Below are 144,179 nucleotides of genomic sequence, written 5' to 3'. Positions count from 1 at the left end.
AAGCCAGGCATGAGCTGGCTTTAGGCCGGCTTTGCAAGGCAATAGCTAGAAATGAGCCGGCTTTAATAGGCTTTGCAGGGCAAAAGCCAGGCTTGGGCTGGCTTTAAGCAGGCTTTGCAATGTAAAAGCCAGGCTTGAGCTAGCTTTATGCAGGCTTTGCAATGCAAAAGCTAGGCATGAGCTGGCTTTAAGCCGGCTTTGCAAGGCAATAGCCAGAAATGAGCTGGCTTTAAGCAAGCTTTGTAAGGCAAAGGCCAGGCTTTGAAACTGTGCCTTTTTGTGATCTTGTAAGCTCAGATCCTTCCTTACTAGAACCTTTAATGTAGACATCATTTTAAACATTGCTAAACCATCCTCATATTGAGCATGAAATCATGCTAATACCACTGAGAAATGATTCAACAATCTCCAGATATACCATATGATGGATTCATCATTTTCTTTAGCATTTAGACATATCAGAAGTAGGATAAATTATACCATCCCACACCTGCTTATCGTACTTTTTTTGTACACTATCAAAGCACCCCCAGAATGAGCAAGAGACCATATTAATACCATTGGTAAGTACCTTAATAGCATACTGAATGAGACAAAGAAACATGCAGGTTTGTGCAGAGTCCAATCCTGTGAAGCCATCAGTCTGGGGTTCTTCTCTTTGCTATCCTAATCCTAAGGTTAGGTGATTGAGATTTGTCTAGATTGATCAACCTCCTCCCTGCACTAGGCAGTTCAGAGAATGAATGAAACTCAGATGTACCTGCAAAAGAAAACACCATGTTAGCTATAAAATCTGCCACTGAGTTGCCTTCTTTGAACATATGTTGAAAGATCACATTGAAGTTGTCCTTCATCTCTATAATTCTCTTCACATTTTGTGCAATTACCCAAGGAGGATCCCATTCCCCTTCTATCACCGTCTTCATCACCAATGAATCAGTCTCCAATATGAGAGGGTGAAGATCATGCTCCACACAGTATTCCAACCCTTGAAGAATAGCCTTAGCTTCAGCTACTACATTAGTTGTCACTACTGCCCTAGCATACACACACTTATTTAAGACTCTAGGTATTATTCTAAACCCGTTCGAAGATGAACTTTTGTTTAAGAGGGGGAGAATGTAATGACCCGGCCGGTCATTTTGAGTATAATAACCATGCTCTCCCATTTACTGCTCAATTTATGCTTTATAGTTGTTTGATGACTTACCATGTTAGTTGGTTCGGGTCCGGAAGGAATTCGGAGTGAAATGGAGAAAGTAAATAAACTCATACTTGAGAAACAATGCTTGAACGATAGGTAAATTGGTAAGCCAAGAAAAAGGCTTACCATGAGTACGAGCCTCCCACCGACCCTTTGACAAATCGCGCCATGCGCGCTCGGCGTATGACGACATCGAAACCAGGCTCCTGACCCAATTCTCGAGGTGGGAAACTGCACCCGGCATCCAAGCAACGGCTGCATCAAGAAAAACACTGATAAGAAAAAATAAAGAAGTTAAAACAACAAAAACTAAAATGGGGTCATACTTACGTTTCATATTTCATTTCTCAAGAAATGGCATACTCTCAGTCGGGATTAGGTACGAGGTCTTCACCCGAACAAACCGGCCCATCCAACCCTGATCTTTGTCTTCATCTATACTCGAGGCAAACGCCTTGGTGGCCCGATAAAAGCCTAGGGAGCCAGGTCCAGTATTGCCCTTTGAGGCTCCATTAGTATTACATTTGTACCAACCATGACAAGGAAGCTGCCGTGTTACTCTTGTAGTAATCAATATAGGTTTATATCCTTCAAAGTATTGAATCATGTCTGGCCATAACAATGGAATATTAGGCATCCAAGCATACCTCACCCTTGCCAGTTGATGCAATGTCCTATTTTTATCTCATGAATCACCCTATTTGTGGACACTGAACCCCCATGTTTACCTGCATTTCTTCTCTTCCAAAGCTCCCAAGTGATGATAGCTGGTACTGCTTGAAATAGTGGCTTTAATTTTGGACAACACCGAGCATACCACCAATGCCTTATAATCTGCTTCAATTGAATCAATTGCACAGTAATTCCAGCAGCCCCCATGAACAAGTTCCATACCTTAGAGGCAGTAGGACTTGTGACAAATATATGCTCAATGGATTCCTCTTGGGGCTGCTGACAACACCAACACCTAGACATCACCATTTGCCCTTGCCTCCTCCACATGTCATCAGTGGCTATTTTCTGCCTCCACAATCTCCACAAGAAGAAGGATATCTTGAATGGAAAAACTTTAATCCACATTAACTTGAATTCCTGATTAGGATTAGCCCTATGCCTTAATATTTTCCAAGAACTACTAACATTGAACTTGCCTGAAGGAGTTGGCATCCAGTATGGCCTATCCCAATATCCCTCACTGTCTTCATAATGCACATTTAGCCTTATATGTTCTGCAATTTCCTTATTGAAAGTTTGATCTAGCAGCTGATCATCCCATGCTTCCCCTTGCTGCAGTTCTGCCACCTCCTGAAGATCTTCATTAATTGGTAAGTCTTCAGCTAATACGTGATAAAGTGCGCACAATCCGGTCCAATTTTCATGCCAAATATTAGTGGTTCCACTCTTCAATTCCCATACGATCTCATGTTCTACTTCTTCCCTAGCATTCAACATTTGTCTCCAAACATGAGACCCTCCCTTAAAATGCACTACTGTTGGTAGCTCCTTCTTGCAATACTTAATCCATATGAAATTAAACCACAAAGATTTTGTGGTCCTAAACCTCCACCATAGTTTAGCAAACAGTGCCTTTGAGATATCATGTAAGGACCTAAAACCTAGGCCCCCTTCCTCTTTAGGAAGGCAAAGATTTTGCCATGAAGCCCAGTGTATGCTTCTCCCTTCTTCTTTTGAGCTCCAAAGAAACCTAGCAAAAGTCTTATGTAGATGCTCCAGGATGTTGTTTGGTTGATCAAGGACTGATAGCATATGAACTGGCATACTTTTCAACACACTAGAGATGACTGTTGCCTTTCCTCCAAATAGCAGCAGCTTTCCTTTCCATGAATGTAATTTAGCCTTCACGTTCTTGATAAGATCCCCATAATAGTCCTTCCTCCTTCTAGTGTAAAAAATAGGACACCCTAGATATGTGAAGGGGAATTTACCTCTTGCAAATCCTGTAATAGCTCCAACTGCTTGAAACAATCCATTAGCAACCTTTGAATGCATGTAGTATGAACTCTTATCTTTGTTCATCATATGACCTGATATCTTCTCATAGTTCCCCAACACTGCCATAATCTTGCTCAAGGAGGGAGGATGAGTAGATGCAAATATTATCGTATCATCAGCATATGCCAAGTGGTTTAAAGGATCAGACCACTTAGGCATTCCAAATCCCACAAATGAGTTGTCTTCAAAGAGCTTATTCAAAGACCTGGAAAGTACCTCAGCTGACAGAATGAACAATGCTGGAGATAGGGGATCCCCTTATTTCACACCCCTTGTAGACTTAAAGAACCTTGAGGACTGCCCATTCACCAATACTGAAAACCAGTAATTTGACATCAAGTTCCACACCATGTTAATGAAGTGCTCAGAAAATCCCATCTTTCTTAGCACATGCAATAAGTACTTCCATGAAACCCTATCATTGGCCTTAGCCATATCAAGCTTGATCACTACATTACCTGGCTTTCCCCTTAACCTTATGTCAGTGATAATTTCTTGAGTCGATAAGATATTCTCAAATATACTCCTACCCTTTACAAATCAGGATTGATTAGGAGATATTAAAGATGGCATAAAACTCTCCAATCTGTCATATAACACCCTAGACAAGACCTTGTTAATGAAGTTGCTCAAACTAATAAGTCTTAAGTTAGAGAAGATCTCAACTCTAGGTTTCTTGGGCTGCAACACTAGATTGGTGTGAGTGATGGATTTAGGCAATGTAGCTCCTCCATAGAAATGTAGCACCATGTTGTGTATATCAGCATCAATAACATCCCAGCATGTTTGATAAAACAGGCCAGTGAATCCATCAGGACCACTAGCACTCTCCCCACTAAGCTCAAAAATTGCTGCCCTTACTTCTTCAATTGTTGGCAATCTGCTAAGTTCCAAATTTTGATCCATAGTGACCATCGAAGGTACATTATTGAGCAAGGAAAATTCAGAAGCATCACCTTCATTTGTGAACTGTTTTTGATAGAAGTCCACTGCAACTGTAGCTAATTGCTCCTGGTCTTTAATCCATACCCCACTACTACTTTTGATCCTCTTCAGTTGCAATTTCTTTCTTTTGCCATTGACATGATTGTGAAAGAAACTTATATTCCTAGCTCCTTCAGCAAACCAAGTCATCGCAGCTTTTTGCTTCCAATACTGCTTCTCAATACACAAGTATTTCTTCAATTCAGATTGAGCCTTTTGAAGCACAATCCTATTCTCAGTTGTAGGCTCTTCTTTAAACAACATCTCCTTCACCCTGACAATGTCCTCCAAAATAGCCAATTGCTTGAAGATATCACCAAATGTTTCCATTTTGAAAGTGTTGCCTTCACCTCTTGATATTCTACTTGAACATCAAAAACGGATCCCCTATGAAAACAGCTTCCCAATTCTGCCTCACCACATCCATAAATGTAGCATGATTTGTCCAAAAGTTCAAGAATCTGAAAGGCTTGACAAAATTGGTTGTCTGCACCCCACGTGTTATTAGCAATGGTGCATGGTCGTATCCAGTTCTAATTAGATGCTCAACTTCAATAGTTGGCAACATATTCTGAAATGGCAAATTCAAAAAAATCCTATCCAATCTCTTGAATATACACTCAGCATTGGATCTCCCATTCCACCATGTAAATGGACTTCCTTTGTACCCTTGCTCAAACAAACCACAAAAGTTTACACAAAATGCAAAATTCTCATATTCATAAGGGTGTACTGGAAATACCCCTATTTTCTCATCTTCATGCATTACCACATTGAAATGCCCTCCTACCATCCATGATAATTCCATATCACTTGCTAAGTAATACAAGTGATCCCACAATTCCAACCGCTCCATTGCTGAACATTTTGCGTAAATAAATATCATCATCATGTGCTGCCCAGGTCATGGTGAAACACTCTCACAGTCACCTATTGCTCAGTATCCTCCACTAATTCCCATTCCACCACTGCATCGAAGAACAACCATATTTGCCCATTAATATTTGCATAAGCAGTCTCCATATTCAACCTCCTTCTATATCTATCAATGAGTCCCTTCTTTTGAAAAGGCTCCATCAATGCAACTACATAAACATTATGCTCCCTATTCATGTTGATCAGCCTAAGAAAGGCCTATTGTGTATTCACAGACCTTATGTTCCATATTAATGTTTTGATCATCATCATTTAGATAGAGATGTTGCCCTCCTAGGCATTATTCTTGAAGGTTGTGGAAGATCTTGACTCTGATTCTTCTTAGTTTCCTTACCTCCTTTAGCACTAGTTATGGGTGAGAAATCCCCTTCCCTAGCCACTTGTTTGAAGTTTTGTGCAGTTGATTCATCATCTCCTTCATCCTCCATTGGATTTTGTCTCAATAAATCTTCATAAATTGGTGTCACATTGTGTGTAACTAAATCATGTAAATGTTGTAGAGGAGTCTTAATGATCGTATAAGAGTATGTTCTGAAGTTTAGTGAGTTGTCCAGATATGCACCTGCCTTGGTTTACACAATTAGAGATCGAGTCCGTCGATTTATCAAGAGGCTCAACTATGGTATTAGATTCAGCATGGCTCGATAGTTGGAGACTGATACTCCATACCAGCAAGTGGTAGAAATCACATGGAGATTGGAGGGTTTGCAAGGCCAGGAGACATGACAGGGAGGCCAAGAGTCCTCGAGATTCTGGTGGATATAGTGGTGTCCACCAGAAAGTTATTGTTACACCCTATATTTTCGTACATAAAAATGCATCGTAAGCAAACTAATGTAGGACCAAAAATGAGATAATATTTAAAAGTATATAAATTAATTTAATCATGTTACCTCTGAGGTTACAAATATTGAACATCATGAACAACAAGTACAAAGAGGGTTGGACGGTTCAGAAGATAAAGCAATTGAAGAAAATAATGTTTCGTCGAAAGTCGACAAGTTGGGAATGTTATAACATATACCTTTGGGGTGAGACTAGGGTGCTTAACATGATAAGGAGATTATGTTATGATTTATATTAGTCGTATGACATCCGTGTGTTATGTTTTGAAGTCAAGCGAGTTGTGGAACAAAAGTCGATGAAAGTCATCACAAGTTACATTCATAAGTTTTACTGAAACTTTGGGTCAAATGTAACTGCGATTTTCTCCCAATATACTTAGAGTTATGGGGTGTTCCACCCATCAAATTAAAGATCTATGAGTCTATTTTCCAACGCATTAAACCGTTTGTCAATACAACATTGGAGTAGAAAGCTATGGGCATTTGTGCGATACTGCGCAAGCTGCTAGGTGACAAGTAGGTGTGTCACCTACTTGCTTAAATGAGAGCCCAAAAAATGGGCCATTTCGGGTCATCCAAAGAGGCCTTTTAAAGGCCTATTTTCTTCATATATTAGACTTAACATAGAGCATAATAACCAGACATAAACTCTGCAAAAAAAAATCCTCCCAAAAATTTCCCACAAACCCTAATTGATTTTCTCTCCCTTTCAAGTTCTAATTGGAGGTAAAACCTAGAGTTTGAAGAACCGAGATAGGAGCTGAGTTATCCAACAAATAAGGTGAGTTTACTGCTCTCTTTCATCCAATTTTTCTTCTGTAAATTCATGGTAAGTCGTTCTATACTTGTAAGAACTCACGGGACGGTGATCGGAAGCCGTGAGTTCGAGTTATTCACTTGTAGCGGACTGTTTTGTGGACTGTTTTGTGTTGCTGTTGGGCTGCGTGTTTTACTACTATTTTGTGGAGTTTTGGAGGAGGAAGGGGGTTTATAAACACCATATAAATGTAGGGTGGTTGGCTGGTCGTTCGTCATAACATTTTCGGGTCGTTTGACACTACTACGGTGGTCGTTTTGTGTACGAAGAGATTGGGGTGTGTTGGGCTGTTTTGTAGTATTTGATGGTGTATATAGGGCTGGAAAATGATGTATATATGTTGTTATTGTTTTGTTCTTGTATTGTTGGAGTTATCTTGAATTTGGAGGAAGTAAGGATTATAGGGGAGATGCTGCCCATTTTAATATAAAATAAGTTTGTCGTTCATTGTGCGATAGTTGTACCTTTCGTAACTTAACGATAGTATTATTATCATTCTTGTAGATTAAGGTGCGAAGAGGTGAGTTCAACTTGGTGATTGGAAAGATTGTGATAAGGTATGTTAAGGCTAAGCCTTCCTTCATTTTGGCATGATCTCGTAGCTACATGTATTAGTAATGAGACAAAAAGAGAAGTTCATATTCATGAATTTATTCACACTATTCTAGTCTCATAAGTTACAATATTATTCCTTATCGAGACTCTATATTCAATTTAGTATTGTCTTCTTCCAGTCAAGAGAGCAGCAAGCCTATATATACAGTATTACAGTATTTTCATTACCATCGAGCTATAATCGATGGGCAGGCCCCTATTGGGCAACCTCTGATCAGATGGTAAGTTATATATACCGAGCCTACTGTGGCCGAGCGCCTATGAGCGAGCCCAGGATGGCCGAGATACAGAGCCCAGTATGGCCGAGCGCCTATGAGCGAGCCTACTACGGCCGAGCATTTACACGTACCGAGCCTTATAGGGCCGGACATTTATTTTACTTACTATATTATAGGAGTTTAGTCACTATCAATAGGTAAGTATATCTCCAGATCATCTTTGACTCCCAGTTACTTCCAGTTATTATATTATCAGTTCAGTTTCGATTTTCTGTTATGTTATTTCCTTACATACTCGGTACATTATTTCGTACTGACGTCCCTTTTCCGGGGACACTGCATTTCATGCATGCAGGTTCAGATAGACAGACGAGTATACCTCCTCAATAGGTGTTTCCAGAGTTCAGCCTGATCGGTAAGCTCCACATCCTTCGAAGTTATCGGGTCTAGGTTTTCGTGTACATCTTCTGTGTGTATGTATATATATTATGGGTAGGTCGGGGCCTTGTTCCGATCACAATATATCTATCAGTAGAGGCTTGTAGACATATTCTGTTTGTTAGTGCAGTATGTTGGGTTTGTAGGCCTGGTATGTATAATCTGGTGGTTTGTTAGCTGTAGTAGCTATGACGGCCTTTTCGGCCTAGCTTTATATTGATGTTTAGTTAGCGCTAGTTTCCATTCAGTTTTATATTTTTCTTCGCAAATTGTCTTGCAAGGTGGCCCCATGGCCAAAGTATGACATTATATGTTCAGAGTCCCTTAGTCACAATTTGGTACGCCAGGTTAGGTGAGGCACCGGGTGCTTGTCTCGCTCCTAGGTTCGGGGCGTGACAAACTTGGTATCAGAGCAGTTCTGTCCTAGGGAGTCTACAAGCCGTGTCTAGTAGGGTCTTGTTTATAGATGTGTTGTGCACCACATTATATAAGCAGGGAATTACAGGGCATTTAGGAGTTGGTTACCCTTCTTTAAAATCTAAATCGTGCCATAGAACTGAGTTATAGGAAATTTGAATTAAACTTATGTGTTGGTATTTGCATGCACAGATGACGGTGACTAGGAAGACTACGGCTAGCCAGAGGAGAGATACAGCAGCAGGTGAGGGGACCAGCAGGGTACCCCCAGTAGATGGGGCCCAGTCTGAGGCTCAAGGCGAGACCCCTACTCAGCCATTACCGGCTCCTCCACCAACTACGGAGATTCCTAGGGAAACCGCACATCCAGTTCCCCCTCCACTTCCATCAGATCAGGACTTGAGAAGTGCGGTGCATTTGTTGACACAGTTGGTAGCTACCCAGCAACGGGCTAGGGCATCAGCTAGTGCAGGAACTTCTGAGGGGTCTGGGAGTTCAAGGGTCCGAGAGTTTATTGCTTTGAGTCCCCCAGAGTTCACGGGGACAGATCAGAGGGAGGACCCGCAGGATTTCATAGATCAACTTCACAGGATCTTTTGTGTTATGCATGCCATGGAGAAAGAGGCAGTTGAGCTAGCAGCTTTTCGACTCCGAGATATAGCCATCCTTTGGTATGAGGGATGGGAGAGGTCCAGGGACGTGATGCACCTCCAGCTATTTGGGAGAATTTTTCAGATGCCTTCCTTGACCAGTACTTACCACGGGATATCCGACAGGCTCGAGTCGATCAGTTTCTAGCCCTCAAGCAAGGTAATATGAGTGTTCGAGAGTATAGTCTCCGTTTTGACTCATTGGCCAGATATGCACCATCCATAGTTGCTACTATGCGGGATAGGATTCACAGGTTTATAGCAGGGTTAGCCCCAGAGTTAACCGAGGCATGTGCCACCGCTGCATTGCAGGAAAGTATGGATATCTCCCGTATTCAGGCATTCGCCCAGAATATAAAAAGGGGTAGGCGTCGGCAGCAGGGTACAGAGAGGGCTGAGCAAGGGCAACGTAAGAGGATGAGATTTCCCAGGTCTCAGGAGCAATCTCAGGGTAGTTATAGGAACCAGTACTTCGGACGGCCACCTAGGCCTCTGCCACCTCAGTTACAGGGTTACAGGTATGACCGCTATACTCAGTCAGGATGAGGTGAGAGCTCATGGGCGTCGGGTTTGCAGCGACAGCGAGGTACTGCGCATACATGGTCATTTCCTCCGTGGTGTGACATATGTGGTAGAGGACACTTGGGCCAATGCCGAGCAGGTTATGATGCTTGTTATACATGTGGGCGTCTGGGGCATATGATGCGAGATTGACCAAATAGAGATTCTGGGGGAATGGCACAACCAGCGAATTCAGCAACAGGATCATCTATGTCCGTGCATCCTTCAGGGCGCGAGTCTCAGTCTTCGGCTGGTAGAGGTCGAGAAAGAGGTAGAGGTTCCAGTTCAGGTGGTAATCAGAACCGTATCTATGCTTTAGTGGGTCGACAGGACCAGGAGTCTTCACCAGACGTTGTGACAGGTATATTAACCATTTGCTCTCACGATGCTTTTGCTTTGATAGACCCAGGATCTACTTTATCGTATATTACCCCATTTGTCGCGAGGAAGTTTGGTATAGTGCCTGAAATACTAAGTGATCCTTTTGCGGTATCTACACCGGTCGGAGAATCGATTATTGCTAGACGGGTTTACCGAGGTTGTACGGTGACAATTTGTAGTCGTCAGACCTCAGCTGACCTAGTTGAGCTAGAGATGATGGATTTTGATGCTATCATGGGCATGGACTGGTTGGCAGCTTGCTATGCCACAGTTGATTGCCGAGCAAAGGCAGCCAGATTTCATTTTCCGGGTGAGCCAGTCCTTGAATGGGTAGGTAATACACCAACACCCAGAGGTAGGTTTATTTCCTATCTGAAGGCGAGGAAAATGATCGCAAAAGGGTGCATTTATCATATTGTGCGAGTTAGAGATGCAGATGCTGAGATACCTACACTTCAGTCTATTCCCGTAGTCAAAGAGTATGCAGATGTGTTTCCAGATGAGCTTCCAGGTATTCCTCCAGAGCGAGAGATTGATTTTAGCATCGATTTGCTTCCAGGAACTCAACCAATATCCGTCCCTCCGTATAGAATGGCACCTGGCGAATTGAAGGAGTTGAAGGAGCAGTTAAAAGATTTGCTGGAGAAAGGTTACATCAGGCCCAGTACCTCACCTTGGGGTGCACCAGTACTATTTGTGCGGAAGAAAGACGGCTCGCTGAGGATGTGTATCGATTATAGGCAGCTGAACAAGGTAACTATTAAGAATAAGTATCCACTTCCAAGGATCGATGACTTGTTTGATCAGTTGCAGGGGGCTAGATGCTTTTCAAAGATAGATTTGAGGTCGGGGTACCACCAGGTCAGAGTTCGGGAAAAAGATATTCCGAAGACAGCCTTCAGGACCCGATATGGCCACTTCGAGTTCCTTGTCATGTCCTTCGGGTTGACTAATGCACCCGCTGTATTTATGGACTTGATGAATAGCCTATTCCGGCCATTTTTAGATCTGTTCGTGATAGTATTTATTGATGATATTCTAGTTTATTCCCGTTCAGAGGATGAGCATGCGGACCTCCTGCGAGCGGTACTCTAAACCCTCCGTGATCGTAAGTTGTATGCTAAGTTTTCTAAATGTGAGTTCTAGTTGAAGTCTGTAGCATTCTTGGGGCATATTGTATCAGATGAAGGGATAAAGGTGGACACTCAGAAGATTGAGGCCGTGAAATCTTGGCCTAGACCTACCACTCCGACAGAGGTTCGTAGCTTTCTAGGCTTAGCAGGATACTATCGGAGGTTTGTAGAGGGTTTTTCTTCCCTTTCGGCACCATTGACGAAGTTGACACAGAAAGAAACTAAGTTTCAATGGACAGAGGCTTGCGAGCGGAGTTTCCAAGAGCTTAAGAACAGGTTGACCTCAGCTCAAGTTCTAACACTTCCAGAGGGTCTAGAGGGTTATGTCGTGTATTGTGATGCATCAGGTGTCGGGTTAGGATGTGTCCTGATGCAACATGGGAAGGTAATTGCGTATGCTTCAAGGCAGTTGAGGAAGCACGAGAGGAATTATCCGACCCACGACCTCGAGTTAGCTGCGGTTGTCCATGCACTTAAGATATGGCGGCATTATTTATATGGTGTTCATGTTGATGTATTTACTGATCATAAAAGCCTACAATATATCTTCAAGCAGAAAGAGTTGAATTTGTGACAGAGGCGATGGCTTGAGTTATTGAAAGATTATGATGTTAACATTCTCTACCATCCAGGGAAAGCTAATGTTGTAGCAGATGCCTTAAGTCGCCGATCTATGGGTAGCTTAGCACATGTAGAGCCCGAGAAAAGACAATTAGCTAGAGAGATTCATCAATTGGCTTCGTTGGGGGTTCGGTTAGTAGATTCTGAGGATGGTGGAGTTGTACTCCAAAACACTACAAAATCATCCCTCATAGTTGAAGTCAAGGAAAGGCAGTACGAGGACCCATAGTTGGTCGAGCTGAGAGAGCGAGTTCCGCAGCAGAAGAAGCCATTGTTAGAGCTAAAGTGTGATGGAGTTCTCAGATAAAGGGGTCATTTGTGTGTTCCAGATGTAGCAGGGCTACGAGACAGGATTATGTCAGAGGCACATTATTCATAGTATTCCATCTATCCTGGGTCGACGAAGATGTATCATGACATTAAGGATGTGTACTGGTGGAACGATATGAAGAAGAACATTGCTGAGTTTGTCGCCAAGTGTCCTAGTTGCCAGCATGTGAAAATAGAGCATCAGAAGCCCGGAGGGCTAATGCAGACTATAGAGATCCCGACATGGAAATGGGAGGCGATAAACATGGACTTTGTTATGGGTTTACCTCGTTCTCATCGTAAGTTCGATTCTATATGGGTGATAGTCGATAGGCTCACTAAATCAGCTCACTTCCTACCAGTCAGATCTACATATACAGCAGAAGATTATGCAAAGTTATATATTAAGGAGATAGTGTGGCTACATGAAGTACCAGTTTCTATTATATCTGACCGTGGGGCTCAGTTTACAGCACATTTTTGGAGGTCATTTCAGAGAGGTCTAGGGACTCAGGTGAATCTCAGCACAGCTTTTCATCCACAGACTAATGGACAAGCCGAGCGCACAATTCAGACGCTCGAGGATATGTTACGAGTATGTGTGTTGGATTTTAAAAGAAGTTGGGATGAACATCTACCTCTTATCGAGTTTGCATATAATAACAGTTACCACTCCAGTATCCAGATGGCTCCGTATGAGGCTTTGTATGGGCGTAAGTGCAGATCTCCTATAGGGTGGTTTGATGTTGGGGAATCTGGGTTATATGGGCCAGACCTAGTTCAACAGACCATAGAGAAAGTAAAGCTTATCCGGGAGCGACTGTTGACAGCTCAGAGTCGTCAGAAGTCATATTCTGACGTGCGGCGACGAGACTTAGAGTTCAGGATTAATGACTGGGTATTCTTAAAGGTATCACCTATGAAGGGCGTGATGAGGTTTGGCAAGAAAGGCAAGCTTAGCCCACGGTATATTGGGCCTTATAGGATCATTCGGAGAGTGGGCCAAGTAGCTTATGAGTTAGAGTTGCCCTCAGAATTGGAGTCTGTCCATCCGGTTTTTCACGTATCTATGCTACGGAAGTGCATTGGCGATCCTACCCGAGTGGTGCCCACGGATGATGTACAGATTACAGAGGACTTGTCATACGAGGAAATTCCAGTTGCCATCCTAGACCGACAAATCCGCAATCTACGAAATAAGGAGGTAGCTTCCGTAAAGGTTTTATGGAGGAGCAAGAATGTAGAAGAGATGACGTGGGAATCGGAGGAAGAAATGAAGTCTAAATACCCCCACCTATTTCAAACTGAAGATATGGTTCGAGATGGGATGCTACAACATAGCTCTATTCAGGCTAGCAGGTCATCAGGTAAGCTTTTATTTTTCACTTTTAGTATTTATGATTTACGGTCGGTGAGGCAAAGTGTTACTATTTATAAACATTGGCCATGTGTGGCATGCATAGTATGTTTTATGGCTACGTGCAGGTTGATTTTAACCTAGTGTGCGAAGGATACTCTGGCAATATTTTCTAAAGTCTCTAAGAGTAAACATTCGAGGACGAATGTTCCCAAGGAGGGAATGATGTTACACCCTATATTTTCGTACGTAAAAATGCATCGTAAGCAAACTAATGTAGGACCAAAAATGAGATAATATTTAAAAGTATATAAAGTAATTTAATCATGTTACCTCTGAGGTTATAAATATTGAAGATCATGAACAACAAGTACAAAGAGGGTTGGACGGTTCAGAAGCTAAAGCAATTGAAGAAAATAATGTTTCGTCGAAAGTCGACAAGTTGGGAATATTATAACATGTACCTTTGGGGTGAGACTAGGGTGCTTAACATGATAAGGAGATTATGTTATGATTTATATTAGTCGTATGACATCCGTGTGTTATGTTTTGAAGTCAAGCGAGTTGTGGAACAAAAGTCGATGAAAGTCATCACAAGTTACATTCATAAGTTTTACTGAAACTTTGGGTCAAATGTAACTGCAATTTTCTCCCAATATACTTAGAGTTATGGGGTGTTCCACCCATCAAATTAAATATATATGAGTCTATTTTCCATCACATTAAACCGTTTGTCAATACGACATTGGAGTAGAAAGATATGGGCATTTGTACGATACTGCGTAAGCTGCTAGGTGACAAGTAGGTGTGTCACCTACTTGCTTAAATGAGAGCCCAAAAAATGGGCCATTACGGGTCGTCCAAAGAGGCCTTTTAAAGTCCTATTTTCATTTTATATTAGACTTAAAATAGAGCATAATAACCAGACATAATCTCTGCAAAAAAAAAAAATCCTCCCAAAAATTCCCCATAAACCCTAATTGATTTTCTCTCCCTTTCAAGTTCTAATTGGAGGTAAAACCTAGAGTTTGAAGAACCAAGATAGGAGCTGAGTTATCCAATAAATAAGGTGAGTTTACTGCTCTATTTCATCCAATTTTTCTTCTGTAAATTCATGGTAAGTCATTCTATACTTGTAAGAACTCACGGGACGGTGATCGGAAGCCGTGAGTTCGAGTTATTCACTTGTAGCGGACTGTTTTGTGGACTGTTTTGTGTTGCTGTTGGGCTTCATGTTTTACTACTGTTTTGTGGAGTTTTGGAGGAGGAAGGGGGTTTATAAACACCATATAAATGTAGGGTGTTTGGCTGGTCGTTCGTCATAACATTTTCGGGTCGTTTGACACTACTACGGTGGTCGTTTTGTGTATGAAGAGATTGGGGTGTGTTGGGCTGTTTTGTAGTATTTGATGGTGTATATAGGGCTGGAAAATGATGTATATATGTTGTTATTGTTCTGTTCTTGTATTGTTGGTGTTATCTTGAATTTGGAGGAAGTAAGGATTATAGGGGAGATGCTGCCCATTTTAATACAAAATAAGTTTGTCGTTCGTTGTGCGATAGTTGTACCTTTCGTAAATTAATGATAGTATTATTATCATTCTTGTAGATTAAGGTGCGAAGAGGTGAGTTCAACTTGGTGATTGGAAAGATTGTGATAAGGTATGTTAAGGCTAAGCCTTCCTTCATTTTGGCATGATCTCGTAGCTACATGTGTTAGTAATGAGACAAAAAGAGAAGTTCATATTCATGAATTTATTCACACTATTCTAGTCTCATAAGTTACAATATTATTCCTTATCGAGACTCTATATTCAATTTAGTATTGTCTTCTTCCAGTCAAGAGAGCAGCAAGCCTATATATACAGTATTACAGTATTTTCATTACCATCGAGCTATAATCGATGGGCAGGCCCCTATTGGGCAACCTCTGATCAGATGGTAAGTTATATATACCGAGCCTACTGTGGCCGAGCGCCTATGAGCGAGCCCAGGATGGCCGAGGTACAGATGCCCAGTATGGCCGAGCGCTTATGAGCGAGCCTACTACGACCGAGCATTTACACGTACCGAGCCTTATAGGGCCAGACATTTATTTTACTTACCATATTATAGGAGTTTAGTCACTATCAGCAGGTAAGTATATCTCCAGATCATCTTTGACTCCCAGTTACTTCCAGTTATTATATTATCAGTTCAGTTTCAATTTTTAGTTATGTTATTGCCTTACATACTCGGTACATTATTTCGTACTGACGTCCCTTTTCCGGGGACGCTACATTTCATGCATGCAGGTTCAGATAGACAGACAAGTATACCTCCTCAGTAGGTGTTTCCAGAGTTCAGCCTGATCGGTAAGCTCCACATCCTTCAGAGTTATCGGGTCTAGGTTTTCGTGTACATCTTCTGTGTGTATGTATATATATTATGGGTAGGTCGGGGCCCTGTTCCGATCACAATATATCTATCAGTAGAGGCTTGTAGACATATCCTGTTGGTTAGTGCAGTATGTTGGGTTTGTAGGCCTGGTATGTATAATTTAGTTGTTTGTCGGCTGTAGTAGCTATGACGGCCTTTTCGGCCTAGCTTTATATTGATGTTTAGTTAGTGCTAGTTTCCATTCAGTTTTATATTTTGCTTCGCAAATTGTCTTGCAAGGTGGCCCCATGGCCAAAGTATGACATTATATGTTCAGAGTCCCTTAGTCGCAATTTGGTATGCCAGGTTAGGTGAGGCACCGGGTGCTTGTCTCGCTCCTTGGTTTGGGGCGTGATATTACTATAGCTGCCTCATCAGGTGAAACTGGCTTTAGGCCTGGCGTTGCCAGCCTAACGCCTGGGGAGCCTGGCTTTAGGCCTGGCACCGCTAGCCTAATGCCTGGGGAGCTAGGATTTAGGCCTACCCCCAATCCCCTAACCCTAATCACTCCCTCCATTTACTTCGCTATACCATTTCCCCTTTCTCACTCGTTTTCTCTCAAACCCCGGACCAAAATCAATCTCAAACCTTGCACCAAATCGTGCAAGGCCATTAGTCTTGACCTAGAATTGTGTTGGGAAAATTAACCCCCACAGAAATAATATACACGGTATACGACTATAATAAATACCGATTACTAAAATACTATAACCAATTGAAATAATAAGAGAAACAAGGACACCAAGATTTTTACGTGGAAAACCTTTCTGAATAAGGGAAAACCCACAGCCCAAGAGGAGCAACTGATTTCACTATAGTGAGTATTTTACACTTTGTGGTACCGAGGAAAATACTCCAAGACCACCAAAAAATCAAAAGAAATTTGCTCCCCTATCCGTGAATCCCGCCAGAACCTTCCCATTTCATCACACACGTTCAGAATCTTGAGTTCTCTAAACTCGAACACAAACATAAAACTTCAAGTCTTCAAAGCCTAAGATGTTGCAACCAAATCTCTTATGCATGGCAAATCACATGATGATTATTCTAAACTATAGGTCAAATTTAATGACCTTTAGACCTCTGGTCTTTACCCGATGGATCTTCACTTGTCATGGGTATCGTGCACTCAGGTAAGAGTCTCACTCATTTTTCTCTCAAATTCGCTCTGATTCACTCTGATTTTACCCTCTGCACTATCATCATCTATCTTTCGTCATCTTCCACTATTGATTTTAAATGTGAAACAATATGGCTCACAACCGCTGTAAATTGGGGCTTTTAATGCCTTTACCTAACACACAACAAGATATATCAACGAGCTATACCTAATATCTAAAAATGTTAATACGCAACACATTGTTTCGGAAGATTTTGACTAAGCTGAGTTCTTATTCAATTTTTTGCTCTCCTCTGATTTTGAGTGTATCACTGATTAAGAGCTTGAGCTCTTGCTTTCCTAAAGGCCAATCTGAATACTCGTTCGATTTGTTGCCACAAAGGAGGTCAGTAAACTTTAACCTCACTCTTCTTTTACTAGTTTAAGTCCCTGAATATGAAATGCTTTACCATATCTGTTGATTGATCTTATTGATAATGTATTCATGCCTTTTGGTTGTTTTATGTGTTTGTTAATGATTGATGAGTAGATTCTGCAACCTTGAACTTCTTTAAAAAACATTTGAATGCTATTATGCATATGTTGATTTATGTCTATTGTTAACTCCAAAATGATTTCTTGACTATCTTAATATTTAGTTCTGTCACGACCCAAACTCAACACATCATGCTTGTGCCTATCACAGAATTAGGCAAACCGACAATCACAAATAACTACGCAATATTTAAATTGAAAACATGAAGAAATACGTTTAACAATGAAAGATCTCATAAATAACTGATAAGTATAACCACGACTCAATACAAAATCCCCAAAATCCGGGTGTCACTAAGTACATGAGCTACTAAAATGTCAACACACTCAAACTACAAATACAACTGTCTATAAGGATAGAACAGTGCTATATAACTGAAAAGAAGGAGAGCCGAGGTATGCGGACGCCAAAGCAGCTACCTTAAAAGTCTCCAAGCAGATGAATCTCTAAATCTAGCAACCGCCGTGACCGGATACACTTGGATCTGCACGCAAAGTGCATAGTGTAGTATGAGTACAACTAACCCAATGTACTCAATAAGTAATCGGACTAACCTTGGGCTGAAAGCAGTGACGAGCTCAGAAAGGTACAGTCCAAATCCAGATAATAGCAACGCAGATATGACAGGAAAATGATAGTAATAACTCAGAGAAAATCTCATAATCAGTTTGTAGACAGTACATAAATGTACACATGCTTTCAAGGATTTAACAGTTTGCATAAAATATGCCAAATCTGACTAATATGAGGTATGTTGCATCTCGATAACTATATGTCAAATACGTATGTAGATTGTAATGCAGCACAATAATAAAGCCATATACCCATACTCTCGGAGTAATAATCCTTAATCAACACACTCAATCACTCAGCACTCTCAATCACACAGCACTCTCAATCACTCGGCACTCGCACTCTGCACTCGCACTCAACACTCGTCGGTACCTGCGCTCACTGCTGGTATGTCAGACTCCGGAGGGGTGGATCCTGCCCAAGCGCTAATATAAGCCAATAATGACATGTTGCGGCATGCAGCCCGATACCATCATGAATCAATAAATCATGCTGCGACATGCAGCCCTATCCCATGAACATCACTCACAATCAGACCCTCATCCTCACTCAGTCATAAATCTCTCCAGTTTCTTGGCCTCACAACACTCAGGCCAATTAGCCCAAAATAATGATACACGATGTAACAATAAATGATAACAGAGATAGAGATATGATATGCAAATGATGAATGTGACTGAGTACATAACTGAAATATAGAAAATAACTCAACAACAAAAATGACCTACGTGGGTCCCAATAGTACCAGCATATAGCCTAGACATTATTTCTAACATGAATCACAACTCAGTTTCTCTAACACATGGAGAATACATGAATAATAACAAGATTAGATAGCTACACAGTTCCACGGAATCAATCGAGTCACAATTTCTATGGTGCACGCCCATACACCCGTCACCTAACATGTGCGTCACCTCAGTACCAATCACAAAACACGTAATTCAGTGATTTCTACCCTCACAACCAAGTTTAGAAGTGTTACTTACCTCACACCATGTAAATCACTACTCCAACAAGCCCATGCCTCGCTTATCGAACTCTGGATGACTCAAATCTAGCCACAAATAACTTAATACAATCAACACAAGCTATATGAATCAATTCCATATGATAAAGCTAGGTTCTTTAATAAAAGTCAAAAAGTCAACCCCAAGCTCATGTCTCGGAATCCAATAAAATTAATAAAATCCGAACACCCATTCAACAACGAGTCCAAGCATGCCAAAATTACTCAATTCCGATCTCAACTTGACCTTCAAACTTTCAAATTATAGTCTATGAAGTTTCACAAATTATTCCAACCCAAAACACTAGTTAGATGGTAACAATAACGATAGATTCATGTATAACAACCAAATCTGAGTTAGAATCACTTACCCCAATTAACTCCTTGAAAATCCCTTCAAGAATCACCCAAATCTGAGGTATGTAGCTCAAAATATGAGAAATGGGTTCAAATTCTCTATTTTGATATTTAACATTGTTGCCTAGTGATTCCTCTTCTCGATCGTAGAAAGTCCCCAGTGATCACGAAGAACAAAATATGCTTCCCTCAAAAATACTATTCGCGAACGCGAACAAACCATAGCGAATGCAGTTTACTAATTCCCCTAAAGGTACGTGATCGAGGACACACTAATGCGATCGCGTAGGGAAATGCGTCTGACTTCCCAAGCCTCCCCTTCCTTCATCGCGAACGCGGCACCTATCACGCATTCAGTAGCACTAACTCCTCAAGCTTCGTGATCACAAATCTATTCACTCAAACGTATAGAATAATTTCACCAGTCACCCAAACAACCCTTCGCGATCGTGAACCTCCATTCACGATAGCATATAAGGAAACCAGCAACAGACATAACAGCAGTCCAACAAGTCCAAAAATGAGCCGAACAGGATCCTAGATTTAGAATCTATTACGCATGCACTGAAGATTTGGAGGAATTATTTATATGGCTTGTTTTGTGAGGTTTACACTAATCATCGGAGCCTTCAGTGTTTGTTCAAGCAAAAGGATTTGAGTTTAAGGCGGCAGAGGCGGTTGGAGTTGTTAAAGGATTATGATATCACTATCTTGTATTATTCGGGGAAGGCCGATGTGGTAGAAGACGCCTTGAGTAGAAAGTCGGTGAGTATGGGGAGTTTAGCACTTATTCCAACTGTCAATTAAATTTATCTATGGATGTTTAGGTGTTGCCCAACAGATGGGTGAGATTGGATATTTCTATGTCTAGTAGAGACTTTGCTTCTGTGGTTTCGCAGTCATCTTTGCTTGAGCGCATTAAGGCTCGCCAAAATGATGATACCCATTTGCTTGTCTTGTGAGCTGATGCTAGGTAGGTGACTATTGGTGATGATGTTGTATTGCAACTTCAGGGTCGGATTGCATTCCTAATGTCGATGGCTTGATAAAGTTAATTCTTGAGGAGGCTCATAGTTTGCAGTATTCCATTCATCCAGGTGCTACGAAGATGTATCATTATTTAAAGTAGCATTATTGGTGGAGAAGAATGAAGAAGGACATTGTTGGGCATGTTTCACTGTGTTTGAACTGTCAATGGGTCAAGTATGAACATTAGAGTTCGGGTGGTTTGCTTTATTGGAGAGCATTTGTATGGACTTTATGGTAGGGTTGCCATAGACTTTGAGGAACTTTGATTACATTTGGGTCATTGTTGATCGGTTGACCAAGACGACGCAATTCATTTCGGTTATGACTTCTTATATTTTAGAAAACCTCGCTCAAATCTACATCATAGAGATTGTTCGCTTGCATGGTGTAGCTGTTTCTATCATCTCACATTGTGGCACTCAGTTTACATCATACTTTTAGGGAGTTTTTCAGCATGAGTTGTGCACGCAGGTTTAGTTGAGTACAACATTTCACCCTCAGTCGGACGGGCAGCCCGAGCGGACTATTTAGATCATAGAGGATATGTTGAGAGCTTGTGTTATTGATTTTAGAGGCCAATGGAATCGTTTTTCACCTTTAGCAGAGTATTTCTACAATAACAGCTACCAATATAGTATCCAGATGGCTCTATACGAGGTATTATATAGAAGGCAATGTCATTCTCAGGTTGGTCGATTTGAGCCCGGTGAGGCTAGGTTATTAGGCTTAGATTTAGTTCGTGATGCTTTAGAAAAGGTGAATTTGATGCAAAAGAGGATTCGACAAGCTCAGACAAGGTAGAAGAGTTATGCTGAAAGGAAGGTTCACGATGTTGCATCTATAAAAGGTGAGAAGGTTCTTCTTAGAATTTTGACCTATGAAGGGCGTGATGAGATTTGGGAAGAAAGAAAAGTTGAGTCCTCGGTACATTGATCCATTAAAATCTTGAAGAGAATTGGTGAAATGGCTTATAGACTTGCTTTACCACCCAGCTTGTTGGGATTTCATCCATTGTTTCAGATTTCCATGCTTTGGAAGTAATATCAAAATTAGTGACATATGTTATATTTTAGCTCAGTGCAGTTGGATGAAAATTTGGCTTATGAGGAAGAGCCAGTGGCCATTTTGGTTAGGCAGGTTCAGAAGCTGAGATCTACAGATATTGCATCGGTGAAAGTATAGTGGAGAGAGCAGCCGGACAAGGAAGCTACTTCGGAGATCGAGTCAGATATGCAAAGAAGATATCCTCATTTTTTTATCATTTCAGACATGATTCTAGACCCGTTCAAGAACAAACGTTTGTTGGGGGGGGAATATAATGACCCGACCGATCATTTTTTATATTTCATCCCCTTTCCCCTACTTAATGCCCCATCCCCCAGTATATATATTTGATAGTTGATGATTTGTGGGGATGTTAGGGTTGGTTTCGGAAAGGTCTGAGAATGATTGGAACACTTAGTTTTATTTTTAGAAGCTTAAGTCGTAGAGTTGACCAACATTTGACTTTTGAGAAGACAACCTCAGATCGGCAATTCTATGGTTCAGATATGTTCATTTGGTGATTTCAAATTTCGTCGTATATCTGGATTTGGATTTGGAGGTTCCTAGGATGTTTTAGCTCTATTTGATGAAAGTTGGTAACATGAAGGCTTTGAGAGTTCATAGGTTTGACTGGGAGTTGACGCTGATGATATCAGACTTGAATAGTGGTTTTAAATTCATTAAGTGGTTTGGAACTTGGTTGTGATCCGAGTTGATTATGCATGGATCGGACACTCGGCAAGGAGTTTATATGTTCTTGAACTTAAGAGTTATGCAACTTGGTATTTGCTGGCAGGTCTGGTGCTGGTGCATCTCACCTGCGGAAGTTGGATGTGCAGGTTCAAACTTGCACCTATGAGCAGTTAATTCGCGAATGTAGAGGGAGACTGTTGCATTGGTCGAATTTGCGACGTTTTGGCACTTCTACGAGGGGCGCTTTTGTGAGGGATGTCCGCAGATGCGGGCTTCGCATTTGTAGAGTAGGGGTCGCACCTGCGAGGACTAGTCAGCTGAGTAGAGGTCGGAGGTGCGTAATTTTGGAACACAAAAGCGGACTCGCAGTTGGGAAGTTTTTGGCCGCAAATGCAGTATACTGGAAGACCTATTTTATTTCGAGAGTTAGCTCTTTTTTAGTTATTTGGAGTTTGTGAGCTCGGCTAGAAGCGATTTTTGGGGAGATTTTCATCACTATTTTTTGGTTAAGTCATTTTATCCCATGGATTTATACACATTAATCATGAGATTTTTCACGAAAAAATGGGGTTTTTTCTTACAATTCAAGAGGATAAATTTTGGGGATTTGAGGGTCGATTTGGACTTGAATTTGGAATATAATCATATATTTGGACTCGTGCAGTTATGGGTAGTCGGGACCTACCCCTTGACTTGGGTTTTTACCAAATGGGACCGGATTTACTATTGTTGACTTTTTGGGAATTGAATAAAGAATGAATTTATTGTTTGGAATTGATTCATATCACTTTGTTTGACGTTATAGAGTTGTTTTGGCTAGATTCGAGCAGGATGGAGGCGATTTCTAAGGAAAATGCATTCTTGGAGTATTAATTTTTTTGTTTGAGGTAAGTATTATGCCTAATATTGTGTGGGAGAATACCCCTTAGGATGTGACCTTGTCTTGCAAATTGGAATGTGTAAAAAGCGGCATATATTTGGGGTGATGAGGATATATGTGGGTGTTGTGTATGACTTTGACTGGATTGCACCCCTAGGCTTCTGGTATGCCCTCTTTGGACTATGTAATTCTTAAGATTTATATTTTTATCACTTGTGTAACTGTGAATTCCTCAAATCATGTTAGAGAGGTTTTTTAGGCTTTGACATCCTGTTTGAGCAAGTTACTTGTTTTTTAGGAGCACGTGAGTTGTCCGTGCGAATCATATGATTATGCATGTGAGTTGTCCGTGCAGCCTGTGAATTAGGATCCATCACCCTAGGGCCGTCCTCTTATGTTTCTCCTTGATGACGTTCACGCGAATTATGGAAACTGATCAGTGTTTGAACTTTGTATATCTTCTCTATATGCATGCTCCTTAGATGTATACATGCTTTATTGTGCATCTTATCTATATGCTCTCCTCAGAATATACACATGCCTTTTTATATCTTCTCTATATGGTGATTTAGTTGATATAATGATTCACATTACATACATTTTATTTACGTTAACTTTGTGAAGCTTGATTTGCTACTCTTGCATATCTCTCTATATGCTAAATTGTTAGCTGGATTACTAGGCTTAGATTTTGGTATTGTTGTTGTATACATATATATTCATGAATTGTATAGGATTGATTAGTGAGCATCATTGACCCCTCTCGCTACTACCTCACTGAGGATAGTCATGATACTTACTGAGTAGATGGAGTCGGTTGTACTTATACTACACTCTACACTTAATTGTGCAGATCCTTGTGTGGACACAGTTGAGTGTTGATTTCGATTGTTGTTGTTGTTGAGACACAAGGTAGACCTGCATCCCGACCGTAATTCCTGGCGTCTTTTTCCTATCTTTTATTAGTGTTGTTGCTTCGGGAAGTATATTGTATTAGCAGACTTGTACTCATGTATTAGAGCTTATGATTCAGTGTTACTAGTTTATGGGGGAATTATTGCATTGGTTTAATATTTATCTATGTTATTAGACATTTAGACTCTTTTACATCGATATTATTATTATTATTATTATTCCGTTATTATTTTGTGATTGGCTTTCCTAGTAAGTGGTCTAGGCTCCATCATGATCGGTGGTGGTTTTGGGTCATGATATTTACGGCTTTAAATTATTAAATGCAAATGAGCATGAAATGAAAAAAGTATGATAAAAGGTAGAGAAGATTCCCATGGAGTATGTTAAGCATGCTTCTAACATGCCCAATTGATTGGAGTAATGCCGAGGGGACAACCACTAAAGAACAACAACAAAGGTCAGATTATTGAACGCAAGCTGGCAGCTACAAAGGCCAGATTTTTTAACACAAGCTGACTGACAAACTTACAAGGACTTAGGAAGTTCCACTGGTAAAAAAGCCAATAGTGAATCTTATTATGGAGAAAGGGAAAATACTTATGGGAACTAATCGATTATGGGAACTGATTTATCGACTATCACTCTGGTAGATAGATATCAAGGGAATAAATCTAGCTTCGTTGAGGCAGTACAAAAAGCGACTATGGTAAATGTGGTAGATCCAGTTATGAGTGCTCTTAAATCAAAGGAGATGCATAGGAAATTGGACGTGCAACCACCAAAGAGAGGATAAAACTTGGGCATGGGTTTTTAATTGCAGTCGATTAGCAGCCAAGGAATAGGATTAACCTGTGTAGCTTCGATAACATAGAACGACAAGCCAATCATGAAGTTTTTGCAATAGGATGTGGAGGATGAAATGGAGAAATGGAGGCAAGAGATAATATTGTATGTAGTAGGAGATATGCCATCAATTAGGGTTGTAGAGAGATTCATTAAAACAGTGGAATTTTTTTACAAATCCAATGGTATACTTATATGGTGATGGGTACTTTGTGGTAAGATTTAACAGTTTAGATGATTGAATTGAATATCTGTATTATGGACCATACACAATTAACAGTAGACCTATGATTACCAAAGAATAGACGGCTTCCTTTGATTTCTTGGTCAAATTGCCTAAGTTACCATTGAATTATTAGAGGAAGGACTCTTAAGTAGAATATGGAGTAGGAGTGGGGCTCCAAAGTATGTGGATGCGTACACTACTAGCATTGATAGGATTTCCTACGCATGAATTTTAGTTGAAATAGATATTATCATGTAATTACCAATGAAAGTGCAGGTGGAAGATCCTAAAGGGAAAGTATTTGACCAAGTTGTACTGTACGACTAGAAGCCATTACATTGCCCTACTTGTTGTCAATTGGGCATATATTTCAGGTGAATAACAAGCAAAAAGAGGTGGAACATAAGCATAAAGGAAAGCATCTGGGTTCATAAAATTTAATGGAAATCACAAAGATATTGCAGCATAATGGGGAAATTCCACAACAGGCTAAACAAGTGCAGGTAAATACGCACAAGCAAGTTGGCTATAATAATGCAAATCTTTAGAAGCGGACGCAAGCTAAATAGAATGCTAAGGAACAAACTGATTAGGGAAAAGAGAATGCACAGAAGCATACTTAGAACAAGAAGATTCAGAAGTAAAATTCAGTAGTAATGATTGTACTTGACACATAGGCTAATAGCAGGGTAAGCAATAACGAATAATGGAATGAAGAAAGTGGCTAATCTACTTCTAAAGCGAGGCAAGAGAGAGGGAATACTCAGCATGTTATGACTAGTACAAATGCTTTTAGCCCTCTAGGGATAACAGACCAAGTGACTTTACCTGACTTTGAAAGAGTGGAGACAATGTAGCTATTGTGAGGAGGAAGAAAAACCCCTAGAACTATCTATTTCGAGATAATTAAACTACTCGCACGAGATGTGAGGGGTGAATAAGTCGTATAAACAAAGAGAGTTAAAAGAGCATATAAAGAAGAACAATGTAAGGGTTCTAGTAGTTATAGACACATGAGTAAAAGAATTGTACTATGCTAAAATAATAAAAACGATATTAGGTAATTAGAAATGGTGCACAAATTACTCTACTAATAGAATGGGGAGAAATTGGGTTTCATGGGATCCTAGCAAGGTTGAATTTATTGTGGAAGTGATACATAATCAGTATATCCAGGGGTTTGCAAAGATAAGAAAGCTGAATATGGAGTTCACATTATGGGCTACATACAGTACAAGGCAAGAAAGATTATGGGTTGAAATAAGGGGAATTGCTGCTAATATGAGTGGTCCAAACATACTAATGAGTGATTACAATATTGTACTAGATATAGAAAATATAATTAAGGGAACTCCTATTCCAGAAAGAGAGGTGAAGGATTTCAAAGAGTTCATTTAGACTACTTGGGATTGCATAAATTAAAACAATGGAGAGAAAATTTGCATGGACTAATAATGTGATGACCCGATAGGTCATTTTGAGTTTTAGCCTTTATATTTGTGTTCTGAGACGTAAACTATATGAATTTAGTATTTCTCGATTTACGTGTGTAGTCTATGTCTGGTTTCGGAAGTTTTCTATGTGAAGAATTAAAGAAAAGATGAAATTTTGTCTTAAAACTAATTTGAGTTGACTACGGTCAATAATTTATGTAAACGGACCCGGATTAGTATTTTGAGGTCCCTGTAGGTCCGTATCACGATTTGGTACGTGGGCGTATGCCCGAAATCGAATTCGAAAGTCCCTAACTTGAGTTAACGTGATTTGTTAAAAATTAATAATTTGAAGGCTTAAAGAATTCCTAAGTTTGACCGTAGGTTGACTTTGTTACTAGCGGGTTCGGATTGCGGCTCTGAAACTCAGAATAGGTTCATCTCACTATTTATGACTTGTCTGTAAAATTTGGTGTAAAACGGAGTTGCTTTGACGTGATTCAGACGTCCGGTTGTAAATTTGAAAAGTTCTTAAGTTTCATTGAAAATTTCATATATTTTGATATCTGATTCATAGTTATAGGTGTTATTTTGGTGTTTGGATCATATGATCGAGTTTGTATGATATTTTTAGACTTGTGTTGATGTTTGGTTTGGAGCCCCGAGGGCTCGGGTAAGTTTCGGACGCATTTCGGGGTGTTTGGGAGAGTTTTGGTGTTGATGGTGTGTACTGGTGTTGCAAGCTTCGCAAATGCGAGGTTTGAAGTCGCATTTGCGATGTATGGTCTAGTCTGTTAGGGTTGCATTTGCGACCCATTTTTTGCAATTGCGAAAGTGACCTGGGATCAGCAGTGATCGCAAGTGCGATCATTTGATCGCTTTTGCGAAGCTCCAATATTCACATTTGCAAATGTGTTGTCGCATGACTTCGCATTTGCGATACTTTATTCGCATTTGCGGGGTTCGCATTTGCAACACCTGCGATTGTACAAAAGCTGAGGGAACAGAGTTTTAGCCTCATTTTCATATTGTTGAACCCTAGACTCTGTATGAGGCGATTGTGAAGAGGGGATTTCATCTAAAAACTTTATGTAAGTGATTCTAATCCATTTCTAATCATACTCCATCAATTTATCTTAGATTTTAACATCAACATCATATGAATCAAAGTGAAAATTTGTGAAACCTTGTTATATTTTTGAAAAATAAGAAATTGAGTTTTGATAGTTGATTTTGACTCGGATTTTGAAACTAATCACATATATGAATTCGTGGGGTCATGGGTAGTCGGAATCTACCATTGGACCCAGGTTTTGATTGGGCGGGCTCCGGATTGACTTTTGTTGACCTTTGAAAAAAGTAAAAAGATCCAGCTTTATCTATTGTAATTGATTTTTCTATCATTGTTCGATGATATTAAGTCGATTTTGGTTAGATTCGATTGGTTTGGAGGAGAATTTTTGAGGAAAGGCCCCGGTTGAGCTTGGATTTGATTGCGGAGCAAGGTAAGTGTTGGGTCTAACCTTGATTTGAGGGAATTAGGAATCCTTGAACTATATGTTATGTCCATTACATATGAAACGGCGTATATGTGAGGTGACGAGTATATATACGCCGTCGAAATAATTCTTTTTCCGTGTTTTCTCGTATTTCATGAATTATCTCATTCCATGCCTTAATTGTTACATGCTTTAATTGCTTTCTATGCCATAATTTATTAATTATCATGATTATTCTTGTATTGAATTATTCATCCCTTTCATGACTTCGTGATTAATTGCTACTTGCCTTAACTGTTTTACTTGCACACCTTAATTGTCACGCGTTTTACTTGTCTTATGATTTTCGTAATACTTGTTGCATTCCCTTGATTTTTACGTGGTTCATTTATTGCCTTGTACTAATACTCTTTGATTGTAGAGATTCTTGAAAATTGAATTATTGTATTTTCTATATTTATTAAAATTATTTGTGGATCGGGTTGCACGCCACAATAGGAATTGAAGGATAATAAATTGAAATGGTGGAATAAGGGAAGATTATAAAATTCGATAAATAACGATTTGGTGGGATCGGGTTGCGCGTCGCAGCATTTGTGTATCTAATACTTGATATTGATATATGATAATATGGTGTAATAAGGGAGGATTATGACATTGATTATAATGATTATGATGATATGATGGGATCGGGTTGCGCACTACAACAGATTATATACGTGATTTTTGTTATTGATAAATCATGTTATGGTAAAATAAGAGAGGATTGTGTGTGTACGGTGGGATCGATTTGTGCGCCGCAACGGATTATATGTGTTGTACCCGTTGTTGTTAATGTGTTGGTTTTCAGCATTCTTATATGAAATTATGAGATCTGTTATTCTGAGTTCTCTAGTTGCGAGGATTGAGTTCATTTTTAAATATTAACTGTCTTACTTTCATTTCATGTTTTCCTTCCCTGTTGTTATTATTATTATTATTATTATTAGTAGTAGTAGTAGTAGTGCATACATGTTATAATACCTTGTCACTACTTCATCGAGTTTAGGCTTGGCACTTACAGAGTACATGGTGTTAGTTGTACTCATACTACATTCTGCACTTCTTGTACGGATTTTGGAGTGGGTCCTAGTAGCATTTAGTAGATTTGATCGGATCTAGTTATTGACGGAGACTTGAGGTACGTTTGCACAGCTTTTGAGGCCCTAAAGTCTCCTTCCCTCTTATCTTTATTGTTTATTGAGTTTCAAAATAGTGTTTGTAGCTGCCGAAAATTCATTAAATCGGTTAATTTTCTATTCACGCCGGCTTGCCTAGATGTTAGGCGCCATCATGACCCCGAAATTGGGATTCTAGATCATGACAAATAACCATGTACTTAGCAGGATAGATAGAAGTTTAGTTAATGCAGAATGGACACAAATATGTCCAAACTAAGAATGCATTGTTATGGAACCTTTTTCTGATCATAATCCTCTTAGTATTAAGGTAAAGGGAGTAGCAGATACAGAGCCTAAACCATTTTGGTTCTATAACTATTTGGCTGAGAACTCAAATTTTCTACATGTTGTGGAGACATGTTGGAAGGAAGGCAACCAACTTCTATGAAGAGTATCTGGAAGAAGTTGAAACAAATGAAAAATGTCATGAGACAGATGGCAAAGAAATAATACTCTAGTATAGAAAAAAGAGTAAATCATGCAAGGGCAAAACTTAATGACATACATGTTCAAATAAGAGATTACAACCATCAACCTGAGATATTTGAAGAAGAAAGAAGCTTGAAGATACAATTGGAGAAATTGGTGTTAGTGGAGGAAAGTTTAACAAAGCGAAAATCTAGGATACAATGTCTTATGTTAAGGGATGCAAATACCTCATAGTTCTTTGCTTGTATGAATATTAGGCTAGCACGGAACCAGATAAAGAGTTTGGTATCAGGTATAAGAGAGTTCACACAGAAGGATTCGCAAACAGAAGAAGAGATCACTGGATTTTATAAATGGCAACTAGGAACACCTGATGCACAATTTCCTGCCATACAACCATAAGTTATGCAAAATAGATATATTTTAAACAGAGAACAGCAACTTCATCTTTTATTGTCTATCACCAAAGAGGATGTATATGAATTCTTGCGTGATATTAATGATCAGAAAGCATCAGTATGTGATGGATTCAATACCTTATTCCTCAAAATATCCTGGCATATAGTTGATGACAGTAGCAATATATTGCACTACTATAGCCCTTGTTCGAAAAGTTAAAAACCCATCCTTTGTAAAAAAATTTAGACCTATTTCTTGTTGCACTATAATGCCTAAAATTCTATCTAAGAAGATGCATATGGTGATGGATAAATTGGTATATAATAGTCAAGGTGGTTTTGTTCATGGGAGAGTAATAGTAGACAATATTATCATTAGTCACGAGCTAGTTAAAGGTTATACCGGAGAGGGCATATCACCTAGGTATATGTTTAAAGTAGACTTGCAAAAAGCCTATGACTCATTGGAATGGGATATCATAGAACAAGTCCTTCTGCAGTTGAACGTTCCTATTATGTTTGTACATTGGGTTATGGTCTGCATTAGGATAGTGTCCTTTTCCATAGTAGTTAATGGAAGATAGATGAAACCGTTTGAAGGAAAAAGAGGGATTAGACTAGAAGATCCTTTGTCTCTATTCCTTTTTGTGTTGGCTATGAAATAGTTAAGCTGGTTGCTAAAATATAATGACCTGATAGGTTATTCTGAGTTCTAGCTTCTCATTACATGATTTGAGACCTTATATAGCTCTAAATGATGATTTATGACTTGCGTGCATGGTCCAATTTGATTTTCGGAAAGTTTAAATGTGATTTGTCAAAGAAAACTTGATTCTTGAGCTTTAAAATGGTTGGAATTGACAACAATCAATATTGTTGGTAAATAAACTTGTATCGATATTTTGATAATTTTGGTGTGTTAGTATAATAATTTTGGACTTGTATGCTTGTTTGGTTGTGGTCCCGAGTGACCCGAGTCCGATCAGCACTTTGTGAAAAGTTGCAACTTTAAACATAAGAACATTAAAATCATCGTGTTTTGATGGTTGATTCTTGATACTTGATGTCATTTAGGTATGTTGAGCTTTTTAGTGAGTTCGTGTGAGGTTATTGTAATTGAATGGATGTTTAGATTGGGGGCCGAGGGTCTCGGGTGAGTTGGATTGATTTCGGGTTATTTTGGCAAGAAGTGTTATTATTGGTGCTGCAGATATCGCACATGTGATGGTCAGTTGCGCAACTGCGAGCCCGCTTATATTGTTGTTTGACTTGCATTTGCAAGACTTGGGGAGCTCAAGCATTTCCATTTCCGCGGAGAGATGAGCGCAGGTGCGACACTACATCTACGAAAAGCTCGACTAAGGGGAAGGTCGCATTTGCATTGCTTGCGTCGTAGAGGCGATGATCATTTCTGCAGAACTTTGTCACTTCTGTGACATTTGCACCGATGCCTATCTACTTCTACCGACTACTTTATCCCTTCTATGGTGTCGCTTTTGTACTACTTCTTCCACACGTACTATATCGGCAGTAGGGAAAAGGGGTAAGGATTCGAGTCTTATCTCATTTTCTCCCAATTTTGAGATCTATACTTCGTGTATTTATTTGGGTAGAAACTTAGGATTTTATATTTTAGAGATTTATACCTCGATTTTAGGTCAGATCTCAAAACATAACACATATTTGGAATCGAAGGAGAATAGGTAAACAGAAATTTATCTTAATTTCATATTTCGGCCATGTGGGCTCGGGTTGACTTTTTGTTGACTTTTCCAAACATGTTAAAGATCGAGCCTTTTTATATTTCAAAAGCTTGTTTTGACTTGCTTGAGCATTATTTGACTAGATTCGAGTAGTTTGGAGACTTATGCTAAAGTCAAAGCTATTGTGGATTGCTGATTTGATTATGGAAAGAGGTAAATATCGTGGTTAACCTTGATTTGAAAAAATTAGGATGTTAGTATATCTATTTGCTACATGAATTATGTATTGGAAATGATGTATGTCCTAGGTGACGAGTATATATAGGTTATCATGGGTCAAAGCATGCGGGTAGAACTAGTTTATTTATGTTTTATTTATTAGATGCTCTTACATGTTTCTTGCCTTTATTTATTACATATTTTACTTGTTCTCTGCCTTACTTGTCACATTCTTTACTTGCGACATATCTTTACTAGATACATTCTCTTACTTATTATATGCATTTATTTGTTATATGCATTTATTGGATACATGGTTTTACTATTTCATGTTTTTACCTAATAAATACATTTACTAGAACATGTCTATACTTGTTTCATGCCTTCTTTCCTCTATGCTATGTTGGATATTGTGCGACATTTTATCGTTTGCATGTTAATAACTTTGTTTGTATCCTTATTGTGTAACATGAGTAAGATTAGCTCTAGAATTTTGAAATTTCCATTACTTCTTGTCCGTGTTCATCCTATCCTTAGTAAACGATGCTTATTTATTCTCCTCGATAGTTATTACGAATTTTGCTATATCTGGATGTGTTCTTTGACAATTCTATGTGAATTTATATGTTGAATCGGGCTGCCGCCGCAACAATATTATGAGAAGTAAAGAGTTGATCGCTGCAACAATAGTATGGCCATAGAATCAGTTTGCCGTTGCAATAATGTTTGTGTATTGGATCGAGTTATGCGCCACAACGTATATGATACCTATTTAGGTGTTGCTTGTGATTTATCCCTCTTTGTAGGTTGTTATTGTGTTGTTTACGGATATTGTACTTTCCTATTATTATGAGTCGTTGAAACGGGTTTGGTTAAGTATTTTGAGAGATGTGGTTATTACTTTTGATATTAGGTTCTTTTTGCTATTTTCTTCCTTTTATTCCTGTTATTATAATTGTTATCTCTATTGGTATTTCTGTTTCTTATTAAATGTGAAGGTTTATATGGTAAGTATTGTGTCATAGCCTCGTCACTACCTCGTCGAAGTTAGGATCGATACTTACTAAGTACATGGGTTCGGTTGTATGCATACTACACTTCTGCACTTCATGTGCATATTTTGGTGCAAATCCTAACAGTGTTTAGAGGGGAGCATAGCTTAGTTATCAGGGAGACTTGAGGTATGCATACTACACTGCTTCAGTTCTCTCTCATTATTATTATTTTTCTTGTATAAGACAGTATTACATTTCATTTCAGACTTTGTATGTAGTATTTTTAGTAGCTCATATACCCAGTGACACCAAATCGTGGGAGATTGTCTAGAAGGCATTTGGTTTAGACTTACTTATATATGTTCTTAGTTTACTCTTATTCTATAATATTAGGTTATTATCCCTTAGTACAATATTCTTACTATTTTCAAGTATTGGCTTGCCTAGGAAAAGGCGTTAGGCCCTATCATGACCCCGTTGGTATCAGAGCACTAGGTTGCATAGGCCTCACAAGTCATGGGAAAGCTTGGTAGACTCTTGAGGATCGGTACGGAGAGGTCTGCACTTATCTTCTAGAGACTATAAGGCTTTAGGAACCTTCACATTTTTTCTTTCTCTGTTGTGCGACTTTGTTCTATCCTAAAGTTTGAATATTTTTGATTTTATTCTCTCACGGATGGTAAGGACACGTGCTTCAGCCACAACTGATTAGGAGCTGGAGCCCCAGGTCGTACCTGCTACTAGGTGTAGAGGTCGAGGTAAAGGCCAGGTCAGATGTTGAGCCCATCTCTGAGCATGTGCAACAACACCTGTAGCCACTCACGCCCGTGCTAGGGCAGTGTCAGTTGAGTCTCAGATGGATCTAAAGGATGAGAGTCTGGTTTAGGTTGAGCCAGCAAGACCGACACCAGTTCTAGAGGGGCTTATTGCCACTGCAGTACTTTAGGACCCGTTGGATCGTATTGTGAGCCTTATGGAGAGTATGGCTCCAGCTAGTGTTTTTCCTATGGCAGCCTCCACTTCTCAAGTTCGGGGAGGAGTTCAAACTCTTACCATTCGTATTCAAAGCAGATGGCTCAAGGTTATCAGACCCTAGGAGTGTTAGTAGTTGGGGTAGTTCAGCCAAGTATTATCGCATAGCCTGAGGTTAGGCTTGCGATGTCAGCTGATGAGTTGAAGAGTATAAGTAAGTTCTAGAAGTTGTCTCCTCCTCACTTCAATAGTGCTCCTTAAGAGGATGCCCAAGACTTTTTGGATCTATTGTCATGAGATTTTGTGCAATTTGGGACTAGTTGAGTCCAATTGAATGGATTTCATCATCTTTCAGATGAATAGTTCAGCCAAGAGGTAGTGGCAAACTTATGAGATGGAAAAACAAGTAGAATTACCTCCTCTTACTTGGGCTCAGTTCTCACAACATTTCTTGGAGAAGTTTATTCCCCTCACACGAATAGATGCGCTACGCAGCCAATTTGAATATCTTCAGCAGGGTAATATGACAGTCACCCAATATGAGATTAGATTTGTTGATTTGTCTTATCATAAAACTATCCTAATCCCTACTATGATAGAGAAGGTGCAAAGGTTTATAGAGGGCCTTGCTTATGGTATCAGACATTAGATGGCTAGAGAGGTTGAGACTAAGACCTCTTTCACTTAGGTGGTTGAGATTACCGAGAAGATTGAATGGATCTGTGGCCAGGGGAGAGGGGCGACACTTGAGAAAAGGCATCTTCATTTTGGTGGTTTTAATGTTGCCTTGTGTGGAGGTAGGGGTTCTTTTGGTAGAGGTCATTCTATTAGGCCAGTTCAGTTAGCACTCCAGGTTTCTCATAGTACTTTAAGCACCCATGGCACTTATGGTTATCACTCAAGGCAGCTCTCATTCAGTGCATCTCCAACTCCCGTCAGTGCACCTTTAATACGGATCTTCTACAGTGGTGATTCGGGTCATTGAGGATATCCTCCGACCTAGCATCTATGTCCGGTGAAGGGTTGCTTCGAGTGTAGGGATATGAGGAATTATAGGAGGAATTTCTTGAGATTGTAGGGTGGAGCACAATAGGGTAGTCAGACCCTTATTCCAGTACCATTTACTACACCACCCGCCTAGTCAGCTAGAGGTGAGGCCCAGTCAATCAAAGGTGGAGGCCAGACAATTAGAGGTGGAACTAGTCAATGAGAGGTAATTCTAAAGGTGGAGGACAGGTAAGAGGGGTTCATCCCCGATGTTATGAATTTCTAGGACGGCCTGAGGTCGAGTTGTTTGATGCAGTTACTGTAGGATTTATCTTTGTCTGTCATAGAGATGCTTCAGTTTTGTTGCATCCGAGTTCTATATATTCTTATATGTCTTCATAGTTTGCATCACACTTCAGTATGCCTCATGATTCTCTTGTATTCCTGTTTTTGTGTCTACACCGGTTGGGGATTCTATAGTAGTTGACAGCTGTATCGGTCTTGTGTTGTTACTATTAATGGTTTTGATACTATAGTTAATCTCTTGTTATTAGATAAGATTAATTTTGAGCTCATCCTTTGTATAGATTGGTTGTCCCCGTATCACGCTATCTTGGATTGTCATTCCCCGATTGTGGCTTTCGCAATACCGGGGTTGCCTAGAGTATAGTGGAGAAGGACCCTTGGTCATTATACTAGTAGGGTGGTTTCATTCTTGAAGTCTTGATGCATGGATGAGAAGGGGTATTTAGAATATTTGGCTTACATTCGAGATTTTAGTGCATAGGTTCCTTTTATGGACTCAGTACCGGTGGTGAGGGAGTTTCCAAAGGTATTTTTTGCAGATTTACTAAGCATGCCACCTGATAGGGATATTGATTTTTGCATTGATTTGGTTTTGGTAACTCAGCCCATTTCTATCCTTCCATACCGTATGGCTCCAGCCGAGTTAAAGGAATTGGAGGAATAGTTGTGGGATTTGCTTGATAAAGGATTCATTAGACTGAGTGTTTCTCCTTGGGGTACGCTAGTATTGTTTGTGAAGAAAAAAGATGGTTCTATGAGGATGTGCATTGATTATTTACAATTGAACAAGGTTACTATCAAGAATAAGTATCCATTGCCTCAGATTGATGATTTCTTTGATTAGCATAAGGGTGTCAATGTGTTTTCCAAGATTAATTTGAGATTTGTCTATCATCAGGTGAAGATTAGGGCTTTTGGGTGTCCCTAAGATAACATTAACTAATTGCTATGGTCATCGTCTTGTTTGACTAATGCTCCAGTGGTTTTCGTGGATTTGATGAACTAAGTGTTCAAGCCTTATTTGGACTCCTTCATGATTGTGTTCATTGATGAAATTCTAGTTTACCTTTGTAGCAGAGAGGAGCATGAGTAGCAGCTATGATTGTACTTCAGACTTTGAAGGATTGAGAATTTTCAAAGTGTGAGTTTTGGTTGGACTTAGTTTCCTTCTTGGATCATATTGTGTTTAGTGACGGTATCAAGGTTGATCCTAAGAAGAGTAAGGCAGTTCAAAATTATCCTAAACCCACTTCAACTGCAAAGATTCAGAGTTTATTGGGTTTGGCGGGCTACTATCACCGCTTTATAGAAGGTTTTACATCTATTGCAGCCCTATTGACCAAGTTGATTCAGAATCTATTCAGGTGATCTCATGAGTATGAGGAGAGCTATTATAAGCTCAAGGTTTCTCTGACTATAGTTCCTATTTTGGTGATGCCCGCGGGTTTGGGGTCTTACACTATGTATTGCGATACTTTGTGCGTTGGGCTTGGTGCAGTTTTGATGCAAAATGGTAGGGTGATTGCCTACTCGTCTATTCAATTGAAGTCATATAAGAAGAACTATCATGTGCATGTATTAGTATTGGTAGTTATAGTGCACGCTCTCAAGATTTAGAGGCACTACTTATACGGCAACATGTACGCTCTCAAGATTTAGAGGCACTACTTATATGGCAGCGTGTCGTGTGACGTTTACACTGATCATCGGAGTCTCCAGCACTTGCTCAAGAAAAAATACTTGCATTTGAGGTAGCAGGGCTTGTTGGAGTTGTTGAAAGACTATGATATCACTATACTGTATCATCCGGGCAAGGAAAATATGGTAGCTGACACCTTGAGTAGAAAGGCGGAGAGTATGGGTAGTTTGGAATACATACTACTAGTGGAGAGGTCATTGGTTATGCACATCCAGGCCTTGGCTAACAGATTTGTGAGATTAGATATCTCGGAGACTATAAGGGTTCTTGCATGTGTTGTGGCGTAGCCTTCATTGTTGGAGTGAATCAAGGCTCTCTGGTTTGATAATCCTCATTTGTTGGTGTTGAAAAACATAGTGCAGAGAGGTGGTGCAAAAAAGGTGCTGATTGGAGATGATGGTGTCATGCGGCTTCAAGGCTGGATTTGTGTTCCGATTGTTGATGGTTTGAGAGAGTTTATTCTTGAGGAGCCTCATATATCACGATATTCTATTAATATAGGTGTCACGAAGATGCAGTGGCTTGAAGGAGGATTGCCGGTGGCGGAAGATAAAGAAAGACATTGATGGACATGTTTCACGGTGCTTGAATTACCAGCAGGTCAAATATGAACATCAGGAACTATGTGTGTTGACTTAGAGGTTGTTGATACCATAGTGGAAGTGGGAGCTCATTACTATAGATTTTCTAGTAGGATTACCACGGATTTTGAAGAAGTTTGATGTTGTTTGGGTCGGTGTGGACAGATTGACCAAATATACGCATTTCATTACAATGATGACTTCTTATACTTCTGAGAGGTTGATTCATATCTACATCAGAGAGATTTTATTTGCGTGCGTAGTGTTCTCATATCCATCTTTTCAGATTGTGGCACACAATTCACATCGTATTTTTGGAGAGCTATTCAGCGAGAGTTGGGCATGCATATGGAGCTCAACACGACATTTCACTCACAGATGGATGGGCAGTCCGAGCAAAGTTTATTGTACTTGTATAGATGTATGGATTGGAGATCGAGGGGCTCTGGTGAGTTTCGGATTGATTTCAGGTTGTTTTGGTAAGAAGTGTTATTACTGGTGTTGAAAATATTGCACCTACAATGATTAGTTGCACAGGTGCGAGCCCACTTCTGCGACTGTTTGGCTCACTTCTGTAGGACTTTGGGAGCTCACGGATTTCTGCTTCTATGGAGAGATGAGCGCAGGTGTGGCACCATATGCGGATGTTTGCTCACATCTACGAAGGCATCGACTAAGGGGGAACGCTTTATCGGTGTTGCTTGGGCCGCAGATGCGATGAGTGCATATACGGAACTTTATCGCTTCTGCTATAATTGCACCGACGTCTGTCCCTTTCTGTCGACTATTTTCTTTCTTCTGCGGTATCGCTTCTGCACTACTTTTTCATCTGTAGAGAAAAGGGGTAAGGATTCGAGTCTTGGCTCATTTTCTCCCATTTTTGAGATCTGGACTTCGTGTAGAGGCATCTTTTGAAGAGAATTTCATTCCAACTTTATATGTTAGTGACTTAAACTTGTTTTTGATTAATTTCCATGATTCTTCATAGATTTTCAACCCTAAATCTAAGTTTTCTTAGAGTAGAGATAGGGTTTTGGGTCGAAACATTGGATTTTGTATTATAGAGATTTAGACCTCGATTTGAGGTCGGATCTTAAAATAAATTACATATTTGGACTTGAGGAAGAATGGGCAAATGAGAATTGGTCTTAATTTTAGATTTCCACCGTGTGGGCCCCGATTGACTTTTTCGAACCTCTTTTATGCTAGGGAAGTTTCTAAAGCTTGTTTTGACATGCTTGAGCATTATTTGACTAGATTTGAATTCTTCGGAAGCTTTTGCTAAAGGCAACGCTGTTGTGGATTGTTCATTTGGTTCCAGACCAGTGGTAAGTATCATGGTTAACCTTGATTTGAGAGAATGATGATGGTCTAATTGCTACATGAATTATGTGTTGGGAATAGCGTATATGTAAGGTGATGAGTGTATATATGTTATCAAGGGTCGAAGCATATGGGTAGAACCAATTTATTTTATGTCTTATTTATTACATGTTCTTTGACATTATTTATTACATATTTTACTTGTTCCATGCCTTTATTTGTTACATGCCTTACTTGTCACATGTTTTACTTACGACATGTCTTTACTTGATACAAGCTCTTAATTATTATATGCCTTTATTTGATATATTCTTTTATTGAATATATGCTTTTACTTGCCACATGCATTTACTTGTTCAATCTTTTACTTAATAAATGCCTTTACTAGAACATGCCAATACGTGTTTCTTACCATACCTGTTTCATGCTTTATTTCCCCTATGCTATGTTAAGGATTACGTGTTCATTTGATTGTTTGGGTGTAGATAACCTTGTTTGGATCATTATTGCATTACATGAGTAAGATTAGCTCTAAAATTTGGGATTCAGTATTACTTCTTGTTCCTATTCATCCTTTCCTTAGTAAATTATGTTTATTTATTCTCCTTGATAGATATTATGATTCTCGCAATGTTTGGATGTGTTGTTGGATAATTTTGGGTGAATTGATATGTTGGATGGGGTGTCTGCCGCAATAATATTATGATAAGGACTGGGTTGCTTGCCGCAACAATACTATAGCTATGGGATCGGTTTCCACCGCAACAATGTTTGTGTATTGGATCTGGTTGTGCGCCTGAACGTATATGATACATGTTTTGGTGTTGTTTATGATTTAGCCCTCTTTGTGGGTTGTGATTATGTTGTTCATAGATATTGTACTTTCTCGTTGTTTTGAGTTGCTGAAAAGGTTTGGTTGAGTATTTTGAGAGACGTGGTTATTACTTCTGATATTGGGTTATTTATGCTACTTTTTGCCTTTTATTCCTATTATTACAATTGTTATCTCTATTGCTATTTTTGTTTCTTATTAACTGAAAAGGTTAGGATAGATACTTACTAAGCACATAGGGTTGGTTGTACTCATTCTATACTTCTGCACTTCTTGTGGAGATTCTGATGCGGATCCTAGCAGTGTTCAGGGGGGAGTATAGCTTGGTCATCAGGGAGACTTGAGGTATTGCTACTTTCCCGTCCGCAGAATTCGAAGTCACCTTCGCTCTTATTATTACTATTGTTTTGTATAAGACAGTATTATATTTTATTTTAGACTTTGTATATAGTATTCTTAGTAGTTCATGTACTCCGTGTCACCAAAACTTGAGAGGTTTTATAGATAGCGTTTGGTTATATATATATATATATATATATATATATATATATATATATATATATATATATATATATATATATATTTGAGTTTACTCTTATTCTATATTACTATGGTCTTATCTATTTGTCTAGTTTCTTTAATTATTGTCAAGTGTTGGCCTGCCTAGCAAACGGCAATAGGTTCCATCACGACTCGATTGGCTGGGATATTGGGTGTGACATAAATGAATTGAAGAAAGAGGTTGGTTTTATGTTCAATCCTAGAAGCGAGAAGCTGTGAGTTATACAATTGAGTGTTTCTAATGACCTTTTATTCTTATGTAGAGGAGATATATGCCCTGCACAGTTGTTACATGATGCTTTTCAGAAATTTTGTGCTGCCTATGCGCTGATAGCCAACAACAACAACCTAGTGTCTTCCCACAAGTGGTTTCTAGGGAGGGTAGATGTATGCAGGCCTTACCTCTGCCTGGGAAGGCAACAGATTGTTTCAGGGTAGACCCTTGGCTAAAGAACATATGAAACAAAGCAATGGCAACGAGAAATAACATAACAAGATATTATGAAAACCGAAGCGAAAGACAACAATCAAACAGTGAGTAGTAAAAACAATCTAATAATCGAAGTATACCATAATAACACTAATACAACCGATAAGACGATGAAAAGGAGAACCGCTCGACTACCAACTAACCATCTATCCTAATCCTCGACCTCCACACCCTTTTATGAAGGGCCATATCCTCAGCAAGCTGAAGTTGCATCATGTACTTCCTAATCACCTCTCCCTAATACTTCTTAGGCCTACCTTACCTTTCCTCCTACCCACCAAGGTCAACCTTTCACACCTCCTAACTAGGGCATCTGCTCTTCTCCTCTTCAAATGTCCGAACAACTCAGTCTCGCCTCCCGCATATTCTCCTCCACTGGGGCCACTCCCATTTTTTCCCAAATATCTTTATTCCTAATATTATCTACCCTAGTATGCCCGCAAATCCATCTCAACATCCTTATTTCAGCTACTTTCATTTCCTAGACATTAGATATCTTGACTAACCAACACTCTGCCCATGCAATATAGTCGGTCTAACCACCACCTTATTTAATTTACCTTTAAGTTTTAGTGACACACTCTTATCGCACAAGACACAATATGCAAGTCTCCATCTCATCCACCCTTCTCTAATACGATGTATGATATCCTCATCAATCTCCCCATTTTCTCGTATGATTGATCCAAGGTACTTGAAGCTTTATCTCTTAGAGATGACTTTTGTATCAAGTTTCACATCCATGTCCGCTTCCTGGGTCACATCGCCGAACTTGCACTCCAAATATTCTATCTTAGTCCTGCTCAACTTGTAACCTTTAGACTTCAGGGTCTATCTCCACACCTCCAGCCTTTTTTAACACCATTTTGTGTCTCGTTAATCAGAACTATGTAATCTAGAAATAATATAGAACATGGAACCCTCATTAAATGTGATGCATCGGTGCATCCATCTCTATGGAAAATACAAAATAGACTAGGGCATGATCCTTGGTGCAACCCCATCACAACTAGAAAGTGTTTCGAGTACCCAACGACTGTTCTTACTCGGGTCTTAGATCCATCATACATGTCCTCAATCACCCTAATGTATGCTACTGGCACACCTTTAGCCTCCAAACACCTCCATAGAACCTCTCTCGGGAATTTGTCATATACTTTCTCCAGGTTAAGGAACATCAAATGCAAGTCCTTCTTCATCTCTCTATATTGCTCTACCAATCTCCTTACCAGGTGAATGGCTTTTGTAGTCAGATGTTCCGGCGTGAATCCGAACTGGTTCTCGGAAATAGAAATGCTCCTCTGCACCCTCACTTTTCCATCCTCTCCCAAGCTTTCATAGTATGGCTAAATAGCTTGATACCCCTATAGTTGTTGTAATTCTTGGTATCACCCTTATTCTTACACAACGGAATCATTTTACACCACTTTCTTTCTTAGAACATCCTCTTCGTCCTAAAAATGACATTGAACAACCTAGTGAGCTACTCCAAGCCTACCCTACCCATTTTCCTTCAGAACTCCACATTGATCTCATCTGGCCCAGTCGCTCTACCCCTGCTCATCTTGCGCGTAGCCCCTACGACCACCTCAACTCTTATACGCCTATAATACCTAAAGTATCGATGACTCTCGGAGTACTCCAAATCATCCAGCACAATGTCCCTATCCCCCTTATTCAAGAGTATATGAAACTATGTTTGCCATCTTCACCTAATTTGTGCCTCCTCCATCAAAACTTTTCATTTTTCATCCTTAATTCACTTCACCTTATCCAGATCGCGGGCCTTCCTTTCTCTCACTTTGGCTAGCTTGTATATCTTCTTGTCCCCGTCTTTCACCCCAAGTTCTTCATACAAATACCTAAACGTCGTGGTCTTACCCATAGAAATCGCTAACTTCTCCTCCTTCTTAGCCTCCCTATACCACTCCATGTTCTTCCTCTTCTCCTCCTCATATATTCTCTCTACTAGCTTTAAATACGCCATTTTCTTGATTTTCACTTTTTCTTAAGCTCCTCACTCCACCACCAGTCCCTTTTATGGCCGACAGTATAACTCTTCGAGACCCCTAACACCTCTCTCAAAGCTTCTCTAATATTGTTCGCAGTCATGGTCCACGTACTATTCGCGTCCCCACTGCTCCTCCAGACCCTCATAGCCAGTCATTTCTCCCCCGTCTCCTTATATTTGTATTTAGTCAAGGATCCTCACCTAACCCTCGATCGACTATACACAACCCTCTTTTTTCTCTTCCGAATGAACTCTAAGTCCATAACCAATAGCCTATGTTGGGTCATGAGATTCTCACTCGGGATAATCTTGCAATTCGTATATCCCTCTATTAAACTTCCTGAGGAGTGGGAAATTAATTTGAGTCTTGGCCACCGTACTCTGGAAGGTGACCAAGAGCTCATCCCTATTCAGAAAGTATGAGTTAGCAATCACCAAATCAAAGGCTTTAGCCCAATCCAATAGTGAAATTCCTCCTATGTTTTATCTCAAAATCCAAAGACGCCATGTACATCGTTATAACCCCAAACAATCGTCCTAATGTGGCCATTGATCTGGGTTGATAACCAACAAGGGTAAGAGTTCTGTCTTTTTTGGTGGAGTACAACCTGTTTTTAATAACAAATAATTGATCGTTGGGGTTTGAGAAGGAAGTACTACCAATAAGATACCTTGGGTCCCTCGAAGCACCAAAAGACTATCCATTTTGCAATATGATCCATTATGTAAAAAGATATTGGGAAGAGTTACTACCCAGACAACTAGGTTTATTTTATATGTAGGAACAACTCAGTTAATCAAAAGTATCTTATTCTCAATGCAAAACTTTTGGTCTCAATTTTTTACATTGCCTAAGAGAGTCATTTTGACTGTTGAGAAGATATGTAGAAGATTTGAATGGATTTAGAAAGTTGAGGTTTTAAAGAGGGCATTGTTTACGATAAGTTGTGCTATCTACAATCAATAGGTAGTATGAATTTTATTAATCTAATCCAGTGGAACAGGACAGCTATATGTACGCTTTTGTGGAACTTGTGGTAAAAAAATATAAGCTTTATGTAAAAGGATTCAAGTATATTATGGTAAAGGAAGATCTATTTGGAATAAAGAACCTAAACAGGCTGCATAGATGATACAATAGAATGTCAAAGCAAAGAAATATATCGAAGAAGCAGAGAGCATTGAAGTTGAATTCGTGCATATGGACAACATTTCAATCAAGCAGATGTATGGTATGCTGCAAGGTAATTTTCAGAAGGTGAGACTAGCAGCACATGAGAGACTCTATACAGACTGAGTAATTGTGGAATAACCACAACTTTGCAATGCCTCTTATGTACTGTGGTAATTGAAGACATATTGTTTCACTGTCATATCTCTTCTTATATCTGGGAAAAACTTATGTAATGGCAAGGTATAAAGAAAGTTGTATTGGCATGGCATGAGAAGTTTACCTGGGCAGGAACTTTTTGCAAAGGAAAAAGTTGTAAAGTTAAAATTTACAGAATGACACTAGCAGCAGTTGTATATTTTATATGATAATATAGGAATATCCGTGTTTCAGAATAATAGAAGATATGAGGCATCTTTGATAAGGTTGTGTTTACTCATAAAACGGTACAGTTAAATTTATACGTGATTTCTAACCAGGTGAATTAATTCGATCCTGAAATAATAAAATAATTGAAGAAATACGCAATACTTAACCTTGAAATGAAGACAAAGTAGCAAAAATAGCAATTCCGGGAGCAGGGCTTCCGGGCACAACAATAATGAAATCAAGAAAAAAGGAGATAAAATTGTATAAAGCTTTGAATCGATTATAGCACAAATTTGTCAGAAAATTTGTATCCTTTACAATAAAAACAGAGCTCACTATTTATAGTTGCACATAGGGAATAAGATCCTATGATTATGCTCTTCTTTAATGTCAACTATGAGGGCAATTGAAGAATGTATAACGGTGAGCATAAATGACAAATTCTTTGTAACGGGCAGAGTACTAAATGTTGTAGAATATTCTTCATTAAATGCTACCGGGCAGAAGGTATTTATTTCATATTTATGAGTGTCATTCTTTCAGGTGACAAATGGAACAGTTGCCTTTGGTTTTAACTATCCTTCGCCTTCGGCTCCACGTGTCACTTTCTTATGCAACTGCATAGCATATTTTACTCTATACAGATAGTCCCCCTGCTTTCTGGTGACATAACCTTGTGTCACCGGGAAGTTGGTAGAAATATTCTTTTTGCCGGAATTACTCTGACCCCCTCTGAAAAGCTTCTGACGGTTGATTAGACGCACGTCTCTCATCATTTAATTCCCCGAACACGCGTCATCCCACGATTCAGCATAACTTTTACCGGTTATCGAGGTAATCATGGCCACGAATTTAGCCGCCTAAACCTTACTTATACGCATCAATCTCCTTTATTCATACTCCATAATTCTATAAAATCTCTCAAACTCTCTTCATTCAACTTGTACTATGTTCTTGAACCTTTCAACTCTATTCAAACTAGAAAAGCTTTTCTTTCCTCCATAATGTACAATGGATTCTTCTTTAAAAAAAACCTAGTTCCTCAAAGAACAAAAACAAAGTCGAGGACGCCGCTCCTCCAATAATGAGCACCATCATCCCTAGAAGTTTTATTACAAGAATAGACTTCGAAGAGAAATTTCCTTCTGTTAGCCCTCATACATGGGCCGTTAGCAGATATCCTTCTTCCATTCGCCTTTCCAGCATTCCTGTTATGAAGGAAGATTGTCATTGCCAGGATTTAGACATTATCGCTCCTGACTTGGCGGAGCGGGTAACTTTACCCAAGAAGGGTTTTACGTACTTCTATACATATCCCTTCACTTTGGGGATATTTTTTCTGAGTGGAGAGCTTGACTCCGTCATTGAGGAGTTTTGCCTCCGCTGGCAAGTGTGCTAGGCACAGGTGAGTCCCTCCGTGTGGAGGACGATTGCTTGCCTTCGGCGCCTGTCACAGGAAACGGGGGAGGAAATAACTTTAGCTCATGTGATGATCCTTTATTTCCCCAAGATCTTCGTGGGGGGATGATCAACTTCAGCAAGCGAGGCCTCCATGTATTTCTCTTTAGCTTGAAACTCATAGCGTATCTATACGGGAACATGGAGCAGCTATCAAAGAGCTGGACACTAGTTTTCGAAACTTGGAAAGACAGGTTGGGCAGCTAGTGACTCTATTGTCTAAGAGGATTCTGGGAACTCTTCCTACTGATACTGAGATAAATCCTAAAGAAACAGTAAATGCTATAACTCTTAGAAGTGAAAAACTGTTGAAAGATCCCACCTCGATCCAAATGGATATGATACTTGAAAAAGAAAGTGGGGAGCAGCTGAAGAATGATGTTGATAAAAAGAAGTAAGGCCCGATCAAATCAGAGAAAAAGAAGAAGGAAGAAAAATCGAGAAGGGAGGAACATGATGAGAGCGAGCATATGCCTGTTTTACCTTTTCCTCAAAACTATATAGACAAAAGATGGACAAGCAGATTGGGAGATTTCTAGTTGTGTTGAAACACGTTCATGTAAATATTCCATTCATAGAAGTGCTCGAACAAATGCCTGCTTACGCCAAATTCTTAAAGGAGATCCTTACAAAGAAGAGAAAAATCAAGGAGACCTCGGTTGTGAGACTCACAGAGCATTGCAGTTCTATATTGCAAAATAAACTCCCACAAAAGTGTTGAGATTCAGGGAGCTTTACTATACCTTGCTCTTTAGGTACTATTAATTTTGATAAATATTTATGTGATTTTCGTTCCTCAATTAACTTAATGCCTCTATCTATTTACTGAAAACTAGAGAAGGAGATTGGAGAGATAAGGTCAGTACAAATATCTTTGCAACTGGCGGACCAAACGACTTTAATACCCGAGGGGATAATGGAAGATGTGTTAGTTTGGGTGGATAAGTTTTCATTTCCTGTAGACATTATAGTGGTGAATATGGAGGAGAACAAGGAGGTCCCCCTCATCCTAGGAAGATCATTCTTAGTAACGGGTAGAGCTATATTAGATATACACGAGAGAAAACTCATGCTTAAAGTGGGTGAGGAGACAGTGACTTTTGATATGAAAAAAGGGGCACAAAAAGAAAAATCAGCTGCGAGTGCTGAGCAGAAAGTGAAGGGCTCAAAGGAAAAGGCTGCACTGAGTGAGAAAGATAAGTATGGGGTGTACCCCAAGAAGGCTGAGAAGAAGTTGTCTGCATGGATGTGCGCATTAGTTCGAAGGTGATGAATAGAGCCCGACTTCGACTCAGACTCCGACTAGATGTTCAGGGAAGTTTCCCTTACCTTATGATTTTTAATTGTGTGTCATGGGGACATGCCACAACTTAAAGTGTAGGGTGGGGGATATGTTTTATGTATGTTTGTATAGTAGTTTTCTTTTTGTTAGTCGTAGTTAGTAGAAATAGAAAACAAATTGAAAAAACATAAAAATTTTAAATTTTTTTATTTTTCCCGACGATGGATATCATCGACAGGTTTCTTGAAGGATTAAAGTCAAAGTAAAAAAGACAAAAAGATTTTCTTTTATAAGGTAGTGTAATAATTCCCGTTTTTCTTTGTGTCGCGGTTCTTTTCCAAGGGTTTTGTTTAAACCGGGTGTAGTTAGTATTTATTTTTGTTAGTAGTAGGAAACCTTGTGCTATGATTTGAATAGAAAGTAATATCTTTTGACTTTATTATGCCTTGCGAATAGCGAGTGCTTTAGTTGTGATGCTTAGGCTCAGTGTTTGACTCTTGTATAAATACATTAAATTGTATTATCGTAACTTTGCTTAACTACTTTGACTAGAGTGTCTTGATAATCCAATCTTGAGTGAGTTATGTGCCATGTGGGTGTGAGGTTTTGTGTATTCTGTGCATTGTATTTTATATCTAGAACTTGCCCCGTGTGTTTGCAAAGCGAAATAGTAGTTTTATTCAGTCTTAGAAGAAATATAGGCATTTCTTTATTGAGCAGTTATAAGCTTTTGCCCACCTAATTGTTATGTATATTATTTAACCCCGTTGAGCCTGTAATCCTATTTTCTTTGGCAATCGCATTTCAATCCCTACCCATTTGTTTGAGTTGACCATCTATTTGAACGTTTTACCTCTCGTGAGCACTTGAATTTCTTATCAACTTTGTAAAAGTTGAAGTGCGGGGTGGTGCTTTTGAGTGGAACTATTGAACTAAGGAGAAAGGTGCACTATTTTGAAAAAGTAAGAGCCACTTCAATTGAAAAGGGAAAAATAATAAGTGTATGATTGTGAAACAAAGTTCCTTGATAGTGGTAACTTGATGTAATTGTGCTTAAAGAAGTAGGGAGTTAATTTATATATATGTGAATGTGGAGTTATTGTTTGACACAAGTGTGTGGTTTTGAACAATGAATTGTATGTATTAAAGTTCTCAGGGAGGTGTAGTCACTCTTATATCTAAATGTATCCTACCCATCCCGCAGCCTACATTACAACCAATTAAAGTCCTATTTGATCCTTGACTGAATGAGCTCAATTAGTAGAGTAGTACACTACGGGCAAGCCTATGGTACGTATTTTGTGGCATATGAATGTTGTTTCTGAGACCGTAAATTCTTTCTATCTTGAGTTCCTATTTATTCTTAAATTTTATTGTGTGTGGAACTACTCTCTATTGTTGTGTGAGGGCACTTGATTCATGAAGGAAAGGTAATGCTTGACCTATGCGTTAGAGTAAGTTAGCGGGGTGTGAAAATGTGTGGTGATTTTGAGTCAAATCTTGAGGCAAGGATGTTATGGTATTGTGCTTAATCTATTTTAAATATTTTTGGTATGATGAGTTAGGAGAGTTATTTAAAAAGGTCGTGTCTATATGAAGTGTAGTTTGATTTCTCGAGGATGAGGAATGGTTTAAGTATAGGGTGTTTATGGTAGGCAATAATCTCATGTTTTAGACGCTTATTGCACTCTAATTTACTGCACTTTATTCATGTTTCAGCTTTAAGTGATAGTGTTTTGCACATATTGTGTGTTTTATGCCTTGTAGGAGTGATACTGAGCTATGTAGATGTTGTAGAGCTGATTTGCGCTATTTGGAACTTTGAAGTCTGAGTAAAAGCCCAAGGGATTAAGCCGGGATCGTTTTCAGGGATTGAGGACCAAGTCTGGACGTGAAATATTGAGATTCAATCCGTACTCTGAGAAAAGTCCAGAACCGCGGCGTGTGGAACGCCACGGCTGCCAAATCTCTGTTGCCTGTCAGAATCAACTCTCTGGATTTCCCCACTAATGCCTTGCATGGCGCATTTCCCCATGCGGTGCGCCTGTGTAATTTTTACAGATTGAAAATCCTATTTCGGCTAGGAAAATGTGATTTCATCTCAGCCCGACCCTACTTGGTATATATACATGGGAAAATGTTATTTTCTGGAGATTTTGACACATATTCGACCTAAGGAGGATTTGGAAGAACACGAGCACAAGGCTTTCATTATTCCTTCCTCACTCAAGACCTGAGTTTGGATTGAATTTATGTGTTCCTATACTTTAATTTTATTTGTGATGAATTGCTCCATATCTATGGAGTAGTTCTCTTTAGGGTTTGATGGATTTGGTGTTTTGATAATTGTTTGTGGATTATAACTTTAGTTTTATGTATTGAAGCGTTTTTGATGATTTAGTTATTGCATCTATACTCACTTGTTCAGGTAATCGAGAGAGCCATAACTTGTGATATCTTTGCATTATATTGTAGGTTGAGTTCATATATTCGTCTAAGTAATCGAAAGAGGCTAGTTGAATCATTGATTAAACCTAGTTAGGAGGATAATCGAGAGAGGTTCTCTTAAAGACCAATCCACTACGCATTCTTGCATATCGTCACGTGCTTAAATTGGTTCATCTTTTGAGGTTAAGACTTAATCGAGAGAGGAGTTTGCTGAACGTTTGAACTAATAATTGAGTGAATTCGAGAGACTCACTTAAACATTATAAGTGAATTATCTAGAGTTAGATCCCAAACAATTATCTTGCACCTATCCTATCAACCCCTATTTTCTCCCATTTATAACTTCCTTGCTTACCTTTGTTGCGATTGTCATTAGTCAATAACTTTAGATCTTAGTTAATTATAAATAGAGATCATATAATCTCAATTGTTCATAATCTTGGATAGCGATCAAGTTAGAAACTACGAGAATGCTATTTAAATTCAATCCTTGTGGATGCGATATTATACTATACTATATTTTATTAGCGAGCATAATTTAAGTGTGTGTTTCGAGCTCGTCACATGCCCAATTAGAGGAGAAGTATAAGAAGACCCTTGAGCATAATAGGTTTTTTAGCTAATCTGTCTACGAACTCGATGTTTGCCTGAAGTCCGTTAGATCCGCCCGGGAAAACCTTTCTGCCGAGGCTACCCAGCTCAAAGAAGAACTTAGGCGCCGAGCGGATTCCCTCATTGTTGAGAAAACTTATGTTATGTAAAGCATGAGGAGAAAAACCTTGGAAGAGGCTAAAGCGAGTATCATTGACTTTGATGCCGAAATTGCTAAGGCCAGTGAGCTTGAGTCAACTGCTAAAAGGGGTCTCCCGGTAGGACCTGATGCTTCTGGTTTTTCTAGTTCCGATTCCAAAACGTTGGGAACTGAAGAGGAACCGGAAGGCGAATATGTTGAAGGCCAAGATGATGAGGTCCAAGATATTAAGCCATCAGCGGATCTACCCACTTCTCCTGGGGGCGCGGACACTTCTCTTCCTCCAGGTTCTGGAGATGCAGCAGTTTAGCTTTCCCTTTCTTTTTCCAATTATTGTATTCGTGCCACTTTAGCACGTTTATTGTGAATAAAGTCATCGTTTGCTCGAGAATTGCATGAGTATTTTCTTTTTTTGATCATTTATGCAAGTTTTAATATTTGCATTCTTTTTCGCTTAAGTGTTTTGCGCAAGTTTTGTTGTTTGCGTCTTATTATGTAAGTCCTTGGGTGTATTTTTCACCCTAAAGCATTTGGATTTCGGGCACAAGTTCTTCCGAAATTAACCCTTTATAGTGAAGGTTTTTATAAGAGAAAACCCTCTTATGTTTACGGTGCTCATGAAGAGAACGTCTCATATTCATTACGGCACTAGCATTTGAAATACTTGTTTAACTTTCAAATGATAAAATCAATTCATCGGTCAGACAAGAAACAAGATGGAAACTAAAAGGAATACTTTATTCCTTCATTTTTCAAAAAGTACATAAGCATTTGTTATGCTAAAATGAAATTGTCATTTCTTGTGGCTAACTTGTATAACTTGTTTCTTACTGGGCTGAACGCGCAGTCCCCGGTCCTGATGATACAACTATGTTCCCGGTTGTCGTGTTCCAGTTGACGTGGCAGTCATTGCTGCCATATCCTCATATCATCCCCCCCCCCCCCCCGGTGTTCAAATGCGAAGAATGCAAATTGGAACACTGGAAGTTTTTCATCTTCGAGGACCCCACTAATGAATTTCTAGACAATCTTCAGCTCAGTAACAAACTTCGCTTCCCCTTAGGAATTTATGCTATCGAGCCAAAGTATATCTAACAATCCTTTAGTGGTTTGCACTTGCTAACGGTCGGGTAACCTTTGCTTGATAGCAAACTCACTTCCCAGGTGGGAATTTTGCTATTGAGCCAAAGATTATCTAACCGCTCCAGAGTGGTTCTTCGCTTGTATGTCTTTCTATTAAAGGTCTTATTGCTGCTGTTGAAACTTTCTTCGTAGTATGCTTTTCGTTGCTTCCTCGTTAAAACCCTTGCCATAACCCAATTGGGACAAAACCTAGACGAAGGGAAAAAGAGTGCAGCATATACTTTCAGTACATGTGATGTTTGTCAGCAATAATATCTCTTGAGGTGTGCCACATTCCAGTTGCTTGGAAACCTTTCTCCATCCTGATTCTCCAATTCGCATGAGCCTTTCCCAGTGACAGCTGAAACTCGGTAGGGGCTTTCTCAAGTTGGACCTAGCTTCCCTGCGTTACGTTCCCTAGTGTTTTAAGTTACTTTCCTTAGAACCAAGTCTCCCACTTTAAAATAACGGAGGTTGGCTCTTCGATTATAATATCTTTCCATTCTCTGCTTCTGGGCTGCCATTCTTATATGTGAAAAGTCCCCTCGCTCATCGAGTGGCTCCAAGTTGACCAACATAGCTTCGTTATTCGTCTCTTCACTCGCCTGGATATATCTCAAGGTAGGCTCTCCTACTTCCAACGAGATTAAGGCTTCTGCTCCGTACACAAAGGAAAAAGGAGTTTCTCCTGTGCTCGATTTGGCCGTTGTTTGGTATGCCCATAGCACTCCAGGTAGTTACTCAGGCCATTTACTTTAGCTGCTTCCAACCTCTTCTTGAGATTTTGTATAATCACTTTATTCATTTACTCCGCTTGACTATTTGCGCTATAATGATAGGGCAATGATGTAATTCTCTTGTTTTTCAAATCTTCAAGGAACTTTGTGATCATTTCTCCTATAAATTAAGACCCATTATCACATGCTATCTATTTTGGTATTCCAAATCTACAAATTATGTTCTCCCACAAGAAATCCACCACTTCACGTTCGCTGATCTTCTGGTAAGGACCTACTTCAACCCACTTAGAATAATAGTCAGTTTAAATTAAAAGAAACCTTACCTTACCAGGGGTCAGCGACAGTGGTCCGACGATATCCATTCCACACTTCATGAACGTCCATGGAGACAAAACGGAATGTAATGGTTCTTTTGGTTGATGTACCAGTGGTGCGTAAAATTGGCACTTATCGCATTTTTGCACAAAAGATTTTGCATCTTGTTCCATTCAGGGCCAATAATATCCTGCCCTTACCAGTTTTAGCACTAAGGAATATGCGCCTGAATGATTTCCACATATCCCTTCATGGACTTCTCACATAACATAATTAGCTGCGGACGCTCCCAAGCATCGGGCCAATGGGCCTTGGAAAGATTTCCTGTATAGTTGGCCTCCTTTGAAGCAATATCATGTTGCTTTGGCGTGCAGTGCCTGGGATGCCTTGTATTCTTCGGGAAACTTCCCGTTCTTGAGATAATTGATGATCTCATTCCTCCAATCCTAGACCAAATTAGTCGTATTTACCTCATAGTAGCTATCTGCGTCCAGAACTGAGTGCATGAGCTGTACTACCTTTTCAAAATCCGATCCCTTCATTTCCGTTGATGAGCCGAGGTTAGCTAATGCGTCTTCTTCTGCATTTTATTCCCAAGGGATGTGAGTAATTGACCACTCCCAAAATCGAGCTAGCAGAGCCTGGACTTTCACTATGTATTATTGCATGCACTCCTCTTTGATTTCGAAGATCACGTATACCTGATTTACTACCATCTAAGAGTTGCATTTTATTTCTATGACCTCGGAATCTAATCCCCGGGCCAGTTCAAGTCTTGAAATCAATGTTTCATACTCTGTTTCATTGTTAGTGAAAGGAAACGTTCTGATAGCCTGCCTTAGGGTTTTTCCCGAAGGCGTGGTTAATACTATGCCAAGCCCGGACTCCTTTACGTTGGAAGTTTCGTCCGTAAATAAGGTCCGAACTCCCGATATCGATTATGACACCATCACTGCTTCTTTGGTTGCTAGAGGCAGCAATGTTGGACTTAAATCGGCTATGAAGTCGGCTAAAACTTGCGACTTAATCGCAGTCATCGATTTATATTCTATTTCAAATTCACTCATTTAGATGGCCCATTTGGCCAATCTACCCGAGAGTTTAGGTTTGTGAAGGATGTTCTGCAGGGGAAAGGTGGTCACCACAGCTATTGGGTGACATTGGAAGTAAGGCCTCAGCTTCCGAGCGGCAACTATGAGAGCTAAGGCCAGCTTTTCCAAATACAGGTAGCGAGTTTCTTCTCCCGTTAAAATTCTACTAACGTAATAAATGGGAGATTGCATACCTTCATCCTCACAGACTAATACGGCGCTGATCGTTACCTCCGAGACTGCGAGGTAAACTAACAGTGTTTTGCCTTCCTTTGGTTTTGATAGTAACGGAGGGCTTGACAAGTACCTTTTCAAATCATTCAAAACTTGATGGCATTCCGGGGTCCATTCGAAGTTGTTTTTCATTTTTAGCAGCGTGAAGAAATGGTGGCATTTCTCTAATGACCAGGAAATAAACCTGCTCAAAGCGGCCAACCTCCCTGTGAGCATTTAAACTTCTTTCACGCTTGACAGCTAGCCTGGGATATCTTTGATAGCTTTGATCTTATCGGGGTTTACCTCAATCCCCCTTTTTGATACCAGAAATCCTAAGAATTTATCAGAGTTGACCCCCCGAACGCGCACTTCTCAGTGTTAAGCTTCATGTTATGCTTCCTTAGGATGTCAAAAGTTTTTGCAAATGCTTAAGATGATCACATGCATTCAAAGACTTAACAAGCATATCGTCTTTATAAACTTCCATGGTTTTACCTATTTGTTTTTCAAACATCTTATTTACGAGTCATTGATAGGTGGCTCCGACGTTCTTTAGCCCGAAGGGGATCACATTATAGAAATATGTGCTGGCATTCGTTATGAACGAAGTCATTTCCTGATCCTCTCGGTTCATCTTTATTTGGTTGTACCTGGAATAAGCATTGAGGAAAATTATTAACTCATGCCCAGCCGTCGCATCAATCATTTGATCGATATTTAGCAGTGGGAACGAGTCTTCTGGGCATGCCTTATTCAGGTCCTTATAATCTACACACATGCAAAATTTATTGTTCTTCTTAGGAACTACTACTACATTAGCTAGCCAGTCTAGATACTTTACCTATCGGATCGAAATGATATCAAGTAAGCGAGTTAACTTTTCTTTGACAAATTTATTCCTGGCCTCCGCAATAGAGCGTTTCTTTTGTCTTACCGGAGGGATGTTGGGATCCATGCTTAGCTTGTGTACGGCCACTTTCGTTGGGATACCTGTCATGTCCGCATGCGACCATTCAAAACAATCGACATTATATTTAAGAAATTGAATAAAGCAAGACCTAAGCTCGGGATGCAGTCCTGTCCCCAAGTGGAATTTCCTCTCTAAAAACTTTTCAAACAATGCAACTTGCTCGAGCTCTGCTGCTATGAATGTTTTTGCATCCGTCTCTTCTGGTACCCGGAAATATCTCAACACCTGATAAGATTCCGACGCTTCTTCCCTTGGCTAACTTCACTCGACCTGGGAGTAGGAGCCGGTTCCTATAATTTCTATGCCATATGCTCCTTCCCTTTACTACTGGAGACTGAAATCATATTCATCTCCCCTGATACCGGTTGGTCGCCTCTTATCTATTTGATTCCTTAGAGTGTTGGGAATTTCAGCAACTGATGATACGTTGACGGTATAGATCTCATCTCGTGCAACCACGGTCTTCCCACAATAATATTATATCCTATATCACCGTCCACCACTTCAAAAAGAGTCGTCTTCATCACTCCTTTAGCGCTTGTGGGCAGTAGGATCTCTCCTTGGGTTGTCACGCTTGCGAGGTTGAATCTGGCGAGGATTATTTTGGCCGGAATGATGCTTCCGGTGAGTTTGGCTTGATCCAATACCCTCCATTGTATGATATTAGCTGAACTTTCTGGATCCACTAGAATACGTTTGATTTTAAAATCTAGTACATTTAAAGAAATTACCAATGTGTCGTGCGATAGCAACAGTCCATCCACGTCCTCCTCCGTGAAAGTGATATCATCTTCAGCGACTTCCTGGAGTCTCTTGCTATGGGTTATTGATACCTTCGTATTTTTTGCTGCCAAAAAGGTTACCCTATTGATCTCATTCACCCCGAAGATCATGTTGATAGTCTGGCGCTGAGGATCGTCTCCTAGTTTCAAGGGCTCCTCGTTATCACGGTTGGGACCATAGTTGTTCTTCGCCCAGTCACTTAAGAATTCTCTAAGATGCCTATTTTTCAATAGTGTTGCCACCTCTTCACGCAGATGTCGGCAGTCCCCAGTCCGGTAACCATTCATCATGTGGTATTCGCACCACAAATTAGGATCCCTCTAACTGAGATCGGACCTTATCGGCTTCGGGAACCGTACGTCTTTAATATTCCTCATAGCCAATACCAACTCTACTAAACTGACATTGAAGTTGTATTATGATATCCTGGGGGTAGAAAGGATCATGTGTACCTGATGTTTTCTTGTCCTACAATGATATGTTGTTCCGACTGCGATCAATTCTTTTGTTGGCAACGAACCTGTCTACTGACAGGAAACCTCTGTCCCGTCCTTTGGCCTATTCGTAGGGCAAAAATCGGTCCCTCGAAGACCGTCTGTCCGTGTCCAAATCATCTTTTGACTTTTCTTTATTCTTCTCCCGACTCTTTGCCGACGACAGGAAGCCAATCTGATCTTCTTCAATCCTTATCTTAGACTCGTATCAGTTGTGGACGTCTGCCCAAGTTGCCGCTTCGAACTCTAGCAAGCTTTCTTTCAATTTTTGAGAAGCGTCTGAACTTTTTGGATTCAGATCCTTGGTGAATGCTTCAGCTGCCCATTCATCCGAAATAGCTGGAAGAAACATCCTCTACTTTTGGAGTCGGGTGAGGAAGTCCTGAAGCAACTCAGATTCTCCTTGTGCAATTCTGAATATGTCGGCGTTTCAGGCCTGCAACTTTATGGCCCCGGCATGGGCCTTAAATAAAAGTGTCTCTGAGCATCTCAAATGAATCTATGGAATGCTCGGGTAACAGCGAATACCAAGTCAAGGCTCCCCTCGTGAGAGTCTCTCCAAAATTCCTCAGCAGAACAGATTCAATCTCATGGGAAGCTAAATCGTTCCTCTTCACCGCCGTTGTATAGGTGGTAATATGCTCCTAAGGGTCTGAAGTTCCATCATACTTTGGCACGTCGGGCATTTTAAACCGCTTCGGGATTAGTTATGGTGTCGCGCATGGTTTATACAGCAACTGAGTATACTTCTTTGAGTCCGGCCCTTTTAACACTGGTAGTGCGCCCCTGATTGGTCCATGTGGGCGTTCACTTCCCTCATAAACCATAATAATTTGCTCTTGATGGGATCATTCTTATTGTTGGGGCCAGATCTGCTCCCTCCTCCCCTTCCCCTCCCCCGGCCCCATCGGAGCCATCCTCGCCTCTCGGGGTGTTGTTGTCGACCCTCTACATTGTTTGATTCGCGGGAACACCGGGAGGAACTGGACCTCATTCATTTGCGTTATTGGAAGCCCCTGACAACGCCTGCTTCAACTTCGTCATTACCTTATCCTGCCGTATGAGATAGCCTATAATGGCCGTTTGTTGCTCTTGTAGGACTCTTACGGCTTCAACAACATGCTCCTCTTCAGCGTCATCGGGAGTCGTCTCCCTTACATATCGCGGGCACCGCCTGTCGTAGACCGGTGTAGCATCATTTTCCTCATTGCGGGCGTCACTAACTGAATCCTTGTGATAAGGCTGGTCTACTTAGGCCTCAAGATTATGTGTTGTTAACACCATTATCTACCATTTTTGCATTTTTTTCCTAAGACAAATAATCAAAACACGTTAGTAAAAGAGGCAAGGATCAACTTAATTACACAGCTGTCTAGGCCCCACGGTGGGCGCCAAACTGCTTACCGTAAAATGGTACAGTTGAATTTATACGTGGTTTCTAGATAAGTGAATTAATTCGATCCTGAAATAATAAAATAATTGAAGAAATATGTAATACTTAGCCTTGAAATTAAGACAAAGTAGCAAAAATAATAATTTTGGGAGTAGGACTTCCGGACACAATAGAAATGAAATCAAGGAAAAAGAAGATAAAATTATATAAAGATTTGAATCGATTATAGCACAAGTTTGCCAGAAAATTCGTGTCCTTTACAATGATAACAGAGCTCACTATTTATAGTTTCACCTGGGGAACAAGGTCCTCGGATTATTCCCTTCTTCAATGTCAATTATGAGGGCCATTCAAGAATGTGTAACAGTGAGCATAAATGACAAATTCTTTGTAACCGGAAGAGTACTAAATGCAGTGGAATATTCTCCATTAAATGCTACCAGACGGAAGGTATTTATTGCATCTTTATGAGCGTCATTCTTTACGGTGACAAATGGAACAGTTGTCTTAGGTTTTAACTATCCCCCGCCTTCCACTCCATGTGTCACTCTCTTATGCAACCACTTAATATAGCATATTTTACCCTATACAGGTTGATAATCCAAGAGATAGTCTGTCAAGCTAGTCTAAAGTATAAGTTAGTAGTGTATCTTCATAACTTTGATTTCTATCCTTCTTAGATCTTGGAACTGTGAGAGTGATCAGATGTTGTGGAGAGGAGAATATCAAAATTGTGGCTTTATGTCCAGTTTGGATCGAATTGTTTCATTTTCTTTTCTGTTGAGCTATAACTTTCATAGTTGGTAATAAAATAAGATTTAAACACCAAAAAAAGAGAGTGATATGTTGCTATTGAGCCTAAACCTAAAAACTATAATTCTGGGCCAAAATTGCCACATAAAAAAGTAATATTTGGGAGTATCCTAGGAGAACTAAGAGGTATTTGCAATGCTATAGGTGTCAGTGTAGGACTATGGTCGAAACCTTTGGTTTTGATGATTAGGTAGCAAAATTGTCAAGCCACATGGTATTATAGTGGAGACACCTAGACGATGCAGGATAGTGCTCGTCTTTCATGAATGTACACATAGTGACTATCTTTATGCCAGTGCTAGGGACTCTCTATTACACCCTATATTTTCGTACGTAAAAATGCGTCGTAAGCAAACTAATGTAGGACCAAAAATGAGATAATATTTAAAAGTATATAAAGTAAGTTAATCATGTTACCTCTGAGGTTACAAATATTGAAGATCATGAACAACAAGTACAAAGAGGGTTGGACAGTTCAGAAGCTAAAGCAATTAAATAAAACAATGTTTCGTCGAAAGTCGACAAGTTGGGAATGTTATAACATGTACCTTTGGGGTGAGACTAGGGTGATTAACATGATAAGGAGATTATGTTATGATTTATATTAGTCGTATGACATCTGTGTGTTATGTTTTAATGTCAAGCGAGTTGTGGAACAAAAGTCGATGAAAGTCATCACAAGTTACACTCATAAGTTTTACTGAAATTTTGGGTCAAATGTAACTGCGATTTTCTCCCAATATACTTAGAGTTATGGGGTGTTCCACCCATCAAATTAAAGATCTATGAGTCTATTTTCCAACGCATTAAACCGTTTGTCAATACGACATTGGAGTAGAAAGATATGGGCATTTGTGCGATACTGCACAAGCTGCTAGGTGACAAGTAGGTGTGTCACCTACTTGCTTAAATGAAAGCCCAAAAATGGGCCATTTCGGGTCGTCCAAAGAGGCCTTTTAAGGGCCTATTTTCTTCATATATTAGACTTAAAATAGAGCATAATAACCAGACATAAGCTCTGCAAAGAATCCTCCCAAAAATTTCTCACAAACCCTAATTGATTTTCTCTCCCTTTCAAGTTCTAATTGGAGGTAAAACCTAGAGTTTGAAGAACCAAGATAGGAGCTGAGTTATCCAACAAATAAGGTGAGTTTACTGCTCTCTTTCATCCAGTTTTTCTTCTGTAAATTCATGGTAAGTCGTTCTATACTTGTAAGAACTCACGGGACGGTGATCGGAAGCCGTGAGTTCGAGTTATTCACTTGTAGCGGACTGTTTTGTGGACTGTTTTGTGTTGCTGTTGGGCTGCGTGTTTTACTACTATTTTGTGGAGTTTTGGAGGAGGAAGGGGGTTTATAAACACCATATAAATGTAGGGTGGTTGGCTGGTCGTTCGTCATAACATTTTCGGGTCGTTTGACACTACTACGGTGGTCGTTTTGTGTACGAAGAGATTGGGGTGTGTTGGGCTGTTTTGTAGTATTTGATGGTGTATATAGGGCTGGAAAATGATGTATATATGTTGTTATTGTTCTGTTCTTGTATTGTTGGTGTTATCTTGAATTTGGAGGAAGTAAGGATTATAGGGGAGATGCTGCCCGTTTTAATACAAAATAGGTTTGTCGTTCGTTGTGCGATAGTTGTACCTTTCATAACTTAACGATAGTATTATTATCATTCTTGTAGATTAAGGTGCAAAGAGGTGAGTTCAACTTGGTGATTGGAAAGATTGTGATAAGGTATGTTAAGGCTAAGCCTTCCTTCATTTTGGCATGATCTCGTAGCTACATGTGTTAGTAATGAGACAAAAAGAGAAGTTCATATTCATGAATTTATTCACACTATTCTAGTCTCATAAGTTACAATATTATTCCTTATCGAGATTCTATATTCAATTTTAGTCAAGAGAGCAGCAAGCCTATATATACAGTATTACAGTATTTTCATTACCATCGAGCTATAATCGATGGGCAGGCCCCTATTGGGCAACCTCTGATCAGATGGAAAGTTATATACCGAGCCTACTGTGACTGAGCCCCTATGAGCGAGCCCAGCATGGACGAGATACATAGCCTAGTATGGCCGAGCGCCTATGAGCGAGCCTACTATGGCAGGGCAGTTATATATATACCGAGCCTTATAAGGCCGTACAATTATTTTACTTACTATATTGAAGGAGTTGAGTCAGTATCAGCAGGTAAGTATATCTCCAGATCATCTTTGACTCCCAGTTACTTTCAGTTATTATATTATCAGTTCAGTTTCGATTTTTAGTTATGTTATTGCCTTACATACTCGGTACATTATTTCGTACTGACGTCCCTTTTCCGGGGACGCTACATTTCATGCATGCAGGTTCAGATAGACGGACGAGTAGATCTCCTCAGTAGGTGTTTCCCGAGTTCAGCCTGATCGGTACGCTCCATGTCTTTCGGAGTTACCAGGTCTAGAGTGTTGTGTACATCTTATGTATATCTGTATATATGTTATGGGTAGGTCGGGGCCCTGTTTCGATCATAGTACATCTATCAGTAGAGGCTTGTAGACATATCCTGTTGGTTAGTGCAGTATGTTGGGTTTGTAGGCCTAGTATGTATATTTGATAGTTTGTCAGCTGTAGTAGCTATGACGGCCTTGTCGGCCTAGCTTTATATTGATGTTTAGTTAATGCTAGTTTCCATTCAGTTTTATATTTTGCTTCGCAAATTGTCTTGCAAGGTGGCCCCATGGCCAAAGTATGACATTATGTGTTCAGAGTCCCTTAGTCGCAATTTGGTACGCCAGGTTAGGTGAGGCACCAGGTGCTTGTATCGCTCCTAGGTTCGGGGCGTGACAAACTTGGTATCAGAGCAGTTCTGTCCTAGGGAGTCTACAAGCCGTGTCTAGTAGGGTCTTGTTTATAGATGTGTTGTGCACCACATTATATAAGCAGGGCACTACAGGGCATTTAGGAGTTGGTTACCCTTCTTTGAAATCTAAATCGTGCTACAGAACTGAGTTATAGGAAATTTGAATTAAACTTATGTGTTGGTGTTTGCATGCACAGATGACGGTGACTAGGAAGACTACGGCTAGCCAGAGGAGAGATACAGCAGTAGGTGAGGGGACCAGCAGGGTACCCCCAGTAGATGGGGCCCAGTCTGAGGCTCAAGGTGAGACCCCTACTCAGCCATTACCGGCTCCTCCACCAACTACGGAGATTCCTAGGGAAACCGCACATCCAGTTCCCCCTCCACTTCCATCAGATCAGGACTTGAGGAGTGCGGTGCATTTGTTGACATAGTTGGTAGCTACCCAGCAACAGGCTAGGGCATCAGCTAGTGCAGGAACTTCTGAGGGGTCTGGGAGTTCAAGGGTCCGAGAGTTTATAGCTTTGAGTCCCCCAGAGTTTACGGGGACAGATCAGAGGTAGGACCCGCAGGATTTCATAGATCAGCTTCACAGGATCTTTCGTGTTATGCATGCCACGGAGAAAGAGGCAGTTGAGCTAGCAGCTTTTCGACTCCGAGATATAGCCATCCTTTGGTACAAGGGATGGGAGAGGTCCAGGGGATGTGATGCACCTCCAGCTATTTGGGAGAATTTTTCAGATGCCTTCCTTGACCAATACTTACCACGGGAGATCCGACAGGCTCGAGTCGATCAGTTTCTAGCCCTCAAGCAGGGTAATATGAGTGTTCGAGAGTATAGTCTCTGTTTTGACTCATTGGCCAGATATGCACCATCCATAGTTGCTACTATGTGGGACAGGATTCACAGGTTTATAGCAGGGTTAGCCCCAGAGTGAATCGAGGCATGTGCCACCGCTGCATTGCAGGATAGTATGGATATCTCCCGGATTCAGGCATTCGCCCAGAATATAGAAAGGGGTAGGCGTCGGCAGCAGGGTACAGAGAGGTCTGAGCAAGGGCAACGTAAGAGGATGAGATTTCCTAGGTCTCAGGAGCAATCTCAGGGTAGTTATAGGACCCAGTACTTTGGACGGCCACCTAGGCCTCCGCCACCTCGGTTACAGGGTTACAGGTATGACCGCTATAATCAGTCAGGACCAGGTGAGAGCTCACGGGCGTCGGGTTTGCAGCGACAATGAGGTTCTGCGCAGACATGGTCATTTCCTCCGCGGTGTGACATCTGTGGTAGAGGACACTTGGGTCAATGCCGAGCAGGTTCTGATGCTTGTTATACATGTGGGCGTCCGGGGCATATGATGCGAGATTGCCCAAATAGAGATTCTGGGGGAATGGCACAACCAGCGAGTTCAGCAACAGGATCGTCTATGTCCGTGCATCCTTCAAGGCGTGAGTCTCAGTCTTCGGCTGGTAGAGGTCGAGGCAGAGGTAGAGGTTCCAGTTCAAGTGGTAATCAGAACCGTATCTATGCTTTAGCGGGTCGACAGGACCAGGAGTCTTCACCAGACGTTGTGACAGGTATATTAACCATTTGCTCTCACGATGCTTATGCTTTGATAGACCCAGGATCTACTTTATCATATATTACCCCATTTGTCGCGAGGAAGTTTGGTATAGTGCCTGAAATACTAAGTGATCCTTTTGCGGTATCTACACCGGTCGGAGAATCGATTATTGCTAGACGGGTTTACCGAGGTTGTACGATGACAATTTGTAGTCGTCAGACCTCAGCTGACCTAGTTGAGCTAGAGATGATGGATTTTGATGCTATCATGGGCATGGACTGGTTGGCAGCTTGCTATGCCACAGTTGATTGCCGAGCAAAGGCAGCCAGATTTTATTTTCCGGGTGAGCCAGTCCTTGAATGGGTAGGTAATACACCAACACCCAGAGGTAGGTTTATTTCCTATCTGAAGGCGAGGAAAATGATCGCAAAAGGGTGCATTTATCATATTGTGCGAGTTAGAGATGCAGATGCTGAGATACCTACACTTCAGTCTATTCCCGTAGTCAAAGAGTATGCAGATGTGTTTCCAGATGAGCTTCCAGGTATTCCTCCAGAGCGAGAGATTGATTTTAGCATCAATTTGCTTCCAGGAACTCAACCAATATCCGTCCCTCCGTATAGAATGGCACCTGGCGAATTGAAGGAGTTGAAGGAGCAGTTAAAAGATTTGCTGGAGAAAGGTTACATCAGGCCCAGTACCTCACCTTGGGGTGCACCAGTACTATTTGTGCGGAAGAAAGATGGCTCGCTGAGGATGTGTATCGATTATAGGCAGCTGAACAAGGTAACTATTAAGAATAAGTATCCACTTTCAAGGATCGATGACTTGTTTGATCAGTTGCAGGGGGCTAGATGCTTTTCAAAGATAGATTTGAGGTCGGGGTACCACCAGGTCAGAGTTCGGGAAAAAGATATTCCGAAGACAGCCTTCAGGACCCGATATGGCCACTTCGAGTTCCTTGTCATGTCCTTCGGGTTGACTAATGCACCCGCTGTATTTATGGACTTGATGAATAGCCTATTCCGGCCATTTTTAGATCTGTTCGTGATAGTATTTATTGATGATATTCTGGTTTATTCCCATTCAGAGGATGAGCATGCGGACCACCTGCGAGCGGTACTCCAAACCCTCCGTGATCGTAAGTTGTATGCTAAGTTTTCTAAATGTGAGTTCTGGTTGAAGTCTGTAGCATTCTTGGGGCATATTGTATCAGATGAAGGGATAAAGGTGGACACTCAGAAGATTGAGGCCGTGAAATATTGGCCTAGACCTACCACTCCGACAGAGGTTCGTAGCTTTCTAGGCTTAGCAGGATACTATCGGAGGTTCGTAGAGGGTTTTTCTTCCCTTTCGGCACCATTGACGAAGTTGACACAGAAAGAAACTAAGTTTCAATGGACAGAGGCTTGTGAGCGGAGTTTCCAAGAGCTTAAGAACAGGTTGACCTCAGCTCCAGTTCTAACACTTCCAGAGGGTCTAGAGGGTTATGCCGTGTATTGTGATGCATCAGGTGTCGGGTTAGGATGTGTCCTGATGCAACATGGGAAGGTAATTGCGTATGCTTCAAGGCAGTTGAGGAAGCACGAGAGGAATTATCCGACCCACGACCTCGAGTTAGCTGCGGTTGTCCATGCACTTAAGATATGGCGGCATTATTTATATGGTGTTCATGTTGATGTATTTACTGATCATAAAAGCCTACAATATATCTTCAAGCAGAAAGAGTTGAATTTGCGACAGAGGCGATGGCTTGAGTTATTGAAAGATTACGATGTTAACATTCTCTACCATCCAGGGAAAGTTAATGTTGTAGCAGATGCATTAAGTCGTCGATCTATGGGTAGCTTAGCACATGTAGATCCCAAGAAAAGACAATTAGCTAGAGAGATTCATCAATTGTCTTCGTTGGGGGTTCGGTTAGTAGATTCTGAGGATGGTGGAGTTGTACTCCAAAACACTACAAAATCATCCCTCATAGCGGTAGTCAAGGAAAGGCAGTACGAGGACCCAGAGTTGGTTGAGCTGAGAGAGCGAGTTCCGCAGTAGAAGAAACCACTGTTAGAGCTAAAGGGAGATGGGGTTCTCAGATATAGGGGTCGTTTGTGTGTTCCAGATGTAGCAGGGCTACAAGACAGGATTATGTCAGAGGCATATTATTCATGGTATTCCATCCATCCTGGGTCGACGAAGATGTATCATGACATTAAGGATGTGTACTGGTGGAATGATATGAAGAAGAACATTGCTGAGTTTGTTGCCCAATGTACTAGTTGCCAGCAAGTGAAGATAGAGCACCAGAAGCTTGGAGGGCTAATGCAGACTATAGAGATCCCGACATGGAAATGGGAGGCGATAAACATGGACTTTATCACGGGTTTACCTCGTTCTAATCGTAAGTTCGATTCCATATGGGTGATAGTCGATAGGCTCACAAAATCAGCTCGCTTCCTACCGGTCAGATCTACATATACAGTAGAAGATTATGCAAAGTTATATATTAAGGAGATAGTGCGGCTACACGGAGTACCAGTTTCTATTATATCTGATCGTGGGGCTCAGTTTACAGCACATTTTTGGAGGTCATTTCAGAGAGGTCTAGGGACTCAGGTGAATCTCAGCACAGCTTTTCATCCACAGACTGATGGACAAGCCGAGCGCACAATTCAGACGCTCGAGGATATGTTACGAGTATGTGTGTTGGATTTTAAAAGAAGTTGGGATGAACATCTACCTCTTGTCGAGTTTGCATATAATAACAGTTACCACTCCAGTATTCAGATGGCTCCGTACGAGGCTTTGTATGGGCGTAAGTGCAGATCTCCTATAGGGTGGTTTGATGTTGGGGAATCTGGGTTATATGGGCCAGACCTGGTTCAACAGGCCATAGAGAAAGTAAAGCTTATCCGGGAGCGACTGTTGACAGCTCAGAGTCATCAGAAGTCATATTCTGACGTGCGGCGACGAGACTTAGAGTTCAGGATTAATGACTGGGTATTCTTAAAGGTATCACCTATGAAGGGCGTGATGAGGTTTGGCAAGAAAGGCAAGCTTAGCCCACGGTATATTGGGCCTTATAGGATCATTCGGAGAGTGGGCCAAGTAGCTTATGAGTTAGAGTTGCCCTCAGAATTGGAGTCTGTCCATCCGGTTTTTCACGTATCTATGCTACGGAAGTGCATTGGCGAATCCTACCCGAGTGGTGCCCACGGATGATGTACAGATTATAGAGGACTTGTCATACGAGGAAATTCCAGTTGCCATCCTAGACCGACAAATCCGCAATCTACGAAATAAGGAGGTAGCTTCCGTAAAGGTTTTATGGAGGAGCAAGAATGTAGAAGAGATGACGTGGAAATCGGAGGAAGAAATGAAGTCTAAATACCCCACCTATTTCAAACTAAAGATATGGTTCGAGATGGGACGCTACAACATAGCTCTATGTAGGCTAGCAGGTCATCAGGTAAGCTTTTATTTTTCACTTTCAATATTTATGATTTACGGTCGGTGAGGCAAATTGCTGCTATTTATAAAGATTGGCCATATGTGGCATGCATAGTATGTTTCTGGCTACGTGCAGGTTGGTTTTAACCTAGTGTACGAAGGATACTTTGGCAAAATTTTCCAAAGTCTCTAAGAGTAAACATTCGAGGACGAATGTTCCCAAGGGGGGAGTGATGTTACACCCTATATTTTCGTACGTAAAAATGCGTCGTAAGCAAACTAATGTAGGACCAAAAATGAGATAATATTTAAAAGTATATAAAGTAAGTTAATCATGTTACCTCTGAGGTTACAAATATTGAAGATCATGAACAACAAGTACAAAGAGGGTTGGACAGTTCAGAAGCTAAAGCAATTAAATAAAACAATGTTTCGTCGAAAGTCGACAAGTTGGGAATGTTATAACATGTACCTTTGGGGTGAGACTAGGGTGATTAACATGATAAGGAGATTATGTTATGATTTATATTAGTCGTATGACATCCGTGTGTTATGTTTTAATGTCAAGCGAGTTGTGGAACAAAAGTCGATGAAAGTCATCACAAGTTACACTCATAAGTTTTACTGAAATTTTGGGTCAAATGTAACTGCGATTTTCTCCCAATATACTTAGAGTTATGGGGTGTTCCACCCATCAAATTAAAGATCTATGAGTCTATTTTCCAACGCATTAAACCGTTTGTCAATACGACATTGGAGTAGAAAGATATGGGCATTTGTGCGATACTGCGCAAGCTGCTAGGTGACAAGTAGGTGTGTCACCTACTTGCTTAAATGAAAGCCCAAAAATGGGCCATTTCGGGTCGTCCAAAGAGGCCTTTTAAGGGCCTATTTTCTTCATATACTAGACTTAAAATAGAGCATAATAACCAGACATAAGCTCTACAAAGAATCCTCCCAAAAATTTCCCACAAACCCTAATTGATTTTCTCTCCCTTTCAAGTTCTAATTGGAGGTAAAACCTAGAGTTTGAAGAACCAAGATAGGAGCTGAGTTATCCAACAAATAAGGTGAGTTTACTGCTCTCTTTCATCCAGTTTTTCTTCTGTAAATTCATGGTAAGTCGTTCTATACTTGTAAGAACTCACGGGACGGTGATCGGAAGCCGTGAGTTCGAGTTATTCACTTGTAGCGGACTGTTTTGTGGACTGTTTTGTGTTGCTGTTGGGCTGCGTGTTTTACTACTATTTTGTGGAGTTTTGGAGGAGGAAGGGGGTTTATAAACACCATATAAATTTAGGGTGGTTGGCTGGTCGTTCGTCATAACATTTTCGGGTCGTTTGACGCTACTACGGTGGTCGTTTTGTGTACGAAGAGATTGGGGTGTGTTGGGCTGTTTTGTAGTATTTGATGGTGTATATAGGGCTGGAAAATAATGTATATATGTTGTTATTGTTCTGTTCTTGTATTGTTGGTGTTATCTTGAATTTGGAGGAAGTAAGGATTATAGGGGAGATGCTGCCCGTTTTAATACAAAATAGGTTTGTCGTTCGTTGTGCGATAGTTGTACCTTTCGTAACTTAACGATAGTATTATTATCATTCTTGTAGATTAAGGTGCGAAGAGGTGAGTTCAACTTGGTGATTGGAAAGATTGTGATAAGGTATGTTAAGGCTAAGCCTTCCTTCATTTTGGCATGATCTCGTAGCTACATGTGTTAGTAATGAGACAAAAAGAGAAGTTCACATTCATGAATTTATTCACACTATTCTAGTCTCATAAGTTACAATATTATTCCTTATCGAGACTCTATATTCAATTTTAGTATTGTCTTCTTCCAGTCAAGAGAGCAGCAAGCCTATATATACAGTATTACAGTATTTTCATTACCATCGAGCTATAATCGATAGGCAGGCCCCTATTGGGCAACCTCTGATCAGATGGAAAGTTATATACCGAGCCTACTGTGGCCGAGTGCCTATGAGCGAGCCCAGCATGGTCGAGATACATAGCCTAGTATGGCCGAGCGCCTATGAGCGAGCCTACTATGGCAGAGCAGTTATATATATACCGAGCCTTATAAGGCCGTACAATTATTTTACTTACTATATTGAAGGAGTTGAGTCAGTATCAGCAGGTAAGTATATCTCCAAATCATCTTTGACTCCCAGTTACTTCCAGTTATTATATTATCAGTTCAGTTTCGATTTTCAGTTATGTTATTGCCTTACATACTCGGTACATTATTTCGTACTGACGTCCCTTTTCCGGGGACGCTGCATTTCATGCATGCAGGTTCAGATAGACGGACGAGTAGATCTCCTCAGTAGGTGTTTCCCGAGTTCAGCCTGATCGGTAAGCTCCATGTCTTTCGGAGTTACCAGGTCTAGAGTGTTGTGTACATCTTATGTATATCTGTATATATGTTATGGGTAGGTCGGGGCCCTGTTCTGATCATAGTACATCTATCAGTAGAGGCTTGTAGACATATCCTGTTGGTTAGTGCAGTATGTTGGGTTTGTAGGCCTGGTATGTATATTTGATGGTTTGTCAGCTGTAGTAGCTATGACGGCCTTGTCGGCCTAGCTTTATATTGATGTTTAGTTAGCGCTAGTTTCCATTCAGTTTTATATTTTGCTTCGCAAATTGTCTTGCAAGGTGGCCCCATGGCCAAAGTATGACATTATGTGTTCAGAGTCCCTTAGTCGCAATTTGGTACGCCAGGTTAGGTGAGGCACCGGGTGCTTGTCTCGCTCCTAGGTTCGGGGCGTGGCACTCTCACCAAATTAATAAGTTTGTTTAAAGCTCAAACTCTCTAATATATTTTTTATAAAATAAAATATTATTTTGAATTGCATATTATCTCTCCATCGTTTCTTCATATGTCTTGTTTTATTTTATGTGAGAAACTTGATGATGCATATGAGTACATTTTTATGTGTATCACGTCCCTTTATCGAGGTGCCGCATTACTTCGTGGATGCTGGTGTTGATGCTTCAAATAATGTGGACGATCGATTGGCACCTCCCTCATTCCTACAGTCTTTTGGTGAGCTTCGTGGATACCCTCGCTACCTGAGACGTAGTTTACAGGTGCAAAATATTTCCAGTGCTAGGGCTAGCGTTCCGCGCTACCCTGGACGATGGGTGAAGGGAAGTCTCCTACTTCGTGTGGGACAAGGTTATTTTGACCCTACATACCCTCAACTCGTATAAAAAGAAGTCTAATCCTATTTAGGAGAGGGAGACGCCATTTTGCGAGCAAAACACAAGCACGAAATGCTTGGGAGCAAGGATTCTCAGTTTTTCTTGATCTTTCTTAGTATTTTCAACTATTCAACACTTATGTAATTGTTTAACTTTATAATGAGTGGCTAAGAACCTCATTATTCTGGGGGTTATGAATCATTTTTTACTATTGTAATTTGACGGTTGATTGTGTTGCTTGATTCTATCATATTAATTTGTTTATTCAATCTTGCACTTACTTATTCTATTGTGTAGTTAACAATAGAGTACTATCTACGAATTTATAGTTCAATTCGAAAATGTGAACTATAGATTGCATATAAGATTGAGTAGAGTAAGTTCCTGAATCCGGGCATCAGAGAATAGATTCACGATTAGGATAGACATATTCTAGTTGCCTTACTTGATTATTTTTACAGGAAATATACATGCGTTCTTGTCAATTTTGATTTTATAGACATATAGTCTTAGGTTGGCTTTGGAAACGTTTGGATAATTATAAGTATCTGTAATTTCCAGAAAGTTCTAATTGTGCCTCTGCGGATCTTTATGAGATAGACCCACATACTGCCCTATTGACTGAATCAGCTACACTATGTACTATTTGAGCTCAAAGTGGCCAGTGATGTCACGCTTCATAATAGCTTGAGTCATATGAGCAAGATTAGGCCTTGCGGCCTCTATCACTGGTCGCTCTTCATTTTTCGCCATCTCGATTGGCTGTGGCTAGACTATGATGCCCTACTCTGCAATTCCTGCCCTTGCTTCCGCCTCCCTCCTTAACCTGTGGAAGAGACTTTGGGGTTCAGGATCAAAAGACGGAAGATTGTTCAAATTGTTACTTCTTCTTAGCATTCAATGTGAACACCTGTAGAGTCAGAACAACAAAATAAATTAAATCTCGAACAAAAACAAATAAACTCTTATTTCAGACAAGTAGCTAATGTATAAATCCCCAGCAACGGTGCCAAAAACGTGTTGGGTCCAAATGCACACGCAAGTATACGTGGTCGACAAGCAATAAAGTCATGAAAAAGTACCGTTCCCACGAGGATTTATGATCAACTGTTGTCCAATCTAAATTATTTATAAATTTAATGCTCAAGTGAGTGAGACTGACATTGTTCCCCTTTTCACTGCTGGAGGAAGCCAAAGAATGGTTGTAGAAAGAGACCAAAAACTCGATCCACACTTGGGATAATATAGCATGAAATTCTTAATCAAGTTTTTCCCACAAAGAAAACAAAGTCGCCGAGGAGCCAGATTCTTGGGTTTCAACAACGATATGGTGACTCTTCGTCAAGCTTAGGAAAGATACAAGAAACTAATCAGAGACTACCCACATCATTGTCAGACTGGTGTTGCAACATACTTTTGTGGATGGGTAGGATGAGACCTCCAAATTAAATCTAGATTCAGCTTGTGGAGGAAGTTGCATGCAAAAGCCATATAGTGAAGTTCAAACTCTGCTAAACAATCTCACTACAAAAGATCGTAACTGGCAAGGTGATGGTGAACCAAGAAGGATGATTAAGCACAAAGCATCAGGTACACTCGAACTAGATGAGGTATCAGCCATGCGAGCAGAAATTTCTAAACTAACCAACCAAGTGGCTAAGATGGCAATGGGTCAAGGGCATCAAATACAGTAGGTTTAGAGGATGGCCATATGTTGTGAAATTTATGGAGATGGTCATATGAGTGACCAATGTCAGGTGAATCCCGAATCTGTTTATTATATGGTCCAACAAGGTAGAGGTCCAATGAACCATAATACACAATATGGGAACACCTATAATCCCAACTGGAGGAATCATCCGAATTTCTCATGGGTTGGAAACCAGGTCACTCAAAATCAATACATGACTAAAGGGAACAACAATAAGCCTCAAAAGTCAACCTAACAGGTAGAAGAAAGCACCAATAATATGTTGAAAAAGCTATTAATTGACAACCAGCAGCTGCAAACAGACAACCAGCAATTAAGGATTGAATTTCGAAATATGGAGAGGCAGATAAGAATCCTCGGGTAAATGATGTAACTTGGAGGAATGGCAGAGAATTGGAAGAAGTACCAAAAAGAAAAAAGAAAAAGTCAGTCCTAAGAGCGAACTAGTTCCTCAAATTGTGGTGGAAACAAAGAAAGAAACTGAAGAAAGTGAAAAGCCTCCAATTTCAAGGCCACCACCTCCCTTCCCACAAAGATTAAAGAAGAAAAGTGATGACAGGATGTTTAACAAATTCCTTCATATGTTAAGCCAAATTCAATTAAATATCTCATTGGTTAATGTGTTACGTGAAATTCTAAAATATGTTAGGTACATCAAAGATATTGTGGCTAACAAAAGAAGGTTGACAGAGTTTGAGACAGTGGCACTTACTGAAGATTGCACCTCAAGAATTCAAAAAAAGTTGCCCCAAAAGTTGAAGGATTAGGGGAGCTTCACCATACTTGTTCAAATTGGTGAGGTAGATGTGGGACGGGCACTATGTGATTTGGGGGCTAGCATAAATTTGATGCCCCTTTCATTTTTCAATCAATTGGGGTTGGGGCGCCCAAGGCCAACCACTGTAATGTTGTAGCTTGCTAATAGATCTATTGTCCATCCAGAGGAGGGATAGAAGATGTGCTACTACAAATTGGGAAATTTATTCTTCCAGCAGATTTCATTATACTGGACTATGAAGCTGATGAACACGTCCCCATCATCTTGGGACGACCTCTATTAGTCACTGTTGATGCTGTGATAAACGTTCGTGAAGGGAAAATGATTCTCCGGATTGATAATGTGGAAGCAGTCTTTAACATGTACAAGGCAATTCAGCTGCTACGTCACTATGAGGATCTGGCTATGATATCTATGATTGAAAAAGAAGAAGAAAAAAATGATATCAGTGCATATATGGATGAATCTCTAGATAAATCAATTATATTGTTTAATAGCATTGACTTGGATGATGAGGTGAAGGAGATGGCGCATCATCTGGATACATGTGCTTACATCAAAGAAATGATCGATTTTGAGCCTTGCTTAATGAATTTGAGTAAACTACTTTCCAGGTGTGAAGAGACGAACATAGTGTTGAACTGGAAAAAGTGCCATTTTATGGTACGATAAGGAATTGTACTCGGGCATAAGGTGTCCAAAGATGGGTTGGAGGTGGATAAGGCAAAAGTGGATGCAATTGACAAACTGCCACCTCCAATCTCTGTCAAAGGAATCAGAAGCTTTTTGGGACATGCAGGTTTCTATCATAGATTCATTACAGATATCTCTAAGATTTTTTCTCCATTGTGCAGGTTGCTTGATAAGGATACACCTTTCCAGTTTGATGAGAATTGCTTGAAGGAGTACGAGGAGCTGAAAAAAGGATTGGTGATTGCACCAATTATCACCGCCCCAAATTGGGGAGAGCCTTTTGAGTTGATGTGTGATGCCAGTGACACGACAATTGGTGTCGTACAAGGACAGGCAAAAAATAAAGTATTCCACTCAATTTAGTACGCTGGCAAAACTCTAAAACCAGCTCAGATAAATTACACAGTTACAAAAAAAGAGTTGCAAGCGGTAGTATGGGCAATTGACAAATTTAGGGTCTACTTGGTGGGAACCAAAGTCATCGTCTACACATATCATACAGCTATCAGGTATTTATTTGAGAAAAAGGATGCTAAGCGTAGACTAATTTGTTGGGTTCTTCTTTTGCAAGAGTTTGACGTGGAAATCAAGGATCGAAAGAGGACAAATAAATCAGGTGGCAGACCATTTGTCATGCTTGGAAACTCGCGCACATGTTTAGGAAGGGGTCGAAATTCATGAAAGTTTTCCTGATGAGCAATTGTTAGCCATCACAGCTGGCACATCCCCACGGTATGCCGACTATGTGAACTTCATTATAAGTGGGGTGACTCTGTCAGAGTTGTCACCAGATAACATCATCAACAACAACAACAACAACAATAACCTAGTAAAATTTCACTAGTGGGGGTTTGGGGAGGGTAGTGTGTACGCTGACCTTACCCCTACCCCGAGGGAGTAGAGAGGTTGTTTCCAAAAGATCCTCAGCTCAAGAATACAAAAGGAGAAAAAGAGACAATATTAGTACCACCCCATAAATCATAAGAAAAGTAACAATAACATGGGAACAAGAAGATAGATGCAAAGCAAAAGCGATAGCCTGTAAATAGACCCGGCACTATGAGAAACAAAAAAGTAGTAAGACACAACATTGCCACTCACGACAAAAATCCTACCAGACTAGCCTCACAAAGGTACGAAGAAAGTAAAGACTCAACTACCTCCTATCCTACAACCCTAATCCCTGACCTCCACAAATTCCTATCAAGGGTCATGTCCTCGGAGATCTGAAGCCTCGTCATGTCCTGACTAATCACCTCTCCCCAATACTTCTTAGGCCGCCCTCTATCTCTTCTCATGCCCTCCACAACCAGTCGCTCACACCTCCTTACCGGAGCATCTGGGCTTCTCCTCTGTACATGTCCGAACCATCTGAACCCGGTTGTCACCAGATAGTAAGAGAAAATTCATGCATGATGTTAGATTTTATCTATGGGATAAGACGTTTCTGTTTAAGCATTGTGCAGATCATTTGGTGCGACGATGTGTTCCTGAAGAGGATATGGAAGCAATTTTGAATGATTATCATGCATCACCGTATGGAGGGTAACATGGTGGAGACAAAATGGCTGCAAAGGTGTTGCAGTTGGGATTCTATTGTCCCACTTTATTTAAGAATGCACATGCTTTTGTGAAAAGATGTGATATGTGCCAAAGGATGGGTACAATTTCGAGAAGGTATGAGATGACATTGAATGGCATACTTGAGGTCGAAATCTTTGATGTTTGGGGAAGAGACTTCTTGAGGCCGTTTCCAGCATTGAATGGCCATCGGTACATCTTGGTTGCAGTTGACTATATGTCAAAGTAGGTTGAGGCTGTGGTTTTGCATACAAATGATTCTAAGGTAGTGGTGAACTTTGTGAAGAAAAATATTTTTACGAGATTTGGAACTCCTCATGCGTTGATTAGTGATGGAGGTACTGACTTTTGTAACAAACAGTTGAGCAACCTCTTGGCTAAGTATAGGGTGAGACACAAGGTCGCAACTGCCTATCATCCGCAAACCAGTGGTCAAGTGGAGGTTTCGAATAGGGAGGTGAAGCAAATTTTGGAGAAGACAGTAAGCGCGATTAGGAAGAATTGGGCTAGCAAGCTAGATGATACTCTATGGGCATATTGCACTGCATACAAAACTCCAATTAGTGCATCGCTATACAGGTTGGTTTATGGGAAGGCTTGTCACTTGCTCGTTGAGCTTGAGCACAAGGCATATTAGGCGATGAAAAATCTCAACTTTGATATGTATCTAGCTGGAGAAAAATGGATGTTGCAACTAAATTAGCTCAAAGAGTTTCGATTGCACGCGCATGGAGGACAAAGGGTGATACCCACAATGAGATGCTCTGATTTGACTTCAACGGAACTGCCAAGGTATGGCAGAACTTTATGCAGGCCAGACTGATGCCAGTGGAGAACATCACAGGGTGTGTTTGATCTTCTTTCTTATGACTAGGAGACCAGTTAATGTGGGTGAGATTATGTTGGGGGAGATGGCCCATACACGTTTTGGGCGGAAGATAATGGGGTGGAGACCAGTATAGCTCTCTCATGAGGTACCTGAGTATCCTGGCTATGATGATGTGGTGGAGGCTCTGAAGGGACTGATGGACATTACTTCTTTGTTGGATTCTACTTCCAAGCTGAGCTCAGCTGCTCAGAATGAGCGGGAAGATAATTTCAACAACTATCTTTATGGTTCTCTGAACTTGATAATGAGCAGGATGGGAGTGACGGATGAGGAGCAGATGTAGCTACGCAATGATCTATCCAATGCTTCAAAGGAAATGTTGGGGATTGCGCCTGGCAATCACATTCACCAATCGGAGGATAAAAACACTAACAAGGGATCGAATGATGAGGATGATCGAGATGCTGATGTCACGGGGCCTATGGCTTTCGTACCCCTTGGAGCAAATGATGATGATCCTGGAGCTTCGGCTGGTGGGCGTTCTGAGGATGAAGGTTCAGAGTATGACCCGAATGGGTCCGAGTAGCAGGTAGTTCTTCTCTCCATATTACTTTTGTTTTGAATTCTTATATGCATCGGTGACTATGCATAACGTAAGTGTGGGGATAAGGGAACTACTTTCTAAAGTGTAATTGTATAAAACGTTTTCTTTTTCATTAGTTTTTCTTTTAGAATTCGTAGTTAGACATAGTCTAGTTTAGAGTAGTAGTATACAATTATTGAAGAAAACCGAAAATATAGAAAAATCAGAAAAAGCTCGGACTTTTTCCAACGATGGATCTCTTGGACATCTTTCTTGAGGAATTAAGGTCTGATGAAAAGTACCAAAAAGATTTTTTTTTTTTTTAGGATAGTTAGGTAGTATCTCTTGATTTTTCTTTGGGCACCGGTTCTTTTTCAAGGGTGTAACCTGAATCGGATATTTTGTAGGAGTAGGATGGGAAGAAAATTGAGTTGCTCTAGATACCTGTTGACATATTTGGTGCCGGTACATTAGGCTATGGCATGCGCTCTGTCTTTCTATTATATTTGATTTAAATTGTGATGCCTAAGTAAAATAAATAGCCTACTCTGTGATGCCTGTTCTCAGTTGTTTGACTTGTATGTCACCAAGTACATTATTGCTAAAGATTTATCAACTATATGTGCTTGCTTGTCTTGAGAGTTGAACAGAACCGTCTTGATTGAGTCATGTGCAATGTGTGTATGAGGATTTGTGATCATAGAGATGACGTAGGCAGTTCTTTGCTTGATCATAGAAATTTTTCTATGATCATAAAAATTGAGTCATGCGCAATGCGTGTCACTTACAAATAAATTTTCCCGTTGCTAGCCCCTTTGAGCTTTTAGACATTTTTCTTGGCACCCACATTACACGTTGTATCCCTATTTTGTTCTTAACTTGAGCTTGCTGAACATTTACATTCGAAGGTACTTAGTTGCTAAATGAAGTAAGATGAGGGATTGGAAAGTAGCTTTCGAGTGGAACCATGGAAGCGCCCACAAGGTGCACCAAAGTGGTGAAAAAGACCACTGGCCGATGAACCTTAATGGAGTGTGTGTGAAAAAGCTAAACAAAAAATTATATATATAATGCTGATAGTTAAAAAGAAAGAAAATAAAGAAAAAAAAATACCTCCTAATCTTACTAATTCGTGCTAGTGGGGATGTAGAAGTTCTTAATTGAAAGAAAAGGGCTATGTGTGTATGGTCTGTGACGAGTGAATTGGTTGAGAAGAATATGTGCTCGATTTTCAAGTGTAGTGTATTAAAGTGCTTAGGAGGGTTAGTCATTACAACCCATTAAGTACTAATTATTCATAGATTTGGCTAGCTTATATTAGTCGAGATGTACACTACGGGCAAGTTTATGGTACGATCACGGGATACACATGAATTTCTTTGTGAGAGTGAGCGAATTGCTTTTAATTGTGTGATGTCCTTAATTTATGTTCAAGGTCATACTTGAAGGTGTGGACTATTTTTATATTCACTCTCTTGTTTGTTGGTGAGGGCACATGATCTCATGACGGATTGGTAATATTGGTAACTTCTCTTGTTGGATGAGTGCGCGAGTTGATGGTTCTTAGTGGTAACAGTCGGCTCTTGAGGTAGGATGGTTATGGTTATGGTTAGGTTGTTTGAATTGGTTGAATTAAACTGCTTATACTTGGGCATGTTTAAAACGGGAAGAATGTGAATTTCATATGTTCATGTTTGATTGTCAGTATCGACCATAGTCAAAGGTAGAGTATATGGTTGAAAAATTGAATTGCCCCTCCATAGTTGATATGTACATTGTTGGGGTATAGTTGATAGTTAAGTGTGGGGTGTTGATGTTCGGCTTAAAGTATGTGTATTTATATGCATGTCGCCTTGCATTTTACTCATATTTTATGGAATTTGGATATGTAATATAATGATTTATTCTAATTCGTGGTATTTTTATGTGGAGGACTCACCCGGAGGCGATATAGGACGAAAGTGCACGAATTGAAGCAAAAAGGGAACAAAACGAAAAATGGGCAAAGTACAGCGCCTCGCGCTATCTGGGACGCAATTTACAGGTGCAAAACTTTTCCAGCGCTAGGGCTAGCGCTCCGCGCTACCCTGGACGCTGGGTGAAGGGAAGTCTCCTACTTCGTGTGGGACAAGGTTATTTTGACCCTACACATCTCCAATTCGTATAAAAAGATGTTTAATCCTATTTAGGAAAGGGAGACACCACTTTGCGAGAAAATCACAAGCACGGAACACTCAGGAGCTAGGATTCTCAGTTTTTCTTGATCTTTCTTAGTATTTTCAACTATTCAACACTTATGTAATTGTTTAACTTTATAATGAGTGGCTAAGAACCTCATTATTCTGGGGGTTATGAGTCATTTTTTACTATTGTAATTTGACGGTCGATTGTGTTGCTTGATTCTATCATATTAATTTGTTTATTCAATCTTGCACTTACTTATTCTATTGCGTAGTATTAATTTGTTTATTCAATCTTGCACTTACTTATTCTATTACGTAGTTAACAATATAATATTATCTACGAATTTATAGTTCAACTCAAAAGTGTGAACTATAGATTGCATATAAGATTGAGTAGAGTAAGTTCATGAATCCGCGCATCGGAGAATCGATTCACGATTAGGATAGACATATTCTAGTTGCCTTACTTGGTTATTTTTGTAGGAAATATACATATTTTCTTGTCAATTTTGATTTTATAGACATATAGTCTTAGGTTGGCTTGAATAGGTGAGCAAAGCGTCTAAAGAACTTCGCAAGTATAATACTAATCAACCGATTAGATAAGTCAAGTGATTACATCAACCGGAAGAACGCAATAGGAGAGACGTAAATCCCATAACCCTGGAATATCCACATCTCATTGAATTCTTTCTAAGTGTTTGTTTGCTCTACTTGCGATTTTATTTTCTTGTTTGTTTATTAGTTTTGTAGTAATTTAGTTAATAAAAATCACAATCATTTTATTCACACTCACTTGAGTATTAAATTTATAAATAGTGTAAATTGGACAATAGTTGATCATAAATTCTCGTTGAACGGTACATTCTCATCACTTTATTAGTTGTAGGCCACATATACTTGCGTGCGCGTTTGGACCCAACAGAATACTCGGGACATAAAAAAATATTATAGTCATATTAAAAAAAAAAAAAGAGCTGTTGAGGTTATTAAAAGTCAACATAGTAATGAAACAATGATCAAAAAATGGGTGGAAGAAACTCTGCGGTCCTGCTGCTCCTAGTCCTCATCGCAGCTGCTTTCTTCACTTTCTCGCAAGCAAGATCAATTGCTTCAACTCCAACAAAACCCCATGTTTTCAGATCCTTCACCATCAACACCAATCAGGTAACTAATTAAAGCTTACATCCAATTACAGATTACAGAAAGCAAGATTTCATATTGAATCTCATCAAGATCTCGTGTTAATAATACTGTGTCTTTGTTTGAGAAATCAGAGCGCAGTTACTGCAAGGAGCTGCTCATACACATTGACCATCAAAACAAGCTGTTCTTCACCTAAATACACCAGAGACAGAGTCAGTATTGCTTTTGGAGATGCTTATGGCTTTGAGGTAAACGCCCTGTAATTCCAAATCTATACTCAAAAGTAATGGGTCTTCTTCTTCTTGATGGGTCAAACTCTTAGTTAAATCCAATTGAGGGAATGGCAATATGCAGTCTTCATTTTCTTAAATCTTGATCACTGCAATTCTCTCCTTAAGAGGTAGTAAATTAAGTTACCCAGAATAACCTTACAGACAATATAGATTGAATTTCAGATCCACCCGTTTCAGAAAATTGAATGAAAATAATCAAGTACCACTTCCATTCTTCTTTGTTTTTTTTTATAAATCTTGCTGTGGATTACTGCATCTTCAATTGAAATTGGATGACCACTTGAAAATGAACTCCAAAATCTTTTAAAGAGAATAGGCTGAACACTCGGAATATTAAGTTTCTTTTTTGGGTGTTGGAACAACTCTTAATTTGCCTTGAACCAAACATGTAAGACCAAACCCATTTTACCAAATGAGATTTCTGAAAATTGTATGTGAATGTTCTATACAGGTCTATGCACCAAGATTAGATAACCCATCGTCAAAGATTTTCGAGAGGTGCTCTACGGATACATTCCAGATACGTGGCCCATGTACTTATGAGATCTGCTACCTTAACTTGTTGAGGGTTGGATCGGATGGCTGGAAACCAGAGAGCGTGAAGGTGTATGGTCCAGATCGTCCTGTTATTACGTTTAAATATAATAAATTTCTACCTAATGGAGTGTGGTTTGGATTTAATCACTGTCGTAAAGTCTCTGGCTCTGTTATATAGGAATAGAGCATGTACTCAACCATGAACATGAAGCCAAATTTGAGTTTGCAGATTTGATTGATGTACTATGGAGGTTTTAAATAATATATTGTTTGTGTGACGATCCGATATGTCATTTTGATTACTAGACTTTATTTTCGTGTTTCGAACCTCTATTAGCCTCATTTGATATTTCTTGATTTGCGTGCGTGGTCCGTGTCGTTTTCCAAAAAGTTTTTGCATAAAAAATTGAAGAAAAAATGATTTTAGGCTTAAAATGGGACTTGAGTTCACTACGTTCAACATTCTTGGTAAACGACCTCGGATTGGTGTTTTGACGATTCCGATAGGTTCGAATGATATTTTTGGCATTTTACGCACGTTTGGTTGGGGTCCGAGGTGACCCGAGCGCATTTGGATGCGTTATGTGAAAAAATGTGAAAATGAGTTTCAAGTTGAAAATCTTGAGTTTTGAGGATCGGTCCTTGTTATTTGATGTTATTTTGATGATTTGAGGTAGCGAGCAAGTTCGTACGGATGTTATTACACTTATGTACATGCTCGGTTTGGAGCCCGAGGGGCTCAAACGAGTTTCAGGTGTGTGTCGGATGAGTTTTGGATGATTTGAGATAGATGGTGTGCTTCAGGTTCTGGTGTTAATCTGCAGGTCTTGCATTTGCGATGACCTGTTCGCAAATGTTAACTCCGTTTTGGCAAAGTCGAGCTCGCATGTACGAAAGAGGGCTAGGCATGGCAGTCTTCGCATTTGCGGACATCACTGGATCGCTTTTGCGAATGTTTGGTCGCTTTTGCGACTGGGACTTAGTCAGGTTCGCAATTGCAAACCTTTGATCGCATTTGCGATAAAGGGGTGTATCACAAATGTGGTATTTTATTTTTTTTGTTTTTGCATTTGCGACTTTAGCAGGCTAGGGGCACTGTTTGCACTTGCGATTACTATTTCGCATTTGCGATACATGTAGATGCGTAAAAGAGGAGAAAATCGGGACTTAGCTCATTTTATACCATTTCTCAACCCGAAACACTCTAGAGGTAATTTTTGAAGCACCATTTCTTCCCAAATTCATTCGTAAGCAACTCTAATTTATTTTCTATCAATTCCCCATTATTTTTCATGAGTTTTTAACATTAAATATAGGATTTTCATGGTAGAAATTAGGGGGTTTAGGTGGAATTTAGGATGTTATAAAATTGAGATTTAGACGTCAAATTGAGGTCGGATTTCGAAATAAATCACATAAACGGGCTCGGGGGCGAATGTGTAATCAGGTTTTTATCCGAATCTCGGATTTTGACCAAGCGAGCCTGGGATTGACTTTTGTTGACTTTTTCAAAAATGATCAAAATTGAACCTTTTTCATTCGTGAGTAGTTTCTAAAGCTTATTTTGAATTGTTTGATCGATAGTTGGCTAGATTCGGTTGGCATGGAGGCTTGTTGTTACATCCTATATTTTTGTGCGATAAAGTTTCGTAGTAAGTTAATCGACGCAAGTTCGGGAATGAAATTATTTCGTGAATATTAAGCATTATGCTATTTTAAACAAGTGATGAGTAAATTGGTGAAGGTGAGAGGGTAAGCAAATCGAAGAAAATAAATTTCGTCGAAATTTAATATTTTGGGATAAAATATTGCCCGAGCTAAAATACCCGATATTTATGGACTAGTACCATACAAGGTACCACATGTCCATGATAGTGAGGTGTATAAGGTATGATAAAAATGAGCAATATTTTAAGTAATTTGGGATAATTTTTAAGTATATGGATAATTGGTTAATTATTAGTTAGTGGAAAATTAATAAGTTAATCAGAAGATTAGTGGATAATTAACTAGAATTATGGATAAGCTTAAATGCCAAAACGTGGCAACAAGGTGGATCAATTAATGAGTCATTATTCACAAAAAAAAAAGGTGGCAAACTAAAGTATCACATACTAAATACTAAATCCTTCAATGTGTTGACTTAAAAAAATGGGCATTTTGGCTTCTTTGGACATTAGATATTCGAGTAGTAATCTGATAATGATTTCTTATTGAAAAGGTTACAAAACAAAGAAGAATTCATAACATCTACAAGAATTCCAACGTTAGCAACCAAAATTCCAACGAGATTTCTTAGCACCTTAGCAACGTGAGATTTTGCGATTTTAAGGGAGTACGGTGCAAGAATATCATATGGATTTTTCCCTACTCCAGGTATGTTAAGGCTAAGACCTTCCTTCATTTTGGCATGATCTCATAATTACACGAGTTTGATAATGAGGCATAAAGAGAAATTCATATTCCGGAATTTACGTATATTTTTCTAGTCTTGTAAGTTACAATATTCTCCTTGTTAGGACTTCATATTCAATTGAGCATTTTTTTTTCAGTCAAGAGAGCAGAGAGTCTATATATACATTATTACAGTATTTTCATTACCATCGAGCTATAATCGATGGGTAGGCCCCTATTGGGCAACCTCTGATCAGATGGTAACTTATATACCGAGCCTACTGTGGCCGAGCGCCTATGAGCGAGCTCAGTTGGCCGAGATACAAAGCCTAGTATGGTCGAGCGCCTATGAGCGAGCTTACTATGGCAGAGCAGTTATATATATACCGAGCCTTATAAGGCCGGACAACTATTTTACTTACTATATTGAGAGAGTTGAGTCAATATCAACAGGTAAGCATATCTTCAGATTATCATTGACTTCCAGTTGCTTTCAGTTATTATATTATCAGTTCAGTTTCAGCTTTCAGTGTAGTGCCTTACATACTCGGTACATTATTTCATACTAACGTCCCTTTTCTGGGGGCGTTGTATTTCATGCATGCAGGCTCAGACAGACAGACGGGTAGACCTCCTTATTAGGTGTTGCCCAAGTTCAGCTTGGTCGGTAAGCTCCATACCCTTCAGAGTTGTCAGGTCTAGAGCTTTACGTACATCTTTATATGTATGTATATATATATATATATATATATATATATATATATATATATATATATATATATATATGCTATGAGTAGGTCAGAGCCTTGTTCCGATCACAGTATATCCATCAGTAGAGGCTTGTAGACATATCCTGTCAGTTAATGTAGTATGTTGGGCTTGTAGGCCTTTTATGTACATTTTGTTGGATTGTCATCTATAGTAGTTATGGCGGCCTTGTCGGCCCTGCTTTTTATTGATATTTAGTTAGTATTCGCAATTGTCTTGCAATGTGGGCCATGGCCAAAGTATGACATTATATGTTCAGAGTCCCTTAGTCGCAAGTTGGTACGCGAGGATAGGTGAGGCACTGATTGCCGGTCCCGCCCCCAGGTTCGGGGCGCGACAAAAGTGGTATCAGAGCAGTTCTATCCTAGGGAGTCTATAAGTCGTGTCTAGTAGAGTCTTATTTATGGGTGTGTCGTACACCACACTTATAAGCAGGAGGCTACAGGGTATTTAAGACTGTAACTCTTTCTTCTTACTCTAGATCGTGTGGTAGAGCTCCGTTGTAAGAACTCAATTTCCTATACTCTATCTTATTCATAATACGATGACACCTACATCCAGAAAGATGGTTGGTAGAGACATAGTTGTGGAAGAGTTGAGTTAGAGAAACTCGAGTTTGTATTATTCTTTTGATGGATATGAGGTCTTTAGCAGAACATATGTGTACCTTACATGTAAGCTTCTTGATAAGGAGCCTTAAGGCAAGAATATCTATCTACCTCTATGGTGAAAGGCAATGAGACGTTCAGAAGATAGATACAAGCTTCAACAAGTAAAAGGAGCAAGATGAGAAGGGTACGAGGTACCCAGTTAATGAAGATTACTGGTATTTTTAACTCCGGCGGAAAAGTATAAGCGTTGTGACTTACCTTCAACAGTAACGGACGTATGTAGAATTGGCCACACCCATCTCAGTTATACCTTATTGGGGGCTAATATGTGTAGTTTAAGAAAAGGACAGGATATTAGGATCCGGCTGGGGTTAGAGTAACCCAAAATGGTAAATGGATTGTTTGTGTTAGTTGGCATTTCTGAAGGATATTACAAAGGTACTAATAGATCTCCTTGTGAGGCACCCAAATGGTGCACTCTAGATTATTACAATTAGATGTGGTACAGAAAGCCTGGAAGGGATAAATATTACCTTAGTATGGCTCGCGTCCCTAGTACAGCGAGAACGTTAAGCAACCCCAAGAGCCACTGGATGGAGCAAGGGGAGCTAAAAGAAAAGAATGTCTTGTTCGAGCTTTCAGAATAAAGTGATAGACATAAATATTAGCGGAAAATAAGAAAAGAGTTAATGAAGCATTATGAGTAAGATATGATACATGGATGACAACGGTGGATCAAAAAGATGATAGTATTACAGAGTCTATAGTCAATTGAAGGAAAATACGAGAGGTGACAGGCCTTGAGATAACAAAAGAGTATAGGCCATAAAGTCAAATCCTCATTTCAAGAAATAAGTTCGTAACTCCAACGCGACTACTGGAAGGAAAAGTTAGACTCCAGAATAATAGAAATCAGTATGGGCTGGTGAACAAGATAAATTAAACATGAATTAGGGACTGAGTGATTGGATAATAGTCAGCATCATGAGAATTTCAGATTTCGTTCCGGCCATAATAGAGTGGACAACGGAAGAAGATTCATGAGAAATTCAGAGAATAGTCATTCAGGAAGACGCTTCCCTAAAGCAAGCAAGGTCAGTAAAGTTAAGCTTAAGGGACTGTATGTGCCAGTTACACTAAGTGTCGCCCTCGCGAGTGAGGAATTCCGTTATCCTTGGTACTGAAGGATTACCGTGGGGCGAGTAAGGATCATCGATGATGTGAAAAGATGCCAAAGATGAGAGGGTAAAACATCTATACGTAGATCATCGCAGCACTAAATCTTAGTGCTCCCCTAAAGGGAGGAATATGGTGTGATGTGGCATTAGCCAGAATTAAGTGGTTCTAGTAACTATGGACATGGTAAATGAAGAATGTGATAAGAATGAGAAGGGGATAAGATTGCACTTATTCAAGTCCTGCAGATACGGTACGATTCCAGAACATTATGCAAACACGACGTCAAGGAGAGGAGGTAAGGGTTCCTGCCTGAGATGTTATTGATAGATAAGGAGCCACTGCGGGACGTAAGTTAAGATAAAGGAAATGACCTATGAAAGATTACGTAGAATATTGATATGAGAATGAGCCAATGAGTAGTTAGTAGTTGATTCAGGAAGAGCCTAGTTATGGCTAGACAAGAGGATACAGACAAATCAATAGATCGTGCAAGATAAACGGAGTGAACTCCAACATGGGGAATTCAGTCTCGCAGATATGACATTGTGACCTTGAGAAATATTCGGATAGGAGTTGGGGTAGTTAAAGATACCGTATGAGTGTTAAGGGAAGACAGTCAAAACTTTAGTTCGGGAGCAACCGTACAAGCATATAAGTATGGAGGTAAGTAACTAAGGAATTTTATATGTGAGTACGAACATCAAAACTTCCATCGAGTATACGATATAATAAGCTCGCAGCCTTACAAGAATCAGAGGTTCCTCCCTAAGTACTACAATGAAAGACTAGCGGAGGAAATAAGGAAGAAGGCTTTAACCAAGCACAGTCACCTAAAGAAAAAAATGGTCATGTAATAACAGTCTCACAACAACATTGTATGCACTCTATCAGCAGGTGGCACCTATCATGGCTAATGAACGGGAAGAAGAAAAAAAAATATATATATATATATATATATATATATATATATATATCAAAATCAAAAGGTGATATTCAAGATTATATGGGTTGTATGGAATTCCAATATGTGTGGGCACTAAAATAAACTAAGTATGCACGCAACAAGGAGGCGGGATGACCAGGAAAAGCAATTGCTTGCATTTAAAGAAAGTTGAGAAGGAATGAAAGGAATTATTCGATCAATGATCAAGAGATAATTACATAATGAATGTACCTAATATTTTGGAGTATTATCCATGCGGCATATGTGTTGATAATCATACAGTCGTAGAAGATTCCGGTATAGGTTAAAAGAAAGAATTGAGCCCTAGCGGTAGTGTTACATAAGAGGCCAAATTATCGGTATTAAGATGAATCAACAATGGATGGACAAAGGTCACAAAGTATGAGATGAGATTAGTCTGTCATTATTAAGATGAACAATAATGAGGGGGCATTAAAGGGCTTAGCTTATTGCATATAGGATAAGAAACGAAAGTAACCTGGAGTTTGGTAGTAGCCCTCAATAATGATAAATCAAAGTAAGAGTTATGGCAGTAAAGTCATACGGATGGATAAACGGATCTATGACAGAAGGTAGCAACAGTTACGAGATTAGAAGGATTCCAACTACAAGTCGTGGTGTGAGAAAGAAGCTTAAAGGGGGAAATGCCCTGGCCCTTAGAATTATACATAGAACAGTTGCTTATATGGCAAGGAAAGTACTAAAGTATTCAGAGGACACAAGTTATGAAAATGATAAGTATATCAGTTAACATTCGAGGACGAATATTCCAAAGGAGAGAATGATGTTACACCCCGCATTTTCGTGCAATAAAGTTTCGTAGAAAGTTAATCGATGCAAGTTCGGGAATGAAATTATTTCGTGATTATTAAGCATTATGCTATTTTAAACAAGTGATGAGTAAATTGGTGAAGGTGAGAGGGTAAGCAAATCGAAGAAAATGAATTTCGTCGAAGTTTGACATTTTAGGATAAAATATGTTCCGAGCTAAAATACCTGATATTTATGGACTAGTACCATACAAGGTACCACATGGCGATGATAGTGAGGTGTATAAGGTATGCTAAAAATGAGCAATATTTTAAGTAATTTGGGATAATTCTTAAGTATGTGAGTAATTAGTTAATTATTAGTTAGTGGAAGATTAATGGATAATTAACTAGAATTATGGATAAGCTTAAATGCCAAAACGTGGCAGCAAGATGGATCAATTAAATGAGTCATTATTTACAAAGAAAGGTGAAAGCTAAAGTGTCACATACTAAACACTAAATCTTTCAACGTGTAAATACTTAAAGAAATGGTCATTTTGGCTTTTTTGGACATTAGATATTAAAGTAGTAATCTGATAATGATTTATTATTGAAAAGGCTACAAAACAAAAAAGAATTCATAACATCTACAAGAATTCCAACGTTAGCAACCAAAATTCCAACGATATTTCTTAGCACCTTAGCAACGTGAGATTTTGCAATTCTAAGGAAGTACGGTGCAACCTTTTCCAAGAATATCATACAGAATTTTCTCTACTCTAGGTATGTTAAGGCTAAGCCCTTCCTTCATTTTGGCATGATCTCGTAATTACACGAGTTTGATAATGAGGCATAAAGAGAAATTTATATTCCGGAATTTACATATATTTTTCTAGTCTTGTAAGTTATAATATTCTCCTTATCGGGACTTCATATTCAATTGAGCATTTTTTTTCAGTCAAGAGAGCAGAGAATCTATATATATAGTATTACAGTATTTTCATTACCATCGAGCTATAATCGATGGGCAGGCCCCTATTGGGCAACCTCTGATCAGATGGTAAGTTATATACCGAGCCTACTGTGGCCGAGAGCCTAAGAACGAGCCCAGTTGGCCGAGATACAGAGCCTAGTATGGTCGAGCACCTATGAGCGAGCCTACTACAGTAGAGCAGTTATATATATACCGAGCCTTATAAGGCCGGACAACTATTTTACTTACTATATTAAGAGAGTTGAGTCAGTATCAGCAGGTAAGCATATCTTCAGATTATCATTGACTTCCAGTTTCTTTTAGTTATTATATTATCAGTTCATTTTCAGCTTTCAGTATAGTGCCTTACATACTAGGTACATTATTTCGTACTGACGTCCCTTTTCTGGGGGCGCTGTATTTCATGCGTGCAGGTTCAGACAGACAGACGGGTAGACCTACTTATTAGGTGTTGCCCAAGTTCAGCTTGATCAGTAAGCTCCATACCCTTCGGAGTTGTCGGGTCTAGAGCTTTACGTACATATTTTTGTATGTGTGTGTGTGTGTGTGTATATATATATATATATATATATATATATATATATATATATATATATATATATATATATATGTTTTGAGTAGGTCGAAGCCTTGTTCCAATCACAGTATATCCATTAGTAGAGGCTTGCAGACATATCCTGTCAGTTAATGCAGTATGTTAGGCTTGTAGGCCTTTTATGTACATTTTGTTTGATTGTCAACTGTAGTAGTTATGACGGCCTTGTCGACCCAGCTTTTTATTGATATTTAGTCAGTATTCGCAATTATCTTGCAATGTGGCCCATGGCCAAAGTATGACATTATATGTTCAGAGTCCCTTAGTCGCAAGTTGGTACGCGAGGATAGGTGAGGCACCGAGTACCGGTCTCGCCCCCAAGTTCGGGGCGCCACACTTGTTCGAAAGGCAAGGTTGTGGTTGGTTGATTGATTTGATTGCGGAGTGAGTTAAGTATCGTGGTTAACCTTGACTTGAGAGAATTAACACTTGATTGGTTTAATTGCTACTTGATTTATTTGTGGGGACGGCATATATGCAAAGTGACGAGTGTATATACGTAGTCATGGGTTAAGCATGCAGATTGAGATATTTATTTATTGTTTTCAATTGTTCCATTTAATCCATGTTATTACTTGCTAAATGCTCTAATTGTTACTTGCCTTTACTTGTTAAATTCATGCCTTTGTCCGTTACATGCCTTAATTGCTAATTATTTTTATGTAGTCGTGTCTTTATTTATTGGCTGTCTTTACTTGTGTTATGACCATATGTGTTATTGGATAGCTTCTTTTATCCGCGTTATGTCTTTAATTATGTAATTCTCGTATTGAATTTTATTTTAGATACGCTGTAGTTGGTTGTAGTTGTAAATTTATATTGTTATTGTGTAGGATCGAGTTGCACGCCGCAACAGATATTGGTATTATTGTGTGGGATCGGATTGCACGCCACAATGGATCTTGGTATTATTGTGTAGGATTGGGTTGCATGCTGCAACGGTACTTATGAATAATTATGGATCGGGTTGTGCGTCGTAACGCAGAAGACATACTTAACTGCTTTTAATTGTTGTTTCCGTATCCGTGTTGAATTGAAAAGTTGAGAATAAATATTTTTTTGGGGAGCTTTGTTATATTTCCGGTTCTAGTTCTCATGTTATACTTGTTTTCTCTGTTAGTTGTTATTTCATTTATACTCGTTCAGGTTTATAGTGAGTGTCTTGTTTTAGCCTCGTCACTAATTCGTCGAGGTTAGGCTTGGCATTTACAGGGTATACGGGGTCGATTGTACTCATGTTACACTTCTGCACTTCTTGTACATATTCTGGTATTGGTCTCAGCAACGGTTAGTGGAGGCTCGCTCGGATCAACTTTTCACGAAGACTCGAGGAAGAGCTGCATGACAATTGCAGTCACTGAAGTCCCCTTCCTTATCTAGTTTACTGTTTAATTTGTTTCAAACAGTTGTATTTTCATTCAGACATTAGTTGTAGCACTGTTAGAATGCTCATGTACTTGTGACACCAGATTCCGTGATTGGATTAATCAGTGTTTTGAGTTATTATATTTATTTTGGATTTCTATGACTTTATTTCTTATTAAATTGCTTTCACATTAGTTTTAAAATGATTAGTTGTGTATTAATATTGGCTTGCCTAGCAAGTGGATGTAAGGCGCTACCATGGCCCCGCGGTTGGGATTTCGGATCGTGACAAGTTGGTATCATAGCGCTAGGTTGCGTAGGTCTCATGAGTCATGAGCAAAATTAGTAGAGTTTGGAGGATCGGTATGGAGACGTCTATACTTATCTTCCAGAGGCTATAGGTTTTTAGGAAAATTTTACTTCATTCTTTCTCTATCGTGCGATTTTATTCTATTATTGAGTTTGAACCATTATATTCTTGTTCTCTCGCAGATAGCGAGGACACGCACAACATCCACAGCCGAGCCGGAGCCTCAGGTTGCAGCCACTACTAGGGGTAGGGTCTGAAGTAGAGGCAGAGCTCAGCCTAGAGCACGTGCAACATCACCTATTACAAAGCCTCAGATCAAGTAGGAGGAGGAGATACATGTTCAGACTGCACCAGTTCAACCAACTCAGGTCCTGGAGGGGTTCATAGCCACTCATGTACTTCAGGACACCCTAGTCCGCATAGCGGGATATATGGAGAGTATGGCCCAAGATGGTGTATTTCCTGTACTACCAGTCATCTCTCAGGTTGGGGGAGGAACCTAGACTCCCACTACTCATCCTCCGGAGCTGATGACTCCCATATATCAGACTCTGACAGTTCCAACAGTTAGATTAGTTCAGCCTATTATTGCTACATAGCACGGGAATAGGCCTGCTATGTTGTCAAAGGGGTTGAAGAGGTTGGACAAGTTCACCAAGCTCTTCCCTATTAATTTTGGTGGTACACCTTCTGAGGACCCACATGAGTACTTGGACCATTGCCACGAGGTGTCGTGCAACATAGGTATTGCGGAGTCCAATAGAGTCAACTTTGCAGTATTTAAGATGATCAGTTCTGCCAAGAGATGGTGGCAAGTCTATGTTCGAAGCAGACCAGCAGGTTCACTTTCCCTCACTTGGGATTAGTTCTCACAGCGATTCTTGGAGAAGTTAATCCCTTTTACTCTGAGAGAAGACTACCACAACCAGTTTGAGCATCTACAGCAGGGTTAGCATGATTGTTACGGTAGCATGATTGTTACCCACTACGAGACCAGATTTGTGGACCTATCTCGCCATGCAGTTATCTTGATCCCTATTGAGATGGAGAGGGTGAGAGGATTTATATATAGCCTTATTTATGGTATCAGGTTACAGATGGGAAAAGAGACTAAGGATGATATTTCTTTCCCCCTGGTTGTAGAGATTGCTAGACGGATCGAGAAGGTTCGTGGTCAGGGAAGAAAGGCGACCTTTGAGAAGAGGCCTCGTCATTTCGGTGGTTTCAGTGGTGCCTCATCTGGAGGCTGGGGTTCCTTTGGTAGAGGCTATCCTAGTAGGTTGGTACAATCAGTACTTCAGGCATCATATGGTTCTTCGAGCAGTCGTGGTTCTTATGGGTCTCGTCCTGAGCTGCTAGCCTACAATGCACCTTCATCTCCCATTAGTGCACCATCGATTCAGAGTTATCACAGTGGTTATCCGGGCCGTCAGGGTAAGTCCCAGATTCAGCAGCCACACCAGCCAAGAGAGTGCTTTGGGTGTTGACGTACGGGTAATATCAGGAGGTATTGTCCTAGACTTCAGAGTAGTGTGCCACAACAGGGTACTCATGCTATTATTCTGGCATCGGTTGCTCCACCGCCCGCTCAGCCAGCTAGGGGCGGGGTCAGGAAGCTTGAGGTGGCACGAGGATTTGGTCATTTTCTCATTTTAGGAATTGTGGAGCTCAGTCTAAGTCGATTTTTGGAGTGCTTTTCATCCTAATTGAAGAGGTAAGTGAAGTTTGATCACTTTTGATGATAGATATTGATTATTACACCTAGATTATGTGAAATTACGGTGAAATTTGGGGATTTTAGACTATGCTGTTGGAGAGTGGGGTTTGATAATTTGAGGGTTGATTTGTGGTTGGAATTGGATAAAATTAGTATCGCTGGACTCGTATTTGAATGGGTATTTAGAGTTTGTGAAGTTTGATGGATGTTGGAGTGCGGGCCCGCAGTTCATTTTTTAGGTTGACTTTCTGATTTTGATTATAGACCTTAGCTTTATTATTTGTGAAGGAAGTCATGACTGGAATGAAAAGTGCAGACTTGGTCAGTCTATCCATAATGACCCATACTGCCTCAAATCTCCTCAAGGTCTGTGGAAGCCCAACTACAAAATCCATAGTCATACGCTTTTGCTTCCACTCTGAAATATCTAGCCTCTATAGCAAACCACCCAGTCTCTGATGCTCGTACTTTACCTGCTGACAGTTCAAACACCAAGCAACATACTCAACAATATCCTTCTTCATCCTCTATCACTAATAGTGCTGCCTCAAATCATGGTACATCTTCATGGCACCCGGATGAATGGAATACCGAAAATTATGGGCCTGCTCAAGAATCAACTCTCGCAACCCATCCATATTCAGAACACATATCCAACCCTGAAGCCTCAATACCCCACCATCTACAATAGTAACCTCCTTAGCATCACCATATTGCACTGTGCGCTAAGACAAGGACGACCGTGATACAACACAAGCAAGAACCCTGCTAGGCTCCGAAATATCCAACCTCATGAACCTGTTGTCCGAAGCCTTCACATCCAAAGCTAATGTTCTCTCCCCCAACTGGAATAAAAGCAAGACTACCCATGCTCTTGCCTTTCCTACTCAAAGCGTCGGCCACCACATTGGCCTCCCCGGGATGATAAAGAATGGTGATATCATAGTTCTTTAGTAGCTCTAACCACCTTCGTTGCCTCAAGTTCAAATCCTTTTTCTTGAATAGTTGCTAGAGACTCCGGTGATCCGTGAACACCTCACGGGACAAGCAATAAAAATAGTGCCTCCAAATCATGAGCGCGTGAATAATGGATGCTGATGGTAGGCTAGAATTACATATTTTAGTCGCTTATTGTACTCTAATTCACTGCACTTTACTTGTATTTGAGCTTTAGTTGGTAGTGTTTTGCACTTATTATATGTTTGATACCTTGCAGGAAGTGATTCTGAGTTAAAAATATAATTTGGAACTAAATCGAACAATGTGGAGCTTTAAAGTCTGAGTAAAAGCCCAAAGAATTAATCTGGGATCGAAAACCAAGTTTATATAAGAAAAATAAAAGAAAAGAATGCCAAAAGGGTGGAATAAGGCTGCCACGTGAAATGGCTTTGCAAATGTGCAATAGAAGTAATTAAAGAATCTTAACTTGATTAACATTATGAATTTACCAACTACAACGAGGTGTTGGACGTCGTGTCCAGTGAAGTTGTTGGCAATTTTGTTGTTAGGCAATATTGTGCATCTCTCTGAATTTTTCCATTAGTGCGTCGTGCTGGGCGGCGCGGCAGTGCTATTGTGTTGTTGTCCATCAGAACGTGCTCTCTGGATTTCCCCACTAATGCCTCGTATGGCATGTCGCCCCATGCGGCGCGCCAGTGTATGTTTTACAGAGTAAATATCCTATTTCGGTCAAGAAAAGGTGATTTCGTCTGGACCCGACCCTACTTAGTATAAATATATAAAAAACGTTATTTTCTGGACTTTTGACACATATTCGACCTAAGGAGGCTAAGGAGGAGCTGTAAGAATACGAGAACAAGGATTTTATCATTCTTTCCTCACTCAAGACACGAGTATGGATTGAATTTATGTTTTCCTATACTTTGACTTTATTTGTGATGAATTTCTCCATATCTATGGAGTAGCTCTCTTTAGGGTTTGATGGATTTGGTGTATTGATGATTTTTTGTGGATTATAACTCTAATTTTATGTATTGAAGTATTGTTGGATGATTTAACTGTTACATCTATATTCACTTGTTCATGTAATCGAGAGAGGCATAACTTGTGATATTTTTGCATTATATTGTTGGTGAGTTCATTAATTCTTCTTAGTAATCGAAAGAGACTAGTTGAATTATTGATTAAACCTAGTTAGGAGAATAATCGAAAGAGGTTTTTCTAAAGACCAATCCACTACGCATTCTTGCATATCTTTACGTGCTTAAATTAGTTTATCTCGTGAGGTTGAGACTTAATCGAGAGAGGAGTTTCTACTAATCGTTTGAACTAATAATGTAGTGAATTTGAGAGACTTCACTTGAACATTAGAAGTAAATTATCTAAAGTTAGATCCCAACCAATTGTCATTAATCAATAGCTTTAGATTCTTAGTTAATTTTAGTAGAAATCATATAAATCTCAATTGTTGATCATCTTGATAGCAACCAAGCTAAAAACTACGAGAATACTGTTTAAATCCAATCCATGTAGATATGATATTATACTATACTATATTTGATTAGAAAGCATAATTTAAGTATGTGTTTCGAGCTCGTCAAATTTTGTGCTAGCTCCAAATCATGCACTAGGTAGTTTTTTGCTCGTGGGGATTTAACTGACGCGAAGCATAAGCAATCACCATACAATCCTGCATCAATACACACCCATGCCAACCCGTGAAGCATCGTAGTAGATTGTATAAGAACCCGATCCTGAAGGCAAAATCAGAACTGGAGTTATAGTCAAGGTAGTCTTGAGCTTCTGAAAGCTCTCCTCACACTCATTAGACCACCAGAATAGGGCACCCTTTTGCGTCAATCTAGTCAACGAGGCTGCTATAGAGGAAAATCCCTCCACAAAACAGCGATAATACTCAGCCAACCCAAGGAAACTCCGGATCTCTATAGCAGTAAAAGATCTAGGCCAACTCTGAACTACCTCAATCTTCTTTGGATACACCTTAACCCCCTCACTAGACACCACATGACCCAAAAATACTATTGTATCTAACCAAAACTCACACTTGGATAATTTAGCATATAGCTTCATCTCCATCAAATTCTAGAGCACGATCCTCAAATGCTACTCATGATCCTCCCGGTTGCGAGAATACACCAATACATCATCAATAAACACAATAACGAAGGAATCTATATAGGGCTGAAACACGTTGTTCATCAAGTGCATGAAAGCTGCTAGGCCATTGGTCAGCCTAAAAGACATTACCAAGAACTCATAATGGCCATAACGGATCCTGAAAGCCGTCTTAGAAATATCTAAATCTCTAATCTTCAACTGATGATACCACGATCTCAAATCAATCTTCGAGAATACCCTAGCACCCTGATGTTGGTCGAATAAATCATCAATACGCGATAGTGAATACTTGCTCTTGATAGTAACCTTGTTCAACTGCGTGTAGTCAATGCACGTCCTCATAGAATCATCTTTCGTCTTCACAAATAACACATGTCACCCCAAGGTGACACACTAGGATTGATGAAACCCTTATCAAGCAATTCTTGTAGTTACTCCTTCAATTCCATCAACTCCACTAGTACCATATTATATAGTGGAATAGAGAAAGACTGAGTGCCTGACACCAAATCAATACTAAAATCAATATCCCTGCCGGGTGGCATACTCAGCAGGTCTGCATCAAACACATTTGAGAACTCCCTCATTATTGGAACTGACTCAACAATAGGAGTATCAACACTAGCACCTCTCACGAAGGCCAGATACACCAAATACCCCTTTTTAACCATCCGTTAAGCCTTTAAGTATGAAATCACTCTACTGGGAGTGACCAACCGAACCTCTCCACTCCACCCTAGGCAACCCCGGTATCGCCAACGTCACGGTCTTAGCGTGACAATCAAGAATAACATAATACGTAAATAGCCAATCCATACCCAAAATTACCTCAAAATCAACCATGCTGAGCAATAAAAGATCAACTCTTGTCTCGTAACCCCTAATGGTAACCACACACAACCGATATACACAATCCACCACAATAGAATCACCCACCGATATAGATACATGAACAGGTATATCTAAAGAATCATGAGGCATATTGAAATAATGAGCAAAGTATGATGACAAATATGAATAAGTGGAACCAGAATTAAATAACAATTAAGCATCCATGTAACACATGGAAATAATACTTGTGATCACGCAAGTTGATGAGCACGCAACCTTATATAGATTATTAAGGGCGGCTATAAAGTACTAATTTATGATGTGGGATCATTCTGTTCCTAAAAGGGTATAACTTGCTAAGGCGACCACAAGAAATCGTTACCAGCATAGACTCGGTAGCCATCTTCAGAAAGGAATCAAATATGCATAGATGACCTCCTTGAAGGATTTGGATAATGTTGGTGTGGGATTACAACTTCTTTTGGAATCATAACTAATTTAAAGTCTTACTCCCTTTGTTTCAATTTAAATGATTTAATTTGACTTAGCACAAAGTTTATAAATAAAAAAAAAACTTTTGAAACATGTAGTCTTAAAAGTTTAAGGGGCAAAAGCGTTGTGGGATTATAATATTTGTGTGGCTATAAAAGCTTTTCATTAAAGGTAAAATGGATAAAATAAAAAAATTTAAGTTAAATTATTTCTAAATATAGAAAGTGGGCAAAAGCTTTGTGGGATTTCTTTTTAGATTATTTATTTAGGTCTAATAGATATGGATTAAATAAATAAGTCAAAATCCATTAGACTAGCCCACTTAATTGAGCTATGAGGGATGAGTTCACCTCATTAAGCCCAAGATGTCGTCTTTCTAGAGGTCTAGTTTGGTACCACATGTCAGATGACATGACATGTTAAGTCAAATGAAAGAGCCAATAGAATCATGCCAAATGTCAAAATAACAAGTCATGCCAAATCAAATTAAAAGTTCAATAAAATTGTGCCACATATACAAGTAACATTTTTTGACCAATTAAAAGCAGCCTTGTCACTGCGTCAATCTGATTGGTCGGTGATTTAAGCCTACCAATATACTCAAAGAAAAATGTTTGTCTTCATCACAACTCTTCTATCCCACAATAATAAACAAGGGTCTTCATAACTCAAAAAAAGAACGTAAAACTCATAACAGGAATCAAGAGAAAGCCCGTGGATCAAAAGCCGTTGATTTCTCTACAAGCATTCAAGCATTCTAAAGATTAAATATCAAAATGAAGATTCAAGAATAAGCTGTAAGCCCTTGGATTAAAGTACATAATATTCGAGATCAAGCTACAAACCTTGTCAACTTTTTGTAATATTATGGATTTTTTTTATTTCAATATATAATATAATGGCCACTAGGCAGCCTGCCTAGTGGTATATTTGCTTTAAAAAAAAACTGCAAGCCTTTGGATTAAAATACGTCAAGAGCATGATCATGCTTCAAGCACTTATATTAAAATAAAATAAAATTCAAGATCAAGCTTGAAGTCTCTTTTATTTATTTTTGAAGAAGAATCAGAGGATTTATACAAAATGTAATACTCATTATTGTCAAGATCAAGCTTGAGACTACTACAATTGTTGTAATATTTTTCAGTTCTGATATTATTTTCTTGACGCGAATTTTATTGTCTACAACACCCTAACTCTATTTCCATCATTAGCGATAGGTTTGCACGCCCTAACTCGATCTCCATCAGTGGAAGGTTTAAATTAAAGACGGTGGCACTCAGAACGTAACCTTCAAATTTTGGATCCGCATATGATATAGTATAATAGGAAAAAAAATTACATTTTAAACATGTTTTTTCTAGTTTCTAGTAATGGCCTAATCAACCTTAGTAGTCTTGCAAGGCTAATGAGCACTTCCTTTTCCTACTATTCTGTTACACCAAGAAAATAAAGAGGACTGGAAAAGCTTTTAGGAGATTGAACATTGAGCTGGTCCAGTTCGGTATACGAAATCGTCGATATTGTATCAATGCCTAAAGCAGAGTAAAGAGGGAACAGATGCGGATTCTTCTTCTTCCTTTTTTCTTTTCCAAGCGAACGGATTGAGATCTGAAACCAATTTTCATTCTACAACTAATTATCTCTGTATTATGATGATCGTAGTGGCGCTTATAAGATTTAGAATTTCTTAAACTGTATGCTTATGCTGCAAAATTCCATTGAATAAGACATTCGAAATCTTTTAAATCATCTCCTTTTGGTCCAAACCCCTTAGGGGCCAATTGGTTTGAGGGACAAGAGATTATAATCTCGGGATTAAATTCGGGATTAGTTTATCCATGTTTCCTAGGATTTTTAATTTCAAAGTACTATCTTAGGATTATTTATATCATAATTGAAGTATTATTTTTATCTCACACTCTATGTGGGATAATAATTCCAAGACTAATAACCACTCGATTAAACACCAAATTAACACATTTGCCTTTCTCCAAAACTCTTCTGCCAAAGTCCTTTAAGAAACCTAAGTTTAAAACTGAAAATAAAATTTATCCACTTTATCTTGTTTAAAATAATAATTTATATTGTACACCATATATTCCGTTTGTAGTCATGAAGTAAATATTTACCAATAAAAATATGCCCACTAATTAGTTATTTTATTATTTATTTATCCTCAAAATCGGATAACAATTAAATTTGTAAATGGTTTTAAGGATATGCGGATTAATTTGATACAAAACGATAAATTGAGTTAGAATGGACAAATAGAGATACAGTAAAACCACGCAAGGAGGATGATTCCAGCCTTATTGAAACATTCACCCTCGATCCGGGCTCACAGTGGACAATATTGATGAATGAAAGAAAGAGCTTACAATAACAGTGAAAATAGTAGTATATTGCTTTAGAATGCGTGTTACAATGTGTTTAATGAATTATGAGACCACCTTTATATAGTAGGGGAATCCTACTCTAAGTACAACTATATAAATATAAAAGGTAAAAAATCTTCTGTTTAACTGATTACCGGTTCTACATTGATACGTGCCGAGATCCATGTAATACCCTATATTTTTTTTATAAGGGTGTATTGGTCATTAGCAAAATAATAATAATAATAATAATAATAATAATAATAATAATAATAATAATAATAATAATAATAATAATAATAATAAGAAACTAACTAATAAAAACAAAATAAATCAAAAAGAAAAGAAAAGAAAAAAAGGGATAAGTAAAGAAAAGGGCCGAAGCCCATCTGCCAAAAGAAAGGGGAAAAAGGCAGCTTGCTGCTAAGACAAACAGAAGCTACGAAGGATTTCAGAAAAAAAAAAAAAAAAAAGAATTTGAACGAAGCAGAAAGCTTCAGTAAACAAAAAAAAAACGAGCAGACGAAAAAAGAAAGAAAGAAAAGAGAAAAGAAGGAGGAAGAAGTTGGTGCAGTGCATTGGAACTATAGCTATAACTGTTGAGGAATCTTATGCACCGATTGAGTCTTACGGGTAATACTTGAGCTACTTTTTCTGATAGATTTTAATTTCGTTTCCAATGATCGAAAGGTTCTACAGAGTAATAGAAATTACAGTAGTTCATTCACGTAATTGAGAATTTTCTTCCTGAAGAATCCATAGAACTTTATGAAATTGGGTTAATAAATAATATGAATAGGTTGGAGTTGATAGATTAGTAACTCATCCCGTGGGTAAATATAATTCGGCGGATTAGGAGTCAAATATGAAACCTCGAGGGTAGGGCATTCTAAATTAGCTATGAATTAGCCTAAACATGAAAATTAACATGAAATCAATATTATGTAATTATAGATTGATTGAAGGAAATTGTATGAATTGCTCGAGGTGAAGCATTTGGTATTTCGGTGCGAGTACCGTGAGTAGTAATCTTACCACAATTTGTGTTTTCATATCTTGCATGATTTACGCATGATTTTTAATATGAATACGTTACCGATTATTTTGAGGTGTATGTGGGACAAGTCTTTTACTCGATATGATACCGAAATAGTTATTTGAGATGATTACTATTGTTTTAAATATTTTCGTTGTCACTAGATCTGTTTTACCGTTATTTGAATTTACTGTTATCGAAATGAAATTACATGATTTGATAAGAAAATAAATGCCCTATATTATTTTAAAATATTTTCCTATGAGTATATACGTATACACAGATAAGTATAAATGATAGTAGACTTTGAAGGATCCCGTAGCTAAAGGCGGGTTCGTTAGACCTGGTTTACCTTGTAATTACCGATTACCGTTACAGCCCTCGCTAGTGAGAAGGTAGAACTAGCATACCGTTACCGATTTTCCTCGAGTAGGGACTACCATTATATTTGACTTATTGCGAAGAAGTCCACAGTTATACCGATTACATGATCCGTTCATTGAAACCTCACAAATATGAATATTGATATTATACAGTGGTTATCGAGCTTATTACTGAATTGTTAATTGTATTATACTACAAGAAAAACATGATGAGACTGAAAATTATTTATTGTTTCTGAAAGGACATTTTTATGTTATTTTCTATTTGATATACTAGCATATTTTCTGACTTGTCCCCAATAAAAATGATTTTGGTTAAGTATTATTACTCACTGAGCTAACGACTCATTCCCCGCTAACTTTTTTTTTTTTACAGAGACAGCAGTTGACGCGAGCGAGGATTTCGTTAATTAGAGCGCACAGGTTGATAGTTCTTGGTGAGCAAGCCTCGCACTTGTTCGCGTGGGCGGAGATTTTATTTATTGTTATGGTCTTTTCTTTGAACTCTTAGAGTCTCTCCATAGTCATTCTTTTAGCGTCATGAGTATCCTTTCGTTATTATAGACTTATGATGAGTATTGCACTTTCTTATCGAAATTGGAGATAAATTAGTATTTCTGGTTGTTAGTGGGTTGATTAGTAATTGGAGACTTGTTTTGGTTAATTGATAAGTTGTCGATTGTTGGGTTTGATATTAGGATAGTTGGTTGTTGATTTTGAGATAGGAAAATTTTTGGATAGCCCAAAACAGGGGAAACTCTGTCTATTTTTCTGTAAAATACCGACGAGGTTTACTTGGGGGCACTTGCTCCTGAGTGCCGGTCTTGATTCTAAATTGGGTCGTGACAAAGCTGGTATCAGAGCTTAGGCTTTAAGTCCCGAGTCATGGAGCAATATTTAGTAGAGTCTTGTCCATGGGTATGTAGGCGTCCATACTTATGATCTTGAGGCTACTCAACATCTAGGAATGTTTTCCCTTCTTTCATTGTTGATCGTGCCCTGAGATAACTTGATATTTGACTTTGGAGTATTTCTTTCGCAGATGGCTAGGACACGCACACCCTCATCTGCTGGACGTGATGCTGGACGTGGTACTAACCGGGGTGGCGGTCAAATTGGGGTTCATCAAACTAGAAGACAGGCTGCTCCTCAACCTAAAGTTGGGAACATGGGCCAACCCCAAGCTACTATGCCAGATCAAGTACAAGAACAAGGGGTTCAGGATGCTCCATCACTAGTGCCAACTGTTGTACTTATTGTTGCCTTACCTGTAGACCCAGTGGCAAGGTTATTGAATGTTTTATAGGCATTGGTGCCTACTCAGGGTGGAAGTTCAGCTCCTCAGACTACTTTATAGACACAAGCACCTGCACAGACTCAGATTTTCGAAAATAAGGAAGTATCCCTACAAGAGTTCCTAAAATTGAAATCACCAAAATTCACAGGTTTTGATAATTTAGCAGATCCTCAAAGTTTCTTGGATGGGAAACTCAAGTCATTACGTGCTCTAGGATGTTCTAGTGAGAGAGCCGTGGAGCTCGTAACATACAAACTAGAGGATACGGCTAATACATGGTATAAAACTGTGTTGCTAGGAAGGCCAGCAGGAGCAACACCACTGACATGGGAAGAGTTCACTAAGTTGTTCATGAATCATTTTCTTCCAGATAGCCTGATGCAAAAATATGCTAGAGACTTTGAGAGAACGGTTCAGACTCCAGATATAGATGTGTCAACATATAACACCAAGTTTTGTAAGCTGGCTAGATATGCTCCTTAATTAGTGCCTACCGAAGAAGCTCAAGTTCAGAGGTTTGTTGATGGGTTGGTTGGTCGTCTATACACTACAGTAGCCCCACAGATGAAGACTTTTTCCTACTCTGATATAGTCGATCTTGCTAGAAAGACTGAAAACAAGGGACGTGATGAGCGTGCAGCTAGTGATTTACGTAAGAAGGCCAAGACAGTGGGATCTTTCAGTGGAGGTTTTGATGAAAATTGCAGAGCAGGAAGTAAGGGATAGCAGCAACAGGGTTCTCAGACAGGGACACACTTGTCTTCACAGTCCACATACATGCCACATTACAGACAGGGTACTAGGGGACCATCATTATCTGGACATCGTAATTCTGGGCAGATATATGCCATTACTCTAGTCTGTCAGACCTGTGGTAGATCACATTTGGGCCAGTGTCGTATTCTGACTGGAGAGTTCTTTCGGTGTGTCTAGTTGGGACATCACTTGAGGGATTTCCCTCAGCCTCTGAGGAATTTCAGCCAAGCTTCTATTCAGTTAGTTGCACCTACTCAGACCACTCGTAATACTTCAGGTGCTACAGGTACAGGAAATAGAGGTCGAGGTGCTGGAGATCGTGCTACTGTGAATCAAGGACAAGGGAATGCTGGTAGAAGACGGGTGAGAGTTTTTGCATTTACTAGACAGGATGCTCAGGCCTCGAATGTTGTGGTTACAGGTATTCTGTCTGTTCATTTGATGCACTTGTGTTGATTGATCCGGGATCTACTCACTCCTATGTGTACTTGTAATTTGCTTTGATGTTTAGTAGATAACCTGAGCTATTGAATGATCCTTTTCTAGTTGCTACTCCTATTGGAGAGTCTCTATTAGCTGAACACGTGTATCGTGCTTGCCAGATTTGGGTTGAGGGTAGAGATACTCTAGCTGACCTTATTGTACTTGATATGATTGACTTTGACATGCTGATGGGAATGGATTGGTTATCTTCTTGCTATGCTATCGTCGATTGTCATGCAAAGATAGTTAAGTTTGAGATACCAAACGAACCTAGTTGTGTTCTAAAAGTGGGTCAGGTTCCAAAGACTTGCAAAGTTATATCTTTTATGTAGGCTCAACGAATTCTAAAGAAAGGTTGCTTGGGTCTCTTAGCTATTGTAAATGACACAAGAAAGGAAACAGTTAGTATAGAAAATGTACCAGTAGTGAGAGAATTTTCTGATGTATTTCCTAAGGATTTACCAGGATTGCCTCTAGTACGAGAAATAGATTTTGGTATTGATTTGCCACCTTACACACAACCCATATTGATACCCCCATATCGAATGGAACCAGCAGAGTTGAGGGAGCTAAAGCAACAGTTGCAGGATTTGCTAGATAAGGTTTTTATAAGACCTAGTGTATCACCATGGGGTGCACCAGTACTGTTCGTAAAGAAGAAAGACGGATCCCTGAGAATGTGTATTGACTACAGGCAGTTGAACAAGATAACAATACGCAATAAATATCATTTGCCTTGTATAGATGACATGTTTGATCAGTTACAAGGAGTTTCCCACTTTTCAAAGATTGACCTCCGTATCATCAACTTAGAATCAAAGATGAAGATATTTCTAAGACTGCTTTCAGAACTCGATGCAGGCACTATGAGTTTCTTGTGATGCCTTTCGGACTGACTAATGCTCCAGCTGCATTCATAGATTTAATGAATAGGGTGTTCAAGTCATTTCAGGATAGATTTGTCATAGTATTTATTGATGATATCCTGATATATTCTCGTAGCCAAGGAGAACACGAGAATCATCTCAGGAATGTGTTGCAAACATTGCGAGAACATCGGCTTTATGCTAAGTTATCAAAGTGTGAATTTTGGCGAGACTCAGTAGCATTTTTGGGGCATGTTGTATCCAAAGATAGAATTATGGTAGATCCTAAGAAGACAGAAGTTGTGCAGAACTGGCCCAGACCCACTTCTCCTACAGAGATTCATAGCTTTTTAGGTTTGGCAGGCTATTATAGGCGTTTTGTGCAGGATTTCTCCAGAATAGCAGCGCCGCTGACCAAGCTAACACAGAAAAATGGAAAGTTTCAGTGGACGCAGGAATGTGAGCAGAGCTTTCAAAAACTCAAAACATGTTTGACAACTGCACCAATATTAGCCTTACCATCAGGTTCCGGAGGATTTACGGTATTCTGTGACACATCGAGGGTGGGATTAGGATGTGTTTTCATGCAAAATGGTCGTGTTATTTCTTATGCTTCGAGACAATTGAAAAAGCACGAGCAAAACTATCCTACATATGATTTGGAGATGGCTGTAGTGGTATTTGCTCTAAAATTTTGGAGGCATTATTTATACGGCGAAACTTGTGAGATTTATAGTGACCATAAAAGTCTGAAGTATATCTTCCAACAGAGAGATCTGAATCTTCGGTAGCGTCGATGGATGGAACTACTCAAAGACTATGACTATTCTATTTTGTATTATCCTGGAAAAGCCAATGTGGTGGCTGATGCATTGAGCAGAAAATCTATAGGGAGTTTGGCACATATAGCTCCTGTAAAGAGACTTTTGGCCAAAGATATTCAAAGACTAGAAGATACAAGTATCAAATTTGGTGTCAGAAATTAAGAGGCATTGTTGTCTTGTGCTCAGGATAAGTCTTCATTAGTTGAGCGCATTAAGGCCACCCAATATGAGGATGAGCGATTATGCAAATACAGAGATAAAGCCTTAGCTGGTAAAAGCAAGGATATGATTGTTGAAAGTGATGGTGTTCTTCGATTGGGTGACAGGCTATGTGTAGCAAACGTAGATGGGTTGAGACATGCTATTCTTGAAGAAGCCCACAACTCTAGATACAATATACATCCTGGATCCACAAAAATGTATCATGACCTAAAGCAATTTTATTGGTGGGAAGGTATGAAGAAAGATGTTGCTAACCTTGTTTCTAGTTGTTTGACTTGTCAGCAGGTCAAGGCTGAGCATTAGCGACCAGCATGACTACTATAATAAATTGAGATTCCGAAGTGGAAATGGGAAAGAATTACTATGGATTTTGTCACCGGGCTACCACGAACCCTTAGAGGTTATGACTCTGTATGGGTGATTGTAGATCGACTGACAAAATCAGCATACTTTTTGCCAGTGAAGACTACATATGGTGGAGTGAGGTATGCACAAATATTTATGAACAAAATTGTCCGACTTCACGGAGTTACAATATCCATCATCTCTGATAGAGGATCACAATTTACCTTACACTTTTGGAAATCTTTTCAAGAAGCATTGGGTACACGACAAGAGCTTAGCACTGCATTTCATCCATAGACAGACGGGCAGTCTGAACGTACTATACAGATCTTGGAGGATATGTTTAGAGCTTGCATTCTTGAGTTTGAAGGTAGTTGGGACGCTTATCTACCTTTAGCTGAATTTGCTTACAATAATAACTTCCAGTCCAGTATTCAAATGGCACCATACGAAGCATTGTATGGTAGAAGATGTTGTTCTCCTATCGGATGGTTTGAAGCTGGTGAGACTAACTTATTGGGACCTGACTTAGTACAAGAAGCTATGGACAAAGTCCAGTTGATCAGACAGAGATTGCTTACAGCTCAAAGCAGATAAAAATCTTATGCGGATAAGAGAAGAAGAGACTTAGCGTTCGCAATTGGAGACAAAGTGTTTCTACGAGTCTCTCCTATGAAAGGTGTGATTCGGTTTGGGAAAAGAGGCAAACTGAGCCCCACGTTTATAGGACCGTATGAGATACTAGACCGAGTGGGAGCTGTGGCTTATCATTTGGCACTTCCTCCTGAGTTGTCCTTTATTCATCCAGTGTTTCATATCTCAATGCTAAGAAAATATATATCAGACATATCTCAGGTGCTTGAAGTACCTACTATACCGATTGATAAGAAGTTGTCTTACGAGGAGGAGCCGATGGCTATTGTTGATAGGCAAGTAAGGAAGCTATGGTCAAAAGAAATTACGTTCGTGAAATTCTTATGGAGAAATTATACCGTTGAAGAAGCTACTTGGGAAGTAGAAAAAGATATGCAAGCGAAGTATCCCTATTTATTTTAGTCTACAGGTATGCACTTGTTGTAAATTCGGAGACCGAATTTCATAAGGTAGGGAGGATGTAATACCCTATATATTATTTTTATAATGGTGTATTGGTCATCAGCAAAATAATAATAATAATAATAATAATAATAATAATAATAATAATAATAATAATAATAATAATAATAATAATAATAATAATAATAATAATAATAATAATAATAAGAAACTAACTAATAAAAAGAAAGAAAAAAGAAAAAAAGAAAAAAAGGGATAAGTAAAGAAAAGGGTCGAAGCCTATCTGCCAAAAGAAAGGGGAAAAGGGCAGCTTGCTGCTAAGACAAACAGAAGCTACGAAGGGTTTCAGAAAAAAACAAATTTTGAACGAAGCAGAAAGCTTCAGTAAACGGAAAAAAACAAACAAAAACGAGCAGAGGAAGAAAGAAAGAAAAGAGAAAAGAAGGAGGAAGAAGTTGGCGCAGTGCGTTGGAACCATAGCTATAACTATTGAGGAATCTTAAGCACTGATTGAGTCTTACGGGTAATACTTGAGCTTCTTTATCTGGTAGATTTTAATTTCATTTCCAATGATCGAAAGGTTCTACAGAGTAATAGAAATTACACTAGTTCATTCACGTAATTGAGAATTTTCTTCCTGAAGAATCCATAGTACTTTATGAAATTGGGTTAATAAATCATATGAATAGGTAGGAGTTGATAGATTAGTAATTACTCATCCCGTGGGTAAATATAAATTGGCGAATTAGGAGTCAAATATGAAACCTCGAGGATTGGGCATTCTAAATTAGCTATGAATTAGCCTTAATATGAAAATTAACATGAGATCGATATTATGTAATTATAGATTGATTGGAGGAAGTTGCATGAATTGCTCGAGGTGAAGCATTTGGTATTTCGGAACGAGTACTGTGAGCAGTAATTTTACCGCAATTTGTGTTTTCTTATCTTGCATAATTTACACATGATTTTTAATATGAATACGTTATCAATTATTTTGAGCTGCATGTGGGACAAGTCATTTACTCGATATGATACCAAAATAGTTATTTGAGATGATTACCATTATTTTAAATATTCCCGTTGTCACTAGATCTGTTTTACCGTTACTTGAATTTACTGTTATCGAAATAAAATTACATGATTTGATAAGAACCGAAATGCCCTATATTGTTTTAAAATATTTTCCTATGAGTATATATGGATACACAGACAAGTATAAATGGGAGTAGACTTTGAAGGATCCCGTAGCTAATGGCGGGTTCGTTAGACCTGGTGCACCTTGTAATTACCGATTACCGTTACAGCCATCGCTAGTGGGAAGGTAGAACTAGCATACCGTTACCGATTTTCCTCGAGTAGGGACTACCATCGTATTTGACTTCTTGCGAAGAAGTCCATAGTTATATCGATTACATGATCCGTTCATTGAAACCTACCAAATGTGAATATTGATATTATACAGTGGTTACCGAGCTTATTACTGAATTGTTAATTATATTATACTACAAGAAAAATATGATGAGACTGAAAATTATTTATTATTTCTGAAAGAACATTTTTATGTTATTTTCTATTTGATATACTAGCATGTTTTCTGACTTATCCCAAATAAAAACGGTTGTGGTTAAGTGTTATTACTCACTGAGCTCGTGACTCATTCCCCGCTAATTTTGTTTTTACAAATACAATAGTTGACATGAGCGAGGATTCGTTAATTAGAGCGCATATGTTGACAGTTCTTGGTGAGCCTCACACTTGTTCGCGTGGACGGAGATTTTTTCTTATTGTTATGGTATTTTCTTTGAACTCTTAGAGTCGCTCCATAGTCATTCTTTTAGCGTCATGAATATCCTTTCGTTATTATAGACTTATGATGAGTATTGCACTTTCTTATCGAAATTAGAGATAAATTAGTATTTCTAGTTGTTAGTGGGTTGATTAGTAATGGTGGACACTTGTTTTGGTTAATTGATAAGTTGTCGATTATTTGGTTTGATATTAGGATGGTTGGTTGTTGATTTTGAGACAGGAAAATTTTTGGATAGCCCAAACACAGGGAAAACTCTGTCCGTTTTTATGTAAAATACCAATGAGGCTTACTTGGGGGCACTTGCTCCTAAGTGTCGGTCATGATCCTAAATTGAGTCGTGACAATCCATGATGTGATATCCGGCCAGTCGCGGATATTACGGCCTTCTGTTTGCCATTTATGATTGCCCTACAATGTTCTCCGAAGCCTTTCAAGATTTGGATCGATCTCGAATCATGACCCCGATATTCTCGAGGGCAGACAACGTGCCCCCGGACTCTGACTCGATGAGACCTTTGCTTCGATTCTCATCCTTCACAATCATATCTTGAGATCGTTTTACCCTGTTGGAGGTCGGAATGTATCATGAGCTTGATTTTTCCCCGCATACAGATAGTCCCCTCGTTTCTCGAAGAGCAAGCTGACGAGAAAAGACATGAGCATCCTGATTCTTTCTTTAATACGCAGTGACATAAACGACAAAAAGCCCGAAACGTTTCGTCAGTCATGCCATAATGGCATTAAATTCACGTCAGCCATCGGTCGGCTGTCCCTAGAGGCTAAATGTCGCATAACCACTATAAATAACCCCTCATTTATTCATTATTTACTTTATATCAAATTGTCTACCCTCGTACCCTCAGGATTTCAGTACTCTTTTTCACATTCTAGCATTTTTACCTCTGTTACTCGAGATTCCTTTGCAAAAATTTCTACTCATCATCCATTCAAGCCAACAGGTCTGAGCTTCCAGCTTTTAACCTTTCTCTATCTCCTTCAAGCTTTACCCTATAACAATGGCAAAAACCTCAAAATTTGTTCCCCAAAAGGTCGTTTCTACCTCCCAAATGACTACCGAAACCAATGAAACCACTTCCGGTGTGGTCGACCTCAAGAAATCCGCTCCTAACGTGGTCATCGATGAACCGGCTCCTGAACCTCCCTTGAAGATGTTCATTCCCGGGTGTTGTTCGATCGCTGATGACCTAAAGGTCAAGAAAACCTCTTCGGTGCAGGGTCGGTGTGAGGAGTCATCGAGATATATTTTCTCGATCACGGATGATGATCTCCCTTTAGTCCGAAAGGACTGCAACTGGGCCGAAAAATACATAGTGGTCCCCGACTGTGAGGAGGCCATTACTACACACGTTGAGGGATACCTAAGTGTCTATACTTATCCCTTTACACTGGGCCCAGTGGATTCGGTCATCATAGACTTCTGCAAGAGGTATGAGGTATGTCTCGGCTAGATCCACCCCTCGTTATGGAGGATCGTAATCCTCCTTCGATTTTTTTTAACAAGATCTAGATCATCTGCTCCGTTTGTACAGTCCCCGAATCTTCCGATGGGGACTGATAAAGCTCGTGCGCCGGGCTAGCAAGGCCCCATTCTCAAGCATCGATGAAGATCGGGATCAAGGTTAGCAGGGACATTTTGTCCGGGTGAGGACCTTGGACTTGATTCCGGCCGAATCTAGGCCATTCCCCGAGAAGTGGAATGCATCACGTAAGTACAACTTCTTTTTCAATTCGATTTCAAGCTCATCTCCCTTTTTCCTCATTGGTGTTTGTGGTGGCGCAACTGTTGCTCGAGTCCCGAATGTCGTTCCTCGGTTAAAGGAATGGATCGAAGGCATTGTCTCACAGATGCCCTATTCCGAGCGCTCATGGCGCAAAATTTCGAAGGGCCTTTGGGAGGCCCGTTCCCATGGTAAGATCGCTTTCCTGAATAGGTTGCGCTATGCATTTTCTTCTAGCATCACGTTCTTATTATTTTTTCTTTACTTATATTTTACAGGTTTGCCTAAGGCTATCGAGCTTAGGATCTCGGCTGGGGATGAGGACTTACCTGCCGATTCTTCCACTTCGGGATAGCCCGGAGCCATAGTAGAGGAGAAAAAAGAAAAAGGGCCCCGAGTTCACTAAGCTCGGAGAAAAAGAAAACGAGAAGGAAGCTGGTTCGCAAGACAAAGGAAACCTCCAGCTCCCGAGTGCTTAATTCGGAATCACTCCTCCGGCTCAGAGACGAGCCCGAGGAGGATTAAATATTCATGGCCCATGAGTCATCTATCCCCGAGAGAAAAATGAAGGAAGCTAATCCCCCTCAGGTTTGCGAGGCTGATGCCAAAGTAAGGGCCGAGGACTCGCGAGACGTCGGCCCTGCCCTTCCCGGCGTTATAGATATTTCGGGATCGCCTTCGTTCACAGAATCAATGTTCGATGAAGCCCGAACGACGAAGGAGCGATCCCATGAAGGGCTCCATGGAGTGGATAATCCCCTCCGAGGGTTTTTTGACGGTGTAGACTAATCCACCCCGGAGGATTACACCGGATTGGGTGACTTAGAGTTGACGAGGAAAAGTCCACCCTCGGAGGTTGGCGAGTCAAGCTTGAGCCCGAGATTGACTAATCGGCTCCCCGCTCCGAGCACGGATCCTGATCGGAAGCGGGCTATCGTTATCACCATTTCGGAGGATGTCCGGATCCTTTCTGCCCCCGTAGGGATAGCTAGTTACCTCCGGTGTCTGGTAACTGAAGAAGACCAGGCAAAAATGAACGAGGTAGATGCGTCATGCCTGTTCAACGAAGCACAACAGGCGTTGAACCGGGTAATTCTCGATAATTCTAATATCTCTTCTAATATTAAAATTAATTCCTGATAATTCTAATATCTCGTCTCGTATTTGCATGCCTTGGTAATCCACCACGAAACCTTTCTCCGGTACCGAGATGAGCTAATCCAACTCGAGGCCAAAGTTAAAGAGATTGCTGAGAAGAGAGGCATGTATAAGCTTCTCAGCGAGCAATGTGAAGGAGAAGTCAAGAGCCTCCGAGCCGAGTTGGACGCAGCTCAGAAAGAACACGTCAACCTGTTGGAACAGGTAAAAATCTTTGAAGTTAGTGATGATGAGCTAGACACGGTGTCTAACGGTCAAAATCCACAGGTCTATCAGAAGATTAATCGGGTCACCCCGCTCCGGGATGAGATGGACGAAGTCAAGGCCATGATCGAGGAGTGGAAGGGCAAGATGGACCGATTGGCTTCATAAAAGGAGACTGCCCGGGAGCAGCTGACCTCAGCAGAGGCCCAACTTCGATCGGTAAAGGAGAAAAATAAGACCCGGTCCCGAAAAATCAAAGACCTCCAGTCTCAACTGAGCTCGGTCATTGCCGCACGGGATACCTTTTCCAAGGAGCTTGAAGCAGCCAAGTCAGCGGCGGAAACAACCAGGGTCGACGCTGAAAAGATGGTGGCCCAGTACAAAGCCGATGCTGAGGCAGCTCAGGAACGCCTAAAGGCCACTGTCAAATATGTGAAGTGGCAGTCCCAAAGGGAGGCTCTCGAGGAGGTTCATGCCCCGGAGTTTAATTTATCGGCTGAGCTTGAAAATGTTAAGAGGCTCGAGGCCGAGGCCAATAAGTTGGTTTACCCCGAGGATAAGGAAGATTTCGAGAGTTCGGGCGGATCCGAGGATGGGGAAGACCCCGATAGCCCCGGTGACGAGGCGGGCTCCGACGAAGATCAGGCTTCTTAGGTGCCTTGTATATTTTTCTTCGCTTTTGTACTTTCGCATTTTGTTGAGGCCGTTTGGCTTTGGTAAAGATTTATGTATATATATACAAGGATTTTTCCCTTCGGCAAATTTCGAGCTTGTTTCTTTTTGCTTTTTTCTTTATGATTGCAATGATTTTGAATGCCTTAGCACGTAATAATTAAGTCTTCTTCGGAGGTTCGAACAATATTCGTTCTTGATATTATTTTGCTTAAGACTTGTGGGGCTTGGTATGACCGGAAGCTTTCCCTGAAGTGTTTACTTAGAATTTTTAATTTTGCCGAGTGTAGCCTTCGAACTGGTTTAGAAATTTTGAAGGCCTTATATTTTGGTTATGGATCTTGGACGTCTCCGAGCCGTTCTAGGATGGCCGTAGCCTTTTTAAGTTCGGGTGTTGCCCAATGGGCTTATTACCCCGAGCCATCCGGGCTTGCCCGGGACAACAGTCCCCGAATAGGGATGGCCATAGCTTTTGAAGTTCGGGCACTGCCTAATAGGTTTTACGCTCCCGAGCTTCGTAGCTCGAGCTGTCCGGGCTTGCCCATGTCGATAGTCCCCGAGCGGGGGTGATCTCTTGGATTTGGACATAGTTGGCCCTTGGGCCTGATGTCCTTAAGGTACAAAATACAATAGTTTTTAAGAGAAAAAATATGTATCTGCAAGGTAGAAACTTTCTTTTATTTCTATGCAACATACAAGATTGCAAATGTGTACAAGTTTCATGTCATGGCTTGAGTGGTCTATGTGGGCATGATTCATTTGACCGTTTAGAGCTTACAATAAATCCTATCCACCAAGTCTAGACTTGTTTGAGCATGAAGTTTCCTTCCTTGCTAAAATCATTACCCGAGGGTGAGAGCCCCCAGTATTCGAGGCCGATATTAGAGAGGGATCGAATACTCTTGATGCGAACCTTGACTCCGGCGCATATTCGGTTTTCAATTCTAAGTTAGCACGATCCACTGTTTCCTCGTTAAAAACCTTGCCGAAAAACCCAGTAGGGACAAAACCGGTTCAAGGGAAAAAGAGTGCAACGCGTGCTTTCAGGTCTAATAGTTGAATCATTACTTGGTCGTTACCTGCAAGTGTTAGTCCAATCCGTAATATATTTAAAAAAAGGTAATGAATGGGGTCGTACCTTAGTAGTATTATCATTTTAAGTAGGTTATGTTCCAGTTGTTCGGTAGTCGCTCACCGTTTCGCGTTTGTATGATCCTTTGCCGGTGATCTCAATAATTCGATACGGGGCTTCCCAATTCGGTCCCAGCTTCCCTTCGTTCGGGTTTCGGGTGCTCAGCATTACCTTTATTCACACCAAGTCCCCGACATTCAAGTGTTGAAGGTTGGCTCTCCGATTGTAATATCTTTCTATCTGGTGCTTTTGGGCGGCCAACCGGACGAGGGCGGTCTCGCGCCTTTCGTCTAACAGTTCGAGGTTCGTACTCATGGCCTCGCCGTTTGACTCTTCGGTCGCATATCGGAACCTGAGGCTCGGTTCTCCTACTTTGACTGGTATAAGAGCTTCGGCATTGTAGACCAACGAGAACGGGGTGGCCCCTGTACTGGATTTTTAGGTCGTACGATATGCCCATAGGACTTTGGGCAAGATTTCCTAATCCCTTTGGCGTCAGTCAACCTCTTTTTGAGGTTTTAAAATATGGTTTTGTTTGTGGACTCTGCTTGCCCGTTTTCACTAGGGTGATAGGGCGTTTATAGGATCATTTTGATTTTATGGTCCTCGAAAAACTTGCTCACTTTGCTGCCAATGAACTACTTTCCATTGTCGCACACGATCTCAGCCGGCATTCCGAATCGGCATATTATGTGGTCCCATATGATATCAATAACCTCTTTCTTCCTGACTTTCTCAAATGACTGGGCTTCCACCCGCTTGAAAAAATAATCAGTCATAAATAAGATAAATTGAGTCTTATAGGGCGTCCAAGGCAGGGGGCCAACGATGTCCCCATTTCATGAACGACCAGGGTGACAAGACCGAATGCAGCGGTTCCCCAGGCTGATGGATCATCAGAGCATGCCTCTGACATTCGTCGTATTTTCGCATGAACTCTTTTGCGCCTTTTTCCATGTCGATCCAGTAATAGCCAGCTTAGATTATCTTCCGAACCAATGACTCGATGCCTGAATGGTTCCCACAGGTGCCCTCATGGACTTCTCTTAAAACATACTCGGTGTCTCCCGGTCCCAAACATATGGTGAGTGGGCCATACAAAGCTCTTCTGAATAAGGTACCATCTTTGGACAAGCTAAACCGGGCCGCCTTCGTACGCAGAGCTCTCGATTCTTTAGGATCCGAGGGAAGTTTTCCGGTCTTCAGGTATTCTATGTATTTGTTTCTCCAGTCCAAAGTTAAGCTTGTTGAGTTTATCTCAGCATGGCCTTCTTCCACTACTGATTTCATGAGTTGTACGACCGTTCCCGAGTTGAATTCATCATCGTCGACTAACGATCCCAAGTTAGCAAGAGAATCGGCCTCGCTGTTTTAATCCCATGGTACATGTTGTAAAGTCCATTCCCTTAACCGATGTAACGTTACCTGTAGATTACCCAGGTACCTTCGCATTAGTTCCTCTTTGACTTCGAACATTCCATTGACTTGATTCACCATGAGGAGGGAATCGCACTTAGCTTCGACCACCTTGGCCCCCATGCTTTTAGCCAGTTCAAGACCTGCAATCATTGCCTCATACTCGGCCTTGTTGTTAGTCAATTTTACAGTTCTAATATATTGCCTAACTACATTACCCGTCAGTGGTTTCAATACGATGCCAAGTCCATACCCTTTTGCATTCGAGACACCATCCGTAAAGAGGGTCCAGATTCTGGAAGAGGTCCCCGAGTTCAACAACAACTCCTTCTCGACCTCAGGAATTAGGGTCGGCGTGAAGTCAGCCACAAAGTCCACCAAAATTTGAGATTTGATGGTGGTTCGGGGTCGATATTCGATGTCGTATCCGCTGATCTCCACGGCCTATTTGTCTAATCGTCCCGAGAGCTCGGGCTTATGCATTATGTTTCTTAATGGGTAAGTAGTCACAACACATATGGGGTGGCATTGGAATACGGTTTTAGTTTCCTAGAGGCGCTTAGCAAAGAGAGCGCCAATCTAGGTGAGGATACCTAGTTTCGGCCTTGCCTAGAGTTCTGCTAACATAATAGATAGGAAATTGCATACCTTCCTCTTCCCGGACTAGGACTCCACTTACTGCTACCTCAGATACAGCTAAGTACAGGTATAATTGTTCGTCTGCCTTCGGAGTATGAAGCAAAGGTGGACTCAAGAGGTACCGCTTGAGTTCCTCCAGGGCTTGTTGGCACTCCAGGGTCCATGAGAAGTTATTCTTTTTCTTCAACACTGAAAAGAACCGATGACTCTTATCGGAGGACCTCGAGATGAATCGACCCAAAGCGGCTATGCGCATGGTTAACCTTTGAATGACCTTGACATTATCCACAATGGTGATGTCCTCGATGGCCATGATCTTATTGGGATTAATCTCGATTCCCCGGTTGGACACCATGAATCAGAGGAATTTTCCGTACCCGAATCCGAATGCGCATTTCTTCGGGTTCAGCTTCATATTATATTTCTTCAATATGTTGAAGGTTTCCTGCAAATGTTTCAAATGGTCCTCTACTCGCAGAGACTTAACTAACATATCGTCAATGTAAACCTCCATTGATTTTCCTATTTTCTCTTCGAACATCCGATTTACTAGGCGTTGGTAAGTGGCACCGGCGATTATTAGTCCGAATGGTATTACGTTATAGCAATAGGTACCGTATTTAGTGATGAAAGACGTTTTTTCCTGGTCATCCGGGTCTATCCGAATTTGGTTGTACCCGGAGTAGGCGTTGAGAAAATTGAGGATCTCGTGACCGACCATTGCATCGATCATACGATCGATGTTTGGCAGAGGGAAAGAGTCTGTGGGACATGCCTTGTTCAAGTACTTATAGTCTACACACATTCTTAATTTATTCCCCTTTTTAGGGACTACTACTACGTTTGCTAACCAATCCGGGTACTTAACCTCCCGTATGGACCCTATTTTAAGGAGTTTAGATATCTCGTCCTTGATGAATCATGCTTGACTTCAGACTGAGGTATCCTTTACTGCTTGACCGGATGGAACTTCGGATCCAGTCTTAGCTTATGAGTAGTTATCTTCGTCGGAATCCCTATCATAACGAGATGGGACCAAGCGAAATAATTTATGTTAGCTATAAGGAATTGAATGAGTTTTTTCCTCAGCTCGGGAATTAACCCCGTGCCCAGGTGTACCTTACGATCAGGAAGGTGTTCGATCAATATGACTTGCTCTAGTTCTTCAACCATTGAATTGGTGGCGTCGGAATTATCGGGGACTATGAAAGACCTGGGAATTCCGTAGTCGTCATCCTCATCCATAACCTGCTTCTTTGGTTCCATCGAGGCTGGTATCGATAATTGCTATTTGGTTTGGTCTTTGGCCACTAGACTTAGACCCTTCGATATCGAAAGTGCGGATACCAGGATCACCTCGTCGACCGCAAACATCTCTTTTGCGGCCGGTTGTTCTCTGTAAACTGTTTTAATTCCTCCCGGCGTCAGGAATTTCAGCACTTGGTGCAACATCAAGGGTACTGCCCTCATCTTGTGAATCCATGGTCTCCCGAACAGAGCATTGTACCTCATGTCTCCTTCGATCACGCAGAACTTTGTTTCCTGAATGGCTCAGGCGATGTTTACTGGTAATGTTATATCCCCTTTAGTGGTCTCACATGCCATGTTGAATCCGTTTAGAACCCTGACTGCAGGCACGATTTGGTCTTGTAGACCTAGTTGTTCCACGACCCTCGATCTAATGATATTGGCCGAGCTACCTGGATCAATTAACACACGCTTAACTCGAGATTTATTTATGAGTACAGATATTACCAGTGCATCATTCTGGGGCTGCACGATGCCTTCAGCGTCCTCGTCGTTGAAAGACAAGTTTCCTTCTGATACCTAATCTCGAGTCCATTTTTCCCTCGTGATGGATACTTTGGTTCACTTTAACAACGGCCCCTAGGGAATGTCGACCCCACCAATGATCATGTTAATGATGTACTGAGGTTACTCCTGCTCGATTTGCTTACTAGAATCTCTATTCCTGAAATGACTTTTTGCTCGATCACTCAGGAACTCCCAGAGATGTCCGTTATTGAATAACTGCGCTACTTCCTCTCTCAATTGTTGGAAATCCTCTATTCTATGGCCGTGTGTTCCATGATATTTACATATTAAGTTGGGATCCCTTTGGGCTGGATTAGATTGTAGAGGTCGAGGCCACTTGATGTCTTTGATGCGTCCGATGACGGATATGATAGCAACAACATCGACGTTGAAGTTGTACTCCGATAACCTCGGCGCTTCCTTAGGCCTGATGGGCTTGTCGAAACCGTTTTTGCTGATGAGTCCCCGGTTATTTTGACTCCGATCGCTTCTCCTTTCATTTCTCATAGGGTTTCGTCCAGACCCGTTACCCTTACGATCATCGTTGTACGATAGATACCGATCCCTACTTTACCTTGGTTCACGATCAATGTCTCTTTTGGATCTATCACTAGCTCGGACGGGATAAACAGACCCGGAAGGGGCCCCAAGATGATCATCTTCGATCCTAATTTTTGATTGATATCGGTTATGCACATTGGCCCAAGTTATAGCCGGATATTCTACCAGATTTTGCTTCCACTGCTATGAAGCCAACGATCTTCGAGTATTGAGTCCTTGGGTGAAGGCCTAAACGGACGAATCGTTTGCCACCGGCGGCAGGTCCATCCGTTCTATTTGAAAACTTGACACAAATTCCCTGAGCATCTCCTTATCTCTTTGCTTTACCTTGAAAAGATCTAACTTCCTGGTCTCGACTTTGATAGCTCTGGCATGCGCTTTTACAAAAGCATATGCAAGCCTAGCAAATGAGTCAATAGAATTGGGGGATAAGTTGTGATACCATATCATAGCTCCCTTTGACAAGGATCTCCGAACTCTTTCAGTAGGATAGATTTGATCTCATCATCTTTTAAGTCGTTCCCCTTGATGGCGCACGTGTACAAGGTCACATGTTCATTTGGATCAGTTGTTCCGTTGTACTTAGGAATTTTAGGCATGCGAAACTTTTTGGGGATCGACTTCGGGGCTGCGCTCGGAGGAAAAGGTTTTTGAACAAACCTTTTAGAGTCTAGGCCCTTCAATATCGGTGGTGCTCCGGGGCTTTGGTCGACCCTGGAGTTGTAGGTTTCCATCTTCTTGTCGTTGGCTTCGATTTTCTTTCATCTCGTTTCTACCCATTTTTTCAATTCCTCGAGCATCCTTTATTATCTCAGGGTTGGTTCCGGGTTCAGCTTCATTTGGCCTATCTGTTGTTGGTTCATTTTTGCGAGTGTTTTCCCGAGATAATTCGGGCTCAGCTCTACTAGGAGCGCGACTTTGGTTCTACAGTTGGGCTATCGTTGCCTACTAAGCCTGCAGCATTTCGAAGATCACCCGTAAGTTGATCCCATCTCCTTCACCGTCACGAATATTTTAGGCTACCAATCGGACTCCCCGCGGATGTTATTCTCAGGATCGGTAGACAAATACGTGTTGATGGCCACATGTGAGTTGGCGTCGATCGAGTCCGCGACCGGTATTCCGTTGGGATCGACAGGGGGCACCTCGTTATCGGGCACCATATTGTTGTTCTCTCCATGTGGCCAGACTCAGCATCCGTGTTTAGAGGGGCAAATTGGGAGTTCGACATTTTAAACTTTGACCTTAAATTAAAGACACTTCAAAGAACAAGTGTGAAGTAGGGTGTGTTACAGAAATTTGTATCGAATTGACACTATTATTCTTAGCCCCACGGTGGGCGCCAAACTGCTTACTCTCAAAATCGGATAACAATTAAATTTGTAAGTGATTTTAAGGATATGCGGATTAATTTGATACAAAACGATAAATTGAGTTAGAATGGACAAATAGAGATACATTAAATTCAAACCACGTGAGAAGGATGATTCCAGCCTTATTGAAACATTCACTCTCGATCCGGGCTCACAGTGGACAATATTGATGAATGAAAGAAAGAGCTTACAATAACAGTGAAAATAGTAGTATATTGTTTTGGAATGTGTGTTACAATGTGTTTAATGAATTATGAGACCCCCTTTATATAGTAGGGGAATCCTACTCTAAATACAACTCTATAAAAGGTAAAAAATCTTCTGTTTAACTGATTATCAGTTCTATATCGATACGTGCCGAGATCCACGCCATGATATCCTATCAGTCGCGGATATTACGGCCTTCTGTTGGTTGTGCTTGATTGCCCGACAATATTCTCCGAAGTCTTTTAGGATTTAGATCGATCTCGAATCATGACCCCGATATTCTCGAGGACAGACAACGTGCCCTCGGACTCTGACTCGATGAGACCTTTGCTTCGATTCCGATCCTTCACAATCATATCTCGAGCTCGTTTTACCCTGTTGGAGGTCGGAGTGTATCATGAGCTCTGTTTTTACCCGCATACATTATTAATCTCGAGATAAGTTGTTCGCCCACCAAACAACACCTTAAGGTGGTGATTGTCCTTAAAAAGTGTTAATAAAAGCTTTCTAAAACTTAAGTTTTCCACACAAAAACTTTAACCACACCATTTTAGAAAAATTTCACAGTTTCTGTGAAAAACTGAAAACAACCTCTGGATTAACGTTTCAATTAAAAACAGTTTCAAAGGAATTTTAATATTTGCATAAGGTAAAAAGGTTTTTCGCAATACTATTTTCATCTTTTTCATAGGGCCTCACGTGATCCCGCTGGATTTGGAGATTTCGTTCGGAATTTTTACCTTTTATTTGCTTTCTTTCTTAAATTTCTGTAAAGACAGATGAATTTGAACTTACACGTTTAATCCCTTTTCATAATGAATCTCTTTCAATTCTGTAAAAGTACTTTTATTTAGCAGAAAAATCCTTTCATAGGTTCACATAACATTTTCTATCCGTGAGATCCTTTAAATCTTGGTGGGCTCCATGTCACCAATTAGACTTGAGAAAATGACCCTCTACCGCGCATCAAAATTTTAATAACACATGTTTTCCCCCATTGACACGAAATATCTCTCCGGCCCAAACATACTATATCTAATAGCCCGAAATATTACTATCCATAAATTGTATAGTGACAGTCTATTATGTATATTTTTTGTATAGTGACAGTCTATTTTGTATATTTTTTGTATAGTGATAGTCTATTTTGTATAGTGACAGTCTAATTTTTTGTATAGTGACAGTCTATTTTGTATATATTTTGTACAATGACAGTCTATTGTATATAAATTATATAGTGATAGTATATTTAATATATATTTCAACGTTATGCATAGTTATCTAAGAAAGAACAATCATAAAACTTCTGCAAATCAAAAAGATAATTCCAATTAGAACAATCATCGATAAGCTCTCTTTCCAATTTTGCTCTCCAACTATTGTTTTAGGTGTAAGGACTAAAGTAAAATAGAAAATAGAAAAAGGGATAAATTTTATTTATGTTAGCTAAGTATTGAAAGAGATATGCTGATTGATGAGCTTAGTTCAATACTTATAATAGGTCAATTTTTCTATTTTGATCCAGTTGCTTCGTAGAAAGAATTGAGGGAAGTGGCCTGCATATCTTTGTATAAAGAAATTAGTTTGGTCTGTTAAACACTTATCAAGATTCAGAGTAGTGTTTCTCATATTTGTGGAGGTGAATGGCTTGCTATGGTAGAAACGAGGTCCAAGCAATTGATTCCTTGATTTTCTTTATTTAAACCAATATTATATGTTAATAGTATATCAATTTTAACATCAGTGTTTTAATATATCTCTATTATCTATAATTATTTGATGGATTAAGCTTTTAGTGCTGAATTGAGTTATATAGCAGCTTACTTCTCTTAAATTCCATTGTTTTTAGGCTATGACTTGTATGGGGTCATTTTGTGGTTACCGGGTGTTTTAAATTTGGCCCGAGTGACTATAAATGAATTTGGGATCTTTATACAAATAGCCGGTCGTCATATTCATTATTTATTTTTTCTAGCCATATATATAGATTATACATTTATTATATATAATTATATATATATAATACATAAATTATGCATACATTATACCTTTATCGGTTATTTTTAGTTTAAACAGTCAGGTGAGCGGATATTTGAGTTAATTCTTTAATGAATTTTGCTCAAACTTAAAGTCCAATACAAAGAGGGCCACTGAGTAAGTTCCCGCACCGAAAATTCAGTAACAAGCTCTCTCCTTTAGCCGCGGTGCGGGATTAGGATTGCACACAAATTTGTGCTAAACTCTAAACCGCCAAGATTTGTGAAGGGGGTAGTCTTCCCCATATTTAAAATAAAGAACATCGATGCCCTTTAAAACATGCCCTGTAGTCACTTTAATTCTCCATTTATTCGGTATTTTTATTACATTAATATAATTTCAATTTTACTTGGTAGAGTTATAGATAAAATTTTAATAAGTTAATATATATTTAATAAGAATTGAAAAGATTGACAAACATTTAATCTAGTTTTAATAATTAAATACAAAAATCAATATGAGACATAAATAATGATATGTTCTATTTAATTTTAAAAATTGCCAATAAAATTATTTCAAATTCGAAAAGGATATAAAATTTAGTAAATCTACATATGAATATGAAAGAACAAAGAAATTGAAACATTTCAATAACAACTGATTAGAAAATAATGATACGTGTTAAATCGAGCATTAATTAAATTTAAAGTAAATATAAATGAATGAACTTTATAACTCTACTAAATATTACCTGCTATGAGAGGATCACAAATATTTCTAGGCATTTCTTAAAGGAAATCCTACACAAAGTTTTGATAGTATATATAAAAATTATATATTTATATATTAGTTTGGTTTGACTTTTCGATTTGATGGGGAATCATTACACACAGAGGCAATGACTTTCCAATCCGATAAATATTTTATTAGTAGTATAAAGGAATAAAAATTATTCAGCCAAGCAAATCAGTTCATCAATGACATCTTCGACAGTCCAATATCCTTAACTTATAACTTACAGTTACAGAGAACTTTCCTGCACAAGAATCATAGTACCCTTCATTTGCCGTTTAACATAAATCTGAAACTGGGAGTGGATACTTGTCACATATCCAACTTGAAGAAGATCCGATTTAGGGAACTCAAGCAACAATAGGGTATGATGCGCAAGTTGCAATACCTACAAACATATCATTAGGATCAGTTATTTACCTCATCAAAATCATGACTACATTGACTAGAAAGTTTTTATTATTATTTGTGTCGATCTAAGATGAACTCAACTTGAACTCGTATATAGAATAGCATTATAGTTCAGATTTTGTGGCCTCTTTTTTTATGGTCCAAGTTGAAAGTTATTTTTCATTAATTTATCCTAATAGGATAAGCTTTCACAATCCGAAAGCAGTGTGCATCCAGTATGCAGAAAGGGGGAAAGGAGACTTGATGATGTGGGAGAAACTTACCACACATGTTCTTTCCCATCTCCATTTTGAAGTATCCATTGTCACCCCATTCAGCTCCCCACGAGTTCTTGATCAGCCAATATGGAGTACCATTATCAACACCATATCCCACAGCAAGAACAGCATGGTTCACATCCTGTCAATGCAATAGAAAATGTTAATGTAGTATTATGTCATTGTCTCGCATATTTAGTGAAGGTCGGACCATATACTTTGTTGATGTCATTGATATTTAACAAAAGAAGAAAAAGAATATGTGCCTCTTCATTGCAGCAAAATCAATCATGTCTCAGTGCCAGATTAGTTGGGTTGGGTGGGGGTATGAATCCTCTGTGTACACTGCTCATCAGACCTTTTTATTCCAATACTACATAATCTGTATATTAAGGCAGATTAGGAGTTTCTAAAAGTAGAGACTATTTCAATCTTTCCTATCATCCAGCATCTTTTTTTGGTTGACAAAGCATGGTATCTTTCCTATCAGTATTATGACACTCGAATTGTTAAAAATCAATAAACACAGAGAGAGAGAGACACACACACACATTACGCATAACTTAAAGATAATTGCAGACACCCTTCTCGACGAGTAATCAAGCACTGGGTTATAACTAACTACTGGGTACAATTCTTTCCCCTACGGTGAGTTACATGGAAAATGTGCTTCTTCATCGACAAAGAATAGCAGATTAAAAGGGCAATATCTCAAATTCATCGGAACTAAAAACTCACCTGGGGAGTGTTGCCACATACGGTGCTGCTGTAAATTCCACCCTTGTACTGTTTGAAACCTTTTACCACCTGATAAGCTACACTAACCGGTCTAATAAATGCAACCGCGTATTTTAGTTCATCTTCAGCACCCTGTAATTATAAATGTTTAATTGTAAGGAATCCAACCAATGCCCATTGACCTTTTCAGGTCAAATAACGCATATTAAAAGATCCACTCAACTGAAAATCATCAACAATGAAACACTAGAACTATGAAAGGTTTTTCCCGTCGGAAAACTACAATAATCTTCCTTTAGTGTGTCAAATACAAGAAATGATAAGCACTGATGTAAGCAGTTAAAAGCTGATCCAAGACATTGCTGTTCCAGAGTAAAGAGGTATCCTACCTTGGTAATATTAACAGAATCAACGACTTTAACAGCAACATTTTCTGACGAGAATTTGCATACACCAGCCTTTCCAGCATAAGGATATTCTTCTTCAGTGTCAAGACCACCACTGTATTTAATGTACTCAAAAGCCTGTGATGGAAGCCCGCCATGGCATCCAAAGTTATTAAAAGCTCCAGCACAGTCCAAGAGCTGCTGTTCAGACAGAGAGATGTTCTTCCCAAATGCCTGGGCATATGCTGCCTCCAGAGCACCAGTAGTGCTGCCAAAACATCATGCGCCGACTCCGTCATTTTTCAACTTCAGAAACCCGAATAGAATGGAAAGGATATAGAATTTACATGTTGTTAAGAATAAGTAGTTTAGGCTTAACGCATAGTTGATTAACGATTGATAGGTAGAATGCCATTCCAAACTGAAAATTTAGGAACCTAGTGACATGATCCTAACTACTCCTTACCTGAATGTCCAGCAAGACCCGCACTTGCCCTGCTTCTTCACTGGGCTTACTATCCCTGCTTCCCTCCAGTCTTTCTGAAATGACACATTCGGAGATCAAAATTAGGAACAAGAGCTACTTTTGGTAACCAACAATTCGTTCACTTAGCACATGCTCTTCTAGGCAGCGGCTGAATGGAAGGCAACTGTTCCTGAACTTACTACTACTTTTAGCTTGGAAAAGAAGAAAAAGTAAATATATATAGATAGACAATACACACACACGTTTTTCTAAACACACATATATACCAAATTTTTATTTCATTCAGATACAGTGGATGCACCAGTACTCTGCACCTCTTGACTTAAAATCCTACGTCCAGCGTTGCTCCTAGATGCAACAGCTATCTATGTTGTCATCTCAAGAAATTCCATCATCTTGAAAGTAATAAAAGTTAAAACATAACAAAGTGATAAAAATCCAATGAAAGAAGAATGACAGCAATATTAGGCTGCAAAATGGACAAGACTAAGCATTTATGAATTTTCCTTTTAGGAGAACATACAAGATAGAGGCACAAAGAAAGCACTGAAAGCTAGATTTCCAATAACAGGATTTCCGGTTGGAGTGAATGGATGCAAATGGTAATGATTTTTGAGAAAGTATCATAAACAACTGCAGAAAAAGATATAATGGAGTTCTGATTGCAAATACCGTCTCTGGTAGGTTGACATTAGTGAGCTGAAGATCGCTCTTTGTGGTAGCGGAACAGTTTTGAGGAGCTCCTAGCCTTTCTCTCCTAAACTCATCCCATGTTAGGTCAGTAAACTCTGCCAAGAAGCATAGTCATTGTCAAGAGCAAAATACAGCAAGCAAAATATGCAGTGCCTTCTTGTTTCTTTATTTTGTTTGTTCTTCTCCTTTACCTTGACCTTGGTTTTCATATTTTTATTTTCCCTTTCTTCACTCACGTACAAGAAATCTGCTAGGAGTTCTAATTAGAAGTAACAAAAACATTAATCTACTACATTTTGAACCACAAATCAAGTTTTTGGCGTCGTTGAAGTCTTAAGAAGGCATCCACCTTAGCATCCGCACCTGGGCACAACAAGGTTGAGGGAACAGAGGGTGAACGCGCAGCATCCACCCCAGCATCCGATGCTGAGAAGATCAAGATGAGGCGGACGCGAAGCATCCAACTCAACATTAATCCCTGAAGCTGATTCGGGAAAGCAAAAGGAAAACTTTGGCCCATAACTTTTGGACGCAATATATAAGCCAAAAACGGCTCTTTTAGGTCATCGAACACACTTTTTGAAGGGGATTCGACCTAGGGAGAGCAAGGAGCCGCCGTGGAGGCCGAATTTCATCTTCTTCCGCCAAACTTAGTAATTTTTATGTTTCTTTGTATGATTTGTTGTTTGGCTACCATGTCTATGTGGAGCTAAACTTCACGTTCTAATGTTCTGGTTCTTTCATGACTATTGTTATTCGAGTTGATTTTCGTTTCTTGATTTATCATATTAGTTTATTTATTCAATCTTGCGCTTAATTATTTGATTGCTTGATCACCAATTAAAACTATCTACGAATCTAGAATTGAACTCGAAAGTGTGAATTCTAGATTGCATATAGGATTAAATAGAGCAAGTTCTTGAACCTGGGTATCGGGGAACGGATTTGCGGTTAGGATAAACATATATACCCGATTGCCTTGCTTGGTTGATTTACACGAATTTCAAATGCGTTCTTGTTAGTTCTAATTCCATAGACATATTGGCGTTAGGTTAGCTTGAATAGACGAGTAAGAACTCGAGAGATTCTTATGAGCAATATTAACACTGCCAACCAATAAACTAGATAAATTAGTTAGTCAATTCAATTGAAGAATACAATAGGAATGTTAGATAACTCATAACCCTAGATCGTTTTCATTACACTGATAATATAAAAATCAGCTCTTCCTTTGTTCAGAGTTCATTATTTATTTTCTTTTTAGTTTAGTTACTTTTGCATCACTACTTTTGGGTTTAATCCTTGTTTAGATAATTAACAAGTCCTCATGGGTTCGACACTCTATCTTATCACTTTATTACTTGACGACCGCATATACTATACAAGTCAACTTTATGTATCCACTCTATTCAGATCATTTCATGAACTATAAGTAAGAAGAAAAACCAAAACGAAAAAGGGCAAATTGTCCATAAAGGCATATATTGTCCAGCCTATAGCTAATAGGAAACCATATAGTATACACAAAGGCAATTACCATTGACACCAAGTTTGTAGGAAAGTCGTTGCTTGTTGTGAGACCTAATCATCTTCAGATTGTCCAAGTATATCTCAAACCTTTGCTTGATCTCCTCAACTGAGTCGTATCTCTTCCCATACCTTTTAAAGTTAACAGATATCCCAAAAATAAATAATTTTTAAGTAAAAAGGAAAACAAAGCTTATTCATTCAAATAGGAGGAAATTAGATGAATCGAACTGACCTGCGAACAAAGCGAACGAAGGAGAGAGCACGGCGCGTTTGGCCGATGAGTTGGAGAATTCCATTCTCCAGCTCCTGCAAACCGTCGGATACTACTACTTGCCTGATCGGATTATCATCGTCAAACGTCAACGCTCCGCCTTGTGCGGCGGCGATTGAGGTCGCGATGAGTAATAGTAATAGTATAATCGAGGCGCGAGTCATCGTATTGTTGTTCTTCTTCCTAGGGGAACGTGGGAGCTGAGTATTACTAGTAGGAGTTTGGGATAAGGAAATGTCAATTATGTAATGCGGCTGTCTGACAGTGTTGAGTAAAGATGCTTTCTTGTAAAAATAAAAAGTATAAATGAACGTGGGTGTGATTTTTGCTGGACATTTTGTAGTTGGGTACAATATTTAAGCTTTGGAATAGGAAATACTCTCTCTGTTTTAAATTGGTTATGATATATGAAGAGTTAAATGATTTTCTTGAACTACGGTAGTTTGGATGACTTTTATTACAAAGGTCATGATTTAAAGTACTACTTTTCACATGGTTGATGTTCAGAGAAAAAATTGAAGTTGAAATTGAAAAAACTATATTTGAAGATGAATTTTATTTGGAAAACAATTTTTATCTTATTATTTTAAATACTCCTCAAACAAAGTTTTTAATATTTGCAAAAGCTGATGGAACTTCAATTAATCTAGAATTGATAACAGAAGTCAGGCGTTTCCCTTCTTTATATCTTTTTCCTATAGGGGCAATTCCTCGCATTTTTGATTACATTATTGGTAAAATCCAAAAGAGGTTATCTGGTTGGAAGGCTAAAACTCTCTCTATTGCAGGTAGATCTACTTTTATCAATTTTGTGGTTATGCTTTACCAATCTCGGTGTGCACGAAAATATATAGATAGAATAACTAACAAGAATTTTCTATTACTATGGGGTAATAAGGAGGAGAAACAGAGAATGCACCTTGTAAACTAGGATATTGTCTATAGGAGTTAAAAGAAAAGGTGCTTTGGTTATTAAATTAGAAGTATTGAGAAACCAATATTGTAATTCTCGCAAAACATGATTTCAAATTGGCTAAAGATTCAACTGCTCTTTGGACTGCCATTATTACATTCAAAATCAAACTATATCGAATTGTCTACCTAAGCAAAATGCATCATATTTCTGGAAATGTTTTATGAAAACCAAGGATGTTATGCTTATGGAGGCAAAATAAAATTTGGGTCAAGGAAGATTGATAAACTTTTGGCTTGATTGGTGATATGGTGACAGGCCACTCATTTACTAAATTAATGTTGATATTTACCAAGTTACACATCTATTAAAATACTGTTGTGATGATGGATGAAGAATGGGATCTCACATTTGTGGCTCCTTTTGTTGGCCATACTGAAATCAATGCTATTTTATTTCTAACAACATAATTTTTGTAAAGCTCACTTGGGCTGAAACATGTCAAGGTAAATTTAGAATCAAATCATCTGGCATACATGAGAACTATAGGATCGAGGCGCAATCTAGAGATGCTTCTCTTAGAGGGCTCTTTAGAATGATCAAGAAAAATAGATGTTGAGTTACTCAAGTAAGTTGCGGCAAACTTCAAGCTTTATTACAGAATTATGGAGATAAAAAAGGATTAAAACTAGCAAAAGCAATGGGCTACAAAGATTTTAAAAAATGGAAACAGATTGATTGTCTTCTGGTCGCCAAGCTTATTAATGAGGAGGACATACAGTATCACTCGCTGAGGGCTATTATTGAAGATTGCAAATATTTGTTGAAAGTCAACAAGGCCGCCACCATTACACATATATGGAGGAGATGAACCACTCTGCTGATTTATTGGCAAACGAAGGACACAAACACGAAGTTGATTTGTTGATATGGAAAGTCGCACTTGTATGAGGTAATAAAATTGATAGATGTCAGGTGGATGCCCGTCGAATTGACACGTGGCAGTGAAGACAAATAAGATATGAATCAGCAAATAGCTGGCATCAATTACGAACATGCGACCGGTGATGAGTGTGTTCCGAAGACGCTGGAATCGGGAACGGAAGTTTGAAAGGAAGATATTGATTAGAAATGGCAGTATTCAATGAGTAGCCGTTACAAAGAATCTTTGTATTTATAATCAACCATTATGCAATTCATATTAAAGAATAGTTTGATTTGGGGATCTTTCCTCCCTGAATTGAGCTATAAATAGGAGAATTTGTACTCATTGTAGATGTGAAAAACATCTGTACGCAAAAAGGCTAAACTTGCTCTTATTTTATTAACAATATTCTTTCTTTCTGTTTAACATACTATTCTTATTCTTGCTTTCGGAGAAGCTCATTTTACATTCAGGTTTACATTTTCTTCAAGTTTCTCTAATTAGTTTATTTCTGTTCTTAATTATTTTATATTCTTGGTTCAAATTAGTTCATGTCTATAAATCACATTACAAATTCAATTATACAGTATTACGGGTAAACAGTTTGGCGCCCAACTTGGGGCATAGACAATTGTGGTATTACTTTGATCCGTTCATATGTTACTAACGCTTTTTGTTGCTTTTCATCACTAATGTAAAAAACATATATGGCAATTGATGATTTGAACAACTATTTCAACGTTGGAACAAACAATGAGCATGACGATATGTTCCAGCGTGATAATTCAATCAGTGAAACTCGCAATGATGGAGATGAGACAACTCCGGTTCACAAAGAATGAAATCCTCGGCGCGTGAGAAGCCCAACTCCTGATGATATGGATAATGAACCTGTTGTTGAAACAATGAAAGTTTCGAGAGCGCAATAAAGGAAAATTATGAACCATCTCTCAAGACAATACCGGATAATGACGGAGCTCTAGCAAGCACTTTTGGTTGCCTCAAATAATTCCAATGAAGGAGTTTGAGCCCCTCCCAGCATACCTGCAAATTAAACAGTGCTAAAGAACCGGTAACATCACTTCGAGGGAGAAGTTTGGATTTAATAAAAATTAAGCACGTGGTGCAGGTAGTGGATCCGGAAACGATAACAACACGAATGATCCCTTTAAAATCAAGCTCATGAGATTCATGATTGAAATGAATCATCGGATGGATCAAAATTCTGAAGAATTCCACGCCCAGATGGATCAGATCCTGGGAGCACCACCGATATTGAAGGGACCAAATTTAAAGGCATATATACAGTTGCCGTTCAAACCAAGGATGACCCCGGAGTTGATTTCGAAAAGATTCAAGATGCCCGATATTCCGAAGTATGATGGAACTTCGAATCCACAAGAGCATATCACAACTTATACTACGACTGTGTTGGCCCGAGTAATTTTGTTTTGATGATTGACAAGGAAATATATACACGAACCAGGTCCATACACAGTATATCCAGGGCACAGGCAGATTCAAGCACAAGGCATGCATGTGAAGGGGGTAAGAACAAGTGGTTATATTTGATATCTCCTGAACGAAAATATTGCATAATTGATATGGAGCAGGACTCCTTACTTGAAGAGAATTCTATCCTAGATAAAGGAGGAGTTAGAAATTGAAGATAACTAGAACTCTTTCATCATGGAAGAGTGTAGCATTAGAACTCTAGTTGATCATATTATACTAACTCTATATATTTTAGGATGTTCTATTTTACAGGTACGCATAAACGATGAAGTTAAACAAGAGTTGAGAGCAAAATAACAAGGCATTTTGTGAATAATTCCTGTGTGTTTCAAGTGTGCAACCTGAAGCTACATGAACCAGATAGAAGAACCAGTTCTAAATGTCTCTCTTTTATTTTAGTTTTATTGTAGTAGGGCTTTTGAGTTGTACCTTTTAGCTTTCTCTAGAAGCATTTGTACTCTGTACTTTGAGTATATCGTTCAAGTTAGAGTTAACTTGAGGTTGTCCCAACAGTCTGAGGCTGGTTGCCACAAAGGGTTAGAGGTAATCCTTATATTTATAAGAGTTTTGTAAATGCTATTTTTGGCTTAGTGATTTAGTGAAGTGTTGGGAAAAATCCTACTGGGAAGCAGATCATATTTTTTTCACCTTTTGAGCCAGGTATTTTCCACGTAAAAATACTTATGTTCTTTACTTTCTACATTTATTATTCCGCAACTATAGTGTAAGGAACACATAAAAGAACCAAGTCCTTCTATAATTTGTGCATGCGAATAATTGGACACCACACAAATCACCCCTTCTTGTATGGTACTGAAGTATACAATATCAATTGGTATCAGAGCATGTTATCCTTGAAAAGACTAATACCTTAGGAGAAGATCAAGATGAGTGCACCATCTAAAAATTGAGAAGGGCAATCCACTGCTAGGCCACCACTCTTTAATGGCCAGTACTACTCTTGGTGGAAGTCAAGAATGAGAGATCACATACAGGGAGAGGACTATGAGCTGTGGGACATTGTTACTGATGGTCCACTGGCTACTTGAAGAAAAATGCTGAATGAGTAGATGTGCCAAAGACAAGAGTTGATTGCAATGCTGAGGATCTGAAGAAGTGGGAAAAGAATGCCAAATCCAAGAAATGACTTGTTTGTTGACTTGGTCCAGATGAGTACAGCAGAATCCAAGGTTGTTCCACTGCTAACCAAATTTGGGATACACTGCAAGTAGCCCATGAAGGAACAACTCAGGTGAAGATATCAAGAGGAACTCTACTGTACTCTCAGTATGAAAACTTTGCTATGAAGGTTGGAGAAATCATTCAGGAGATGTACACAAGGTTCACTACATTGACAAATGAACTGAAATCTCTTGGCAGGATTATCCCTGAAGAAGAAAGAGTTGAGAAGATACTCACTAGGGTCTTGCCAATTACTTGGGAAAGCAAGATAACTGCCATCCAGGAATAAAAAAAATATTGCTATACTCCCTCTAGATGAATTTATTGGAAGCCTCACTACCTATGAAATTATGAGACAAACCATAAAAATGGATGTACCTAAGACGGAAAGGAGTTTGGCACTCAGAATCACTGAAGGTTCTGATCTGGAAGATGGTGAAATGGAAATGATCACCAAAGACTTCAAGAATTACCTAAAGAGAGGAAAGAGTTCTTCAAAAAGTGGAAGCTACAACAAGGCAAGAGTTCCGGAGAAGCAAACCAATGATAGATGCTACAAGTGTGGAAAGACTTATCACATGATCAAAAACTGTCCTTTGTGGGAGATTAAATGGAAGAAAGAAAGAGCTGAACGAAGGAACAGGAAGAAGGAATAGGTTCATCCCAAGAAAGGCAACAACAAAGGATCAACCAAGGTTATGGTCGCTGCTTGGGGAGAAAACTCAGATGAAAGCTCAGATGATGATGATGATGATGATGAACGAGCACTAATGGCTATTGGAGAATCTGATGAAGAAACTGAGGTAAGTGTCTTTTATCTCAAAGACAAGATTAAATTTTTGTCTAAAGAAAGATTATCTGAACTATTACTAGAGCTAATTGATGAATCCGAGGATGTGAATAATGAAAAAGAATAAGATTCAAAAGAATGTGTGATTTTGAAAGCTAAGTACAAAAACCTGGAACTTAGGGCTTGCGAAACTTAAAGTGAAAATACTGTGTTGAAGAACCAGGTTCATGCACTTGATACAACTATTCTAGAACTTAGATATGAAAATCTAAAATTGAAATTAGGAACAGGTAAAAAGACAGTTGGTGACACACAACTCACTTTAGAAGAGAATGTAGGTAAAATGAAAGATGATTTTTATAAAAGGGATTAACAAGTAAGAGTCTTAAAGGAGGACCTGAACAAGGTCAAGCATGTGCTATACAGAACTTGCAAATGGAACAGGTCCTCTAATGCGCTTTCATGTATACAAGAACATCATAGTAGTAACATAAGAGGACTTGGCATTGGGAACTCTGCTCCTAAGTGGGATCCCAAAATAAAGTACCTCACACTCCATGAGAATAAGAATTGCACACACTGTAGAAACACTGGTCACTATAAGAGTGATTGCACTACAAAAGAAAAGGCATATCAAAAGAACAAAAATTTGGTTCTTGGGAAAAATAGGTTAGTAAGTTGGGCTAAAAAGAATTTGATTTATCCTTTTGCCTACATAAAGGGACCCAAACTAGTTTGGGTTCCTAAGACTAACCTCTGATTTTATATTGCAGGTCCAAGTGAAGGGGAGCAGCCAAATATAATACATGGATAGTGGGTGCTCGAAGCACATGACAGGAAGCAAGAACAAATTTCTTTCACTTGATGACCTTAAAGAAGGTAATGTCTCCTTTGGAAATGGAAAGAAAGGTGAGATCATTGGGGTTGGAAAGGTAGGTAAGACTGATTCTCACTCTATTGAGAGTGTCTACTTGATAGATGGACTGAAGTACAGTTTAATAAGTGTATCCTAATTGTGTGATAAAAGTAATATGGTAGCCTTCACCTTACAAAATGCTTTGTGATTAATCTTACCACGGACAAGATAGTTTTGCAGGAAAAAAAAGTGAATAACATATATATGGTAGATCTGTCCATACTCTCAGATAATGAACTCACTTGCTTAAGTGTGTTGGACAATTATCCCCTCATGTGGTACAAGAGACTTGGACATGCCAGTCTAAGCCAACTCAACAAACTAGTCTCCAAGGACTTGGTGATAGGGATGCCTAATATTAAGTTCAAGGAAGATAAAGTTTGTGAGGCTTGTGTAAGGGGGAAACATGTAAGATCCTCTTTTAAAAGCAAGAAAATAGTAAGTACTACCAGGACGATGGAACTGGTCCATATGGATCTATGTGGACCAATGAGAACATTGAGCAGAGGTGGTAAGAGATATATTATGGTGCTTGTTGATGATTATTCTAGGTTTACTTGGATACTATTTTTAACATCTAAAGATGAAGCATTTGATATGTTCACTTTATTTGTTAGAAAAACTCAGAAACAACTAGGTAATCAACTTACATCAATTAGGTCTGATCATGGTACTGAATTTTAGAATGCTAAATTTGCCGAATTTTGTGGTGAGCATGGCATAGATCACAATTTTTTTGCTCCTAGAACTCGACAACAAAATGGAGTAGGTGAAAGAAAGAACAGGACATTAGAGGAAATGGCTAAGACTATGATACTTGCTAGTTAACTGCCTCATAGCTTCTGGGCAGAAGCTGTGAACACTACATGCTACATCATAAATAGGTGCATGACTAGACCTCTTGTTGAGAAGACTCCTTATGAGTTACTTAAAGGGATAAAGTCAAATATATCCCACCTTAGGGCATTTGGATGCAAATGCTTTGTGCAAAATAATTGAAAAGACTCCCATGGTAAGTTTGATCCTAGAAGCAACGAGGGAGTATTCTTGGAATATTCTTTACATTAAAGGTTATAAGATTTATAACAAAAGAACTATGTGTGTAAAAGAAAGTGTACTTGTTGTTTTTGATGAAATTGACATTATTTCTAAGAGGTAGGAACAAGATGATGAAGTAATTGGGCCGGTAAGAAACTCAAATAAAACTACAACTCAGCCTGAAGCTTCACCAGAGGAAGGAACGGGCCCTTCCACTCAATGCAACCAGATAGGGGGAACTGAACAAAGAGGAACTGATCCTCAAACCTCGAGGGAACTTGTCCATGAACCTGTTCCTCAGCAACAAAACATTGAAGGAATATCTAGGGAAAACCAGATGGTTGTGAAACCTTACAAGTATCAAAGTTCTCATCCCATTAGGAACATAATCATTGATCCAACCTCTGGAATCAAAACCAGATCTTCTTTGAAGAACCTCTATGCTTTTGGTGCTTTTTATCTCTTATTGAACCTAAAAATGTCTTTGAGGCTTTGTAGGATGCAGATTAGGTGAATGCAATGCAAGATGAACTCAACCAATTTGAGAAAAGTCAAGTTTGGCATATGGTACCAAGACCTAAGGACATATCAGTGATTAGCGCTAAATGGGTCTTCAGAAACAAACTTGATGAAGATGGAACAGTTACAAGGAACAAGGTAAGATTGATGGTTCAAGGATATAGTCAAGAGGAGGGCATAGACTATGATGAGACTTTTGCTCGAGTTGCAAGATTGGAAGGAATTAGATTCCTTATAGCCTTTGCTACTTACATGAAATTCACTCTCCGTTAGATGGATGTCAAGAGTGCCTTCCTCAATGGCTATCTAAAGGAAGAAGTGTTTATCAAGCAGCCTACTGGATTTGAAAGAAAGGAATGTCCTTATCATGTGTACAAGCTTGACAAGATACTTTATGGGCTCAAGTAGGCTCCAAGAGCATGGTATGAAAGATTATCTAAATTCTTTCTTGAACATGGCTACAAGAGAGGTAAAATTGACAATACTTTATTCTTGAAAGAAAAAGGTAAAGATCTCTTGGTAGTTCAGATATATGTTGATGATATAATCTTTGGAGGAACTACAGATATGTTAATTAAAGAATTTGCTAAGCTAATGGGGAGTGAATTTGAAATGAGTATGATGGGTGAGCTTAATTTATTTTAGGCTTACAAAATAAACAAAATTCAAATAGAACTATGATTCATCAGCAGAAGTACGTGAAGGAGTTGCTTATAAGGTTTAAAATGGAGGATTCCAAAGAAATAGACACTCCTATAGCAACAACCACAAAATTGGATATAGATGAACCTGGTTCATCTGTTGATCATAAGATGTATAGGGGAATGAATGGATCTTTGTTATATCTCTCTGATAGTAGACTTAACATTGTTTTCAATGTAGGCCTTTGTGCTAGATTCTAGGCAAATACAAAGGAGTCTCACTTGACTGTTGTCAAGAGGATCTTGAGATACCTAAAAAGTACAACTGATCTCTACATATGGTATCCAAAAGGTAGTAATTTCAACTTAGTGGGATATGCTGATGCTGATTATGCTGGTTTTCTTATAGATAGAAAGAGCACTTCAGGTATGGCATATTTTCTTGGCTCATGTCTTGTGTCTTAGGCCACCAAAAAGCAAAATTCTGTGGCCTTGTCTACTGCTGAAGCTGAGTATGTGGCTGCTGCCTCATGTTGTGCTCAATTGTTGTGGATCAAATAACAATTAATGGAATTTGGAATTGATGTAGGTTGTATCCCCATCTTTTGTGATAACTCCAGTGTAATTAGTATGACTAAGAACCCGGTTCATCAGAAAAGAACTAAGCGCATATATGGTAGGCATCACATTTTGAGGGATAACTATGAGAAAGTCTTGATTACTGTGGAATTTTGTGCTACTAACAAGTAAATATCTGACATATTCATGCTCTAAGTAGAGATCACTTTGAAAGAAATATGTTAGAATTAGGGATGATTAAGATCACCTAAAAGGAACCAGTTCTAACTCAATAATTGGTTAGATAATTTATGAATTTTGTAAATAATTAGATTTGATTTTGCTCAGTCTCATACTTTTATTAGTATAGTCTTGTGCCATGTGCTAAAATGTCTCACTAATCTCTAATTGTATTACCCTTATTTTCTTGGAAAATTTAGACTTACACAAGAGAATTCTCAGTGAACAACCTGGTTCATCAAGATTACATGGTATGTACTCTCCACTCCGCATATTTTGAAATAACTGTAATTTGATCATGATAAAAAAGAGAGTCCCATTTAAAGGAAATCCTGTTGGATTTTCAGGTAACCACATGGGCAGATGTCCATAATCGTTAAGAATCAAAAATTAGAATTGAAGATGATCAACTGAGTTCTTCGGTGTCATCCAAACATCACAATCGCAATCGAAATCAGGAGAAGTTCATAAGTGATTTCAATACGGGCCGAAGGTCTTCCAGGAGTCGTTTCCAACCTAATGAAAGAGTTGATGGGCGAGGAATTAAAGGTTTGAGGTCTTAGGAAAGGGTTGTATCAGATAGAAGGACGGATCATGCTCGGAGTAGCAGGGTTTTGCAGGAGAAAGAACCATCGAGGTCCCGGGATTCAGCATATCCCTGATTATCAGATTACAACTTCAATATTAGTTTGGTAAAATTGGTTTCAGCTATTAAGGAGGCAAGATTTCCGAAACTAATTTAGTCAGATCCTAGTCAAATGGATCTTAGTCTGTGGTGTGAATTCCACAGAATGCATGGACACAATACTAGGGACTGCTGGCATCTTCGTGAAGAGGTTGCAACATTGTTGAAGAACAGTGATCTTAGAGAATTTCTGAGGGACCGGGCCAAGAACAATTATGGGAGAAATCGAGATGCTACGGAACCAGTCAAACCGGCCAGAGGGTCACCCTGTTTAATAATAAACATGATTTTTGATAGAGTTGAAGTAAATTGGTGACATTTATTGCAGCAAAAAAGATAAATATATCAGTAAATCATGGAAAGAGAGTCTGAGAAGCATCAGAAGATGATGAAATTACCATCATAGAAGAAGCTATTGATGGCTTTATTTTACCGCACAATGATGCTCTAGTAATTTCACTTAATGTTTTAGATTTTAAAATTAAATGCGTGTTGGTTGATCGAGGTAGTTCGGCCTATATCATCCAGTTGAGAATTTTGGAATAAGGAAATTTAACCGGAAACATAGTTCCAGCAATAAAGCTTCTGGTAGGGTTCAACTTAACGAGTATTACAACTCGAGGGGAGATTTTCATGCCCAAACATGTCGAAGGAATAACGAAGACCATTTTGTTCGAGGTAGTAGATGGAGATATGGGATACAATGTGATCCTTGGTAGGTCATGGATTCATGAAATGAAGGTTGTGAAATCAACTTACCATCAATTGCTGAAGTTGCCTACGCCGGATAGGATCAAGCATATTAGAGGTGATCAACCTGCTACAAGAGAAATTAATGCAGTCACCTTATCCAACAACAAGGCGGGAGGAACGAGCAAATATCAAATATAGGAACCGATGTTTGCTGCCCTTCCCGACCCGGTCGAAGTTGTTGGAGTGAAGGAGACGTAGGAATATTAATATGTGCCTAGATCCTTTCAGGTACCGGAAGAAGCAGATGCCAAAAAGTTGACTTCAGAGGAACTGGAACACGTTGCTTTGTTTATAGAGTTCCCACATAAAAAGGTTTACCTAGGAACGAGGTTGAGTCCTGAAATAAAGCTTAAAATTATTGAGTTTTTTAAAGCTAACTTTGATTTCTTTGCATGGTCTTATTTTGATATGACAGGTATTTCACTAGATGTGGATATCCACAAATTATGTTTGGACCTAAATTTTCCACAGGTGAAGCAAAAGAAACGGCTAATAACGGGAGTCAGGAACAAGTTTGTTAAACAAGAGGTAATCTGGTTGCTAAATATAGGTTCAATTCGTGAAGTGAATTATCCTGATTGGTTAGCTAACATAGTGGTTGTTCCTAAAATGAATAATAATTTTAGAATGTGCATAAATTATAAATATCTAAATTAGGCATGCCTTAAAGATTCTTTCCCATTGCCAAACATTGACCAAATGATTGATGCTACGGCCGAGCATGAATTGATGAGTTTTCTTTATGCGTATTTATGGTATAAAGAAATTAGGATGCACCCGAAAAATCAAGAAAAAACCTCATTCATCACAAATTGTGGCACTTATTGCTATAATGTGATGCCTTTTGGACTTAAGAATGCCATAGCCATTTATCAGAGTCTCATTCGAATGATGTTTGAACGTCAAATTAGTAAAACTATACAAGTCTATATTGATGAAATGTTGGTTAAGTGTCTTAGTGCAGGAAGTCATTTGACTATAAGAGACATTTGATATTTTGAGAAAAGACAACATGAAGCTCAACCCTAAAAAATACGCTTTTGGAATTGGGTCCGGGAAGTTTCTTAGCTTCTTGGTTTCTTAAAGAGGAATTGAAGTGAATCCCAACAAGATTAAGGCCATAGAAGATATCCCTGACCAACTGGCAAGTGCAAAAGAGGTGCAATGGTTGACTGCCAGGTTGGCAGCCATTAGTAAATTCATATCGAGCTCATCGGAAAAATATCATTATTTTTTTTCATTTTTGAAATAAAAGAATTATTTTTTTGTGGACTCCGGAATGCCAGCAAGAATTGAGAGACATGAAAAGGTACTTGTCCAGTCTTCGATTAATTTCTAAACTGAAGAAGGGTGAACAATTATTAATTTATTTAGCAGATTCGGTAGTTGCGGTGAGTGCAGTCCTGATCTGGGAGGAAGAAGATATGCAATTTCCTGTTTATTATATTTGTAAAATACTAGAGGGAGCAGAGACACGTTATCCGCACCTGAAAATGCTGGCTCTAGCACTCGTAGTTGCCTCTCAATATCTTAGACCCTACTTTCAATGTCACCCAATAGCCATTGTGACGACTTTTTCCTTGAGGAATGTTCTTCATAAGCCTGAATTATCGGGTCGATTGGATCAATAGTAGTTGAAATTAGTGAATTTAATATAGAATATAAACCTCAGACTGCTATTAAGTTACAAGTTTTGGCCGACTTTGTGGCTGATTTTAATCTGAGAATGATGTATTTAGCTGCTAAAGAAGAAGTTCTAGTATTGGGAACCGTTTCCAATGTATGGACCTTATTTACGGATAGAACTTCCAATGTAAAATAGTCTGGTCTTGGTATAGTGCTAATCACTCCTTCGTTAGAGACCATGAGACAGGCCATTAGAACTGTTCTTTTGACTAACAATGAAACCAAGTATGAGGCTTTGGTTGCAGGACTTGAATAAGCTCGAGGACTAGGCTCTGAGGAGATTGAAATAAGGCGTGACTCTCAGCTGGCAGTGAATCAGATATATGTAGTCTTTGACACCAAAGAATAGCGCATGCAGTAGTACTTGAATAAAGTTCAAGTTTTACTTTCCCGATTTAGGGAGTGGTTAGTAATTCAAATCCCAAGGGAAGAGAATGTGGAGTTTGATGCGTTCGCCAATTTAGGCTCGTCCACGAAAATAAAAGGAGCTAATTTCGGTGTAGTTGTTCAGCTGATGCATTCAGTCCTGGATGTGGATGGGTATGGCGAAGTTAACTCGACCAACCTAATATGAGATTGGAGAAATAAGTTTATAAAATATTTAAGGCATGGCAAATTGCCTGAAGATTCTAAAGCCTCTGAGGCGCTACTAACTAAAGTTGCTCATTATTTCCTTGTTGATGGTCAATTATACCGAAGATCTTTTCAAGAACCATTGATTTGATGTTTAGGAATATTAGAGGCTGATTATGTGATGAGAGAAGTTCAGGAAGGGGTTTGCGAAAATCATTCCAGTGCACACTTATTGGTTCTTAAATTGATAAAGGTTGCTTACTATTGGCCTCAGATGGAACAAGACACGAAGGAATTTGTACAAAAATATGATAAGTGACAGTGTCATGCGTAATTATTGCATCAGTCAGTAGATCTTCTACATTCGGCGGTGTCATTGTGGCCATTCATGAAATGGCAGATGGATATAGTTGGTCCTTTGCCTCAAGGGCCCGAGCAGGTAAAATTTCTTTTAGTTTTAACTGATTATTTCACTAAATGGGTTGAATAAGGTACTTTAAAAAATATTGGAGAGCGATAATTGATTGATTTCATTTTGGATCATATCATTTTGCCGGTTTGGAGTACCAAAAGAAATTGCTTGTGACAATGGGCCATAATTTATAGGTTCTAAAGTCACAAAATCTCTGGAGGGATTGAAGATAAAAAGGATCACATCTTACCCATATCATCCAAGTGCTAACAGTCAAATGGAGTCAACCAACAAGGTAGTAATTCAATACCTCAAAAAGAAATTAGAGGATGCTAAAGGCAATTGGCCAGAAGAGTTACCGGGAGTGTTATGTGCATATTGAACAATAGCGAAGTCAAGCACATAATAAACACATTTTTCCCTTGTGTACGACGCAGAAGCTTTGATTTCTACTGATACTAGGGAACCAACCATAAGGTATTACTGGGCAAATGAGGAGAATAATAAAGCAATGATGATTAAGTTGGATTTACTTGAAGAGCGTTAGAATTTAGCATATGTGAGGATGGTGGCATAAAATCAAAGGATCAAAATGTACTATAATCGTAGAGCAAATCTTCAATATTTCAAAGTCGGAGATTTGGTTTTGCGGAAAGTTACTCAAAGTATCCGAGAAGTTAATGCTAGAAAGTTAGGACCAACATGGAAAGGACCTTACTGGATTTCAGCTATAACCGGTAAAGGTTCAAATTAGTTGGAATATCAAGATAAAGTAAAATTACCAAGAAATTGGAACATGACTCACCTTAAAAGGTATTACTGTTGAAAATCCTTGATGATACTAAAAGTATGTGCTACTGTCACGACCCAAAATCCGCCTAGTCGTGTGTTACACCCTGTGTGTACCAAGGTGACGTATAATGAATATGAGATTTTTTAATCATGATTTAAATGAGTTTAAAGTCATAATATTACTATATATTATGTTTGTATATAAAATATAAAGTTTGAAAAAAATCGAATTTAAGTTGCAGAAAAACCAACTAAGGATTTGCCTTGTAACGAAGCTTTTTGAGGAATATATTTCGTGTGTTATATGAGGTCTTTTTGGGACATATTATATACCAAATTGAAGGTATTATAATTTAGTTTCCAAAATTCTTAGCCGTTTATTCATACGACATACAGATAAAATGACATACGCATATGAAGATGGGCTAATGCTAGCACCTCTTTGACTTTTCAAAACTGGATATATATATGCCTTAAGTCTTCTTTTTCTTCATTTTTACATAGACCACGAACAGAGAAGACCCATAAGCTTACCCTTAAGTTTTCTACTAGGTTTTCAAAAAGGATTAACATATTGTGTACGAAATCAAGAAGTGATAGCATTAGAACGATCCCTACGACGTAAGTATCATTATACCGGCTCTCTTTTTCTTTGTAGTTTGAGTTTTGGAAGGTACTTCATGGTTAATAAAACACCTAATTGCTGTATTAAATATTTTTAAATGTCAAGAAAGGTTGATAAGTTCGTTTCCTAATAGTTAGAACTCACAGGATGGTGATCGGAAGCCGTGAGTTCGATTTGTTCCACTTGTAGTGGATTGTTTTGTAGTCTACTCGTGTTGGCCTCTTGTGTTGCTGATTTATGGAGTTTGGAAGAACAAAGGGCGTGGATAAATGCCACATTTGGTAGGGTAGTGTGTTGGTCACTCGTCGTTGTAATTTCAGGCTAATTGATACCTTGTTGATTGGGTGTGTTATGGTATATTTTGATTTTTTGTTGTATTAAAGGTCCCGAATTGTAGTTAGGTTGCTTTTGAGTTTATGATTGTATTGTGTTGTTGTCTCGCCTATAGCTTCATTGTCATTGTTGTAGATTAAGGTGCGGTAAGCTGAGTTTAGCATTGTTATTGGACATATGACTCTATTGTTAGAAGTACTAGGGTTTCCTATGTTCTTTATTCCCTATATGTCCTATTATTATATTGTCACGCCCCAAACTCGGGGAGCGCAACCGACGCTCAACAGAGTAAACCAGGCTGAGCAAGCATGTTAGATTTCATTCTACCCAAATTCATCCCTAAATAAAGAGGAGATGTACTCCGTTAATCAAATACTGAAAAGATTTCATTAGCCACTTCCATTTCATTCCTATTAACAACATCATTAAATATTTCCAAAACAGTACGAGTTTATAGATTTAATGAAAATATTTTGCCAAATACCAACAATTCTAATTCAATTCCCAACACCAAAAACCACCCACAACCTGTCTACGGAGCTTCTAAGGACAACTGGAGAGTAATATGAAAATACCGGCAACAAGGCCCTTGCTATACTTCAAAACACAGTACATGAGAAACAAAAGATACATGACTCCAAAATGAAGGAGGCTCACCAAGTCAGCTGAAGAGAGTGTACCACTATCACAGATCAATGCTGCCTGCTGTGGAACTACCTGCATCCATTAAAGATGCAGCGCCCCCGGCAAAAGGGACATTAGTACTATCGAATGGTACTAGTATGTAAAGCTAAAAGTCCTCTTTCAAAATAGAATGACCATATAAGAAAAGGAAAACCATAGAAACAACAAGTCACAATCAACTATATCCAAATGCCCAATTGAAACATAACAATTTTCAAAATACGAAAATAATATATATTTTTGGTTGGGAGATCTTTAGCACCGATATACTACCGTCTTTGTTAGCATGGAATCCGATCACGTCCGATCGGCTAGGCCATCTCCCCACGAACAATGTGGTTTGACATGTGATGCGAAAGAAAGTTGTTACCAAGAGTAATACCACCATGTGCGCAACATGGCGTCCGATCTCCACCCGATCAGCTAGGCCGCCTTCCCACATATATCGTGTGGGTTGACTTTTTCAATTCACAACTTTTACCAGTTTTATCCCATTTAAGGGGAATAATCAAAATTTTACCAATATTTCGATTTCATCCCAAATAAGGGGAATAATCACAATCCACCCCTACATCGGCACGTGTAGTTTCAGGTGTGGGCCTTCTGACCCATCCTTCCTCGATTTTGCTAATGATACTCCCAAAAATATTTTTATTATTTGATTTGCACACAAAGATAACATAAATACAATTGTACTCACCTCAACCTCTTTCACATTGTATAAATTCTCATTAGTATTTCCAGTCACTCATAACAACAATATTTCCTTGGCTCATTTGGCCATTCACAAGATTCTTTATTCCTGGCACGGTGGCCGTATTTCATGTTCCACACTTTCACCTCTTTTATTTTCAAGGACCACCATCAAATATCAACATACAGAATATTTCAGGAATCAAATATTTTAAATCCATTTGTAACAGGAACTTTAAACACAAAAGGTTTCTTCCCAAAGAAAGGGGCATACCAACCAGCAATAGAAACACACATCAAAATCATAAACAATCAATACACCATTTATTCTTGCAATAATCTTCCCCAGAAATGAAAATGTACAATTTCAACAACAGAGTATGTAAGAACTCGAATCACACTGGATATATTTATAAAGCAAATAAATAGTTGAAGCAGCCACTTATGGGCATGAACTAAGTACAAAAGCTTTTAAGCAATTCTATTTTCGAAATCATTTTTAAGCAATCGAGTCGAGGCTTATTTCATATTCTTTATCACATCCTCTCATTTCATTTGCACTAATAGCCATAATCATAACTTAAATTCTTGGCATGTTGGTCACACTCTATATCCCCAATTCACTTATTTTATTTTCAAGCATCTTTATAGATTATCAGCAACAAGACATTTTCAATCAAGACTTTAGGTACACATATGAGCAATTTAGAGCCTTAAACATATCGAGTTTTTCCCACAAAATTTGGCATACTAGCTTTCATTTGAAACACGACTCAAAGCCATAACATTTTAATACGCAATCCATACTTTGAAACTCACGGGAACATTATGGAATTCGATTCTAAGAGAGAAAGTTTAGCCAACATACCTTGTCCGAGCTTTCCTTAAGTTACTACAATGCCCCAACACTTCTAGCAATAACAATCTATAGGAAGATAGTGAAAATCGGTTAATAATTAGAAGGATTTCCATGATGTAACTCTCTTAGGAATGTTGTCAAACACCTAGTATGCAAAATAGACCACAAGGATCTACAATGGAGATCCTTTCATCCCTCAACCAATTTCAACAAGAAACTACCCAAAATGGTTCATTAACCCCACATACTATAACTTTGTGTCACATACATGGCCTATTTCCAACCCCACAATATATTTGAACTCATAACCTCTTGTATGAAAGATTAAAAGTAGGACTTACCCGGATGAAGGATAATCTAGTGATTGACTTCCTTGATTCTTGAAGATTGGGGCAAGATTGGATGATTGGGAGGTTAGGTTTTGTCCTTCTCTCTCTAAAATTCTCTCACCTCTCTCTAGACTCACCAGAAAATCATCCCAAATAAAACTCCAAAGGCTATTTATTAAAATGGGGTCGGGTTGTAAAAACCTCAAAATTTGCACAACCGCACCACGTCGCATGGGGCGCGGCCCGGCGCGGTAGTGAAAAATGTGCCTAGAAACGAAATTTTGAAGTGTTCTAAAAATCCCCACAGGCACGCCGCATGGGGCGCCACGTGGGGCGTTGTGGTAGTGACACATTCTGCCAGATTTTGGTAATTTTGTCATAAGTTCTTGTAGGAGTGTCCAAATGACGAACAACTTGAAGCTTTAGTAACTAGACTCGAAGATCTTTCATTTGATAGGTTTTTCATCACACACACTCTCTCTTTCACACACACACACACACACACACATACACATACACACACACACACATATATATATATATATATATATATATATATATATATATACTCGTTCAAAGTTTGGTCTTGTGCGTACTCATTTGGAACTTTAGTCTATCATGTAATTTTCCAACTTGGCTTAGACTTAAGCCTCTCCTTAGATCCCACATCATTTATAATATGCCTTGTACACTTATTATCATATTCAATTAATATCCATCATATTAATAGTCCTCGTCTGCACATAAAATAATATAATTAGCACCCATCAACTTCTTTAATAGTGCTTAAGTACTTCGAAATTTTTCGGGGTGCTACATATATCTTCTATTCACGTGTCTTAGAAAATACGTAAGTTGATAAAGTTTATTTCGTGATATTAACCGAAGGCATACTGATCTTATGACATTCTGAGAG

The 144,179-nt window shown here is 39.4% G+C and overlaps 5 protein-coding genes and 1 long non-coding RNA gene across 8 annotated transcripts; 3 read left to right on the top strand and 3 right to left on the bottom strand.

Moving 5' to 3' along the window:
* Nucleotides 1-55,124: 55,124 nt before the first annotated feature.
* LOC138892253 (uncharacterized) lies at nt 55,125-55,805 on the bottom strand. Its single transcript, XM_070175957.1, has one exon. It carries the CDS (start codon nt 55,803-55,805, stop codon nt 55,125-55,127), a length of 681 nt encoding a protein of 226 aa, XP_070032058.1.
* Nucleotides 55,806-57,741: 1,936 nt separating this feature from the next.
* LOC138892252 (uncharacterized) lies at nt 57,742-75,215 on the top strand. Its single transcript, XM_070175956.1, has 7 exons — nt 57,742-57,852; nt 70,711-70,890; nt 71,381-71,640; nt 71,934-72,383; nt 72,624-72,795; nt 74,273-74,671; nt 75,063-75,215. The coding sequence occupies exons 1-7, from the start codon at nt 57,742-57,744 to the stop codon at nt 75,213-75,215; spliced, it is 1,725 nt and encodes a 574-aa protein (XP_070032057.1).
* A 3,361-nt stretch (nt 75,216-78,576) lies between these two features.
* On the top strand, nt 78,577-79,892 carry LOC104085674 (embryo-specific protein ATS3A-like). Its single transcript, XM_009589765.4, has 3 exons — nt 78,577-78,805; nt 78,916-79,032; nt 79,529-79,892. Exons 1-3 carry the CDS (start codon nt 78,665-78,667, stop codon nt 79,790-79,792), a joined length of 522 nt encoding a protein of 173 aa, XP_009588060.1. The 5' UTR covers nt 78,577-78,664; the 3' UTR covers nt 79,793-79,892.
* Nucleotides 79,893-90,643: 10,751 nt separating this feature from the next.
* LOC138892251 (uncharacterized) lies at nt 90,644-102,899 on the top strand. The gene is made up of 8 exons (XM_070175955.1): nt 90,644-90,980; nt 99,859-99,887; nt 100,525-100,752; nt 100,840-101,236; nt 101,372-101,494; nt 101,813-101,956; nt 102,082-102,263; nt 102,351-102,899. The coding sequence occupies exons 1-8, from the start codon at nt 90,644-90,646 to the stop codon at nt 102,897-102,899; spliced, it is 1,989 nt and encodes a 662-aa protein (XP_070032056.1).
* An 18,037-nt stretch (nt 102,900-120,936) lies between these two features.
* On the bottom strand, nt 120,937-125,927 carry LOC104089405 (cysteine proteinase 3-like). Its single transcript, XM_009594290.4, has 8 exons — nt 125,564-125,927; nt 125,339-125,460; nt 123,781-123,896; nt 123,088-123,161; nt 122,625-122,889; nt 122,236-122,367; nt 121,504-121,639; nt 120,937-121,217 (listed from the first exon to the last, which is right to left on the bottom strand). The coding sequence occupies exons 1-8, from the start codon at nt 125,764-125,766 to the stop codon at nt 121,180-121,182; spliced, it is 1,086 nt and encodes a 361-aa protein (XP_009592585.1). The 5' UTR covers nt 125,767-125,927; the 3' UTR covers nt 120,937-121,179.
* A 2,171-nt stretch (nt 125,928-128,098) lies between these two features.
* Nucleotides 128,099-136,606, bottom strand: LOC138891505 (uncharacterized). 3 transcript variants are annotated; one of them, XR_011407777.1, is made up of 3 exons: nt 136,284-136,606; nt 128,403-128,484; nt 128,099-128,331 (listed from the first exon to the last, which is right to left on the bottom strand). It is a non-coding gene; the product is annotated as an uncharacterized lncRNA (long non-coding RNA). The 3 variants fall into 3 exon arrangements; XR_011407778.1 differs by having other exon boundaries at nt 128,099-128,310; XR_011407776.1 differs by having other exon boundaries at nt 128,099-128,484.
* Nucleotides 136,607-144,179: the final 7,573 nt, after the last annotated feature.

Source organism: Nicotiana tomentosiformis, chromosome 5 (assembly GCF_000390325.3).
Source record: "Nicotiana tomentosiformis chromosome 5, ASM39032v3, whole genome shotgun sequence".
Lineage (NCBI taxonomy): Eukaryota > Viridiplantae > Streptophyta > Magnoliopsida > Solanales > Solanaceae > Nicotiana > Nicotiana tomentosiformis.
This window is presented reverse-complemented; position numbering and strand designations above follow the sequence as displayed.

What these genes read in the sequence shown, in the direction of transcription:
- LOC138892253 (XM_070175957.1), bottom strand. Translation starts at nt 55,805, where the DNA reads ATGATGAATGGTTACCGGACTGGGGACTGCCGACATCTGCGTGAAGAG.
- LOC138892252 (XM_070175956.1), top strand. Translation starts at nt 57,742, where the DNA reads ATGAGGGCCATTCAAGAATGTGTAACAGTGAGCATAAATGACAAATTC. An exon ending in GAAATTCTAAAATATGTTAG is followed by an intron (nt 71,641 to 71,933) that starts GTACATCAAAGA and finishes TTGTCCATCCAG; the next exon opens with AGGAGGGATAGAAGATGTGC. An exon ending in TTGGTGTCGTACAAGGACAG is followed by an intron (nt 72,796 to 74,272) that starts GCAAAAAATAAA and finishes ATGTCAAAGTAG; the next exon opens with GTTGAGGCTGTGGTTTTGCA.
- LOC104085674 (XM_009589765.4), top strand. Translation starts at nt 78,665, where the DNA reads ATGGGTGGAAGAAACTCTGCGGTCCTGCTGCTCCTAGTCCTCATCGCA. An exon ending in TCACCATCAACACCAATCAG is followed by an intron (nt 78,806 to 78,915) that starts GTAACTAATTAA and finishes TTGAGAAATCAG; the next exon opens with AGCGCAGTTACTGCAAGGAG. An exon ending in GAGATGCTTATGGCTTTGAG is followed by an intron (nt 79,033 to 79,528) that starts GTAAACGCCCTG and finishes TGTTCTATACAG; the next exon opens with GTCTATGCACCAAGATTAGA.
- LOC138892251 (XM_070175955.1), top strand. Translation starts at nt 90,644, where the DNA reads ATGGGAAAAGAGACTAAGGATGATATTTCTTTCCCCCTGGTTGTAGAG. An exon ending in CTCGAATGTTGTGGTTACAG is followed by an intron (nt 101,957 to 102,081) that starts GTATTCTGTCTG and finishes ATCCTTTTCTAG; the next exon opens with TTGCTACTCCTATTGGAGAG. An exon ending in TCGATTGTCATGCAAAGATA is followed by an intron (nt 102,264 to 102,350) that starts GTTAAGTTTGAG and finishes TCTTTTATGTAG; the next exon opens with GCTCAACGAATTCTAAAGAA.
- LOC104089405 (XM_009594290.4), bottom strand. Translation starts at nt 125,766, where the DNA reads ATGACTCGCGCCTCGATTATACTATTACTATTACTCATCGCGACCTCA. An exon ending in CTACAAACTTGGTGTCAATG is followed by an intron (nt 123,897 to 125,338) that starts GTAATTGCCTTT and finishes GCTTCTTGGCAG; the next exon opens with AGTTTACTGACCTAACATGG. An exon ending in GATGGGAAAGAACATGTGTG is followed by an intron (nt 121,218 to 121,503) that starts GTAAGTTTCTCC and finishes ATATGTTTGTAG; the next exon opens with GTATTGCAACTTGCGCATCA.